General features: G+C 43.6%; 1 long non-coding RNA gene, 1 other non-coding gene and 1 pseudogene across 2 annotated transcripts; 2 read left to right on the top strand and 1 right to left on the bottom strand.

The window, feature by feature from the left end:
• The first annotated feature begins 10016 nt into the window (after positions 1 to 10016).
• LOC113901265 lies at positions 10017 to 101260 on the top strand. Its single transcript, XR_003513379.1, has 3 exons — positions 10017 to 10155; positions 11396 to 11601; positions 100042 to 101260. It is a non-coding gene; the product is annotated as an uncharacterized LOC113901265 (long non-coding RNA).
• LOC113901264 lies at positions 56730 to 58055 on the bottom strand (annotated as a pseudogene).
• A 7513-nt stretch (positions 101261 to 108773) lies between the features above and the next one.
• Positions 108774 to 108899, top strand: LOC113901978. The gene has a single exon (XR_003513634.1). It is a non-coding gene; the product is annotated as a U6atac minor spliceosomal RNA (small nuclear RNA).
• Positions 108900 to 122637: the final 13738 nt, after the last annotated feature.

Below are 122637 nucleotides of genomic sequence, written 5' to 3'. Positions count from 1 at the left end.
CTGGAGAGGACCGGAAACTGGGGCGGTCCTCCCGAGCCCAGGGTCACTGTCGAGGGGCGGGGACTGGGCGGTGTCGGAGGATCACTTTTCAGGGGGTTTGCTCCAGTAGCTTTCCACCTGCTATTTCAAGGGGACATTTTATGGATTAAAAGCAAGTTCTAAGGCTTCATTCTGTGTCTACGATGCTCTTTTACTCTCCTGCTTAAAGACCGCAGAGAATCAGAAGCATTCCGGTGGCTGCTGGTTTCCTTGGGAGTGAATGCTCCTTTCACCTTCTGAGACCTCCTGGGTGGCGCACAGCCGGGGGTTGGAGGTGACTTTAGATTCCTTAGGTCACTGGCATGGGGCTTCCCTGGTGGCTTAGTGGTAAAGAATCCACCTGCCAATGCAAGAGACACAGGAGACTGGGGCTCAATTCCTGAGTGGGCAAGATCCTCTGGAGAAGGAAATGGCAGCCCACTCCAATAGGCTTGCCTGGGAAATCCCATGGACAGAAGAGCTTGGCGATCTACAGTCTATAGGGTCGCAAAGAGTGGGTCACAATTGAGCGACTAAGGTTGTTGGTCCCCTGCATACAGGCCCTGGGGAGCCCTGAATCTGCTCTGCTCTTACCAGCAATGGGTCACTCGTTTTCCCTTCTTGAGACCGATTTCTCCTTATGAGTGAGGGGAGGGTGGTACTTTGAAGTCCGTTCAGTCCTGATCTCACTCTAAATTCCTTTTAGGAAACAATTTTTGATGCATTTGAGGGAAGGAGAGAGGATTTCTCGCAGACGTTCCTAGACTTCCTTATAAATTACCCACATCAGCCAGGCCCCTCACATCTCTTACTCTTCTTTAGCGAAAGAGCATCCTGGACCTGCTCTCCTAGTGCTCACGGTATTTTCTTAGCATATTAAGAGTGCTCTCCTCCTTCGCAGTTTGCCTTTATTCCCAGGGGTGAGTACTTGCCTGTTTTGCACACAAGCTTCCAGTTGGGCCACTATCTGGAGGCATCACTGGCTATGAGAAGCTGGCCCAGCGGGGAAACGGGGAAACGGAGCAGGCCCAGGAGGGCGGGGGTGATTACATTTCCTCACCCGCAAGCCCCACCCCCAGCAGTCCGACATCCCTGAGGAATGAGAGTTGGTAGATAGTCCCCCAGCTTCCTCACCCCTCCAGTGAATGAATCTGAGGGGAGGCATCCTTCTACACTTTAATTCAAGGTCATCGGCAGAAGCATTCCAGTTGTCCACAGCTGTAACCTGTTCATTCATGCATCTTCTCTTGTTGGATTCCTTCCTTCTTCTGGTTTACTGTCCCACCTCTCTTGGGATCACTTACCAAATAAACTCCTTGCTCCCAATCCCTTTATCAGGGCCACCTTTTGGGGGAATTCAGGTGAAAACATTGTAACTGCTTCTCTTAACAGCCAGTCATCTTAAATATTTATTTATTTGGGTGTGGCATGCAAGATTTTCAGTTGTGGCATTCAAACCCTTAGTTCCTTGACTAGTGCTGGAACCCAGGCCCCCTGTATTGGGAGCATGGAGTCTTAGCCACTGGATCACCCAGGGAAGTGCCATTCACAGCCAGTCATATTGACAGTGACACCCACTTTCAGCCTTCTTCCTCACTCACTCCTCCTGCACCACCCATTCACCCCTGCAAGCTGGCTTCTCTCTCTACTTCTCCACAGCCATGAATTTCATTAGGACTCTGCTGCTGCTGCTGCTGCTGCTAAGTCACTTCAGTTGTGTCTGACTCTGTGTGACCCCGTAGACGGCAGCCCACCAGGCTCCCCAGTCCCTGGGATTCTCCAGGCAAGAACACTGGAGTGGGTTGCCATTTCCTTCTGCAATGCATGAAAGTAAAAAGTGAAAGTGAAGTCGCTCAGTCGTATCCGACTCTTAGCGACCCCATGGACTGCAGCCTACCAGGCTCCTCCGTCCATGGGGTTTTCCAGGCAAGAGTACTGGAGTGGGGTGCCATTGCCTTCTCCGTCATTAGGACTCTAGCTGTCTAAATTCAGTCGTTTCTTTTCTCCCTTTTCTTACCTACATTTTGTAGTGAACATTATCTTGTTTGTTTTAGTTTTTGCATAGCATCCTTTATCTGTGATAATGGACTCATTTTTCTGCTTGGAACCCACTTTGTGTGATTCTGGTGGGTTCAACACTGTACATTATGGGCATTGGAAAGTGAATATCCAGGCTTGGTCCAACAGGACAGCTCCATCCCTTTTGCCATTGTGATTGGTAAAACATAAGAGAGTAATCCATATTTTCTACCTGAGCTATGGATAAAGAGAAAGACTCTCTGCCTCTCTTTTCCTACCTGGAGTTGCTTAGCTTGGAGATTGTGTGGGACACTATTTGGGGAAAACCCTGTCTGAGAGTTGTTTCCCATCTTCCTTTGCATTAGGCCTGGCCATATGGGTATAGGAATATGGACTTGCCATATTATGTAAATGAAGTGCTGTGCATTTCTTCCAAGTCTGGACCTTAGAATTTGGACATGCCTTCTCCTTCTTTTCCTGGAAGCAGGATGCACAGTCAATAACAGTAGTGGAATGCAAAGTTGTAGGAAATGTATCAAAACTCATTGAATGCTGGGTCATAAAGTAAGCCTCAACAAATTTCAAAGATTTGAATTGATTCTGAACAATTTCTGTGACTGTGGTGGAATCTAGCTGCTTGGAAATTAAGTAAAACCCTTAATTAAATAGCCCATGAGTCAATGTAGAAATCACAATAATATGCAAATATATTTTCTATCTGAGGGTAATAAAGATGTGGTATATCAAAACTGGTAGAACACAGCTAAAGATGTCCTTAAGTTTATAGTTTGTAGTTCATATGTTAGAAAAAGAAGGACTGAAAATCAACATTCTAAACTTTCACCTCATGAGATTAAAAAAGAATATCAAATCAAACCCAAAGTAAGTGAAAGGAAAGAAGGAATAAGGGAAGAGGCCAAGGAAATTGAAAAAAAAATGTACAATAAAAAAAGTAAGTACGCCAAAAGGAGGTTTAAAAAAAAAATTTAAGACAATTCACATTGTTACACATTCAAACCAAACAAACAAAAATGAAAGGAAACACAAAGAACCAGTATTAAAATAAAAAGGTAGACATCACTAGAAATCCTGAAGACATTAGAAAGAATAAGATACTAGAAATAATTTTTTGCCAATTAATTTGACAATTTGGATAAAAGTATATCTATTAGAAAGATTGATTCTAGAAAAGGGAAGAAGGGAGGGACATATGTATACATATGGCTAATTCATGTTGATGTATGGCAGAAACCAAGACAATACTGTAATTCATCCTCCAATGAATAAAAAGGGAGCTGTATGTCTAAATATTTTAAAGGTACAAACCAAGCCAATAAGTTGCTGAATAATGTGTCTATCCCTCTACCTTACAAATATACATTTATGAGAATGACCTGGAAGGTCAGGATTTTTAGAATTCTCTGACTCATAGGAGTTCCATGACAGACCTTGGTAATACCAGAAGAGATGGCCCTGGCCCCTGCCCACAGCCCACCTCCTTGACTCCATCCTGCACTGTGAATAGTCGTGCATCATTCATGGGGACACTGGTAGCCAAGGAATTTAAGCTCCACCCACTCACCGAACACCTCCCGCAACAGCTGGTCTTCTCCCACCCTGCAGGCCTAGAGGTGCCCACACCAGCCATGCCATTGACCCTTGGGAGCATGGACACAGGGAAGAAGCCTGTGAGTGCCCAGGCCATGAGCTGGGCTATTTGGACAGTGAATTCTGGTTCTCAGGTATTTAGACTAATCTAGAAAGTGGGAAGATTATAGTCTTGGGGTGGCCATATCCCCTTGACCTCACAAATATCTCACATAGAGAAGGACTTGGCTAGAATGGGAGCCTCTAAAGAAGGACCTTTTTTTTTTTAAAAAACTTTTTATTTTCTATTGGTGTATAGCCAATTAACAATGTTGTGAAAAATTTACATGCACAGCAGAGCAACTCAGTCATGTATATACAGATATCCATTCTCCCCCAAACTCCCCTCCCATCCAGGCCACCACGTAACATTGAACAGAGTTCTCTGGTATACAGTAGGATGGACATTTTTTACACGGCCTAAGGTCGATTCTCTGAAGATACAAGTTGCAAAATCCTCAACCACCCTTTCCCCTCCCTTTGCCCTTTGTGTCTCCTACTTGAACACCGAAGCAACTCAAAATTGTTTTACCTTCTACCATCTGTAACATCACCACAATCATTCCATGCTTCCGTACTGCATGTGCCTCCTGGCTGTTCTTCTTGTTTTAGCTCCTTTACCTTCCCTCTTCCCTGAACATCATTACTGGGTTAATCTTTCTAAAACACAGCATTCATCATGTCTATCCACCCATCAGAAACGGCAATGGTTCATTGAAGCCAGCATCCTCAGTTTCAAGTTCATAGCCTTTCATTAAGTCTTCCCATTGGAAATTCCCTACAGTGTCTCCCACACTCCTTCAGCCAGTTTCTAAAGTGCCCTGATCATCATCAAGGTCAAATGAAACTGTGTTTTAATGCTGAGTGTGTATTGAACCTGCCCAAATAGATGAACCAAATACCATATGAATTGTAAATCCTTATTAATCAAAATCTTTAATGAGCCAGCATTTTCTTTCTCATAATTATGCTAAGTAAAATAAGACTTACTATTTCTTTAGCTTGAGGTCTAAGTTTCTCCTAAGCATTTTGGAGATATCCTTCAATGGAGCTGTTGACCCCTTTCCTGAGGAAGAATGCCCACAATGTCCTTCTGCCCCTAGAGAACCTACATTGCTGTTCTCATGATGCTAAGCGCGTGATGTTACGTTCACTGGATCATAAGCTCAAGGACCATGTTGTTCAGCTTTACATTTTGGCATTTCTTGTCAGGCTTTTCCATGGCAGGTATTTAATACTTTCTGAAGGAAGAAAAAAAAATAGTCCTAACTGTTGTGAACACATGATGGGAGAGTTTTGTTTGTTTTTCCAATCAGGACATGAAGCTATAAAATGAAAAGCTTTCACATACAGGAAAAGTTTAATTGGAATCACTCCTTCTGCCTTTGACAGACTGATTTCAGCAAACTCTTCCTGGATATTATGCTGTATACAAAAGTCCATGAACCACACAGGTCTTTTTTTTAAAATAATTTTTTATTGGGAATTCCCGAGTGGTATGTGGGCAAGACTTCTGAAACAGGCGGTGTGGGTTTGATCCCTCATTAGGGAGTTAAGATCCCACATGCCTTGGGCAAAAAGAAAAGAAAAGAAAAGAAAAGAAAAGATACCTAGAAGCATAAAACAGAAGCAATATTGTAACATTCAATAAAAGAGTTAAAAAATTTATTTGGCTGCATCCCTTCTTAGTGTGACAAGTGGGATCTTGTGGTTTCAGCGTGTGAATGCTTAGTTGCAGCATGTGGGAACTCATTCCCTGACCCTACTCCGGCTCAGCCCACACCCCACACCAGCCAGGGCCCCCGCTGCACATCCTGGTGCTGTTCTTTTTAGGCAGTGAGGTAAGCTCTGACCAGATTACTCCTTTCCCATCAGATTCCTGCTGGACCTTGAGAGTGGGATGGGTTTGCAGCCCATGAACACAGACGAAGAGGAGACCTACCTCCACACAGTTCATGGGATCACAAACAACTGGACATGACTTAGCGACTGAACGACAACACATCCAACCATGGAAAAGAGCCATGGAAATAGGACCAATAGAGACCAGAATGTACCCACAATTATGACTTTGGAACAGAAGGACTGGAGGAAGCTTAGAAGTTTGTCAATGGTGGGTAATACCAGAATCGATGGGGTTTTTTTAGTTTGTTTTTGCTTTATTTTTATCTTTCAGCTATACTGCACAGCATGTGGGATCTTAGTCCCTGGCCAGGGATTGAACCCTAGTTCCCTACATTGGAAGTGTAGAGTCTTAACCACTGGACAGCCAGGGAAGTCCTGAGAATTGTTTTTTTTTTTGTACTACATTTTATGTCAAGAGGCATCTGTGGAGACATAGAGAACAGACTTGGGAACACAGTGCGGGAGGGAGAGGGTGGGACAAATTGACAGAGTAGCACTGAAACAAAATTGACAGAGTATTATTGAAACATATACATTACCGTATGTAAAACAGATGGCCAGTGGGAATTTGCTGTGTGACACAGGGAGCTCAAACCTGGTGCTCTGTGACAACCTAGAGGAGTGGGATGGGGAGGGAAGTAGGAGGGAGGTGCAATAGGGAGGGCACATATGTATACCTATGACTGATTCATATTGATGTACGGTAGAAACCAACACAATTGTAAAGCAATTATCTTAAAATTAAAAATAAATAAGTTTAAAAAAATGTTAATTTGCTAATTAATAGCTTCGACATTTTCGGAGCCACTCTGTCCGGAGAGTGTTGCACTCCTCTATCCTCATCCAGCCCATCCACGCAGCTAATGGACACCAAATTGACGCACTAGGTTGTAAAGTCCTTGGAGGATGGCACCTTGACCTTTTCATCTTTAGATCCATCCAAGCACCTCTCATACCACAACGAGAATATTTTCCACTTCAATTGAACTTCTTAATGCTGAGATTGCAATGACTGTGTTGGTATTTCTAGCAGCATGGGTGGTTGAAACAGAGGCTTTGGAACACAGGAAATGCCTTATTCTCAAGGAATGAACTGCTCATTCAATATTTAACAAATCCTTGTTCCAGACTTCGCTCCCCAAGGCACAGAGGACACAAGATGCTGCCTGCACAGAGCTTCTGTTCCTGGGGAAATCTGGATTTTCCTGGATGCTACTGAGAGGAATTTTAACTGGAGAAGCACTTATTTCCACTACTCCGCAGCTGCAGTTCTGGGTGGGGGTGACAGTCATGAGGGACAAGAATACCTTCAGGAAACCTCACACCTCACCATTTTTCCTCTGTCTTCGTATTCATTCAGGGATGAATGCAATGACTCCCATGCAGAGACACAGGAAAATAGAAAAATAACTCAGTGAGCTGCAGTCAGAGGACATTGTGAAATCTAGAGTTACAGGGTACCAGTGACTGAGGTGACACCCATGCCTGCTATTCAGTGGAGCCCACACCCACCTTCTGCCTGGATCATGTTGCTGCAATGTGATCCCTGCTCAGAGTTTACGCACAGGGTGACAGACCTGTGAATAACCAACTTAACTAGATATTGGTGGCATCTTTTCAAACTAAGACATCCAGGAAGTCACCATTTAGCATTAATTTAAAAATCACTTATTTACTTTTGGCTTCACTGGGTCTTCATTGCTGCTTGCGAGCTTTGTCTAGTTGTGGCTCTTGGACTTATTTGTCCCGTGGCACGTGGAACCTTAGTTCCCTGACAAGGACCATCCTTGAGAAGCACTGTTTGTTAATTCATTGTTATCTTAATTTCTTTCAAGTCTTTGCACATAGTTTTCTTTGAACATACTATATCTGCTTTGAAAACATTGATAAATATAACTTTTTTGTGAATAAACTTAACATTTTTAGTCACTTAGAGACAGTTTCTATTGACTGCCTTTTTTTCTTAAATACCGGTAACATTTTCCTTTTTCTTACATGTCTCATAATTTTTGTTAGAAATTGGTCATTTTAGTGACTCTGGATTTCTTTTTTCTCCTAAAGTTGTGACAAACCTAGACAGTGTATTAAAAAGCAGAGAGATCAGTTTGCCAACAGAGGTCTGTATAGTCAAAGCTAAGGTTTTTCCAGTAGTCATGAACGAATGTAAAAGTTGGACCATAAAGAAGGCTGAGCACAGAAGAACTGATGTTTTCAAACGGTGATGCTGGAGAAAACTCTTGAGAGCCCCTTGGACAACAAGGAAATCAAACTAGTCAATCCAAAAGGAAATCAATCCTGAATATTCATTGGAAGGACTGATGCTGAATCTCCAAAACTTTGGCCACCTGGTGGGAAGAGCTGACTCATTAGAAAAGTTGGGATGTTGGGAAAGATTGAGGGCAAGAGGAGAAGGGGGTGACAGAGGATAAGATGGTTAGATAGCATCACCAACTCAATGGACATGAGTTTGAGCAAACTCTGGGAGATAGTGAAGGAGATGGAAGCCTTGCATGCTGCAGTCTAAGGGGTTGCAAAGAGTCAAACATGACTGAGTGACTGAACAACAACATTTACTAGTCTGCTTGGACTATATCTGCGAAATCTGCCTATCTCTTCTGTGGTGTGTGACCACATACACATAGATGGCTTTACTCAAGAATATATTTTTGTTTTTATTTTTTAGCCTTGTTTTTTTATGGTTTCCCTGTGTCTGCACAGCTCAGTGATCAGCCAGTGATTGGACAGAGATTGTACTCAAACACCTCAAACCAGTTAGGCTTCATCTTATGCTGATGCATTTGTATGTAGACAGAAGAGCACATTCATGATGTAGGCTGTTCTCAGGTCTGTGCAAGTGGTTTCGTTTCTGATGGGTACTTTTGGGTTTTCTATGCTTATGTCCAAGACCTTAGCGACAGTCAGGAGTCCATAAATAGCTTGAGGATTCTTGATCTCTCTTACACATATGCAAAGTGTTAGCTGGGAATGTGCTTGCCCCAATCACAACCTCAACCTCTGGCCAGTAGAAACGAGTTCTTGACTCTCTTAGACTCTCCCGGCTCTGGGAAACAACTTTCACTGAGTGGGATCCTGACAAGGATCCTGAGTGTGGCCATTGTCTGCAGCTCCAAATTGAGTGAGTCCCCTTTAGTTGCAAAAGAAAAGTTGCTAGTTCTCATGGCTTTTCCCTCCCTGGTAGAACTCCATGTTGAAGGGAGAGATGGGATTAGACACAGACCAGAATGCCATTGATTTCCACCAAGTCCAGCATTTGTTCAAGTGTAAACTTCTCAGATTATTAAATGCCTCTGGCCAATTTCCAGAGTGCAGACATGATTGGGGGCAATTTTGTCCATCTTTATGGTTGTTTTTAGGGGAAAGCATTTGACAGTCTCCTCACTCAACCATATCCAGAAGTACTGCCTGAAATCAACTATCCTTCCCAAAGCTTTCATATTGAACTCTTTGAATCAAATTCTCTCTGTTTTAAGTATCTAAACTGATTTCTGTTTTCCTGATTAGACACAACTCAGACACCATGCAGTCTTTAGGAACTTATTGCAAATCGAGGAATGAGTGATAATTTGAATAGGAAATAATTCTCAAAGGTTTGGCACCATTCATGTCCCCCAGTCTTTTGTTTCCTCACTTGTAAAGAGAAATTCAAAGTGAAATTCATAACACTTATCTAATTAAATTGCTTTAGGAAATAAGGAAGATGATATATGGAAAACATCTGGGACTCAGTGTGTGTGTGTGTGTGTGTGTGTGTGTGTGTGTGTGTGAGTCACTCACACACACACACTGACCCCATAGACTGTAGCGTGCCAGGCTCCTCTGTCCGTGGAATTCTCCAGGCAAGAATACTGGAGTGGGCTGCCATTTCCTTCTCCTGGGGATCTTCCCAACCCAGGTATCAAACCCTGGTCTCCTGCATTGCAGTCAGATTCTTTACCATCTGAGGTACCAGGGACGCCCTTGGGACTCAATACACACATTAAATACATATTTAATTCTATTTCCTCTCCACTTTAAGACTCCATTTCTTTTATTGTTCCCCAGGAAACACCAGCCTGAATATTCACTCACAAACCAGATTCTTGCAAAAATCTACACACGAGGGAGCTGGAAAGGAGCCAGGTTAATTAAACTGCTTAGCGATCTTACTTGTAGAAGCCTAATTTCCTTTCAGTTGCCCTCAACAAAACTTTTCAAAGATACACAGTTGAGTCTTATTTTTATGACTGAATTGATTAAAACATTTAGATTCTTTCTCCGACTGTATCTGATTCCTGTTTCTGTAAATAAGCAGGACTTTCAATACTGCAGAGACAATAGACCTTCAATAGTTCTATGCATAAATTATGATGTTTGCTTGTCAGCAATACTGTCAGTGACGTCAGTGACAGAGTCAGCTAACAGTCGGGAGATACCACAGTCTCGAATTGCAGTGTGGATGTGAATCGATTCCTGTGGCTGGTTTTAAAAAACTGGATTTCTTACATATACAGTGAATCCAGTCTTCTGCTCTTTGGCTTAGAGTGTGGAAAGCATCTTCCCATCAAGGTAAGCAAAAATGTCCATGTTTTCCCCCTTGTTGGTTCTCTATGGGTGGCTACACTTTCATGATTGTCAGTTAAAGATGAATCAAATGGTTTTTATGACTCATGCTCTTGGTGTAAGATGGTGTTGGCTGATCTCTAAGCATACTCAGAAGCAGGAATAATCATATTCTCCTTCTCTTAGAAGGAGTAATTTTTTTTAATCTAGAATAAACTCTTCTTATCTGGAATAATTTATTTTATAATACATTTTTGGAGCATTAAAATGTTTTATGAACAGAGTTCATACTAAAAATATTGTATGGGTATCCAATTAAAAATGATCCATTAAAATAATAAAGTTTAAAAATACTAAATAAAAACAAATTTTATATTTTAATTTTTTAACCATTGAGACACAGAAGAAATAAGTTTAAAATATTTATTTATTTTCTTTTATTGCTTTAGAGGTGTCATTCTATCATCTTCTGGATTCTTTTCTTTCTATGGGGAAGTCACCTGTCAAATTTAATAGTATTCCTTTAGAGATAGCATAACTTTTTCTCTGGATGCTTATCATTTTTTTTCTCTTTATATTTAGTTTTCAGCAATTGGACTATGTAATGTTCCTACAGTTTGGGAGGGTGTTTTTATTATAAAAATTTTCTTTTTGTTTCCTCTAGCACTTCTTTTTTTTTTTTAACTTGGTCCTAATTCTTTTTTATTTATTTATTAACATTTTTGATTGCACTGGGTCTTCGTTGCTGTGTGTGGGCTTCCTCTAGTTGCAGCGAGCAGGGACTGCTCTTTGTTGCAGAGCACAGACTCTAGGGCTTGAAGGCTTCAGGAGTTGTGGCATGGGCATTGCTCCTCGGTGTGTGGCATCTTCCTGGACCAGGGATTGAACTCCTGTCCACTGCATTGGCAGGTGATTCCTATCCACTGTACCACTGGGGCAGCCCAGCACTGGACTTCTAAATGCAGGCCCTGTTCCTCAAACTGTGCCCAGAATTAACAAATTCCCCCAGGAGAACAATCATCTATACTAACTTGTCTCCAAAAGATTCTCCCATCTCTGGAATTTTAATGTCTTTTAATCCTTGCTGCCTCAGCTCTCTGATGTGCTTGAAATGTAATTTTTACAATTTCTTTGACTTCTGTCATAGCAGGGACTTGGACCTGTTGTAATCTATTACATCCTAACTAGATGGTTAAGTCCGAGCCTTCCTCTTTCCATCTCATTCGTGTCACGCTTCTGTCCACAGATGGAGTCTTTCCTCTTGAATGACATCGGCTCCATGACATGCAACAAAGCCATCGAGAGAATCATCTCAGCGATGACTGTTCAGCTTTGTCATCTGATCCTCTCAATGGAGAAAAAAGGCATGGAGAATGAAGTGTTTGCCTCTTTGGAGAAAACGGCAGAGGAGCTGGTTCAAGCTAGTGAAGGGTTTGTGCAAGTTGCCCAAAGGTAATAATTTCAAAGATCCCTTTATTTTGATCAGTTGGCTGAAGAGTATAAACACATTCTTATTATAGTTTCAGATACGTTGGGAAGAAGTCAGAGGTGACAAATAAATTGACAAAAACACAAAGCAAACTTACTTAATATGTTGTTATTTATTAGTTGGGATGTAATTTCAATAGGCAAACATTTCAGAATTAGCTGAGCTTTCCACTAAGAAGCCATCATATGTCCCATCAAACGGTTTCTAGAGTCATTCTTATTTCACAGATTATTATTATTTTTTTGCACTTCTTTTTCTAAAAATTAATTTATTTATTTTAATTGGAAGCTAATTAGTTTACAACATTGTGGTGGTTTCTGCCACACATCAACATGAATCAGCCATGGGTGTACACATGTCTCCCATTCCTTAACTCCCTCCCATCTCCCTCCCCATCCCATTCCTCTGGGTTGTCCCAGTGCACTGGCTTTGAGTGCCCTGTTTCATGCATCGAACTTGGCCTGGTCATCTATTTCACACATGGTAATATACATGCTTCAGTGCTATTCTCTCAAATCATCCCATCCTTGCCTTCTCCCACAGAGTCCAAAAGTCTGTTCTTTATATCTGTGTCTCTTTTGCTGTCTTGTATATAGTGTCGTCATTATCATCTTTCTAAATTCCATACACACATGTTAATATGCTGTATTAGTGTTTCTCTTTCTGACTTACTTCTTTCTGTATAATAGGTTCCAGTTTCATCCACCTCATGAGAACTGACTCAAATGCATTCTTTTTAATAGCTGAGTAATATTCCATTGTGTATATGTACCACAACTTTCTTATCCATTCATCTGCTGAATGGATGGACATTGAGGTACACGTGTCTCTTTCAATTCTGGTTTCCTGGTGTGTATGCCCAGCAGTGGGATTGCTTGGTCGTATGGCAGTTCTATTTCCAGTTTTTTAAGGAATCTCCATACCGTTCTCCACAGTGGTTGCACTAGTTTGCATTATTCCCACCAACAGTGTAAGAGGGTTCCCTTTTATCCATATCCTCTCCAGCATTTATTGTCTGCAGACATTTTGATAGCAGCCATTCTGACTGGCATGAGATTATACCTCACTGTGGTTTTGATTTGCATTTCTCTGATAATAAGTGCTGTTGAGCATCTTTTCATGTGTTTGTTAGCCATCTGTGTGTCTTCTTTGGAAAAATGTCTGTTTAGTTCTTTGGCCCATTTTTTGATTGGGTCGTTTATTTTTCTGGTATTGAGCTGCATGAGCTGCTTGTATTTTTAAGATTAATTCTTTGTCAGTTGCTTCATTTGTTATTATTTTCTCCCATTCTGAAGGCTATCTTTTCACACTGCTTATAGTTTCCTTCACTGTGCAAAAGCTTTTAAGTTTAATTAGGTCCCATTTGCTTATTTTTGCTTTTATTTCCATTACTCTGGGAGGTGGGTCATAGAGGATCTTGCTGTGATTTATGTCAGAGAGTGTTATGCCTGTTTTCCTCTAGGAGTTTTATAGTTTCTGGTCTTACATTTAGATCTTTAATCCATTTTGAGTTTATTTTTGTGTATGGTGTTAGAAAATGTTCTAGTTTCATTCTTTTACAGGTGGTTGACCGGTTTTCCCTGAACAACTTGTTGAAGAGGTTGTCTTTTCTCCACTGTATATTTTTGATTCCTTTGTCAAAGATAAGGTGTCCATAGCTGTGTGGATTCATCTCTGGGCTTTCTATTTTGTTCCATTGATCTATATTTCTGTCTTTGTGCCCGTACCATACTGTCTTGATGACTGTAGCTTTGTAGTACAGTCTGAAGTCAGGCAGGTTGATTTGTTCAGTTCCATTCTTCTTTCCCAAGATTACTTTGGCTATTTGAGGTTTTTTGTGTTTCCATACAAATTGTGAAATTATTTGTTCTAGTTCTATGAAAAATGCCATTGGTAGCTTGATAGGGATTGCATTGAATCTATAGATTGCTTTGGGTAGTGTACTCATTTTCACTATATTTATTCTTCTGATCCATGAACACGGTATATATCTCCATCTATTTGTGTCATCTTTGATTTCTTTCATCAGTGTTTTATAGTTTTCTATATATAGGTCTTTTGTTTCTTTAGGTAAATTTATTCCTAAGTATTTTATTCTTTTCATTGCAAAGGTAAATGGGATTGTTTCCTTAATTTCTCTTTCTGTTTTCTCATTGTTAAGTTCAGTTCAGTTCAGTCGCTCAGTCATGTCCGACTCTTTGTGACCCCATGAATCGCAGCACGCCAGGCCTCCCTGTACATCACCAACCCCCGCAGTTCACCCAAACTCACGTCCATCGAGTCGGTGATGCCATCCAGCCATTTCATCCTCTGTCGTCCCTTTCTCCTCCTGCCCCCAATCCCTCCCAACATCAGAGTCTTTTCCAATGAGTCAACTCTTTGCATGAGGTGGCCAAAGTATCGGAGTTTCAGCTTTAGCATCAGTCCTTCCAATGAACACCCAGGACTGATCTCCTTTAGGATGGACTGGCTGGATCTCCATGCAGTCCAAGGGACTTGCAAGAGTCTTCTCCAGCACCACACTTCAAAAGCATCAATCCTTTGGCACTCAGCTTTCTTCACAGTCCAACTCTCACATCCATACATGACCACAGGAAAAACCATAGCCTTGACTAGATGGACTTTTGTTGGCAAAGTAATGTCTCTGCTTTTGAATATGCTATCTAGGTTGGTCATAACTTTCCTTCCAAAGAGTAAGCGTCTTTTAATTTCATGGCTGCAGTCACCATCTGCAGTGATTTTGGAGCCCCCAAAAATCAAGTCTGACACTGTTTCCACTGTTTCCCCATCTATTTGCCATGAAGTGATGGGACCAGATGCCATGATCTTCATTTTCTGAATGTTGAGCTTTAAGCCAACTTTTTCACTCTCCTCTTTCACTTTCATCAAGAGGCTTTTGAGTTCCTCTTCACTTTCTGCCATAGGGTGGTGTCATCTGCATATCTGAGGTTATTGATATTTCTCCCGGCAATCTTGATTCCAGCCTGTGCTTCTTCCAGCCCAGCATTTCTCATGATGTACTCTGTATATAAGTTAAATAAGCAAGGTGACAATATACAGCCTTGATGTACTCCTTCTCCTATTTGGAACCAGTCTGTTGTTCCATGTCTAGTTCTAACTGTTTCTTCCTGACCTGAACCCTTAGCTCCTGCTGAATACAGGACTACAAACTCCAAGACATGTCTTTTTTAGTATTATCCCATATCGCTTTGCTCAGATGTGTCATCAGCAAAATCCAAAACACTGAGAAATGGACTTTGTCCCTTCAGATGATCCAACAAGTGATCTTTGAGCAAAAAGAGCAAATCTGACAGTAATAGATTGTGGAAAACTGCCAGCAGAGTCTTATCATGTATCCACAGCTCACCAAAAAGCAGTTAAGATGGAAAATACTTCTGTTTGTAGACAATGGTGTTGTAATCTCCATCTTGGGCTGACATGGATGTCCAGGGGGAGGGGCTGAGAGCTTAAACCCACGTGGTTTTGGTTTTCCCTGTGGTTAGAAACCATACATCCCCAAGATACATTCCTGTCACTACGTGAAGGCTGTGAAAAATGCAAGACAGGGTATGTCTGGCTCTGGGAAATACTTAGCCCTGAGTATCAACTGTAAATCAGCAAAAACACCTGAATTATCAAGACTGTTGAGCAAACTCGGCTCAGAACTTGGTCTCGTATGCACATGGGTATAAAGCTATTGAGTCTCACATGCTGCCAGGTCCCAGGGAGTTCCCAACCTCACGAGATTCATCTGAGAATCTGTCACCCAGCCAGACCCTGCAAACCCATCACTCCACTCTTCCTGTCTGGGCTGTTAAGATTCTGCCAGGGTGTTTTCCTTTCTTATTTCAGCAAATCCAGCAAAGTAAGCCTTGTCTACTCAGTGGGGTTTTTTGACAGTGTTTTGCTAAAGCCTAAAGTTGACAAAAGCTGTAAACACAAGACTCAAGAGTTTATCTGTAGGATAGCAAGGCATGCCTAGAAATAGAATTGGGAAACAATCTTTCCACAATACATAGAGCAATAATAAAATGCTTATAAACAATGACCACAAGAAAGGCACAGGAGCTGTGTAAATAAAGCAATAGAGTCATTCTGAAAGAAGTAATGGAAAATGCCAACAAAATGGAAAAGTGCGAGAAGAATAAAAGTATCAGTTTCTCCCAAATTATCATAGAATTCATACATTCTTGAAGGGCCACAACACTTTACAACATTTTACCACGTTAAACAATTAGCGTCATTCTCAAATTGGTAACTTTAGATGAAATATGAGTAGAGTGTTACATCTCTAATTTATTTTGGTGGATAAATGATATCAAAATAGATAACCATTAGTATTATCTTTATAAAGATAAATAATATTTAATTATATCTTCAGTTCAGTTCAGTCACTCAGTCATGTCCGACTCTTTGCGACCCCATGAATTGCAGCACGCCAGGCCTCTCTGTCCATCACCAACTCCCGGAGTTCACTCAGACTCATGTCAGTGATGCAATCCAGCCATCTCATCCTCTGTCGTCCCCTTCTCCTCCTGCCCCCAATCCCTCCCAACATCAGAGTCTTTTCCAAGGAGTCAGCTCTTCGCATGAGGTGGCCAAAGTATCGGAGTTTCAGCTTTAGCATCAGTCCTTCCAAAGAACACCCAGGACTGATCTCCTTTAGAATGGACTGGTTGGATCTCCTTGCAGTCCAAGGGACTTGCAAGAGTCTTCTCCAACACCACACTTCAAAAGCATCAATTCTTCGGCGCTTAGCCTTCTTCACAGTCCAACTCTCACATCCATACATGACCACAGGAAAAACCATAGCCTTGACTAGATGGACTTTTGTTGGCAAAGTAATGTCTCTGCTTTTGAATATGCTATCTAGGTTGGTCATAACTTTCCTTCCAAAGAGTAAGCGTCTTTTAATTTTATGGCTGCAATCATCATCTGCAGTGATTTTGGAGCCCCCAGAAATCAAGTCTGACACTGTTTCCACTGTTTCCCCATCTGTTTGCCATGAAGTGATGGGACCGGATGCCATGATCTTAGTTTTTTGAATGTTGAGCTTTAAGCCAACTTTTTCACTCTCCTCTTTCACTTTCATCAAGAGGCTTTTGAGTTCCTCTTCACTTTCTGCCATAAGGGTGGTGTCATCTGCATATCTGAGGTTATTGATATTTCTCCCGGCAATCTTGATTCCAGCTTGTGCTTCTTCTAGCGGCATTTAAATTAAACTTAATTTAAGTCATTCTGATTTTTTAATATTTTTCATTTTAATTTATCTTTTAATTTTAAAGATAATGTAGAAGTAGTATAATTTTCATTGAACAAATCAAGGTGATCTATTGAAGGGAAAGTAATGTTTAGATGAAAAAAATTGAGTCATATTTTGTAAACTTTTATTACCTTCATTTTAACAAAGTCACTGTTTTCAGTTATTTATATAAATATCCTTTCCCTTCAACAGAACACGAAGGCTATGCAGTGATAGTCAGCAGTCTTGTATATTTTGTCAAATTTCAGCCACATAACACTCATAATTTCACGTATTTTTAAGTCTTGTCTTGAAGATTCACATGTTATTTGATAGTTTATTGGCATTTTTGTCTTTAAAAATGTAACACATCATACACTCACCTCACTTGCACTTTTGCTCACGACTGTTAGTCTGCAGGAGGGTTCCTGAATTCATCTGAAAAGCTGGCAATGGGGTGAGGAAGCATGGGCATCCCGAGAAGCTGGAGTGGGGATGGGGCACAGCTCTAGGGGGGGATGGAGGAGCTCTAGGTACAGAGAAACTACGGAGGGACTTTGACTGCAGTTTCTTGACCACAGTACTTATTTATTTTTACTGTTGTATCTTTATGCTTTTATTTGTACATTTTACTACTGTAATACAGACAAAATGAAAGACCAGTATTGGACTGAAAAATTCAGCAATGTCATATCACTTAAGACCTATCTGGTCTTAGGTGAAGATTATTCTCAACGTCACACTCTATGAAGCTATAGCATCGATTATTGTAAAACCCGTTTTAGGTATGTATGGAAGTACAGTATCGTGGATCTGAAATGTTTCTGAAACAATCTCATAAGAAATAGAAATTTTTATTTATTTTTTAAGTATTTGTTTTTCTGCACCTGGTCTTGTTTGTGACATGTGGGATCTAGTTCCCTGACCAGGGATTGAACCTGCACCCCTTGCACTGGGAAAAGAAATATTTTTTCCCCTAATTTTTATTTGGTTGTTAGCTCTGAATATGGCAACTAAGGCTCTGTATAGGAACATACGGATATGATGAAGAATTTAAGAATAGAAGACTTAGAGAGGAGTTTTGTTGTGGTAAATAAAACAAAAGAGGGGAAAGGGCAAGTAACACTTTGCTTTAAATGTGAGGCAAGTGCAAGTTCAAAAACAAGAAATGTGATGGAAAAGGCCACTCCAGTATTTAATGAGGAAATATTGTGTGAGGGACCAGGCAGGTTCTGGGTCATTCTGTTCTGTGGGACACACCAAGCACAGGCAGTCAAGTAGAGCTTTACTGTTGTCCTTCAATCTGTCATTGTTTATGGGCTTCCCTGGTGGCTCAGATGGTAAAGAATCCACCTGCAATGCAGGAGACCTGAGTTTGATCCCTGGGTTAGGAAGATCCCCTGGAGGAGGGCATGGTAACCCACTCCAATATTCTTTCCTGGAGAATCCCCATGGACAGAGGAGCCTGGCAGGCTATAGTCATGGGATCACAGAGTCAGACACAACTGAGCAACTAAGCACAGCACAGCACATCACTGTTACATGCCGGTTACAGGCCTGCCCCGGTGGCTCAGTGGGTAAAAATCCGCCTGCAATGCAGGAGCCACAGGAGATACAGGTTTGATCCCTGCATCGGGAAGATCCCCTGGAGGAGGAAATGGCAACCCACTCCAGTGTTCTCGCTTGGAGAATTCCATGGATTGAGGAGCCTGGCAGGCTACAGCCCATGGGATCACAAAGAGTAGGACATGAGTGAAGCACACACCCACGCATATGACGATTACACTTCAGTGAAACAGTTTAAGAAACAGTAACTACCAGTAATCTAGATATTTCCATTGTACTTCTATAAAACTAACAGGAAATACTTTTTTTAAAAATTGGATCTTATATTCACTTTGTCGTGCAGTTGCTAAATTGTGGCCAACTCTTTGTGATCCCATGGACTGCTGTCTTTTCATACTGTTCATGGGGTTTTCCAGGCAAGAATATTGGAGTGGGTTGCCATTTTCTTCTCCAGTGGACCACATTTTGTTAGAACTCTTCACCTTGACCTGTCTGTCTTGGGTGGTCCTGCTTGGCATGGCTCAGAGCTTCATTGAGTTATGCAAACCCCTTTGCCAGGACAATGCTGTGATGTCTAAAATAAATAACTAATGAGAACCTACTATGCAGCACAGGAAACTCTCCTCAGTGCTCCACGGTGACTTAAATGGGAAAGAAATTTAAAAAAGAGGGGATATGTGTATACATGTGGCTGATTCACTTTGCTGTACAGCAGAAATTAACACAACAGTGTAAAGTAACTAACTATATGCCAATTAAAAAAAAGTAAAGAAAAATAATGAGACTGTTACATTTCTGTTTAAAGGCATTAGAATGAGCACAGCTCAGCTGGTGATACATAAATCTAAAGCCTTATGAAGTACTCGAGGCATAATTCATGAGATAAGAAAATGATGAATGAGAAGATGGATGTTAGCTGAGCCTATTGAGGTAATCATTTCACAGTACATAGCAATCAAAACTGTCATGCTGTATGTCTTAAACTTATACAGTGATGTATGTCAATTATTTCCTAATACAGCTTTTAAATTTTAAAATCATAAAACAAAAAAATAGGTCTTATTGGTGTCATTTAGATCAGCCCCATGAGAAGCCTTCTGTCCTCACGGGGTCTTCCTTCAAACACCAACCTCCCTTTCTGAAGTGTGAATGTTTCCTCAGTTCCTGTGTGCAAAATTCAAAGCCTCTGACATGGTACACAGAAGTGCTCCGAATCTGAACCTTGTAAATCGCCCTCACCTTCTCTTATATCCAAACACCTCTTCGTCTTAGATATGCAGAGTCATTTGTGATTATTTCTGTTCATCACCTCTGCACGCGTTGTCCTTCCTGACTACCTGGAAAACTCCCAATATCCTCTAAGAGATAACCTGAGTGTTAACTTCTCTAAATTGAATTCTATTCAGGGAGTGCACTTGAGCACCTCCCCTGAAAGACTTTCTTCTGGACCCTGAACCAGCTTTCCCTGCCCTGGAGCCTAACTCAGCCTGGCGACCCACTACGCTGAAGCCCCACAGTGAGCTGTATGTGCCCTGAATAATTTATATCATAATGTCGGACACCGCTGAGCGACTGAACAAGGACTCCCAAGCAAATCTTTTACGGTTGCTATTGCAGGGAATGGCCACAAGGAGGCGGGCTTTTCTCAAGCCCGATTGTGATTACCCGGGAAACGAGCTTTTGAGAGTTTTAATTCAAGGCTGTAATGTACCTGAACGAACACCCAAAAGCTTTTGTGTTTTTCCTGAGTATTCTTTTTTAAATTAACCTTTATTCCATATTATAGTAACGTTGATACCCAACATGTTGTCGGTGGCATGTGAACGGAATATATTTTCTATTTTGCTGTTATTTCTGCTTTCTCACCGTTGTACCCTGATTAAATTCTAGAGATGTAACTTCTGTTTCTTTTTAATTTACCATCTAAGCCACTGGGGAAACCCCTCATCTGCATTAGCAGAACAAAAATAATACCATCAAAGTTAAAAATCTGATTATGAAATAACTTGTTCCAAATTACTTGGAAGTAGTTAGGTCTTTCTTTTTGAAAGGAATGATTTTGAAATAACCCAGACTTTGGTCGATCTTGCATTTAATTTCTGTGTTAAAATAGCAGAGGTATTTGAAATATTCTTTCCATTTATTTTGAACCCTTCACTGAGAAACTAAACCACACAGCACCTTTGCCCATTAGGCTCAGGCAGTTTGATAAAAGCGAATGAAAAAAACAAGACAGTTCAGATGTCCTAAGACAGTTTGGTAAGTGATTTGTCTCTCAAGAAACTGCGAGGCTTGAGTTCACTGCTGCTGATGCATAATACACCTCAGAAGCATAGAAGGGTCACTGATGTACATACATGTCATTGAGCATTATCTTCTATCAACCAGAGACCAAGGGTTTCAGGAACTATGGCAGGAAGCTCTCACCTCCTGCTGACTCTGAATCTCTGTGACTTCCTGAGCTCTTTGAAAGTGAAAGTCACTCAGTCCTGTCTGACTCTTTGCAACCCCACTGACTATACAGTCCATGGAAGTCTCCAGGGCAGAATACTGGAGTATGCTGCAGAATACTGTTACCTTCTGCAGAGGATTTTCCAAACCCAGGGATCGAACCCAGGTCTCCTGCATTGTGGGCAGACTCTTTACCAGCTGAGCCACTAGGGAAGCCCAAGAATACTGGAGTGGGTAGCCTATCCCTTCTCCAAAGGATCTTCCTGACCTAGGAATCGAACTGGGGTCTCCTGCATTGCAGGCAGATTCTGAGCTCCTTATTTAATGAATTCTGTCCCCTTTCCCTTCCTCCCCGTTGACTGATGGTGACAACACTCCACAGAGCAGAAGGTCTGATCCAATAACCAACTATGGGCTCTTCTCTTCCTTTTCCAGTCCTGCCTTTTCACCTCTTTCTCTTTTCTCTGCTCATTGCTCACCTTTGCCATTATCAGTGGGAGGTGGTGGACAAGCATTATTCAAGTGAAAATGCATTGCTATCCCAGTAGGAACATTTTAATTCAGACATAAGAGCAACTCACAATGAATATAGACTTGTAGAGTTTTCCATAGATTTGTTGTTCAGTCGCTCAGTTGTGTCTGACTTTGGTTAAGGTGGATTCTTAACCACTGGACCACCAGGGACATCCCTGAAAATTTCACTTTTATAAACTGAGATAACCAGTTTGATTTGTGGCGTTACCTAAATGTACAGTTGAGTGCCAAGTCACACAGTTATTTCAAGTCTTAGACACACACAGCCACAGCACAAAGCATTTCTTCATACATCTGCAGAAAGCGTGCACTCTTACCAAAACTCTGGCTTACAAGTTTCAAAGTGATGACTGTAAAACCGCCATCAACGTCGTGAGAATCACTAACAGATTTCCAGCTACACTTTGACAACATCTTCGTTGTCGCCTTGGGGCTCTTGAGAACACTGGGCACAAATAAGATCCAGCCCTTCACCAGACAGTGTTTTTAATGTGCTGAGCTCTGCCTCCCCGGTGCTGGGCAGACAGCAGCAGGAGAGCTCATATTCTTCTTACTTTTCTGAAAGGCATTATTACAGCCTTTCTCTTACCTGAAGATGATGAACTTTTTTTCAAAAACATACATTACAAAACTGTATTTAGTCATCCTGTTTATGGATTAGTTGGAGAAAGTTCTTGTGAGATACATAAAACAGTAACTATGAGCTAAAACTGGTTTATTAATACTTCAAATTCAAAACTATGTACATTAGCTCTATTTCTGATTTGGATCAAATTAACTTGAAGAAATCAGATCATTCTTCATCAGATTGAAGAAATTAGTAGACCGAAAGAGAAAGGATGTTTTTACCTACTCTCTAAGACTCTGGCCTTTAGTTCTGATATTGTAAGGAAGTGCTTTCTGTATTAGCCAAAACAATTCTTCATATTCCAGACTTTAGCTTTTGAGGGCATAGGTATAACCCATTTAGGTGAGAAAGAAGCAACAGAAAATGGATGTTCAGGAAAATTTTAAACAGAATGAGTGACTTGCATTTTGCTCTGCCCCGTTTTCCATAATTGTTTTCTGGGCTGTTGATTTCCTATTGGGAAATGTGGGTTTTGAAAATAAGCAGACCTGCCTTTTCTAATTGATTAAATGGAGTGGGAAGGCAGAAAAAAGAACTGACTCTATTAAAACTGACTCTTTGAAGGTAGAAATCTGTGAAAACCCTTGGCAGCTCCCAAAGGTGTTGGTCTTTTTATTTGTTAATAATAACACTTGATCTATGCTTGTTAACATTGGAACAATTAGCTTTCTATTTTAATGGAGGTGCACAGTGCTCTTTGTACTTAATCCACACAGAACATATGAAAATGGCCTGTTCAGTGGTTCCAATGGAAAAATGCTGGCCAGAGGATGCTCGGTGAGGCATGATGGGGTGCGGGGGAGGGGGGAGCTGCCCACTTGGCCTTCGAGCTGAGGAGGGGCAGGGAGCTGGCTGTGGTTTCCATCTCAGCTTCCACAGAATAAACAGAGGCAGGCCAGCAACCTTGGCTCAAAGGAGTTGGGGGACTTCTCTGGTGGCTCAGTGGTAAAGAATCTGCCTGCCAATGTAGGAGAACTGAGTTCAATCCCGGGGTTGGGAAGATCCCCTGGAGAAGGAAATGGCACCCCACTCCAGTATTCTTGCCTGGAGAACCCCATGGACAGAGGACCTGGTGGGCTACAGTCCATGGGGTCGCAAACAGCTGGGCACGACTGAAGGACTGAACAATAGAGAGCTCTCAGCTCAGAGGCACTCACACTGTACCTGACAGCTGACATATGAATTCAATCAGCACTATGAACACTAGCTTATCATTTTTAAGTATTTCAAGTGTTCCCATAGTTAATTTATCAAAGACATTTCATTTTTAATTTAGTTTTTTGTTAAATTATAAAAGTTTACCTTTAAAAATTGAGACACAAATGTAACTTTTAGAAAACTTTCCATGAAAGATTATTTATTATAAAAAAAATTACACTTTCTTTGAGTCCCACCTTTTTTCAACCTTGTTCTGTGTAGCTGTCGGCAACTCTTGTCAGTAGTAAGATGGTTTAACTTACTTTTGAGCCCATCAGTGAATCAGAGTGAAAACAATTTTAAATTACCCTGAGAGAAAGAAAATCAAAGAGTACCGTTCATTCTCCTTTGAAGTCTGCTCTGCTATATATAAGACATTTGCATGTAGAACGCTCTGAGGTGACCCCCAAAGCAGAAACAACTCGTGACGTTAATGACCATGTGCTCACACAGCCAGATTATGGACTGTAGCCTCCAGCAGGCTCCTCTGTCCATGAGATTCTCCAGACAAGATTACTGAAGTGGGTTATCATGCCTTCCTCCAGGGGATCTCCCCAGCCCAGGGATTGAACCCCGGTCTCCTGCATTGCAGCAGATTCTTTTCCCTCTGAGCCACCAGGGAAGCCACAAGATTATCTCAGACTGTTGCCAGTTTGTAGAGGGTCCCCATCTGTGTCTCCTGAGAATTTATGATCATGGGGAAAGGCGCATGCGGCTCACGGCTTCTTGCTGCTCCCCCGTGGGTTTAAATCCTCTGTCCTGTGCTGGGTCCAGAGACTTGCGTTCATGATTTGTCTTCCATGCACGTCAGTTGTTATGAGAAACCAGTACAGATGTCCTTGTAGTGCAGAATCTGTCTTTACATTTCAACAATTAGGACTTTATTTTACCTCTGCTCTTTTATTATTCTCTTTGAGTATGCTCTTATTTCTCTGTATGACTGTAAAATTATAAAAAATGTAATTGCCACTAGTTAGTAAAAGGTACCTGGTGCGTTTTCAAAAACCTTCACATGCTACTAGTACACTTGTTAGAACTTTTTAAAATCATAAATGAAGTTTTTACTCATTAGCAGTGAAAATGACAGTGATAATAAGAGCTTAGAATTTAATTTTAAGCATACTACTTTTTAACATATATTGAAAATATGGAAATGGAGATGGAAATGAAATTTTTGTTTTATTTTAAGCATGTCATTACTCAGATTGCTTTCCTAGTACTCTTGTGACTCGTGAAGCACTTCTGTAATGAAGAATATCTGCCGTGAAATGGTCAAGTGTTCAGTACTTATGTTTCTGCTGCTGCTGCTGCTGCTGCGTCGCTTCAGTCATGTCCGACTCTGTGCGACCCCATAGACGGCAGCCCACCAGGCTCCCCCGTCCCTGGGATTCTCCAGGCAAGAACACTGGAGTGGGTTGCCATTTCCTTCTCCAATGCATGAAAGTGAAAAGTCAAAGTGAAGTCGTTCAGTCGTGTCGGACTCTTAGCGACCCCATGGACTGCAGCCTACCAGGCTCCTCCGTCCATGGGATTTTCCAGGCAAGAATACTGGAGTGGGGTGCCATTGCCATGTTTCTGCTAAAGACATAAGACTTTTTCAAAGGTCAGTCGTTTGAGGTTAGCATCTGAGGACCACCTGGATTTTATCCTTCTTTTGTATTTCTCTACAGTCATGTCACTGGACCAATGCAAGGACATCCCCTGATGCCCATTATCATCATCAATGCACTTTACATTTGTCTTCGCAATGAGTTGCTTAGCAACTGACCTGATGAAACCTATTGGATCTTCTCTCTGTCTTTTTGGAATATGTCAGGAACTAAATGGAGTAGGTTTGATTTTGCACAATATTTTAGCATTCTACCATCTCTGAAGGTTTATAAGCAGTTTTATTTATTTGTTTTTGAATAGGTCTTATTTTTGTTCTTTAAACCCAGACTTCCTTGAATGGGTTTTATTTTTGTTCTTCAGTCTTGTGACTTCCATTACTTGGAAGTCAATTATAACTTTTACTATATCTTCAAGTTATATTATTCCTAATATTTGAAGATTTGTTTTATATATTAGATCTTAGCTCAAACTTGATCAGTCTTTGTAATAAGTCAATTAAATTATGCTATGTCAAAATATAATGTTAGATTATTGGTAAATAGGCATGATTTCTACCTCTAGCAAAGGAGTTTAAAATTCATCTGGAGCCACACAGCTTTATTCTATACTTGATGTCTCAGTTGGTAAAGAATCTGCCAGCAGTGTGGGAGATCCAGGTTTGATCCCTGGGTTGGGAAGATCCCCTGAAGAAGGGAATGGCAACCCACTCCAGTATTCTTGCCTGGAGAATCCCATGGACAGAGGAGCCTGGTGGGCTACAGTCCATGGGGTTGCAAAAAGTTGGATACGACTGAGGAGCTAACACTTTAATTTTCTGACAAAGAAAAGCAGTGTTTGATAAGTGACCAACAAGTACAGTGAGTACAGGGATTCAGGAAGGAAGCAAAAATAATATCCTTGATGTTATTCAGGAAAGGATAACCATGATAGATTTCTTGGATACCATAGGGAGATAAGAGAATGCAGAACTTTCTAGATGGATGGAGAAAATACAACATTCCTGAATTCGTTTTAGGTGTACAGAAATGCATAAAAGTGGCAACATTTGTAAAGGCATTGACTTTTTTTCTTAAACCATTCTAATGCGATTAGTATATAATTTAAGGTAGAATACCTATCTTTCGCAAGTGTTACATCAATGAATAGTTTACCTCATTAAAAATCACACAGTAAAGATGTCTACAGCAAAAAGATTAATAATGTTATAGTTGGAGTTATAGATATTTTATACAAAAAAAAGAATGTGATATTCCAGTTCATATTTTGAGTTAAACCACTGCTTCATTCAGTTAACAAGTAGTAAGTATCTCAAAGAGTCAGACATGACTGAGCTCCCCTGCACACCTCATAAACAGAAATGGAGAAGCAATGTAATGCAACAATGTTTATGGCATATTTAATACTCCCAGGAGGTTATTCACATGATTCTATGTTTCACTTTTGCACCTGGAATACATTGGACATTGAATTTTTTTTTTTTATGCTGAGTTTCAAGGCATTTTGTTCCCCTCCAGTGAGCCAATCAACCCAGAACCATCACTAAAAAGTCACTCTTTCCATTACACTGTCCCTATTATCATAAATCTGGAGAAGGCGATGGCACCCCACTCCAGTACTCTTGCCTGGAAAATCCCATGGACAGAGGAGCCTGGTAGGCTGCAGTCCATGGGGTTGCGAAGAGTCGGACACGACTGAGCGACTTCACTTTGACTTTTCACTTTCATGCATTGGAGAAAGAAATGGCAACCCACTCCAGTGTTCTTGCCTGGAGAATCCCAGGGACGGGGGAGCCTGGTGGGCTGCCGTCTATGGGGTCGCACAGAGTCAGACATGACTGAAGTGACTTAGCAGCAGCAGTATCATAAATCAGATAATTCTCTGTGTGTGTGTGTGTATGTCCTTCTAAATTCTCAATTCTGTTCCCTTGGTTGGGTTTTCTCTCCATGGATCAATTTCCTATTGTGTTAATTACTTTATAATAAAAATTCTCCACAGATGATGATGTAAATTCTCCAGGTTTGTTCTTCTTGCTTGGACATGCTAAATCCTTTGACTTGCCATATGGTTTTACAGCCATCTTGATAATTTCCACAACAACTTCTACTGGGATTAAAAAATATATATATTGGAGAATTCTACTGGGATTTTAATTAATAAATCTATGGATCAATCTGGGGAGAACTGATAGCTTTACAATATTGAAATTTTTAATCCAAAAATCTGATATATCCTCTATTCAGGCCTTTAAGTGTTTCCCCTTTAATTTTCTTCAATAATATTTTGCAGTTTGCAGTCTAACTTGTACTAGATTTATTCCTAGGTATTTGGTCTTTTACATATTTTTGGTGAAAGTGAAATTCACTCAGTCGTGTCTGACTCTTTGCAACCCCCTGGACTATACAGTCCATGGAATTCTTCAGGCCAGAGTACTGGAGTGGGTAGCCTTTCCCTTCTCCAGGGGATCTTTCCAACACAGGAATTGAACCCAGGTCTCCCTCACTGCAGGTGGATTCTTTATCAGCTGATCCACAAGAGAAGCCCAAGAATACTGGAGTGGGGAGCCTATGCCTTCTCTGGTATTTGGTCTTTAAGGCATTTTGGTAAATCATATTTAAAATTCTTTTGTTTTCAATTTCCTTTTATTTTTATAAAGGAATGCAATGGATCACTGACGAATGAATCACTGGGCAGTGATCATCTTAAATTCAAATTTATTTTAAAAATTGTTTGGATTTTTGACACAATCACATGGTATACAGTAAATGATGGTTTTGTATTTCTTACTTTCCAATTCCCGTGCCTTTCATCTCTTCTTTGTAGTCTAACTGCACTGGTTCAAGTATAATTCTTAATAGAAATTACCGCGGTTTTCCCCTCTCATCTTTTATGTGATAAATCGCACTTGTTGCATTACTAAAGATAAGCCACTCTTACTTGCAGAAAGTGAAGAGGAACTAAAGAGCCTCTTGATGAAAGTGAAAGAGGAGAGTGAAAAATTTGGCTTAAAACTCAACATTCACAAAACCAAGATCATGGCATCTGGTTCCATGACTTGATGGCAAACAGATGGGGAAATAATGGAACAACAGTGACAGGCTTTATTTTCTTGGGCTCAAAAATCACTGCAGATGGTGACTGCAGTCATGAAATTAAAAGATGTTTGCTCCTTGGAAGAAAAGCTATGGCCAACCTAGTCAGCATATTAAAAAGCAGAGACGTTACTTTGACGATAAAGGCCCGTCTAGTCAAAGCCATGGTTTTTCCGGTAGTCATGTATGGATGTGAAATTTGGACCATAAAGAGAGCTGAGCGCCGAAGAATTGATGCTTTTGAAGTGTGGTGTTGGAGAAGACTCTTGAGAGTCCCTTGGACTGCAAGATGAAACCAGTTAATCCTAAAGGAAATCAGTCCTGAATATTCTTTGGAAGGACTGATGCTGAAGCTGAAGCTCCAATACTTTGGCCACCTGATTCGAAGAGCAGGTTCATTGGGAAAGACTCTGATGCTGAGAAAGATTGAAGGCAGGAGGAAAAAAGGCCAACAGAGGATGAGATGGTTGGATGGCATCACTGACTTAATGGACATGAGTTTGAGCAAGCTCTGGGAGATGGTGAAGGACAGAGAATCCTGGCGTGCTGCAGACCATGAGGTTGCAAGGAGTCAGACATGACTGAGTGACTGAACAACAAGGACCTTTGAAGTAGAAGTGCGGGTAAGCACACATGGTGTGACTGTCATTACAGGAAGTCTCCACAAGGCGGCAGCACTTTTGCCTGCCCGCCTCTAGTTCCTCAGACAACCAGAGCCTTAGGGAAAGTGTCTTCCTGGGCTGTGAATTGGAGTGGAACATGCCAGAACAAATGCCTGCAGGCTTGTGTCTCTCGGTTTCTTCCCCCTAAAGCTTCACATACCCGACCCCCAGGCTAATCCCAACAGAAACCACAGCACCCAACTGAGGGTACTTGGGTGCTAGGAGGCTGCACTCTAAGGACGGAGGCTTGAGTTGGGAACCCCAGCACCAGGCGATGCGCAGGCTAGGTCACTATTGCCTCCACAATCCTCCCGGCTTCGATCCCACTCAGGAATCTGGTCCCAGTCAAGACAAGCAGACATTTGTGATTTTAAAAGGGACTCAGAAATAATAATAATAATAACTAAAAAGGGGCTCAATGAACGGCACCCTGCCAGGCTGTCTGGACCCTACCCCAGTCCAGCCTTGGGACTCAAACCTACTCAGGCTCCTGGGATGCCATCGAAGCCCAGATGAGGGAGCTTGGAAGGAATAAAGTTGGCATTGGTTTTTCTCTCCTTTCCTTTGACTTCATCCCGATTGTATGTGGGAGTACAGTCAATCTGCCACCCTGTGCTTGTTGTCAGTATACAGTCATGTGATTCAGGTATGGTGTATCTATGGAGCATATTTAGCCTTTTTTGGGTTCTTTTGCCATAGAGCTTATCGCAGAAGGTCAAGCAACCTGCTGAGCATCTGGTCCTTGTGGGTCATCTTTCTCAATACAGTGTTCTGTGTATATGAGGAAGGAAGGAAGAAAATAGTCTATGTGGAATATCTCTTAGAGATGCACATTTCTGTGTATAGGTGAGAGAGAGAGAGATTTCTGTGTGCGTGTGGAAGGGAGAGAGGAAGGAAGGAAGCTGATAATCCTTGTGGATTATTATTACAGATACAGATTTCTGGGTCTATATTAGTCCCAACCTCCTAATTCATCCCAGGGCCTTCATTTTTTTTTTTAACTCTTGGTTTTAATTAGAATTCTCAGAGTTTGTCTTTGGGTTGTAAATTCTTTCTTTTGTTTCACTTTTTTAAAAAAAATTTTGCCTAGAAGGGACATCTTGTGTTACTGCCTTCCTTTGGCTGAGTTCTTTTAGGGTATGGTCCTTCTAGAGCTATCCCTGTGGTTACCAGTGGCATAATTTCCTTACTTTGGTTTTGGTTTTTATGGCTAATAGTCCATTGTGTATACATAGCATGTCTTGTTTAAGTTTAATGTGCTGGTACAGATTTTGCTGTCTCTCTGTGTCTGCTGTTGTGAGTCGTGCTGCAGGGCTAGGTCGGGTGCATGTGGATTTCTGAATGGCGGGTTTCTCGGGATCTAGGCCCAGACGTGGGAATGTCAGATCCTAGGCTTAGCCTCTCTGGATAGTGTATTTTCAGGCATTCAGAGACTGTCCTTTATACTGCATGTTGTCACTGTGCCTTCCCACCTATTGTATAGGGGTGTCCCCTTTCCTCAGGCTCTCCTGCCTTTAGTGTTTATGGCCTTCTGAGGATGCTCTGATGGGACTTGATTTCTTGTTTTCACTTTAATTGCCATTCCTGCATTAGGGATGCTGAGCATCTTGTCCTGTGTTGGACGTTTGGGTCTTTGTTTTTTTTCCATAAGCGGTGTGAGGAAGATTTACCTGTGACAGTTGGCTTCCTGAAAGCTGGTTGTATTTGGAATTTATTTCTGCAATTCCTGCCCCCAGGACAGCTGAGGACAGCTGTCATTAACAGATTCCAACGCTTGAGAAATAGAGGTGCCAGTAAGCTCCAGACATGCAGTTGTAGTTACAGAAAGTGTCCACAAGGTGTCAGCACGTCCCCCAGGCCATCTCTGGTTCCTTGGGCACCCAGAGCCTTAGGGCAACTTGGCTTCCTGGGCTGTGAATTGGAGTGGAACGTGCCTGAGCAATAACTTAAGGGGTTGTGTCTCACTTCCTCCTCCTAAAGCTTCACCCCTCCCCTCCAGACTCATTCCAGCCGAGGCCACAGCACCCTGCTGAGGGGCCTAGGAGGCTGCACTCTCAGGAAGGAAGCTTGAGTTGGGGACTCCAGCACCCGAGGTCCTGGGGACTAGGTGACATTTCCAAGGTCCTGGAAGACAGAGGGTTGGGTCCCCCATCCTTTGGGTGCACTAGAAACTCTGGTCTTAGTCAGGGAAACCAGACAAAAGAAGTTTAAGAAGGGTCTCAATTAAGGTCTTGTTTCTTGGCTGTCTCGACTCCACCCCAGTTCAGGGATGGGACTCCAGTCTGCTCAGGCTCCAGGGATGGAGCAGCAGTGCAAGTCAGGAAGGTTGGAGGGAATAAACAAGGCAATGCTTTTATTTTCTTTAATTTCATGCCTATGCTATGTTGAAGTATATAATTTTGCAGTTTTCTGTTTGCCGTCAGTGTACAGCTGCCTGATTCATTTATGACACATACATACAGCATATCTGTTCTATTTGTATGCTTTTGCCATAGAGGTTTTTGCAGAAGGTCAGCATAGTTCCCTGTGCTGATCATCAGGTCCTTGTGGAGTATCCAGTATAGACACAAATTTCTGTGTATGTGTTATTCCCAGTTCAGTTCAGTCACTCAGTCACGTCCGACTCTTTGCAACCCCATGAACCTCAGGACACCAGGCCTCCCTGTCCACCACCAACTCCTGGAGTCCACCCAAACCCATGTCCATTGAGTCGGTGATGCCATCCAACCATCGCATGCTCTGTCGTCCCCTTCTCCTCTTGCCCTCAATCTTTCCCAGCATCAGGGTCTTTTCCAATGAGTCAACTCTTCGCATGAGGTGGCAAAAGTATTGAAGTTTCAGCTTCAGCATCAGTCCTTCCAATGAATATTCAGGACTGATCTCCTTTAGAATGGACTGGTTGGATCTCCTTGCAGTCCAAGGGACCCTCAAGAGTCTTCTCCAACACCACAGTTCAAAAGCATCAATTCTTCGGCGCTCAGCTTTCTTTAATAGTCCAACTCTCACATCCATACATGACCACTGGAAAAACCATAGCCTTGACTAGATGGACCTTTGTTGGCAACGTAATGTCTCTGCTTTTGAATATGCTATCTAGGTTGGTCATAACTTTTCTTCCAAGGAATAAGTGTCTTTTAATTTCATGGCTGCAGTCACCATCTACAGTGATTTTGGAGCCCCCAAAAATCAAGTCTGACACTGTTTCCACCATTTCCCCATCTATTTGCCATGAAGTGATGAAACCAGATGCCATGATCTTAGTTTTCTGAATGTTGAGCTTTAAGCCAACTTTTTCACTCTCCTCTTTCACTTTCATTAAGAGGCTCTTCAGTTCTTCTTCACTTTTTGCCATAAGGGTGGTATTATCTGCACATCTCAGGTTATTGATATTTCTCCCGGCAATCTTGATTCCAGCTTGTGCTTCCTCCAGCCCAGCATTTCTCATGATGTACTCTGCATAGAAGTTAAATAAGCAGGGTGACAATATACAGCCTTGATGTACTGCTTTTCCTCAACCTCCTAATTAATTCCTTGGCCTTTCCTTTTTTATTTTTTAAAAATTCTTGTGTTTGAATTTTTAGCCAGTTTTTGTGTTGTAATTTAATTCCTTTGTATCTCTTTTTAAATTTTGCCTAGAAGGCACATCATATTTTTCTTAGTATGTGATCCTCCAGCGTCCATTTCTCTGGCTACAAGTGGAATACTTGCATAATTTCAGGGCCATTTTTCATTGCTGAAGACTAGTCCATTGCCTATAAGTACCAGGTCTTTTTAGAGCTTTAATCTAACGGTGGACATTTTGCTGGCTCTGTCTTAACGCTTGTAAGTAGTGCTCAAGTGAATGTTGGGGTGCATGTGACTTTTTGAATAATGGTTTTCTCAGGATATAGGCCCAGGTGTGGGAGTGTCAGATCCTAGGGTTAGCTCTCTTGAGAATTTTTTTTTCTGCCGTGCAGAAGCTGTCAGTTCTAGTGGCTATTGCTAGTGTTCCTTCCGTCGACCATGTGAGGGGTTTCCCATTCCTCTCTGCTCTCTCTCGCATATATGGTTTTAGACTTGTGAGAATGGCCATTCTGACTGGTGGGATTTGATTTCTTGTTGTCGTTTTGATTAGCATTCCTCCTGCAATAATTAGGGGTGCTGAGCATCTTGTTTTGTGGTGGTTAGGGTTTTTTTTCTTTCATTTATTTTATTTTTTATTTTAGGAATGTGTGGAAAGTTTACGTTTCAATTGGAATCTTGCACGTTGGGTGTGTTTACAATTTATTTCTCTAATATTTACCTCAGAACCTTGCTGGAGGCAAGCTGTCAATGACAGCACCCCTGCCCCCTTGTGAATTGGAGGTGCTGGTAACCGCCTTTGGTCAAGTTGTAGTTACAGAAAATGTCCACAAGTTGGCAGCACTTTTTTGATGCTCAGTTCAGTCAAGTCAGTTCAGTCGCTCGTTCGTGTCCAACTCTTTGAGACCCCATGAATTGCAGCACGCCAGGCCTCCCTGTCCACCACCAACTCCCGGAGTTTACTCAAACTCACGTCCATCGAGTTGGTGATGCCATCCAGCTGTCTCATCCTCTATCGTCCCCTTCTCCTCCTGCCCCCAATCCCTCCCAGCATCAGAGTCTTTTCCAATGAGTCAACTCTTCGCATGAGGTGGCCAAAGTACTGGAGTTTCAGTTTTAGCATCATTCCTTCCAAAGAACACCCAGGACTGATCTCCTTTAGAATGGACTGGTTGGATCTCCTTGCACTCCAAGGGACTCTCAAGAGTCTCCTCCAACACCACGCTTCAAAAGCATCAATTCTTTGGCGCTCAGCTTTCTTCACAGTCCAACTCTCACATCCATACATGACCACAGGAAAAACCATAGCTCACTCCGGGGCAAACAGAACCTTAGGGAAAGTTGGCTTCCAGGGTTGTGAAACAGAGCGGAATGTGCCTGAACGAAAATTTAAGGCCTTCTGTCTCTCTACTTTTTCACCATAAAGCATCACACACACACACACACTCACACAGCTTCCAAACTAATCCCAGTGGGAGCCACAGCACCTTGCTAACTGTGCTTCAGTGCCTAGGAGGAGGCTTGAGCTGGGAGCTCCAGCACCAGGAGACGTGGAGGTTAGGTGACTATTGCCCCAAGGTCTTCAAGGACTCGATCCCACTCGGGTCTCTGGTCCCAACCAGAGCACAGCAGACTCTATAGGCTTAAAAAGGGCTCAATGAACACCCTGCCAGGCTGTCACAAAAACACAGCAGTCTAGCCTGGAGACGCAAGCCTGCACAGGCTCCAGAATGGATCACACCCCAAGTCAAGGAGGTCAGAGGGAATAAAGCAGGCATTGTTTTTCTTTCTTTTTCTTTGACATTATGCTGATGCTATGTTGGAGGATAGTCGATTTGCAGTATTGTGCTTGTCCTCAGTGTATAGCCGCTGGATTCAGGTATAAGGTATCCATGGTGTATATCTATTGTGTTTTTGGACTTTGTTTGTTTGTTTGTTTTTGGACTTTTAACCGTAGAAGGTCGAAAAGAGTGCCAAGTATCAGGTCCTTGTGAATTCTGTATCTCAGATACACTTTTCTGTGTACATAAAGAAGGAAGTTAGGAGATAGTTTTTGTGGATTATCTCTTAGAGATACAGATTTCTGTCTTTAGAGATACAGATTGCTGTCTATATATGGAAGGAAAATAGAAAGGAAGGAAGGGGATAATCACTGTACATTATCTATTACAAGACAGATTTCTTGTGTACGTAGGCACGGACATCCTAATTCATTCCTGGGCCATCACTTACGTTTCTCTGGAACCCTTCGTTTGACTTTGAATTCTCAGTCTCGTTTTGGGTTGTAAGCTTGTCACTTTGTATGTCTACATTTATTTTGCCTGGAAGGCACCTCATATACTGGGTCTTCCTCTGCCTGACAGACTTCCCTTAGTATGATCCTTCAAGGACCATCCCTGTGGCTACTACTGTCATAATTACCTAATTTCAGTGATGGTTTTTATGAGTGAGAAATAGTCTACTGTATATATGTACCACACCTTGTTTCAGCTTTAATCCCTCGTTGGAGATTTGCTGGTAGTATGTCTTGGCTCTCGGAAGCCGTGCTGAAGCTTTGTTGGGGTGTCCGTGCCTTTTGATCAATGGCTTTCTCAGGATACAGACCAAGGTGTGGGAATGTCAGATCCTTGTTTTAATCTCTCTGACAGCATATTTTCAGGCATTCAGAAACTGTCCCAGAGACAGTTTAGGGGGATTCTTTCTCCTCCAGGCACTCTCCCGCATTTATCAGTTGTAGATTGGCGATGATGACCACTGTGACTGATGGGGTTTGATTCCCATTGTCGTTTTGAATGGCAGTCCTCCAGCAACTAGGGTTCCTTAGTATCTTGTCCTGTTGGGGAGGTTTGATTTTGTCAGGCTTTTTTTTTTCCCCCTAAAAGGTTGTCAGGAGAATTTGCCTTTGACAATTGGGTTACTGAAAGTCGTCTGTGGTTGGAATTTATTTCTCCATTACCTGCCCTATGACATTTCCCGAGGCAGGTAATGTTGATTTCTGTCATTAACAGAAATCCAGCCCTCCTGATGTGAGTTGCCAGTGAACACTGGAGAAAATGTTGTAGTTACAGAAAATGTCCACAAGGCGGCAGCATTATTCAGGCCTACATTTGATCCCTGGGGTAACCAAAACCTTAGGGAAAGTTTGCTTCTTGGGCAGTGAAATGTGCCTGAGCTAACCTGAAAGGGCTTGAGTCTCAGTAATCTTTCTCCCTAAAGCATCACACAAACAGCCTGTCCGGGCTAATCTTCCCAGGACCGCAGTACACTGCCGAGGTGCTTAGGTGCTAGTGCTAGGAGGCTGCACTCTCAGGAATGAGGCTTGAGCTGGGATCCCCAGCACCAGGAGAGGTCGAGGCTAGCTGAACCTTGCCTTCAAATCCCTTGAGGCCTTGATACCACACGGGACTCTGGTCCCAGCCAGAACATAGGAGACAGTAGACCTTTTAAAGGGTCAACCAAGGGCACCTTGCCAGGCTGTGTCAACCACCCCCTGTTCACCAGTGGGACAGAAGCCTGTCCAGGCTCCAGGGAACGTGATAGCATCCCACGTCAGGGAGGTCGGAGATAAGAGAGTGCGCACAGCTTTCCTCTCCTTTTTACCATCTTGTCGATGCTGCCGTGCAGTACACTCGATTTGCAATCTCCTGGTTTTTGCCCGCGTACAGCCTCCTGACTCAGGCATACGTATTTATGCGGTGGCATCTCTCTCTCTCTTTTTTTTTTTTGCCATATAAGGATGAGAAGAGTCCCGAACATCAGGTCCTTCTGAATTATCTATCTCAGTTATACTTTTCTGTGTATACATAGAAAAAACTTAGGAGATAATTATTGTGGATCATCTCTCAGAGTTACAGATTTCTGCATATCTGTGCAAGGAAGGTAGAGATCGAAGGAGAGAAAAGAATATACCTTGTGGATTTTCTATTAAAGATTCACATTTCTTGTCTATGAGGATAAGGACTTCCTAACTCATTCAAGGCCCTTCATCACACATTCTTTTTTTCCTGGAAGCCTTTGTTTGTCTTTGAATTCTCTGAGTCTCTTTGTGGATTGTAAATTTTTTGCCTTGTATGCCTATTTTTCTTCTGCTGGGAAGGTATATCCTATACCATAGTCTTCCTATGCCTGACTGACTTCCCTGTGCCTATGATCCTTCAGGGTCCATCTGTGGCTAACAGTGTCCTTATTCCTTAATGTAAGTGTTTTTAATGAGTGAGAAATAGTCTACTGTATATATGTACCACATCTTGTTCCAGCTTTAACCCCCTTGTTGGAGATTTTTCTGGTTGTGTGTCTTTGTTATTGGAAGTGTAACCCGGAAGGGTTAATTTTAAATGTACACTGGGTCTGCTTCTGTGACTTTAGCCCTTTTTGTGACAGTAAGCAAACAAAACGGCCTGCCACCTGAGCCGCCCACCTGTGAAGGACTGCAGGAAGTGAAACTAACACATTCCCCTGCCTGAGGCTTGCCATTCGAGGGGACATTTGCAAGGATTGAATAGTCTTTTTTCTTTATTATCTCACCTCCCTCCATAAAAGGACCTGGCAACCAGGCCCTGACAAGATGATTATTTTGGGGTGCTAGCCTGCTTTCTTCTCAGTCAGCTGGCTCCCCGATTAAAGTCTCTTCCTTGCCTCAACACCTCAGCTCTCAATGAATTCATTGGCCTGTTGTGCGGCAATCGGTAAAAATTCGGCTTAGCCTGCCAGAAGCCTTCCTACTCGTGGCTAGCTGGCCCCAATCAGGGAATATAAGGGCAAGACCCTAGAAGCTACTGGGACAATTTGTTGTCCGAGGTTCTTTCCTTCAGGATTCCCTGAAGCAGCGCCAGCTGCCCCCAGGGCTTGGCAGCTGAGACAAGGAACGGACAAACTTCTAGAGTCAAACTCGGTTTGTAAGAGAAGTCTATCCAGTTCTACAGCGTGTTCAGCCAGTTCGTTTGTTTTGTGTGTCCTTCTGTGTTAAGAGCCTATGGGCTTGATTCTGGAGGGTAAGTCACTCAGGTGTGCACACCAGGAACATTTTTCCCCCCTAAATCTGGGCTTTTCCTTTACAGGACAAGCCAATTTGGTTGGGGTACCCATTTGCAGAGGTGGGTTATTGTTGGACTCTATCCTGAAGTGGTTCATTGGGAATGAGTTCTCATGGAGCAAGCCCACCCTCAGTTCAGTCACTCAGTAATGTTGTACTCTTTGCGACCCCATGGACTGCAGCACACCAGGCTTCCCTGTCCCTCACCAACTCCCAGAGCTTGCTCAAATTCACATCCATCCAGTCAGTGATGACATATAACCATCTCATCCTCTGTCATCCCCTTCTCTTCCTGCCTTCAATCTTTCCCAGGATCAGGGTCTTTTTCCAATGAGTCCGTTCTTCACATTAGGTGGTCAAAGTACTGGAGCTTCAGCTTCAGCCAGTCCTTCCAATGAATATTCAGGACTGATTTCCTTTGGGATTGACTGGTTGGATCTCCTTGCAGTCCAAGGGACTCTCAAGAGTATTCTTCAACACCACAGTTCAAAAGCATCAATTCTTTGGCGCTCAGCTCTCTTTATCATCCAACTCTTACATCCATACATGACTACTGGAAAAACCATAGCTTTGACTAGACAGACCTTTGTTGGCAAAGTAATGTCTCTGCTTATTAATATGCTGTCTAGGTTGGTCATAACTTTTCTTCCAAGAAGCATCTTTTAATTTTATGGCTGCTGTCATCATCTGCAGTGATTTCAGAACCTAAGAAAATAAAGTCTCTCACTATTTCTATTATTTCTCCATCTATTTGCAATGAAGTAATGGGACCAGATGCCATGATCTTAGTTTTTTTAATGTTGAGTTTTAAGCCAGCTTTTTCACTCCTCTGTTTCACCTTTATCAAGAAGCTCTTTAGTTCCTCTTCATTTTCTGCCTCAAGGGTGGTGTCATCTGCATATCTGAGCTTACAGATATTTCTCCTGGCAATCTTGATTCCAGCTTGTGCTTCATCCAGCCCGGCATTTTGTATGATGTACTCTGTGTAGAAGTTAGATAATCAGGGTGACAATATATACAGCCTTGATGTACTCCTTTCCCAATTTGGAACCAGTCTGTTGTTCCATGTCCAGTTATAACTGTTGCTTCTTGACCTGCATACAGGTTTCTCAGGAGGCAGGTCAGGTGGCATTTCAGACTCTTGTTAACTATGAGGGCTACTCCATTTCTTCTAAGGATTCTTGCCCATAGTAGTAGATTTAATCATCTTCTGAATTAAATTCACCTATTCTGGCCCATTTTAGTTCACTGATTCCTAAAATGTCAATGTTCACTCTTGCCATTTCCTGTTTGACCACTTCCAGTTGCTGACTAAAAAAGATGTACAACTTGAGAATTGTGAGTTAAGTTTTATTTGGGGGTAAAATGAAGACTACAGCGCAGCAGGCAGCATCTCAGATAGCTCTGAGAGACTGCTCTAAAGTGGCAGTGGGGGAAGGTCAACATCCAAGGTTTTGGTGAAGGGGGAGTTCAATACCATGAAGTATTCATTTTCCAGAAGGTTTGTGTTAGTCATGAGGATCTGATGTCACCATGAAAGGATTTAGTGGTTCTCTAGATATGAGGAAATGCAAGGATGGAGACCATAAAATCTGCCCCTGAAACATCTAACTATCTAAAGACCTGTCCCACCAGATTCCCTGGAGCACAGAGTGCCTCCGTCCACCTGAACTTTCTCCAGGGCTGTTGAAGGTCAAATGCTATAGCAGCATGGTGTCTAATCTCCCTAGAGGCAGATGGCAAATGCCTTTGTTGTTCACTGGTTGGCAATGCTCTTGGTAAGTGCCAATTTGTAGTTGACACAGTTTACCTTGATTCATGGAACTTACATTCCAGGTTCCTATGCAATATTGTTCCTTACAGAACCATACTTTACTTCTACCACCAGACACAGGGAACATCACCAAATGGCCAATACCAAAATCAAACTGATTACATTCTTTATAGCTGGAGATGGAGAAGCTGTTCACAGTTGGGAAAAATAAGACCTGGAGCGGACTGTAACTCAGATCATCAGCTTCTCATACCAAAATTCAGGCTTGAACTAAAGAGAGTGGGGAAAACCACTAGACCAGCCAGGTATGACTGAAATCAAATCCCCTAGGACTATGTGGTAGAGGTTCAAGGGATTAGATCTAATTAACAGTGTGCCTGAAGAACTATGAATGGAGGTCCGTAATATTGTACCTCCAATATTATGGAGGCAGCAAACAAAACCATCCCAAAGAAAAAGAAAAGCAAGAAGGCAAAGTAGTTATTTGAGGAGGACTTACAAATAGCTAAAGACGGAAGAGAAGTGAAAAGCAAGGGAGAAGGGGAAAGGTGTATCCAACTAAACGCAGATTTCCAAAGATCAGCACGGAGAGGCAGGAAGGCCTTCTTCAATGAACAGCGTATAAAACTAGCAGAAAATAACAGAAGTGGAAAGACCAGAGATCTCTTCAGGAAAATTGGAGATATCAAGGGAACATTTTGCCCAAAGATGGGCACAATAAAGGACATAAATGGTGGAGACCTAGTAGACACAGAAGAATAAATGTGTCTTCTAATACACATTTAATAAAAGATAAAATATAATATAATATATATATTATGTATATAATATAATATATATAATATAAAATATAAAGATAATAAAATAATAAAAGATTATATACCAAGAATAAGTGAAAAGAATACACAGAAAAACTGTATAAAAAAGATCCAAATGAACCACATGATGTGCTAAGCCACACAGAGCCAGACATTCTGGAGAGTGAAGTCATGTGGGCCTTAGGAAGCACTGCTGCTAATAAAGCTAGTGGATGTGATGAAATTCCAGTAGAACTGTTCAAAGCCCTAAAGAATGATGCTATCAAGGTGTCGCATTCAATATGTCAGCAAATCTGGAAGACCCAGCAATGAACTAGAAAAGGTCAATCCTCAGCCCAGTTGCCAAGAAGGGTAGTACTAAAGAATGTGCTAACCATCTGACAATTGCACTCATCTCCCAAGCTAGTATCAGTTCAGTTCAGTTCAGTCGCTCAGTCATGTCCGACTCTTTGCAACCCCATGAATTGCAGCACGCCAGGCCTCCCTGTCCATCACCAACTCCCGGATCGAGTCAGTGATGCCATCCAGCCATCTCATCCTCTGTCGTCCCCTTTTCCTCCTGCCCCCAATCCCTCCCAGCATCAGAGTCTTTTCCAATGAGTCAGCTCTTCACATGAGGTGGCCAAAGTACTGGCGTTTGAGCTTTAGCGTCATTCCTTCCAAAGAAATCCCAGGGCTGATCTCTTCAGAATGGACTGGTTGGATCTCCTTGCAGTCCAAGGGACTCTCAAGAGTCTTCTCCAACACCACACTTCAAAAGCATCAATTCTTCGGTGCTCAGCCTTCTTCACAGTCCAACTCTCACATCCATACATGACCACAGGAAAAACCATAGCCTTGACTAGATGGACCTCTGTTGGCAAAGTAATGTCTCTGCTGTTGAATATGTTATCTAGGTTGGTAATAACTTTCCTTCCAAAGAGTAAGCATCTTTTAATTTCATGGCTGCAGTCACCATCTGCAGTGATTTTGGAGCCCAGAAAAATAAAGTCTGACACTGTTTCCACTGTTTCCCCATCTATTTGCCATGAAGTGGTGGGACCGGATGCTAGGATCTTCATTTTCTGAATGTTGAGCTTTAAGCCAACTTTTTTACTCTCCATTTTCACTTTCATCAAGAGGCTTTTTAGTTCCTTTTCACTTTCTGCCATAAAGGTGGTGTCATCTGCATATCTGAGGTGATTGATATTTCTCCCGGCAATCTTGATTCCAGCTTGTGTTTCTTCCAGTCCAGCGTTTCTCATGATGTACTCTGCATAGAAGTTAAATAAGCAGGGTGACAATATACAACCTTGACATACTCCTTTTCCTATTTGGAACCAGTCTGTTGTTACATGTCCAGTTCTAACTGTTGCTTCCTGACCTGCATACAAATTTCTCAAGAGGCAGGTCAGGTGGTCTAGTATTCCCATCTCTTTCAGAATTTTCCACAGGTTATTGTGATCCACACAGTCAAACGCTTTGGCATAGTCAATAAAGCAGAAATAGATGTTTTTCTGGAACTCTCTTGCTTTTTCCATGATCCAGCAGATGTTGGCAATTTGATCTCTGGTTTCTCTGCCTTTTCTGAAACCAGCTTGAACATCACGAAGTTCACGGTTCACATATTGCTGAAGCCTGGCTTGGAGAATTTTGAGCATTACTTTACTAGCATGTGAGATGAGTGAAATTGTGTGGTAGTTTGAGCATTCTTTGGCATTGCCTTTCTTTGGGATTGGAATGAAAACTGACCTTTTCCAGTCCTGTGGCCACTGCTGAGTTTTCCAAATTTGTTGGCATATTGAGTGCAGCACTTTCAAAGCATCATCTTTTAGGATTTGAAATAGCTCATGCTAGTATGGTCATGCTTAAAATCTTGCATGCTAGGCTTCAGCATTATGCAAACCAAGAACTTCCAGATGTCCAAGCTGGATTTAGAAAAGGGAGAGGGACCAGAGATCAAATTGCCAACATTCACTGGATTATAGAGAAAGCTAGGGAATTCCAGAAGAACATTTACCTCTGTTTCATTGACTACACCAAAGCCTTTGACTATGTGGACCATAATAGACTATGGAAAGCTCTTGAAGAGATGGGAGTACCAGACCATCTTAACGTCTCTTGAGAAACCTCTATGGGGGTCAAGAAGCCACAGTTAGAACCCTGTATGGAACAACTGATTAGTTCAGGATTGAGAAAGGAGTACAACAGGGCTGTCTGCTGTCACCCTGTTTGTTCAATCTATACACTGAGCACATCGTGAGAAATGCTGGGCTGGATGAGTTACAAGCTGGAATCAAGATAGGTGGGAGAAACTTCAACAGCTTCAGATATGTGGATGACACGACCCTAATGGTAGAAACTGAAGAGGAACTAAAGAGGCTCTTGATGAGCGTGAAGGAGGAGAGTGAAAGAGCCAGCCTAAAACTAATTATTAAAAAAACTAAGATCATGGTGAAAACAAGGCCCAGTTGTGAACGTGCCTGGTGGTGGAAGTAAAGTCCGATGCTGTAAAGAACAATATCACAAAGGAACCTGGAATGTTAGGTCCCTGAATCAAGGTAAATTGGGAGTGGTAAATAGGAGGTGGCAAGAGTGAACACTGACATTTTAGGAATCAGTGAACTAAAATGGACTGGAATGGGTGAAATTAATTCTGAAGACCATTACATCTACTACTGTGGGCAAGAATCCCTTAGAAGATATGGAGTAGCCCTCATAATCAACAAGAGTCAAAATGTGGTATATTGTACAATTTCAAAAATGACAGAATGATCTCTGTTTGTTTCCAAGGCAAACCATTCAATATCACAGTAATCCAAATCTATGCCCCAACCACTAATGCTGAAGAAGCTGAAGTTGAACAGTTCTATAATGACCTCTAAGACCTTCTAGAACTAATACCAAAAAATGATGCTCTTTTCATCATAGGGGACTAGAATGCAAAAGTAGGAAGTCAAGATACCTGGAGTAACAGGCAAATTTGGCCCTGGAGAGCAAAATGGAGCAGGGCAAAGGCTAACAGAATTTTGCCAAAATGCACTGGTTATAGAAAACACCACTTCCAACAACACAAGAGATAACTCTACATGTGGACATGACCAGATGTTAATACCAAAACCAGATTGATTATATTCTTTGCAACTGAAGATGGAGAAGCTCTATACAGTCAGCAAAAACAAGACCGGGAGCTGACTGTGGCTCAGATCTTGAATACCTTATTGCAAAATTCAGACTTAAATTGAAGAAAGTAGGGAAAACCACTAGACCATTCAGATATGACCAAAATCAAATACCTTATGTTTATACAGTGGAAGTGAGAAATAGATTCAAGGGATTAGATCTTATAGACAGAGTACCTGAAGAACTATGGATGGAGGTTTGTGACATTGTACAGGAAGCAGGGATCAAGACCATGCCCAAGAAAAAGAAATGCAAAAAGGCAAAATGGTTGTCTGAGGAGGCCTTACAAATACCTGAGGAAAAAAGAGAAGCTAAAGGCAAAGGAGAAAAGGAAAGATATAAACATCTGAATGCAGAGTTCCAAAGAATAGCAAGGAGAGATAAGAAAGCTTTCCTCAGTGATCAGTGCAAAGAAATAGAGGAAAACAGTAGAATGGGAAAGACTAGATATTTCTTAAGAAAATTAGAGATAGTAAGGGAACATTTCATGCAAAGATGGGCACAATAAAGGACAGAAATGGTATGTACCTAACAGAAACAGAAGATATTAAGAAGACGTGGCAAGAATACACAGAAGAACAAAAAGATCCTAATGACCAAAATAACAACAATGGTGTGATCGCTCACCTAGAGCCAGACATTCTGGAGTCTGAAGTCAAGTGGGCCTTAGGAAGCATCACTACGAACAAAGCTAGTAGAGGTAATGGAATTCCAGCTGAGCTATTTCAAGTCCTAAAGATGATGCTATTAAAATGCTGTACTCAATATGCCAGCAAATTTGGAAAACTCAGCAGTGGTTACAGGACTGGAAAAGGTCAGTTTTCATTCTAATCTCAAAGAAGGGCAATGCCAAAGAATATTAAAACTATCACACAATTGCACTTATCTCACATGCTTTCAAAGTATTGCTCAAAATTCTCCAAGCAATACTTCAACAGTGCATGAACTGAGAACTTCCAGATGTTCAAACTAGATTTAGAAAAGGCAGAGGACCAGAGATCAAATTGCCAACATCCGTTGGATCATCAAAAAAGCAAGAGAGTTCCAGAAAAACATTTACTACTTTATTGACTACTTTGACTGTGTGGATCACCACAAACTGTGGAAAATTCTGAAAGAGATGGGAACACCAGACCACCTTACCTGCCTCCAGAGAAATCTGTATGCAGATCAAGAAGTAACAGTTAGAACCAGACATGGAACAACAGACTGTTTCCAAATTGTCTGTATGTCCAGGCTGTATATTGTCACCCTGTTTATTTAACTTCTATGCAGAGTACATCATGCAAAATGTGGGCTGGATGAAGCACAAACTGGAATCAAGATTGCTGGGAGAATTATCAATAACCTCAGACATGCAGATGACACCACTCTTATGGCAGAAAGCAAAGAGAAACTGCAGAGCCTCTTAATGAAAATGAAAGAAGAGAGTGAAAAAGCTGGCTTAAAACTCAACTCACAAAACTAGATCATGGCATCTGGTCCCATCACTTCATGGCAAATAGATGGGGAAACAATGGAGATATATATATATATATGTATATATTCATCCCTAGGTCAGAGATGGGTTTCTTACAGACAGTGTATACAGAGATCTTTTTTTTCTTTTGTATCCATTCAGCCAATCTGTGTCACTTCTCGCCTGTTAATGATCTGTGGGATCAGGAGCTCTCTAGTGGTCTGAAGTCTTAGAGTTGAGCCTCCTCCCTCAGGGGTTCAGGCCTGACTTCTTACCATAGCATCAAGATTTCACAGGCCACACAGCACAGAAGACAAAATCCCTAGACTAATGGTGAAATCAATCTCTACAGCCAAGATCATCCCAAAAGATTCACACACTTGTACAGAGGAAGAAAGAGTGGAAAAGACGAAAAAGAAAAAAAGAGTCAAAAGAGAAGAGAGCAATCAAGCCAATGCTCAAACTCCTAATGAATATAGATACTAAAATTTTTAAATAGATTCTCAAAGACACAAAATCAAAAGATAAAACAAAAATCAAAAGCACAGAAAAAATTAAACCTCAAAAATACAAAGTAAAAAATCTAAAACAAAAAACAAAAACATGGAATTTACTTAAAAATAAGGTTTTTTAAAAGAGGAAAAATTGGGTTATAAAAAATAAAAATTAAAGAAGTAATAAAGAGCCACATTAGGGCAGTATGAGAAAAAAAAATATAAAGGGGGGAAGCAGGTAAATATGTAGAGAGTAGAAGCGAGAAGAATGTCCAAGTAAATTTCTCCATTTTCTGTTCCAGTTGACTTGCCTACTCAGAAAGTCTTCCAATATATCTGAGAAGGTCTCTAGACATATTGTGGGCAGTGTGGGCTCTGCTCAGACTCAGGTCTTTCTCCAGTTTGTATTTGCTCTCAAAATCTACAGTTGTCCCTAACATACAGTCTCAGGCTAAATCCTAGAATTTAATTTAAGTCACTGCAGCTGTAACTTTTAGGACAGTTTCCCCATCTTTCCTTTGCTCACACAGCCCCTGGTGTTCTGCTTTGGTTTGGGGCCGCCTTTGCTTTTAAGTCTCTCTCCCATGTCTGTTCACTGCCCAGACACGAGGGCGTGTAAGCAGCAGTTTATTCGGGTTTACTTGCTCAGCTGTGCTGAGGAAAGAGGTGTGTAGGGAGTGATCACTGCAGCTTGGCTGTGCAGGAGTCGCCCCAGCCTGAAGAAGGTCGTGTGCTTCCCCAGGGGAGTTGGTCCCAGGTTGTGGGACCCTTTGCAGAGCCAAGCCACTAAGGTTCTCAGGAAGCTGTGGGTGGTGACACTCACAGCTTGGCAGTAGTTGTGATCTCTGGGGCTGAGTTCATAGTGGTCTCCTGCCTTCCACCTCTGGCACCATGCCCGTCTCTTTGTCTCTGGGGCTGCAGACCAAAAGCAGCTCACCGTCTTTCAGCATCTGCTTGGGAGGGGTCCTTTGTTCTGTGAGTGTGCAGAATCAAAGTGTAGCGTTAGAGCCTTCTGGGAGGAATGATCCTTTGTTTCTCTGGCAGATTGAGAGTTTTCCTGGTTTGCCTCTGCTGTGCTGTGCCAGGCCCCTTAAAGTATCTTTGTGGCAGTCGGCACTGGCCCCCTCTCTAAGGTCTGATTCCTGAAGCCTGGGTTTTGGCAGCTAGCCTCTGCTCACTGTGGGCTGATGAGAGCACTTGAGCCACTCCTCAATTGGGAAGTGCTGTTTGGCTCAATCTCTGTGGTGAATTTTCTCCATTTTGCCTTTGGAGCACCTGTCTTGCTGCACTGCACTCCCCTCTGAGGTTCCAAAGCTCCCCCTGATCCCGCCTGTGAGGGGTTTCCTAGTGCGCAGAAACCTCCTCTCCTTCAGGACTCCCTTTCCCAGGGCACAGGTCCATATTCTGAAATCCTTTGTATCCCTTTTAGTCTCTATCTTTTGCCCTACTTCATTCCAATGAGATTGGTTTGCCTTTCTGGAAGTCTGGGGTCCTCTGCCAGTGTTCAGATGTTCTGTGGGAGTTGCTCTACATGCAGGTTATTTTTCGATATATTTGTGAGGGAGAAGATATTCTCCCCATCCTATTCTTCTGCAATCTTGAAGGTCCTCTTGATCATATGGTTTTTAACTTTCAATTAAAAATTTTTTTAATTAAATTATTTATTTATTAATTGAATAAAATTATTTCAATTTTATTGAAGAATAATTGCTTTACAGAATTTTGTTGTTTTCTGTCAAACCCCAACATGAATCAGCCATAGGTATACATACACCCCCTTCCTTTTGAACCTCCCTCCCATCTCCCTCCCCATCCCACCCCTCCAGGTTGATACAGAGCCCCTGTTTGAGTTTCCTGAGCCATACAGCAAATTCCCTAGGCTATCTATTTTACATACAGTAATGTAAGTTTCCATGTTACTCACAACATACATCTCACCCTCTCCTCCCCTCTCCCCATGTCCGTAAGTCCATTCTCTGTGTCTGTTTCTCCAATGCTGCCCTGTAAATAAATTCTTCAGTACCATTTTTCTAGATTCTGTATATATGTGTTAGAATATGATATTTGTCTTTCGCTTTCTGACTTACTTCACTCTGTATAATTCTAGGTTCTTGGTTCATCCACCTCATTAGAACTGACCCAAATGTGTTCCTTTTTATGACTGGTAATATTCCATTGTGTTATCTTTCAATTTTTTAATTTGGTCTATCATGTTGATTGATTTGCTTATATTGAAGAATCTTGGATCCCTGGGCTGAACCCCACTTGACCATGGTATATGATTCTTCTAATGTGTTGGTGGATTCTGTTCATTAGAATTTTGTTGAGGATTTTTGCACCCATATTCATCAGTGATATGGCCTATAGTTTTCTTTTTTTGGTGATATCTTTGTCTGGTTTTGGTATCAGGGTGATGATGGTGGCCTCGTAGAATAGGTTTGGGAGTTTTCCTTCCTCTGCAAATTTTTGAAACAATTTAAGCAGGATAGGCGTGAGCTCTTCTCTGGGTTTTGATAAAATTCGACTGTGAAGCCATCTGGCCCTGGGCTTTTTTTTGTTGGGAGATTTTGATCAGCTTCTATTTCAGTGCTTGTGATTGGTCTGTTCATATTTTCTATTTCTTCCTGGTTCAGTTTTGGAAGGTTGTGCTTTTCTAAGAATTTGTCTGTTTCTTCAAGGTTGTCCATTTTATTGGCATGTAGCTCATAGTACTCTCTTATGATCATTTGTATTTCTGCATTGTCTGTTGTAGTTTCTTTTTCATTTCTAATTTTATTGCTTTCAGTTTTCTCCCTTTTTCTTTTAATGAGTCTGGCTAATGGTTTGTCTATTTTATCTCCTCAAAGAACAAGCTTTGAGTTTCATTGATCTTTGCTATTTTTTCCTTCATCTCTTTTATATGTATTTCTGCTCTGATTGTTATGATTTCTTTCCTTCTACTAAATTCGGGTTTTTTATTCCTCTTTTTCTAGTTGCTTTCAGTGTCTAGTGAATTTTTACCATGCTTCTTCATGTGCTGCATGTTTCTTTGTCTTTTCATTTTGTTTAATTACTATGTTTGGAGTCTCCTTTCTGCAGACTGCAAGGTCCCAGTTCATCTTACGTGTGGAGTCTCCCCCCAGTGTGTGCAGCTGGACCAATGCTTTGTGAAAGTTTCTTCATGAGGGGACTGGTTCCTGTGTTCTGGTGGATGGAACTGGATCTTGTCTCTCTAAGGGGCAGTACCATGCCCAGTGGTGTGTTAAGGGGTGTCTGTGAGCTTGGTATGACTTTGGGCAGCCTGACTGTTAATGGGTAGGATTGTGTTCCTGTTTCTGCTAGTTGTTTGTTGTGTGATGTCCAGCATTGAAGCTTGTCGGCCTTTATATGCTGCCAGGTCTTAGTGTTAAGATGGAGGCCTTTGGGAGAGCTCTCACTGGTTAATATTCCTTTGGTTTAGGGGTTCACTGATGATCCAACATATTGGATTCAGGTCTCTCACTTTGGAGGTTCAGGCCCAACCCCTTGCTGAGCACCAAACCCCCACAAGTCACATGGTACAGAATTGTAAAAGAGAGAGAGAGAGAGAGAGAAAAATGAAAACCAACCTTGAAAAAAATTAACAGGCAGACAAACCCCCAAGTTAAACCATAAAACAATATTAATTAGACAGGAACACACAAAGAAACTCAAACTCACACTCAGAAAAGAAAGAAAGAAAGAAAGAATAAAGAGAAGAACCAAAAAAAGAAGAGAACAATCAAATCAATAAACAAATTCATAAATGAAAACAAGCACTAAAAACTTGAGTAGCAAAAATACAAAGCCAAAACATGGGAAAATACATTATAATGAAAATGTTTTGTAAAAATAGGAAGGAAATAAAATAAATGTATTTAAAAATAAAACATAAAAAGAAGAAAAGGCAAGCAAAAGATAAAAATTAAATGATTATTAAAAAGGAATAAAAATAGAACAAAACAAAAACAGAAAAAACTATATATAGATAAACAGACAGAGAGGTACTAAGAAGAATATTATCCTGTGACATTAGTTGTCCTTACCACACATTTTGCTCCAGTCAAAGCGCCTACTCAGAAAGTCCTCCAATATTTCTCAGAAGGTCTCTGGGCCTGCTCTGGGCACTGTGGAGTCAGCTCCTACTCAGATATGCCCTAACTGAAGCTTGTTCTTGCTTCCAAAGTCCACAATTGCCCCCAGGGTCCACAATCTCAAGCTAATTGTAAGGTTTAAATCCAAAGCACCTGCTTCTGCAGGAGTGAATTCTTTCGTTTCCTTTATTCACACGGCTCCCGTGTTCTTCTTTGGTACTGGTCCTGCCTCTGCTTGCAGGCTGCTCTCCAGCATCTGTTCTCTACCCAGAAAAGAGGGAGTGATCAGATCAGTCGCTCAGTCATGTCCAACTCTTTGTGACCCCATGAATCGCAGCACGCCAGGCCTCCCTGTCCATCACAAACTCCCGGAGTTCACTCAGACTCACGTCCATCGAGTCAGTAATGCCATCCAGCCATCTCATCCTCTGTCGTCCCCTTCTCCTCCTGCCCCCAATCCCTCCCAGCATCAGAGTCTTTTCCAATGAGTCAGCTCTTCGCATGAGGTGGCCAAAGTACTGGATTTTCAGCTTTAGTGTCATTCCTTCCAAAGAAATCCCAGGGCTGATCTCCTTCAGAATGGACTGGTTGGATCTCCTTGCAGTCCAAGGGACTCTCAAGAGTCTTCTCCAACACCACACTTCAAAAGCATCAATTCTTCGGTGCTCAGCCTTCTTCACAGTCCAACTCTCACATCCATACATAGCCACAGGAAAAACCATAGCCTTGACTAGATGAACCTTTGTTGGCAAAGTAATGTCTCTGCTGTTGAATATGTTATCTAGGTTGGTCATAACTTTCCTTCCAAGGACTAAGTGTCTTTTAATTTCATGGCTGCAGTCACCATCTGCAGTGATTTTGGAGCCCAAACAAATAAAGTCTGACACTGTTTCCACAGTTTCCCCATCTATTTGCCATGAAGTGATGGGACTGGATGCCATGATCTTCATTTTCTGAATGTTGAGCTTTAAGCCAACTTTTTCACTCTCCATTTTCACTTTCATCAAGAGGCTTTTGAGTTCCTCTTCACTTTCTGTCATAAGGGTGGTGTCATCTGCATATCTGAGGTGATTGATATTTCTCCCGGCAACCTTGATTCCAGCTTGTGTTTCTTCCAGTCCAGCGTTTCTCATGACGTACTCTGCATAGAAGTTAAATAAACAGGGTGACAATATACAGCCTTGGCGAACTCCTTTTCCTATTTGGAACCAGTCTGTTGTTCCATGTCCAGTTCTAACTGTTGCTTCCTGACCCGCATACAAATTTCTCAAGAGGCAGGTCAGGTGGTCTGGTATTCCCATCTCTTTCAGAATTTTCCACAGTTTATTGTGATCCACACAGTCAAACGCTTTGGCATAGTCAATAAAGCAGAAATAGATGTTTCTCTGGAACTCTCTTGCTTTTACCATGATCCAGCAGATGTTAGCAATTTGATCTCTGGTTCCTCTGCCTTTTCTAAAACCAGCCTGAATATCACGAAGTTCACGGTTCACGTATTGCTGAAGCCTGGCTTGGAGAATTTTGAGTATTACTTTACTAGCGTGTGAGATGAGTGCAGTTGTGCGGTAGTTTGAGCATTCTTTGGCATTGCCTTTCTTTGGGATTGGAATGAAAACTGACCGTTTCCAGTCCTGTGGCCACTGCTGAGTTTTCCAAATTTGCTGGCATATTGAGTGCAGCACTTTCACAGCATCATCTTTCAGGATTTGAAATAGCTCAACTGGAATTCCATCACCTCCACTAGCTTTGTTTGTAGTGATGCTTTCTAAGGCCCTCTTGACTTCACATTCCAGGATGTCTGGCTCTAGGTCAGTGATCACACCATCGTGATTATCTGGGTCGTGAAGATCTTTTTTGTATAGTTCTTCTGTGTATTCTTGCCACCTCTTCTTAATATCTTCTGCTTCTGTTAGGTCCATACCATTTCTGTCCTTTATTGAGCCCATCTTTGCATGAAATGTTCCTTTGGTATCTCTGATTTTCTTGAAGAGATCTCTAGTCTTTCCCATTCTGTTGTTTTCCTCTATTTCTTTGCATTGATCGCTAAAGAAGGTTTTCTTATCTCTTCTTGCTATTCTTTGGAACTCTGCATTCAGATATTTATATCTTTCCTTTTCTCCTTTGCTTTTCGCTTCTCTTCTTTTCACAGCTACTTGTAAGGCCTCCCCAGACAGCCATTTTGCTTTTTTGCATTTCTTTTCCATGGGGATGGTCTTGATCCCTGTCTCCTGTACAATGTCACAAACCTCATTCCATAGTTCATCAGGCGCTCTATCTATCAGATCTAGGCCCTTAAATCTATTTCTCACTTCCACTGTATAATCATAAGGGATTTGATTTAGGTCATACCTGAATGGTCTAGTGGTTTTCCCTACTTTCTTCAATTTAAGTCTGAATTTGGCAATAAGGAGTTCATGGTCTGAGCCACAGTCAGCTCCTGGTCTTGTTTTTGCTGTCTGTATAGAGCTTCTCCATCTTTGGCTGCAAAGAATATGATCAATCTGATTTCGGTGTTGACCATCTGGTGATGTCCATGTGTAGAGTCTTCTCTTGTGTTGTTGGAGAAGGGTGTTAGTTATGACCAGTGCATTTTCTTGGCAAAACTCTATTAGCCTTTGCCCTGCTTCATTCCGTATTCCAAGGCCAAATTTGCCTGTTACTCCAGGTGTTTCTTGACTTCCTACTTTTGCATTCCAGTCCCCTGTGATGAAAAGGACATCTTTTTTGGGTGTTAGCTCTAAAAGGTCTTATAGGTCTTCATAGAACCGTTCAACTTCAGCTTCTTCAGCATTACTGGTTGGGGCATAGACTTGGATTACTGTGATATTGAATGGTTTGCCTTGGAAACGAACAGAGATCATTCTGTCGTTTTTGAGATTGCATCCAAGTACTGCATTTCAGACTCTTTTGTTGACCATGATGGCCACTCCATTTCTTCTGAGGGATTCGTGCCCACAGTAGTAGATATAATGGTCATCTGAGTTAAATTCACCCATTCCAGTCCATTTCAGTTCGCTGATTCCTAGAATGTCAACATCCACTCTTGCCATCTCTTGTTTGACCGCTTCCAATTTGCCTTGATTCATGGACCTGACATTCCAGGTTCCTATGCAATATTGCTCTTTATAGCATCGGACCTTGCTTCTATCACCAGTCACACCCACAGCTGGGTATTCTTTTTGCTTTGGCTCCATCCCTTCATTCTTTCTGGAGTTATTTCTCCACTGATCTCCAGTAGCATATTGGGTACCTACTGACCTCGGGAGTTTCTCTTTCAGTATCCTATCATTTTGCCTTTTCATACTGTTCATGGGGTTCTCAAAGCAAGAATACTGAAGTGGTTTGCCATTCCCTTCTCCAGTGGACCACATTCTGTCAGATCTCTCCACCATGACCCGCCCGTCTTGGGTTGCCCCACGGGCATGGCTTAGTTTCATTGAGTTAGACAAGGCTGTGGTCCTAGTGTGATTAGATTGACTAGTTTTCTGTGAGTATGGTTTCAGTGTGTTTGCCCTCTGATCCCCTCTTGCAACACCTACCGTCTTACTTGGGTTTCTCTTACCTTGGGCGCCCAAGAGGGAGTGAAGGTCCTGGCTTATTAAGGCTTATCTGTTCGGTCAGACTCGGGAGAGGGAGGGGTATGGCAGCCACAATTGGAATGTGCAAGGAGTGCCTGGAGGAGTAGAGACCTGCCACATGTTGCTAAGGTCTGAGGCAGGTCATGAGCTCTCCCAGAGGAATTAGCCCTAGGTCACGATCCCTAGAAAGAGGCAAGCTGCATAGGCTCACAGGAAGTTGTGTTTAGTGATATGTACCTGCTCACAGGTTGGCAGTCACTGAAGCCACCGTCACACCCACCTCTGGGGTCACAGACCCCAGCCTTGTCTCATCCACACTTCTGGCACTCATGACAGCCTTGGCAATAGCAGGTCCACAGGTGTGCCAATCTCTGGGTTTGGAGACCACAGCCAGCTCATCCCACCTATGGCACTTGTGAAGGCAGGATCCTACAATCTGGGAATGCTTAGAGTTACAGGATCCAAGGAATTAGTCCCCATAACAATAATCTCTTGCCTCTCTGCAGGCCCAGAATTTTCCCTGGAACCGCTCGGCTTTGTCATATTAGTCCCTCAGAGTTTCTTCACAGCAGTCAACCTCAGGCTTCTCCCTGGGGTCCAACCCCCAAAGCCTGAGCCTCAGCACCCAGGGCCAGTTTTACAGCAATGGACTTACACACAGCTTCTTGGTTGTGAGTTGCTAGTCAGCACTGATCTGTCTGTCAAATTCTCTCCTCTTTGTCTTCCACACACTTGTAGCTGCACTTCCCCTCTGAAGTTCTGAAATTTCCCCTGGTCCTTGCCTGTGAGAAGGTTTCTAAGTGTGCAGAAACTTTTCCTCCTTCAGAACTCCCTCCCCAAGGTGAAGGATCCAAAGGACGCAACTTCAGCAAATGGAGTAAATTATTATAAGAGCCTTTTCTGTTGCCTCTTATTTACATTGTCTTGTACAAAAGCTTTATCAACTGTGTAGAAAAATTTGACAAAAGCAGATAAGAAAGAAGCTAAAGGGTAAACAAACACATTTAAAATTTTTATTTATTTTAAATTGAAGGATAATTGTCTTACAATATTGTGTTGATTTCTGCCATTCATCAACATTAATTAGCCATATGTATATATATGTCCCCTCCCTCTTGAAACTTCTTCCCATCTCCCACCCCATCCCAACTCTCTAGTTTGTCACAAAGCATGGTTTGAGTTTCCTGCATCATACAGCAAATTCCCACTGTCTGTTTTACATATGGTGATGTGCATGTTTCCACGTTACTCTCTCAAGTCACCCCACCCTCTCCTTCCCCCATCATGTCCACAAGTCTGTTTTCTGTGCCCGCATCTCCACTGCTGCCCTTTAAAAGGTTCATCAGTACCGTCTTTCTAGATTCCATATATGTGCATTAATATATTTGCTTTTCTTTTTCTGATTTACTTCATTCTGTATAATAGGCTCTAGGTTTAGCCACCTCATTAGAATTGACTCAAGTGTATTCCTTTTCATGGCTGAGAAATATTCCATGGTATATATATACCACAGCTTGGTTATGCATTCATCTGTCAAAGGACATCTGGGTTGCTTCTATGTCCTAGCTTTTGTTAACAGTGCTGCAATTAACATTGAAGTACATGTGTTTTTTTCAATCATGGTTTTCTCAGGGAATATGCCCACTAGTAGGACTGTTGGGTCATTTGGTCATTTTATTCCTAGGTTTTTAAAAGAATCTTCATACTGTCCTCTAATACTTTGACCACTTGATATAAAGAGCTGACTCACTGGAAAAGACCCTGATGCTGGGAAAGATTGAAGGCAAGATGAGAAGGGGATGTCAGAGAATGGGAAGGTTGGATGGTATCACTGACTCAATGGATATGACTTTGAGCAAACTCTGGGAAATAGTGAAGGACAGGGAAACCTGGCATGCTGAAGTCCTTGGGTTTGCAAAGAGTCAGACACAATTTAGTGACTGAACAACAAACAGTACTGTTCTCCATGGTGGCTGTATCTATTTACATTCCCACCAGCAGTGCAAGAGGGTTCCCTTTTCTCCCCACTGTCTCCAGCATTTATAGCTTTTAGATTTTTTGAGGATGGCCTTTCTGACCAGTGTGAGGTGATACATCATTGCAGTTTTGATTTGCATTTCTCTAATAATGAGCAATGTTGAGCATCTTTTCATGTATTTATTAACCATCTGTATGTCTTCCTTGGAGAAACGTCTGTTTAGGTCTTATGCTCACTTTTTGATTGGATTGTTTATTTTTCTGGTGTGGAGCTGCTTGTATATTTTGGAGATCAAGCCTTTGTCAGTTGTTTCAGTTGCTATTATTTCTCCCATTCTGATCTTGTCTTTTCACCTTGTTTATGTTTTCCTTTGCTGTGCAAAATCTTTACGTTTTATTAGATCCCGTGTATTTATTTTTGTTTTTATTGCCACTACTCTAGAAGATGGATCATTGAGTATCTCGTGATTTATGTCGTACAGTGTTCTGCCTATGTTTTCCTCTAAGAGTTTCATAGTTTCTGGTCTAACATTTAGGTCTTTAATCCATTTTGAGTTTATTTTCATGTATGGTGGTTTCATGTTTGGTTATCACGTTTGTTTTCATGTATGGTATTCTAATTTCATCCTTTTGCACATAGCTATCCAGTTTTCCCAGAACCATGTATTGAAGAGGTTGTCTTTTCCCCATGGTATATTCATGCCTTCTTTGTTGAAAGTAAAGTGTCTGGATATAATGCACGGGTTTATCTCTGGCATCTCTCTCTTGTTCCATTGATCTATATTTCTCTTTTGTGCCAGCACCATACTGTTTTGATGACTATAACTTTGTAATATAGTCTTGAGTCAAGAAGCTTGATTCCTCCTGCTCCATTCTTCTTTCTCATGATTGCTTTGGCTATTTGGGATCTTTTGTGTTTCCATATGAATTGTGAAAGTTTTTGTTCTAGTTCTGTGAAAAATGCAATTGGTAGTTTGATAGGGATTGCATTTAATCAGGAGAAGGCAATGGTAACCCACTCCAGTACTCTTGCCTGGAAAATCCCATGGACAGAGGAGCCTGGTAGGCTTTAGTCCATGGGGTTGCACAGAGTCAGACACGACTGAGTGACTTCACTTTCACTTTTCACTTTCATGCATTGGAGAAGGAAATGGCAACCCACTCCAGTGTTCTTGCCTGGGGAATCCCAGGGACGGGGGAGCCTCGTGGGCTGCTGTCTATGGGGTCTCACAGAGTCGGACACAACTGAAGCGACTTAGCAGCAGCAGCAGCAGCAGCATTTAATCTGTAGATTACTTTGTGGGGTATAGTCATTTTCACAATATTCATTCTTCCAGTCCTGAAACGTGGTATACTCTCCATCTTTTAATGTCATCTTTGATTTCTTAGACAAGAATATTTTGAAAACTTATACCAGAACATTCTCATGTGTCTCCTTGATTGACAGTTGCTTCAGTTTTCTAAAAAGCTTGCTAGGATTGCTCTAGGCAGATATAGTTCATAAGCTTAAAAACATTCTTAGGAGGAAAAATCTTCACTAGTGCAAGTTGCCAATTTAATATATTAGTTTGTTAACATCCCTTATTGAACTATGATAAATATATATCAATCTGCTTACATGTGTCATTTTTAAAAGATTTTCTTAAAATTTTCCTGTAAGTCTACAATGCATTTTGCAGTTTTGTGCATTAGCAACTTTAAGCATTAAGCTTAAAGCATTAAATCCTTTGGATTAAATTTTCTTAAATTAATCATAATATTTATTGAATCATTAAATGACAATCTCTAATGGCAAGTCTAATACTACTGTAATTTTTGAAATTAAAACATTTTTATTTTTAGAAACATTTTGGGTTTACAAAAACTGAGCAGAAAGTACAGAATAGATTTATTTTAAATTGATGCCAGAATTTTTTTACCTTCTAAATTCTACTTATGATCAGCTTCATTGTCATTATCATCATTCTAATCATCAGATTGTCTTCATTCCTTTTTTTTTTCTTTAAACTCTTTATGTTTGAGACAGAAGTGTTACAGGTACACATGGGAAAGCAATACATGATCACAGTTGAAAGTGAAGACAATCCAGTCAGAAAGTTTTTACACCTGTCAGCTAATGCTGAAGCTCTGATTATGATATGCTGCAGGGCTCAAAGAAATGGTAATTAGTATTCCTCTCCTTTCTCTCCCTTTCCTTCAACAGAATCCACACCAACCTCCTCATAATCCTTCTTAAGGGCAACCATGTCCTCACAGGTCTCAGAAAAATCTCCTTCCTCCATGCCCTCACCCACATACCAGTGAACAAGGGCATGCTTGGTATACATCAGGTCAACTTGTGGTCTAGGCAAACCCAGACCTTGGTGATGGCTGTGGTGTTGCTCAGCATGCACATAGTTCACTGGACTTTGGTCAAATCTCCAGCAGGTACCACAGTGGGAAGCTAGTAATTAATGCCAACCTTGAAGTGGGGCACCAGGCCACAAACTGGATGATGCACTTGGTCTTGATGGTGACAATGGTGGTACAACATCTTTGGGAACCACGTCACCATAGTACAACAGGCAGCAGGCCATGTATTTACCATCACGAGGGTCACATTTCTCCATCTGGTTGGATGGCTCAAAGCAAGCATTGGTGATCTCTGCTACAGAAAGCTGTTCATGGTAGGCTTTCTCTGCAGAGATGACAGGGGTGTATGTGGCCAGAGGGAAGTGAATGTGGGGATAGAGCACCAGGTTGGTCTGGAACTCTGTCAGATCCACAGTCAGGGCTCCATCAGACCTCAGGGAAGCAGTGATTGGGGACACTATCTGGCTAATAGGCAGTTAAGATTCATGTAGGTTGGGTGCTCAATATCAAGGTTTCTACAGCAGGTGTCATAGATGGCCTCATTGTCTATCATGAAGGCAAAATCAGATGCTCCAGGATGGTGTGGTGGTGAGGATGGTGTTGTAGGGCTAAACTACAGTTGTGGAAACCTGGAGGGCTGGGTAAATAAATAATTCCAGCTTGGACTTTTTGCTATAATCAACAGAGAGATGTTCCATCAGCAGGGAGGCAAACTCAGAACCAGTTCCCCCACCAAAGCTGTGAAAACCAAGAAGCCCTGGAGACCTGTGCACTGGTCAGCCAATTTCCAAATTCGGTCCAAGACAAGATCAATGATCTCCTTGCCAATGGTATAGTGACCTCAGGCACAGTTACTGGCAGCATCTTCTTTATCTGTGATAAGCTGCTCAGGGTGGAGGAGCTGGAAGTAGGTGCCAGTGCGAACCTCATCAATAACTGTGGGTTCCAGGTCTGCAGACACTGCCCTGGGCACACGCTTGCCAGCACCTGTCTCACTGAAAGAAGGTGTTGAAGGTGTCATCTTCTCCCCCAATAGTCTTGTCACTTGGCATCTGGCCATCAGGCTGGATGCTGTGTTCTAGGCAGTAGAGCTCCCAGCAGGCATTGCCTATCTGGACACCAGCCTGGCCAACGTGGAAGGAGATGCTCTAACATATGGTGGCTATAGGTCAGCAGGTGCAGGCAATACGAGTAGACACCAGGTCCCGGTTACCACCCCCGACAAGCTAAGAGTCAAGGTAAGTAATGCACCCTGTCTTCACTCTTTAGCTATGTATTCACTATTTAGCTAATTCTCCAGAAGTCTGATGGAAATTCTGAACTTGATTTTTTCCACCTTTTGATGTATAAAAGAATAGGCTAGTCAGGCACATTATCAGGACAAAATAAGAATCAAGACAATCTCTTTTATGAATGTTAATAAAGGTATACAGATGCTCAACTTTTGAAAAAATTCTTTTGTAAGTAAGTAAAAGCCAGAGGAATTGACAGGCTCCCAGATACCGCTTAAGATCCTTGTTTAGTCACAAAGTCACGTCTGATTCTTTTGCAGCCCCGTGGACTGCCAGGCTCTTTTGTCCATGGGACTGTCTAGGCCAGAATACTCAAGTGGATTGCCATTTCCTTCTCCAGAGGATCTTCCCAATCCAGGGATAGAACCCATGTCTCCTGCATTGCAGGCAGATTCTTTATCTGTGAGCCATCTGGGAAGGACAAGTTTATTGAAAGATGGATAGGAGTTTGTTTTGTGGAAAATATTAGAGTACATGCTGGAGAGGGTACAAAATAGGAAAAAAGGAGTAAAATGAAAAAGACCTCAAGAGAAATGACATTTTTTTGATAAAATAATAAAAGGGAAATAAATTCTAATATTACTACTAACTCAAGTACTTTTAAACTTTCAGAAACAAGGGAAGGCTGTTGTTTCTGGAATGGAGATCATTCTGGATTTGATAGACAATCTGAGACTCAGTAGTTCTAACATTAGAATGGAAAGTATACCTGTCACTGTGATCCTTCTGTTCTGCACACAAGAAAGCAGAAATGCTTAAAAAAAATACAGAAACATAACTCTGCTAACAGCATTGATATCTACAGAAGAACAAATCATTTGACGTTACTTTCTTTATTAACTTACTCACATTGGCCAGTACTCCATCCTCATATAGGCTCAGACTGGAAGATGGTGGGGATTCAGTCATTAAGAGTTCATCAAGTAACATGCAAACAACAGTCCTTTCTTCTGGTTTCTACCTGTAAAAGATGCCTGGTTGTCATAAAAATAATAATCAGCTTATGATTAAATGCATCCACATCTCTACATATATCCAAATAACAATTTTGCCTTTTCATACTGTTCATCGGGTTCCCAAGGCAAGAATATTGAAGTGGTGAATAGCTGGCTTAAAACTCAACATTCAAAAAACAAAGATCATGGCATTTGGTCCCATCACTTCATGGCAAATAGATGGGGAAACAATGGAAACAGTGACTTTATTTTTTGGGCTCCAAAATCACTGCAGGTGGTAACTGCAGCCATGAAATTAAAAGACACTTGCTCATTGGAAGAAAAGCTATGACCAACCTAGACAGCATATTAAAAAGCAGAGGCATTATTTGCTATCTGTCTATTCAAAGCTATGGTTTTCCCAGTAGTCATGTATGAAAGTGAGAATTGGACCATAAAGAAAGCTGAGCCCTGAAGAAGTGATGCTTTTGAAGTGTGGTGTTAGAGAAGACTTTTGAGAGTCCCTTGGACTGCAAGGAAATGAAACCAGTCCATCCTAAAGAAAATCAGTCCTGAATATTCATTGGAAGGACTGATACTGAAGCTGAAGCTCCAATACTTTGGCCACCTGATGCAAAGAACCGACTCATTGGAAAAGACACTGATCCAGGACAAGACTGAAGGCAGGAGAAGAAGGGGGTGACAGAGGGTGAGATGGTTGGATGGCATCACTGATTTGATGCACTTGAGGTTGAGCAAGCTCTGGGAGTTGGTGATGGACAGGGAAGCCTGGCATGCTGCAGTCCATAGGGCTGCAAAGAGTTGGACACGACTGAGTGAATGAACTGAACTGAAATAGCAATTTTAAATCTGGATAATTTAAAAGATTTTTTCAATTGACGAATTTCAACTGGAAATCCCATTTGAGAACTGATAATATTAATAAGCCATTGACAACTGATGTTAGTTAAACCCATATTGTTATTTCTTTGAACAAGGATTAAATCAGTAAGAACAAGGATGGAAAACAAGCAAGCAAATAAACACAAGGCATGTGTGCCTTTGTATTTATGAATGAGTGATCATTTACAGAAATCCCTGAACTAAGAACGTGAATCATAGTCTACCCTAAGCTGCCATAGGCCTCTAAGTTCTTATATTGACATTATCAACCCGTAAAACTCACAGTTTGTCCAGAAAAGGCTATTAATAGAAGTTTAACAAAAAAGACAAGTGTGCATATGAAAATATTGACTTTTTGAGAGGTCCTCCAGAAGTTATCTCAGAACTAAAGTCAAATTTGAGAACCCAGCACACAATTCTGTTGCTAAAATGCTTGTAAAGCTTTGATATACCTGGATTAATGTCTGCTTTCCTCCTATTCTTCTTTCAATTTCACTTGAGGTTTTTAAATTAATTTTTATTGGAGTATAGTTGATTTATAATGTTTTATTATCTGTTATACAGCAAAGTAAATCAGTTATACATGTTGCACTCATACAGACACTCAGTTGTGTCTGACTCTTTGTGACCCCATGGACCGCAGAACACCAGGCCTCCCTGTTCATCACCAACTCCAGGAGTTTACACAGACTCATGTCCATTGAGTCGGTGATGCCATCCAACCATCTTATCCTCTGTCGTCCCCTTCTCCTGCCTTCAATCTTTCCCAGGATCAGAGTCTTTTCAAATGAGTCAACTATTCGCATCAGGTGGCCAAAGTATTGGAGTTTCAGCTTCAACATCAGCCCTTCCAATGAACACTCAGGACTGATCGCCTTTAGGATATATACTACATCTTTTTTTATTCATCACTCCCTGATGGACATTTAGGTTGCTTCCATGTCTGGCTATTGTAAACAGTGCATATATCTTTTCAAATTTTGCTTTTTATCTGGTATATACCCAGGAATGGGATTGCTATATTATATGGTAGGTCTATTTTTAGTTTTTTAAGGAGCCTCCATACTGTTCTCTATAATGGCTCTACCAATTTACATTCCCACCAACAAAGTAGGAGGATTCCCTTTCCTCTATATCCTTTTAATATTTGTAAATTTTTTGATGATGGCCATTCTGACCCATGTGATATGACACCTCATTGTGGGTTTCATTAGTTTTAAATAAAACTAATTAGTGATGTCATACATGTCTTCATGTGTTCTTTGGCCATTTGTATGTCTTCTTTAGATAAATGTCTTTTCAGGCCATCTGCCCATTTTTGACTGAGTTGTTTGTGGTTTTAATATTCAGCTGAACACGCAGTAAAGCTGCTTTTGTGAGCTTGGGTATTGGGCCCTGGTGGCAAAAACATTATTTTCCCCTTGTGACAGCTAGAGAGTTGCAGCCTCAAACCTGCCTCTGATTCATTTATCTTTTCATTACAACAAAAAGTTTGGTCAAGCATTTGAGTTTTCTGAAAGAAACAGTCTGCTTGTCCCTACTTGTTGGGAAGTCAACTGACAGTACAGTTCCAGCTAATCAGGGAAACAACCGATATGGAGGTCAACACTCGCAGAACTCTTTCCCAAGACGTGTTTCCTCATGAACGGGCGCAGCGTGTTCTATGCGTGTCTTTTACACTGCTCAGAAACTGCAGGGCCAGATGGCAAAAGCGGTGTTTTCCCACCTTGAGGCTAGAAGGTTGCAGACTCAAATCTGTTTGAAAAATACTCTGGTTCTTTTATCTCTTGATGTCAGCAACAACTTTTGTCTGCACCTGAGTTTTCTGAATGAAACAGGCTGCTTGCCACTCCTTGCTGGGGTCTTCACATAGTAGAGTGTGGCCTAATCAGGGTAACAACAGGTGTGACAGTCAACACTCACAGAATACTCTCTCCATACACCTTTATTCATCAAAGTGTGTAGTGTGTCCTAGGTGTGTGATTTACACTGCTTGGAAACTGTGAGGTAAGTAAGGTAAGTTGTTTTTGAGAGCCTGGGTACGGGGCCCTGATGGTAAAAACAGTATTTTCTCCCTGTGAGAGCTAGAGAGTTGCAGTTTCAAACCTGCCAGAAAAGCAGTCTTGATCATTTATATCTTAATTACAGCAAAATCTTGGGTCAAGCATTTGAGTTTTATGAAAGTAACAAGCTGCTTGTCACTGCTTGCTGGGAAGACATAGATAGTACAGTTTTGCCTAATCAGGGTAACAATAGGTATGGCAGTCAACATTGAAAGAACACTCCCCCCAGATATCTTTACTCATAAAATGGTGCGGTGTGTCCTGGGTGTATCTTATACACTGCTCAGAAACTGCAGGGAAAGCTGTTTTTGTGAGCCTGGATCTTAGGGACTGATGGTAAATTCAGTATTTTCCACTTGTGAAAGCTAGATAGTTGCGGCCTCAAATCTGCCTTGGAAAAAACCTCTGGTTCCTTTATTTCTTCATTGCAGCGACAACTTTGGTCAGCATTTGAATTTTTTGAGTGAAACGGACTGCTTGCCATTCCTTGCTGTGAAGTCTTCACACAGTACAGTTGACTTAATCAGGTTAACAGAGGGTATGGCAATCAAAACTCACAGAACTCTTGGCTCAGACGCCTGTTCTCATGGAAGGGTGCAGTGTGTCCTCGTTGTGTCTTTTATGCTCCTCAGAAACTGCAGGGAAAGCTGCCTTTGTGAGCTTGGTTATGGGAGTCTGATGGCAAAAGCAGTATATTTCCCCTGTGAAAGTCTGAGAGTTCCAGCCTCAAACCCAGAAGAAAAGCACTCTGCTTCACTTATCCCTTTATTTCAACAAAAACTCTGGTCAGTCATTTGAGTTTTCTGAAAGAAACAGGCTGCTTGCCAGTAGTTGCTGGGAAGTCTTCAGAAAGTTCAATTTTGCATAATATGGTAATAAATTGTATGACAGTCAACACTTACAGAACATTCTTTCCAGACATCTTTACTCATGAAAGGGTGCAGTGTGTCCTCATTGTGTCTTTTACATTGCTCAGAAGCTGCGGGGAAAGCTGATTTTGTGAGCCTGGATAGTGGGACCTGACGGCAAAAGCAGTACTTTTCTCCTGTGAAAGCTAGAGTTGCAGCCTGAAACCTGACAGGAAAACACTCAAGATCATTTATCTCTTCTTTACAGCAAAAGCATTATTTTACCCCTGTGAGAGCTAGAGAGGGCAGGCCACAAGACCGCTAGAAATACACTCTGGATCATTTATCTCTTCATTGGAGCAAAAAATTTGGTCAAGCATCTGACTATTCTGAAAGAAACAGGCTACTTGCTACTATATGCTCGTAAGTCATCAGGCAACGCAGTTTCACCTAATCAGGGTAACAGCAGGTATGGAAGTCAACACACACAGAACACTCTCCTCAGACATCTTAACTCATGAAAGAGTGCAGTGGGCCCTAGCTGTGTCTTTTACACTGCTCGGAAACTGCGGGGAAAGCTGCTTTTGTTAGCCTGGATATTGGGGCCTGATGGCAAATGCAGTATTTTCCCCCTTTGAAAACAAGAGAGAGTTTCAGCCTCAAACCTGCCAGAACAACACTCTGGATCATTTCTCTTCATTATAGCAAAACCTTTGGTAAAGCTAATTCGTTTTATGAAAGAAACAAGCTTCTTGCCACTCCTTGCTGAGAAGTCGTCACACAGTACAGTTTGGCTTAATTAGGGTAATGACGTGTGTGGCATCAACATATACTTAACATTCTCCCCAGACATCTTTTCTCACGGGAGGGTGCGACATGTCCTAAGTGGGTTTTGTACACGGCTCAGAAACTTCAGGGGAAGATGCTTTTTTTGAGCCTGAATATTGGGGCCTGATGGCAAAAGCCGTACTTTACCCTATGAGAGCTAGAAAGGTCAGCCTCAAACCTGTCAGAAATACACTCTGGATCATTTATCTCTTCACTGAAGCAAAAAATTTAGTCAAGCATATGAGTATTCTGAAAGAAACAGGATGAGAGCCACTACTTGCTAGGACGTCATCAGACAGTATAATTTGCCTAATTAGGGTAATAACAGATATGACACTCCCCACTCACAGAAAACTCTACTCAGACATCTTTACTCATGAGAGGGGCAGTGTGTCTTGGTGTGTATTTTACACTGCTCAGGATCTGCAGGCAAAGTTGCATTGCTGAGCCTGTATATTTGGGCCAGATGACAAAAGCAGTGTTTTCCTCCCTGTGAAAACTAAAGCGTTCTAACCTCAAAACTGCCAGAAAAACACTCTGGATCATTTTCATTATAGCAAAAACTTTGGTTGAGCTTCTGAGTTTTTTGAAAGAAATGGGTTGCTTGCTACCCTTTGCTGAGAATTTATCAGACATCACAGTTTTTTGGCCTCATCAGGGTAACAACAGGTATGGCAGTCAACACTCAAAGAACACTCTCCTGAAACATCTCTTCTCATGGAAGCGTGCAGTGTGTCCTAAGCGTGTCTTTGACACTGCTTGGAAACTTCAGTAAAGCTGCTTTTGTGATCCTGGGTATTGTGCTTGATGGCAAAAGCAGTTTTTTTCTTCCCCTGGGAAAGCAAGAAATTTGCAACCTCAGACTCCCCAAAGAACACTCTGTTTCATTTATCTCTTCATTAAAGCTAAAAATTTGGTCAATTAAGTGAGTTTTCTGAAACAGGCTGCTTTCCACTATTTTCTGGGAAGTTATCAGATAGTACAGCTTTGCCTAATAAGGATAATAACAGATATGGCAGTCAACACTCACAAAACACTCTCCCTAGACATCTTCACTCATGAAAGGGTGCAGTTGGTCCTAGGTGTGTCTTTTCACACTGCTAAGAAACTGCAGAGAAAGTTGCTTTAGTGAGCCTAGATTGTGGGGTCAGATAGCAAAAGCAATATTTTACCTGTGGAAGCTGGATAGTTGAGGCCTACCTTGAAAAACAGTCTGGTTCTTTTATTTCTTCATTACAGCAACACAGAGAGTGAGAGACTTTTGACTGCTGTATTTTGTCCTAAAGAAGTAGCTGTTATGGGTATTGGCCCTTATGGTATGGTAAAAAAAAGCTTTATTTTGCACCTGTGGAAGCTGGAATATTGGAGCCTCAAACTTGCCTGAAAAACACACTGGTTAATTTTTCTCTTCATTGCAAGAACAGCTCTGGTCAAGTCTTAAGTTTTCTTAAAGCAACAAGCTCAACAATCTGCTTGGCATGTTTTACTGGGAAGTCATCTGACATACAGTTTCACATAATCAGAGAAACAACTGGTGTGGTAAACAGGATTCACAAAACACTCTCCCCTGACATCTATTTTCATGGAATGATTCAATGCATCATAGGAGTGTCTTTATACAGCTCTGAAACTGCAGAGAAATATGATTTTCTGAACCTGGGAATGGGACTAATGGCAAAATAAGTGTTTCACCCAGTGAAAGCCGCATCTGTAATTACAACAGTTTTCATGATTTTGAGTTTTCTAAAATAGAAAGGATGCTTCCAACTTCTTGCAGGGAAGTCATCAGACAAAACAGTTTCTTGTCATCAGAGTAACAACATGTATGGCAGTCAGCACTCACAGAACAGTCTCCAATGACATCTGTTCTCAGGGAATGGCAGAGTGTGTTCTAGGTGTGTCTTTAGACAACTCTGAAATAGCCAGGAAACTTGGTTTTTGAAGATGGGAATAGGCCCTTATGATAAAAGCTGTATTTTCCACCCAGGGAAGCTGGATAATTACAGCCTCAAATCTGCCAGAAAAGCACACTAGATCACTTTTCTCTTTATTACAACAGTTGTGGTCTAGTTTTTGGATTTTCTGAAAGAAACAGGCTGCTTGTCATATCTTGCTGAGAGTCATATGACATACCATTTCACCTAATCAGGGTAGCAACATGTATGGCAGTCAACATTCAAGAACACTCATCCCTACCCTCCTTTCTCATGGATTGGTATATTGTGTCCTAGGAGTGTCTTAAAAAAAACTAAGATCATGGCATCCTGTCCCATCACTTCATGGCAAATGGATAGGGAAACAGTGGCAGACTTTATTTTTGGGGGCTCAAAAATCATTGCAGATGGTGACTGCAGCCATGAAATTAAAAGACACCTACTCCTTGGAAGGAAAGTTATGACCAACCTAGACAGCGTATTAAAAAGCAGAGACATTACTTTACCAACAAAGGTCCGTCTTATCAAGGCTATGGTTTTTCCAGTAGTCATGTATGGATGTGAGAGTTGGACTGTGAAGAAAGCTGAGCACAGAAGAAATGATGCTTTTGAACTGTGGTGTTGGAGAAGACTCTTGAGAGTCTTTTGAACTGCAAGGAGACCCAACCAGTCCATCCTAAAGAAGATCGGTCCTGGGTGTTCATTGGAAGGACTGATGTTGAAACTGAAACTCCAATACTTTGGCCACCTGATACAAAGAGCTGACTCATTTGAAAAGACCCTGATGCTGGGAAAGATTGAAGGCAGGAGAAGGGGTCGACAGAGGATGAGATGATTGCATGACATCACCATGAGTTTGAGCATGCTCCAGGAGTTGGTGATGGACAGAGAAGCCTGATGTGCTACAGTCCATGGGGTCTCAAAGAGTCAGACATGACTGAGCAACTAAACTGAAAATTGGCTACTTGCCATTTCTGCTGGGAACTCATCTGACAAAACTGTTTCCACTAATCAGGGTAACAATAGGTATGGCAATGAAAACTCACAGAACACTCTCCCTGAACATCTTTTCTTGTGGATTGGTACACTGTGTCCTAGGTTTGTCTTTACAAAACTCTGAAACAGCCAGGAAACATACTTTTGTGAACCTGGGCATTGGGCCATTATGCTAAAAAATCTATATTTTCCACCTATGAAAGCTCGGTAATTGCAGCCTAAACACGCCAGAAAAACACACTGGTTCACTTTGCTTTTCATTACAACAACAGCTTTGGTCAGGATTTTGAGTTTTCTGAAAGAAACAAGCTGCTTGACACTTCTTCCTTGGAAGTCATGTGTGGTACATTTTCACCTCATCAGTGTAACAGCAGGTATGGCGGTCAGCACTCACAGAACACTCTCCCCTGACCTCTTTTCTGATGGAATGTCACACTGTGTCCTAGTGGTGTCTTCACACAGCTCTGAAGCTGCTGGGAAACATGTTTTTGTGAACTTGGGAATTGGGGCCTGATGGCAAAAGGAGTATTTTTCCCCTGTGAAACCTGTATAATCACAGCCACAAACCTGCCAGGAAAGCATACTCGTTCATGTTTCTCTTCATTGTAACAACAGATTTGGTCAAGTTTTTCATGTTTCTGTAAGCAACAGGCTGCTTGCCTCTTCTTGCTGGGAAGTCATTTGACAGTAGTTTCATCTAATCAGAGTAAAAGCCAGTATGGCAGCCAACACTCACAGAACACTGTACAATGACATCTTTTTTTCATGGAATGGTACAATGTGTCCTAGCAGTGTCTTTACATAACTCTGAAACAGCCAGGAAACATGTGTCTGTGAACCTGGGAACTGGGGCCTTGTTCAGTACAGTTCAGTTCACTTGTGTCTGAATCTTTGTGACCCCATGGACTACAGCATGCCAGGCTTCCCTTTTCATTGCCAGTTCCTGGAATTTACTCAAACTCATGTCCATTGAGTCGGTGATGCCATCCAACTATCTCATCCTCTGTCGTCCCCTTTTCCTCCTGTCTTCAATCTTTCCCAGCATCACGGTCTTTTCAAATGAGTCAGTTCTTCACATCAGGTGGCCAAAGTATTGGAGCTTCAGCATCAGTTCTTCCGATGAATATTCAGGACTGATTTCCTTTGGGATTGACTGATTTGAAATCTTTTCTCTCTGAGGGACTCTCAAGAGTTTTCTCCAACACCACAGTTCAAAAGCATCAACTCTTTGGCACTCAGCTTTCTTTATAGTCCAACTCTCACATCCGTACATGACTACTGGAAAAACCATAGCTTTGACTAGACAGAACTTTGTTGGCAAAATAATGTCCCTGCTTTTTAATATGCAGTCTAGGTTGGTAGCTTTTCTTCCAAGGAGCAAGTATCTTTTAATTTCATGGCTGCACTCACCATCTGCAGTGATTTTGCAGCCCGAAAAATAGTCTGTCACTGCTTCCATTGTTCCCCCATCTATTTGCCATGAAGTGATGGAACCGGATGCCATGATCTTAGTTTTCTGAATGTTGAGTTTTAAACCAGCTTTTTCACTCTCCTCTTTCACTTTCATCAAGAGGCTCTTTAGTTCTTCTTCACTTTCTGCCATAAGGGTGGTGTCATCTGCATATCTGAGGTTATTGATATTCCTCCTGGAAATCTTGATTCCAGCTTGTGCTTCATCTAGCCTGGCATTTCACGTGGTGTACTCTGCTAGATGTTAAATAAGCAGGGTGACAATATACAGCCTTGGCATACTCCTTTCCCAATTTGGAACCAGTCTGTTGTTCTATGCCTGGTTCTAACTGTTCCTTCTTGACCTGCATACAGATTTCTCAAGAGGCAGGTTAAGTGGTCTGTATTCCCATCTCTTGAAGAATTTTCCACAGTTTCTTGTGATCCACACAGTCAAAGGCTTTGGCATAGTCAATAATGCAGAAGTAGACGTTTTTCTGGAATTCTCTTGCTTTTTTGATGATCTAGCTGTTGATGGCAATTTGATCTCTGGTTCCTCTGCCTTTTCTAAATCCAGATTGAACATCTGGAAGTTCACAGTTCGTGTGCTGTTGAAGCCTTGCTTGGAGAATTTTGAGCACTACTTTGCTAGTGTGTGAGATGAGTACACTTGTGTGGTAGTTTGAACATTTTTTAGCATTGCCATTCTTTGGGACTAGAATGAAAACTGACATTTTTCAGTCCTGTGGCCACTGCTGAGTTTTCCAAATTTGCTGGCATTCTGAGTGTAGGACTTTCACAGCATTATCTTTTAGGATTTGAAATAGCTCAACTGGAATTCCATCACCTCCACTAGCTTTGTTCGTAGTGATGCTTCCTAAGGCCCATTTGACTTTGCATTCCAGGCTGTCATGCTCTAGGTGAGTGATCACACCATCATAGTTATCTGGGTCATGAAGATTTTTTTTTGTATAGTTCCTGGGTGTATTCTTGCCATCTCTTCTTAATATCTTCTGCTTTTGTTAGGTCCATACCATTTCTGTCCTTTATTGTGCCCATTTGTGCAAGAAATGTTCCCTTGGTATCTCTAATTTTCTTGAAGAGATTCCTAGTCTTTCTTATTCTATTGTATTCCTCTATTTCTTTGCATTGATCACTGAGGAAGGCTTTCTTATCTCTCCTTGCTGTTCTTTGGAACTCTACATTCAGATGTGTATATCTTTCCTTTTCTCCTTTGCCTTTAGTTTGTCTTTTCTCAGCCATTTGTAAGTCTTCTTCAGACATTTTGCCTTTTTGCATTTCTTTCTCTTGGGGATGGTCTTGATCCCCGCCTCCTGTACAATGTCACAAACCTCTGTCCATAGTTCTTCAAGCACTCTGTCTATCAGATCGAATGCCTTGAATCTATTGGTCATTTCTACTATATAATCGTAAGAGATTTGATTTAGGTCATAACTGAATGGTCTAGTGGTTTTCCCTACTTTCTTCAATTTAAGTCTGAATTTGGCAATAAGGAATTTATGATCTGAGCCATAGTCAGCTCCCAGTCTTTTTTTGCTGACTATACAGAACTTCTCCATTCGGTTGCAAAGAATATGATTAATTTGATTTCAGTGTTGACCATCCGGTGATGTCCATGTGTAGAGTCTTCTCTTGTGTTGTTGGAAGAGGGTGTTTGCTATGACCAGTGCATTCTCTTGGCAAAACTGTTACCCTTTGCCCTGCTTCATTTTGTACTCCAAGGTCAAATTTGCCTGTTACTCTAGGTATCTCTTGACTTACTTCTTTTGCATTCCAGTCCCCTAAGATGAAAAGGCCATCTTTTTTGGGTGTTAGTTCTGGAAGGTGTTGTAGGTCTTCATAGAACCACTCAACTTCAGCTTCTTTGGCTTTAGTGGTTGGGGCATAGACTTGGATTACTGTGATATTGAATGGTTTGCCTTGGAAAGGAACAGAGATCATTCTGTCGTTTCTGAGATTGTATCCAAATACTGCATTTTGGACTCTTTTGTTGACTATGATGGCTACTCCATTTCTTCTAAGGGATTCTTGCCCACCATAGTATATACAATGGTCTCCTGAGTTAATTTTGCCCATTCCAGTCCATTTTAGTTCACTGAATCCTAAAATGTCGATGCTCACTCTTACAATCTCCTGTTTGACCACTTCTAATTTACCTTGATTCATGGACCTAACACTCCAGGTTCCTATGCAATATTGCTCTTTACAGCATCGGACTTTATTTTCATCACTAGTCATATACACAACTGGGTGTTGTTTTCGCTTTGGCTCCATCTCATTCTTTCTGGAGTAATTTCTCCACTCTTCTCAGGTAGCATATTGGGCACCTACCAGCCTGGAGAGTTCATCTTTCAGTGTCCTATCTTTTTGCTTTTTCATACTGTTCATGGGGTTCTCAAAGCAAGAATACTGGAGTGGTTTGCCATTCCCTTCTCAAGGGGACCTCCTTTTGTCAGAACTCTCCACCATCTCACGTAGTTTGCTCAAACTAGCTAATCATCTCATCCTCTGCCACCCCTTCTCCTTTTGCCCTAGAATGCCAGTAATAGCTGCCAGTGGCAGAATCCTTATAATGTGTTGGCAATTTTTTTTTCATAAGATGTTGTGTTAAACCACAGGAGAACATTTTGACCAACCCAATATATGTCAAGCTTAGTTCTTAGTGTTGTATCTGTACTATTTATTTAACCCTCTGGGAAATTATATGGGGTAGGTTGTTATTATTATTAGCATTATTTTTTTTGGAAGGAAAACCAAAGCTCTGAGAAGTTAAGTAAGTGAAAGGAGCACAGATGTTATAACAACATCAAGCAATATTTTCACTGCTCTCAACATTTTTCCAGGTCATTTCATACTGGACTCCAGTCTGCCTACTTGAAAAGACTCATGCTAATTTTCTGTTGGTCCCTACTTACTTTATTTATATTTTAAAAACAATCTATGCAGAGATTTTCTTGTGCTGTCAGATTGGTTCCGTTAATAATTCCATCTTTCTCTTAATTGACCTTCCTGTGATAATTTTCGGTGTAGTTTTGGTGTGTCTGTGGAGCTGTATCTATTTCGAGTATGGAATCTCAGGGCATATTTATCAATCACATGTGTATGCACATGCAAAGCTCTAAGAATTACATCCACTTCTTGCCCCAGTGTATGCTCCTTAGGGAGGTCTACCCCTTCTTGTGATGTGGGATCTGTCACAGCCTCTATTCTCCAGAAAGCAACACGTTAAGATTTCCTTTAGGCATGTTCTTCTTCCTGCTCAGATTCTGATTTGGATTTTATGTGACAAGTTGGTGAGGCTCCTGACAAAGCATTTGTGCTTAAAGGTGGAGAGCAAAAAAGCACAACCACTTGGATTCTTTGTAAGGAAAATGCACTAACAAAATTCTAAATAATTGTCCTTGTCTGAGTGTTGGATAAAAGCACCATGTAAGAGCATTGAAACTAAACCAATTAGCACTTTCAGATGATGACAACCTGACATGCATTCTAACAAAATGGAACAGTCTGAACCAGTCTTTTGCTGGTACACTGAGGTCAGATTCCCCACTTCTGTGAGAGCCTCTTTTCTTGATGAGTCTGTTTCTCCATTAACCTTTAATGAGTCTCCTTGAAATAATTGTGATACAGGTGTTTAGAAAAACAAACAACAGCAACAAAAACTTTATTTCTTATTGGGCTCCCCTGGTAGCTCAGCTGGTAAAGAATCTGCGTGCAATCTGCTTCAACTCCTAGGTTGGGAAGATCCCCTGGAAAAGGGAATGGCTATCCACTCCAGTAGAATTGCCTGGAGAATTCCACTGGACTGTATAGTCCATTGGGTCACAAAAAGCCAGAGACAACTGAATGACTTTCACTTTATTGTGTAAAAGCAGTAGAATGTTTATAATATTTTTGTTTTTCATAAGGTTGAGAAAAGAAAGACCATATCCATAGAGAAAGGAAGGCTTTGTTTCTTTTACAAGTTGTATATGACTGTTCCTGTAATAGAAGAAACACAAGCTGGAATCAAGATTGCTGGGAGAAATATCAATAACCTCAGATATGCAGATGACACCACCCTTATGGCAGAAAGTGAAGAGGAACTAAAAAGCCTCTTGATGAAAGTGAAAGTGGAGAGTGAAAAAGTTGGCTTAAAGCTCAACATTCAGAAAATGAAGATCATGGCATCTGGTCCCATCACTTCATGGTAAATAGATGGGGAAACAGTGGAAACGGTGTCAGACTTTATTTTTCTGGGCTCCAAAATCACTGCAGATGGTGACTGCAGCCATGAAATTAAAAGACGCTTACTCCTTGGAAGGAAAGTTATGACCAACCTAGACGGTGTATTAAAAAGCAGAGACATTACTTTGCCAACAGAGGTCCATCTAGTCAAGGCTATGGTTTTTCCTGTGGTCATGTATGGATGTGAGAGTTGGACTGTGAAGAAGGCTGAGCACAGAAGAGTTGATGCTTTTGAACTGTGGTGTTGGAGAAGACTCTTGCAAGTCCCTTGGACTGCAAGGAGATCCAACCAGTCCATTCTGAAGGAGATCAGCCCTGGGATTTCTTTGGAAGGAATGATGCTAAAGCTGAAACTCCAGTAACTTTGGCCACCTCATGGGAAGAGTTGACTCATTGGAAAAGACTCTGATGCTGGGAGGGATTGGGGGCAGGAGGAGAAGGGGATGACAGAGGATGAGATGGCTGGATGGCATCACTGACTCGATGGACATGAGTCTCAGTGAACTCCGGGAGTTGGTGATGGACAGGGAGGCCTGGCATGCTGCGATTCATGGGGTCACAAAGAGTTGGACACGACTGAGCGACTGATCTGATCTGATCTGATCTGATAATAGTCCCAGTACTTATGTTAGCATCTAGAATCATGATGCTAATTCAGTGATGACTCTAGTTAGTGGAGTTACATACCTCACATGCTGAGAAGGAGAGCATCATGACAAAACAATGATAAGGAAGAGAGGAGAGAAATGAGAGGAAGAAGCAAGAGGTCATGGAGATCCACCTTTCTCCAGGATCTCACCTGTCAAGCCAAAGGACCCCTCCTCTACTCTCCTCCAGTTGCAGGCCTCCAAGATTATCTACTGTTTTGTGCATCTTTAAATGCTTGCTTCCTGACACACATACATCTTTATCTTCATCCTGTGGTACATGGGACCCTGGTCATGGAACACTTTCCAGGAGATATACTTTCTTTGTTTTAATCTATTTAAAAAATTTTTATTTATTTATTTTTGGCTGTGCTGGGTCTTTGCTGCTGTGCAGGCTTTCTCTAGCTGTGGCAAGCAAAGGCTACTCTCTAGTTGTGGTGCTCCGGCTTCTCATTGCCGTGGCTTTTCCTGTTGTGGCACATGGGCATGGGAGTGTGGGCTTCAGTAGCTGTAGCAGGTGGGTTCAGTAGTCACAGCACATGGACTTAGTTGCTCTGCATACCACATGTGAAATCTTCCCAGACCAGGGATTGAACTCTTGTCTCCTGCATTGGGAGGCAGAGTCTTATCCACTGCGCCACCAGGGGAGTCCTGAGGCATACTTTCTGGGATTCAAATACATACACTGTGCCTTGTCTCAAGAGATTTTTGCTGTTGGGCAAACAAGGCTGTGGTTTCCTTGACATATTTCAGCAATTCAGTGACATGATCGCCGCACAGGTGGTCCCATTCGGTCATCGTCTGTTGAACTGCTGTGATACATGAGTAAGACATGTGAAATTTGACCTAAACACTAGAGCACATGGGTCTGGAAGGAAGGATGGTGCCTGAACTAAATGAAAACCTCTGCAACTTTCCCCTCATTTCCTTACCACATCTCACATTATCTAATGTGAATCTTTAAGGTACTTCTTATGTCAAGTAGTCTCTGTGAGGAACAGTCAGATAAAGATAAACATCTCTTCCTTTGGACCTTTTGCAAAGCAGACCCAATTGGAATGGTCTTTTGTAGAGTCCAAACTCTAAATATCAAGGACTTCAATGCTCAGCTCACTTTCCACTGTGCTGAGATGTAGGGAAAGTTGGCAGCGGGGTTTCTTTTTTGCTTATTTATATTTAATTGAAGGATAATTGCTTTATAGAATTTCATTGCTTTCTGTCAGACTTATGAATGTCAACATGAACCACCCATAGGTGTACATATGTCCCCTCCCTCTCAAATCTTCTTCCCATCTCCCTCCCGATTCCATCCCTCCAGGTTGATACTGAGCTCCTGTTTCAGTTCCCTGAGACATACAGCAAATTCCCACTGGCTATCTATTTTACTTATGGTAATGTAAGTTTTCATGTTACTTTCTCCATACATTTAACCCTCTCCTCCCCTCTCCCCATCTCCATAAGTCTGTTCTCCATGTCTGTTTCTCCATTGGTGGCTGGTTGGTGTTGGTTTAGTCACTAAGCCATGTCCGACTCTTGTGACCCCATGGACTGTAGCCTGCCAGGCTCCTCTGTCCATGGGATTCTCCAGGCAAGAATACTGGAGTGGGTTGCCATTTCCTTCTCCAGAGGATCTTCTCGCCCCAGGGATCAAACCCAGGTCTCTTGCATTGCAGGCAGATTATTTACCAACTTAGCTACATTCAGTTCAGTTCAGTCACTCAGTCGTGTCCGACTCTTTGCGATCCCATGAACCACAGCACGCCAGGCCTCCCTGTCCATCACCAACTCCCGGAGTTCACCCAAACTCATGTCCATTGAGTCAGTGATGCCATCCAGCCATCTCATCCTCTGTCGTCCCTTCTCTTCCTGCCCCCAATCCCTCCCAGCATCAGAGTCTTTTCCAATGAGTCAACTGTTCATATGAGGTGGCCAAAGTATTGGAGTTTCAGCTTTAGCATCAGTCTAAAAATTACATTTAAAGTAATTTTGACATATATGTTCCTGTTGCTATTTTCTTAATTGTTTGGGATTTGTTTTTGTAGAACTTTAACTTCTCTTGTACTTCCTGACTATATACATCCCTTTAACTGTTGTTATAAAGCTTGTTTGCTTGTACTGAATTCTCTTAACTGCTTGTTATAAAGCTTTTGATTTCTCCATCAATTTTGAATGAGAGCCTTCCTGGGTAGTAATCTTGGTTGTAGATTTTTGCCTTTCAGTACTTTAAATATATCCTGCCATTCCCTTCTGGCCTGCAGAGTTTCTGCTGAAAGATCAGCTGTTAAGGATTTCCCTTGGATGTTACATGTTGCTTTTCCTTTGCTCCTTTTAATATTCTTTCTTTGTGTTTAATCTTTGTTAGTTTGATTAGTATGTGTCTTGGTGTGTTTCTCCTTGGGTTTATCCTGTACGGGACTCTTGGTGCCTCTTGGACTTGACTGACTATTTCCTCTCCCATGTTGGGGAAATCTTCAATTATAATCTCCTCAAAAATTTTCTCTTAACCTTTCTTTTTCTCTTCTTCTTCTGGGAACCTTATAATTCAAATGTTGGTGTGTTTAATATTGTCCCAGAGAGCTCTGAGACTATCCTCAGTTCTTTTCATTCTTTTTACTTTATTCTGCTTTTCAGCAGTTATTCCCACCATTTTATTTTCCAGCTCACTGATCCATTCTTCTGCTTCAGATATTCTGCTATTGATTTCTTCTAGAGTATTTTTAATTTCAGTAATTGTGTTGTCTTTGTATTCTTTAATTTTTCTAGGTCTTTGTTAATTGATTCTTGCATTTTCTGCATTTTATTTTCAAGGTTTTGGATCACTTTACTATCATTATTCTGAATTCTTTTTCAGGTAGTTTTCCTATTTCCTCTTCATTTATTTGGACTTGTGTGTTTCTAGTTTTTTCCTTCATTTGTGCTGTATTTCTCTGTCTTTTCGTTATCTTTTAAAAAACTTATTGTGTTTGAGGTCTCCTTTTTCCAGGCTTCAAGGTTTAATTCTTTCTTTCTTTTGGTTTCTGCCCTCATAAGTTTGGTCCAGTGGTTTGTGTAAGCTTCATATAGGCTGTAACTTGTGCTTGGGTTCTGGTGGTAGGAGGTGAGTTTTTCTTTTCCTCTGATGGGCAGGACTGAGTGAAATGGTAATCCTGTCTACTGATGATTTGGTTTGTATTTTTGTCTGGTTTGTTGTTTGGATGAGGCGTCCTGCACAGGGTGCTACTGGTAGTTGGGTGATGCTGGATCTTGTAGACAAGTGGTTGCCTTTATGGGAGTTCTCACTATTTGATACTCCCTAGGGTTAGGAGTTTTCTGGTAGTCTAGGGTCTTGGAGACAGTGCTCCCATTCCAAAGGTTCAGGGCTTGATCTCTGACCAGGAACAGAGATTCCACAGGTGGTTTGTTATGGCATTAAATGGGATTAAGACAAATACCCAAAAATGAGAAACCAAAGCTGACCCCACACAAATGGCAATTACAAAATCAGGTAAATAATAATTAAAATAATGGAATATACATGCATATGTATAGCCATAAGCAAAATCAAAACAGTCCAATGACAATAAAGTACAGTAGATTGACCCAGTGAACAAAGGAAGCCAAAAATGATATTCACCAATTAAGAATAAAACTAACTAAAGCACAAACTGGAAAGCAAAACTAAACAAAGGTATCAACTGGGGAATAAAGCAATGAAAACAAAACTAACAAATATGGTGAGAAAAAGAAAGAAAGACTAGAAATGCAAAGTTAAATAAAGGTAGATAAGAAGATTTATATATATTAAAGATTAACTGCCAGGGGAAAATAATATTAAAAGCAAACAAAGGAGTAAATGTAGAAAAATAATGTTTAAATAATTTAAAAATTAAAATTAAAAAAGAAAAAGAAAACTCTATAGAACTGCACAAAGCTAACAGAGAGGCAGAAGTTTATAACAGAAATAAAAAGTCTGACTGAAAAAAAAATCTCAAAAGCTTAAATAGATTTCATAGTGCTAATAAAATTGGCAACTACACAGGTGGTCGGGAGGCGGCGAAGAAAAAGAAAAAAAAATCCCAAAGAAACTACAGAACAAGTCAAAATATAAGAATAATGAATGTTTTTCTTGAGTCTCTGCTGTCAGCATCCTTTCCTTTGCTGGGAGTCACAGTCCACCTCACCTGCCTAGAATGCCCTCCAACACTGCTGGTCCTACTCCTTGTGCAGCTGGTGGGAAGGTTTTGGGTCCTCTTCCTCAGCTACACTGCCCCTGAGTTTCAGTTGTGATTTTATCTCCGCCTCTGCATGTGGGTCATCCACTGGGATTTGCTCCTGAGGCTGGCCCTAGAGACTTGGGTCTGCCCCAGTGAGTGCCAGGTGTGGAGGTGGTGTGGCTTCTTGGGTCACAGGGCCCCTGGCAGTACCAGGTATTCAGTGGAGCTGGCACCTAGGGCAGCAGGAAATAAAATATAGTGCTCTAGAAGGGTATGGCAACCCACTCCAGTATTCTTGCCTGGAAAAGCCCCCCCTTACAGAGAAACCTGGCAGGCCACAGTCCACGGGGTCACAAAGAGTTGGAAACAATTGAAGTGACCCCGCGTGCATAGATGCAAGACTTTCTTTTGCCTGTGGCATCTCCGCTTCAGTGAGCATTGAGAGTGAAGCCCCTTGGGTCTTGGGGACCCTGGCGGTGCCAAGTGTACAGGGACATCCACTGCCTCAGCTGCAGGAGTTATGGCTCTATCAGTCTGTTTTCAAGCCTCTAGCAGCTGGCGATCATAAGGCCTCTTTGGCTAGTCTTTCTCCATTAGCTCCACTCGTTCAGGCACTTAGAGGGCTCCCTTCCCTGGGGTTCTCCTCTGTTGTTTGGTGCCTCTGGCGTTTGAAGCATCACCCTGGGTGGGGTCCTACTCTGTTGTTCTGGGCGTCAGGTGCTTGATGAGCCAGCGTTTTGATTGTTCAGCTGCTGATGTGGGGAGAGAGAGAGCCTACGGTGATGGCTCCACCCTTACGCATGAGTTAGCAGTATTGCCTTTCTTCCATGGCTGCCTGGCTTTCTTCCACTGGCATTTCCCACCACAATCTCCTCCCTCATGGCCCCTCAGTCCATCTCTTCACAGTCAACAGTGGGATTGCTCCACAATCCTTACACTCCACCCCTCAGATGCTGCACCTTCTTGGGGACCTGCATTCCTGTCTGGCATATGAAAGCTGTGGCAAGGATTGTCTGATTCTCATTCCATTTAGGCTGCCACAGAACAACTGCTTCACTCTCAGGCTCAAATGTTTCTCCTCTGACTCAGACAATTGCCCCGATGCGGGGATTGGACCCCTGCTTCAGTTCCCCCACCTGCCGAGGGCAGGTCCAGTCCTACTAACACTCCCATTTTTCCCCCTAGTTCCTTTGCCCTATCCAATTTTGCATGGTTCTACATATTCTTTTCCTGTGGTCAGGTACTCCTGCCCGGTCTCAGTTGGTGATCTGCAAGCACTTCTGTGTCTGAAGGTGTGTTCCTGATGTATCTGTGGAGAGAGATGTACTCTATGTCCACCATCTTGGCTTCCCTCTTCAGTGGGGCTTCTTTAGAGTACATTTGCCCAGCTAATGAGCCCCATGAAGCCATCACACTATAAAAGCTGAAGCCCATTTTTCCACTTACATTCAGATAATCCCAGCCACTCACATCATACAAGAATGTGGCAGGACTCCTTCAGCGCTGCCCCCAGGAGATGACAGCCTGACAGCCCATAGGTGCGATGTGGAATTCAGCCCTCCTCCTGCCACCCCTGTAGGTGGGGCCGGCCTTGTGCTGGGGCCTGGACCCTGCTGTGAAATCTCACTGACTTTCCTGGGTTTCCCTTACCAAGCTGGCTTCCAGCCTGCATCTGGCCTCAGGATGCAGCTGCTTTGGGTCTTCCTCACACCAGTAAACCCAGGGTCAAGTCTTTTCCAGCTGCCCCTGTCATGTCTGCTCCTGAGGGACTGGCCCTTGTCAGGTGTGACATATACAAACACATTCGGCTGCAGTGGATTTGGTTTCCAGGGGTTATTTTTAGTTGAAATTAGCACCTCCCCCAATTTCCCATGTTTCTGTGTGCTGTGCTCGGTCACTCAGGCATGTCAGACTCTTTTGTGACCCCATGGACTGTAGCCTGCCAGGCTCCTCTGTCCATGGGAATCTCCCAGCAAGAATTCCTTCCTGCAGTGGATCTTCCTAAACCAGGGAAAGTGGGTTCTTAACCACTAGTGCCACCTGGGAAGCCCAAATCTTTGCTCTTCTATTTTTTTTTTTTACTTTTTGGTTGCATCATGTGGCACGTAGGATCTTAGTTTCTTAACTAGCGATCGAACCCACACTCCCAGCATTGAGTGCATGGAGTTTAAACCACTGGACCACCAGGAAACTCCCAATAAGGTTGAAAGTGAAAGTGAAAGTCGCTCAGTTGGGTCTGACTCTTTGCAATCACATGGACTATACAGTTCATGGAATTCTCCAGGCCAGAATACTGGAATGGGTAGACTTCCCCTCCTCCAGGGGATCTTCCCAACCCAGGAACCGAGCCCAGGTCTCCCGCATGGCAGGCAGATTCTTTACCGGCTGAGCCACAAGGGAAGCCCAAAGCTCAATAAGGTTGGCTCTTATTAATATTACACTCTCTGAAGAGAAATCCAATTTAACCTTTGCCTTTCATAGACTCTTGGTTTCCTTTCTTCATAACTATTAAAAACAAAACAAAACCCTGGTCCAGTGTGGATGTTCAAAGTGTATTAACTGCAAAGAATTGGTTAGTTAAAATGTCACGGGAAAAATGAACATATTCCACCCCACCATGTTACCTCCTGGAAGATGTCCAGCTCTAAGTATCCATCACCACTGTTCTTTATCTTGTCTTTAAATAAAAATCTTTTCTTGACTGACTGTAAAGAACTTGGGGTTAGAAAAATTAGCAAGTTTAATGTTCGTGCAGAGTCAGAGGCAGTTGTCCCACAGGTATATTTTGGGCTTGTTTTAGCCAAGTCAGCTCCAGTGTTTGATGAGATCAAATTTTCAGCTGTTCTTCCGTAACACAGAGACACAGCACTATAGTGTTCATTTCATAGAAAATAAACCTGAAGTCTCAGGGTTCCCAAGGGCTCTCATCATAGACCGAAGAAAAGAAGAGACCAGAAAGGCATTATTTTTATAACATTCTTAGTTCTGATCTTGGGCTAAGCACAGAGATCTGGGTTTAAATGACTTCATCCAGGATGTGGGATAAAGAGGAATGGAACTGTGGAATATTTGGGATGAAATGTAAGCATTTGGGGAATGTATGTCAGTAGACGTGGCCTCCGTCCTCTCACTGCCTGTCTGGGCGTCCATCCACACCGCAGCACCGTTGAGCATGTATGAGGGAATACGGCCCAGCATTCCAGGGAAACCAAGACGGCAAATTAACCTCCATGCTCCTAGCATAGAGCAGTGCTAAGACGATACATACACAAACAATATAAATGCCAACAGTCGAGACATGAATGAAGACATTTCATAGTCTCAAACTTTGGTTATAATCACACTGTTGGAGCCCAGGGCTAAATTCTGAAATGTGTATGGTAGCACAGTCTGTATGGATACTTGTGTCTGCTAAGTAGTCATTTGTTGCTGGAACCAGAGAGAAGCTCTATTTTATGATCTCAGGCATGTTGAATGTTTATTCTACTAGGAGTTAAAAAAGAATTTCTTTCTTCGTAGTTTAGTTTTTACTCTGAGTTTAATAGGGAAAAAATAAAATGAAGAGGATAAATAGCATGCAAAAGAAGGAACAATAGTGCAGATTATTAATAGTTCCTTATAAATGTTAAGAGTATCAGACATATATTTTCAAAAATGCATTTGAGGGGGAATTCCCTGGTGGTCCAGTGGTTAGGACTCAGTGCTTTCACGGCCAAGGCCCTGGGTTCAATCCTTGGTTTAGGAACTAAGAACCCATGAGCCATGTGGCGCAGCTGATAAATGCATTTGGGAAGCTGAATAGTCGAGGTTCTATAAACTATCGGAATGATCAGCTAACAGGTTGCATGTTGTTCAGTCGCTAAGTCGTGTTGGACTCTGCAACCCCATGAACTGCAGCACATCAGGTTCCTCTGTCTTCCACCATCTCCCAAAGTTTGCTCAAGTTCATGTCCATTGAGCCGATGATGCCATCAAACTATCTCATCCTCTGCCACCCTCTTCTCCTTTTGCCTTCATTTTTTCCCAGCATCAGAGTCACTTCCACTGAGTCGGCTCTTCGCATCAGGTGGCCAAAATATTGGACTTTCAGCTTCAGCATCAGTCCTTCCAGTGAATATTTAGGGTTGATTTCCTTTACAACTGACTGGTTTAATCTCCTTGCTGTCCAGGGGACTCTCAAGAGTCTTCTCCAGCGCCACAATCTGAAAGCATCAATTCTTTAGCACTCAGCCTTCTTTATGGTTGTATAATTGTATACAAAAAATTTAAAAAAACCACATGAAAAATTGTGTCAGTCGATAAGTCAAACACTTAATCCTTTGACAAAATAGGTATGAACTAGCCCAAATCACACCCTTCAGATGGCCGGAAATTCTACTTCTGCAAGAAAAGGCTCAGAGTAAAGGAATTGTAGCGTTTGATGTCCTTGCATGAAAAGGTGTAAGTCAAGTCGTATCCACCTGAAAGGGGCCAACTCTTTATTTTGGAATGGTTTTTAAAAGCCAAAGGAAAATCAACTCTGCCATCTGGTGTATAAACAGGTTATTGCAGCTTTTTTCTTAAAAAAAAAATAAATAAATAACAGCTAACTCAGGTCTCCCTTTACAAAGAATTTTCATGACACCATGATATTCCAGCTGAGTGGTTTTCCCTGGGTAACTGAAGCCTGTTATAGATTTTTAAAAACTTGTTTATGGGAGTATTTCTAAGACAAGAACTCACTTACTGCCCATGGTGAACCCAAAGGCCCCTTTCTTCCGAGACTCAGATGCTCATATGAACATCAGTTACTGCACGGTCCCTCTAGCTCAGGGTTTCCCATGTGGCTCAGTGGTAAAGAATCTGCCTGCCAATGCAGGAGACGTGGGTTTGATTCCTGGGTCAGGAAGATCCTCTGGAGGAGGAAATGGCAACTCACTCCATTATCTTGCCTGGAAAATCCCATGGACAGAGGAGTCTGGCAGACCACATTTCATGAGGCCGCCAAAGCATTGGATATGACTTAGCGACTAAACAATAATGACAACCCCAGACTTAGTGAGAGTCGGCCCTGCCCTCAGGGAAACCCTGGCCTACACTTTTCTGGAGGGCAGCACAGTTGGGAGCTGGCCAGGCTGCTGGGGCTGGGAAACCAGAAACCTGAAGCCATGAGGCAGGGATGGGTCTGGTAGGAAACAGGTGACCTCCAGATGGCGAGGCAAACCTGAAAGATGGGATGGAAGGTCAGCAGGTCAGCTCAACAGGGGACGTTTGGGACAGGAGAAAATGAGGCCCCAAAAGGATGGTGATGGAGGGAAGGGATGAAGGGAGACAGAAGAGCTCTTAGTGGGATTGTTGAGTCATATGGTAATTTTATTCATAGTTTTTTTTAAGGAACCTCCGTACTGTTCTCCATAGACGCTGTATCAATTTGCATTCCCACTAACAGTGCAAGGGGGTTCCCTTTACTCCATACCCTCTCCAGCATTTATTGTTTATAGATTTTTTGATGATGGCCGTTCTGACACATGTGAGTTGATACCTCATTGTAGTTTTGATTTGCATTTCTCTAATAATGAGTGATGTTGAGCATCTTTTCATGTGTTTATAGTCATGAGGGAGGGACATACATATACCTATGACTGATTCATGTTGATATATGGGAGAAATAAACACAATATTGTATAGCAATTATCCTCCAAATAAAAATAAGCAGTTTAATAAAGAAGAGCTCTTAGATGGAGTCCTGTAGCCCTGCCCAGCCCTGGCCCCCACTCTCCTCCACTGAGATCACCCCAAGCCCCACACCAGCTTCATCCTCATTGCTGCCCACGAGGGAGTAGCCTGAGGAGGGCAAGAGGTTGGGTTCAACTGAGTCCCTCCAAATTCACAGCTTAAAGACCTAACCACCAGTTCCCAGAATGTGACTCTGGGTGGCTGCAGATAGAATCAGTTAAGATGAAGTCATATTGGAGGAAGGTGGGCGCTTAATTCAATATGACTGGTTTCCTTATAAAAAATAGAACTTTGGACATAAACAAGAACACAAGGAGAAGACCAAGTAAGCATGAAGGCAGAGATTAGGCGGAACACATTACAAGGCAAGGGCTTCCCTGGTGGTCCAGATGGTAAAGAACCCACCTGCAATGCGGGAGACCTGGGTTTGATCCCTGAGTTGGGAAGATCCCCTGGAGGCGGGCATGACAACTTCACTATAGTATTCTTGCCTGGAGAATTCCCATGGACAGAGGAGCCTGGTGGGCTTCAGTCTACGGGGTCGCAAAGAGTTGCACACGACTGAGCAACTACGCACATATTACAAGTCAAGTCACTAGGAGACACTAGTGGGGGCGGAAGGGCTGGGACAGAGACTCAGTAAGGAGGGACCATGTCTGTGACCCCATGACCTCTGACACCTGGCCTCCAGAACCAGGGACAATACACTTATGCTGCTTGTCATCTGGTGGATGGGCTTTGTCACATCAGCCTTAGGAACCTGATACAGCTGGGGAGGGGGTGGTGATGACAAGGTGAATGGTTGGTTCTTCTTGCCTTCTCTTCTCACACAACACTGGCAGCTGGCATTTCAGACGCGAGCCGTGTCAGGGCAGGTAGGGGCAATGAGGACAGTGTTTGGACCACGAGCAGCTACGTGGACAGCAGCTGGCCTCAGGCTTCCTCCCTGATTCTCTATCCACATGTTGGTCTCTGGGAGATGTTCTCCAGGCCTCTAGAAACGGGCTGACTGGCATCTGCCATAAATTAAGAGGCTTAGGTTTGCCAAATGCAAACTCAGGTTAAAGAGAAAGGCCTGGCTTAGGGCAGCTGGTGAGAACTAGGCCTCTGAGGGCTTCACTCCCATCCTGCCCTGCAGCCTCCAGACATCCCACATGCTGGCCATCCTGATGTACCTCTCAGATCGCAGCTCCCATTAGCTTCTGCACAGCTGGGGCTGAACTCCAGAGCATGTCCTCACATGCCCCCCTGGAGGGGGCCAGTCTCAGGTGCAGGACATGAGGAAGGGGCCTTCCAGTCACCTCCCTGCAACCCCTCCACACAAGCCCCAAGTCTCCCAACTGCGGGGCCGTCCTACCTGCAGTTCTGCACACCTGAACCCTGGTGGAGGCTTACCTGTGCCCCAGGGATTCCTGCTCGCCCAGGGCCTGCAGACCAGTTCCTACCCCACCATTCCTGCCAGCAGCTCCAACATCCAGGGGCTGCAGCTGCACTTCCCCGGGAGGTCTGCACCGGCCTTGGGGCGGCCCTTTCCAAGTCTGTCCCTCCTTGGACATTGTCCCTCCACCCTGGGAGCCACGGAGAAATCTCTTTACATCTTACATTTACTTTTTAAACTCACAGCATCATAATTCTTTCAACTAAACCTCCTTTATTTAGACCACTGTGAGGTCCTGTCACCCCTTTCTCTACCTCTGTGGTCAGCATGGAAAGGAGGGCCACACTGAGTAAGGAGGATCTTGAGTAAGGTCCAGGCAACACAGAGGACCACGTGGAGCATGGCTGGGCACAGGGCAGATACTCGGTAACTTCCTGCTCATCGTCTCAGCTAATGATATTGATAGATCTGGGCAAATTACAATTAAGATGTAATTAGATGACAAGATGAAGAATCCAAACAGCCAACTGGAAACTATAAAAAGCAATCAGATGATGATTCATATTGTTGTATGGTGGAAGCCAATACAACATTGTAAAAATTAAACAAAGAATATGAAAAAAGAACATAGCTGAGTCACTGCTGTACACCAGAAACTCACATATCATTGCAAATCAGTTATTGAGCCTGTGCTGTGTCTGGGCCTTTGAAGGTCTGGAGCTGAGTTAAAGCTTGCGGTGAGTACACAGCTGGCTGGGCATCATGGGAGTTTCCAAAGCCCCAACTTGGCCATCATACTCGTCCTTGTCCCTGGGGAATTGAGAACCGACGAATCAAAGCTCTTTTCCAGAAATGTGCTACAGAAGGACAGCATCGCCCCTGACAAGTCTTTCACATCAAAGTGGCTCCACATGCAGGCTGCAGCTCTGGGGGAGGACTGGAGTGTCACATCAAGAATGTCTTCTGCAAAGAGGAGTATGGAGATGAAATGAAGCCAACTGTGAGAAAATGGCCCAGCAGGAAAGACTAGGATGGGACTCTGACCCCGGGTGTGCCATAGCACGTGACTCCTGGGTGTGCCATAGCAACAGAAGTGCGAGGGCTTATTTGATTCTAGACAAGTCAGCAGGGTGGGGCTGTTTCCTGGGGCCATTTGCTCAGCAATGTGGAGTTAAGAGAAAGCACAGAGATCCAGGGAAATCTGGGCTCCTCTGCTCAGCAGCTCAGAGACTTCAGGCTCAGTAATGACTTATCTGGATATTGAGGGGCTCACTGATCAAGTGAAGAGAATTCTCACCTCTGTCAAGATTGTCTCCTTCTTTGGGATAATGACTTGGGTCTCTAGTATGCCACCTGGAACCCTGTGACTGCCCAGGCCTTGTGGCTCTGTGCTGGGTCCCCTGCTCAGTCCACCCAGCCCAGTCTGATGTGTGATCCTATTCCCTCATCAGTGTTGTTGTTCAGTCGCTCAGTGAGTCCGACTCTTTGTGACCCCATAGACTGCAGCATGCCAGGCTTCCCTGTCCTTCACTATCCCCTGGAGTTTGCTCAAACTCATGTCCGTTGAGTCAATGATGCCACTCAACCATCTCATCCTCTATCGCCCCTTTCTCCTCCTGCCCTCAATCTTTTCCAGCATCAGGATCTTTGCCCCATCGGTTGTGTCCACTCTTTATTCTGGCTGCCTGACAGTCAACACCCCCTCTGGTGACAGACACAGCAGCTGAGGCTGCTCTGGGTGGTATCAGTGGAACTGGAATTCAGTCAAGCAATTTCTTCACACCTGATGCAGAGAGCCAACTCATTGAAAAAGACTGTAATGCTGGGAAAGATTGAGGGCAGGAGGAAAAGGGGATGACAGAGGGTGAGACGGTTGCGTGGCATCACAGACTCAATGGACATAAGTTTGAGCAAATTCTAGGAGATGGTGCAGTCTGTCGTACAGCAGTCCATGGGCTCACAAAGAGTCAGACATGACTGAGCAACTGAACAAACAACATAGCTGATTTACAGTGTTATGTGACTTTTTGCTGTACAGCAAAGTGAATCAGTTATACATTCATCCACTCTTTCCAGATTCTTTTCCAACATAGGCCATCACAGAGCATTGAGTTGATTTCCCTATACAACACAGTAGGTTCTTATTAGGTGTTGGGGGCACACGTGTCCTGTTTACTATAGTGTCCCTGGTACCTGGCCCAGGTTAGGCAATCAATAAACATTTATGAAATGAATTAACAAATTTATGGACATGGAGTGGTGAGGAGGAAGAGGGTGGGATGTATGGAGAGAGTAGCATGGAAACATATTCACTACCATATATAAATAGATAGCCAGTGGGAATTTGCTGTATGACTCATGGGAACTCAAACTGGGGCTCTGTAACCACCTAGAGGGGTGAGAAGGAGTGGTAGGTCAGGGGGAGGTTCCAGAGGGAGGGGACATAGGGGTACCTATGGCTGATTCATGTTGATGTATGGCAAAAACCAACGCAATATTGTAAAGCAATTATCCTTCGATTAAAAATAAATTAAAAAAAATAAATGAATGCATGAAGAACTACAAACCAAGCCAAGAAGGGCAGTGAAGATACATAGGCAGGATTAATTTAAACATTCAACACGGTATTCGTACAAACTTTGGATTTTTACTGCTACTGATGCTGCTAAGTCACTTCAGTTGTGTATGACTCTGTGCCACCCCATAGACGGCAGCCCACCATGCTCCGCCGTCCCTGGGATTCTCCAGGCAAGAATACTGGAGTGGGTTGCCATTTCCTTCTCTAATGCATGAAAGTGAAAAGTGAAAGTGAAGTTGCTTAGTCGTGTCCGACTCCTAGCGACCCCATGGAGTCCTACCAGGCTCCTCCGTCCATGGGATTTTCTAGGTAAGAGTACTGGAGTGGGGTGCCATTGCCTTCTCTGTGGATTTTTACTGGAAACATTTAAATAATCAGATACAAGTCGGCCTCGCTTGTGTGTCTTTCCCGTCTCCCCTGGTGTCTGTTGTTTTTCTGCATGAAGTGGGAACGGAGAGTTCAACGTCAACAAGAACCTGCCCATCCTGGCCCCAGGGACTTCAGCAACAATATCTTGGAGTCGGGGGTGGGGTGGCCCTGGAATATTTTAAAACCCAGCATCCCCTCCCAGGGAGCGTGGAATGTGATTACAGCCTGGCCTTGGGTACAGGAGAGTGTGGCTTTGTGTTTTTTGGATGAGCAGTGCTCATGAATATTAATTCTCCAGCCTTCGAATAAATGACACCCCAGTGGGCCATGTCCCCAAACCACAGAGACGGGAGTACTTACGCAGGGCCTGTGGATGTGGAAAAGTCAGACAGCGCAGAGCGGGGAATCAAAAACCAGGGTCTGAGGGTGTTTCTGCAATTTGGAGATGAGCGAAGTGTCCAGGGAATCTTGGAGATGAGCAAAGTGTCCAGGGACTCAACAGAGCTAAAAACAAAGGCGGAACAACCCTTCTAAAGGGAGCCCTGAGCCCTGAGCACCTCATGCCACCCCTGACTCCTGGAATTGACTCCCACCCCCTGGAGACACTGTTTGCTGTGACTGACCTACTTTTCCACTGGAAAGATGCGCTTGCTGAAGTGTCCTCCCCCTTCGGTTATTTTAAAGCCTTCTTTTTCTAGCTCCAGCACAGCAGTGCTGGGGAATGGCAGTGCTGGGGAATGGCGCACGTTAGCCGAAGACAGTGAGCCATGCCACGGCTGGGCTGCAGAAACTTCTGGGATGATGGGATGAGTGCACTGGTCAATCCAGGACCATGGCTGCAAGCCCACCAGCCTGCTGGATGCCTGGGCATGTGGCTGCTCGTGTGACTGAGGAACTGAATTTTTAAAATTCAATTTAATTAATTTAACTTTAGCTACTGCAGCTATTCCAGCTATGGTTAAATTAAATAAAATTTAAAATTTCAGTTCCTCAGTCACACATAGCTGGGGCTTCCCTGGTGGCTCAGATAGTAAAGAATCTGCCTACAATGTGGGAGACCTGGGTTCAACTCTAGGGTTGGGAAGATCCCCTGGAGGAGGGAATGGCTATCCACTCCAGTATTGTTGCCGGGAGAATTCCATGGACAGAGGAGCTTGGCAGGCTATAGTCCATGGGATCACCAAGAGTCAGACATGACTGAGAGACTAACACACGTCACCAGTGGCGACAGTACCCACTACATCAAAAGAGCCCTGTCAGCACCTTGACTCAACTTCCAGCCTCCAGACTGTGAGATTATACGTTTATGTTCTTTGCAGTCACCAATTTTTGGGTCCTTTGTTACAGCAAAAGAACATACCCTGTGAAGACTAGGGACAAGCCATGTGACCCAGGCCTGGCCAGCAGAGCCCTCAGCCATCCTTTGCCCACCATGATCACAGGCCAGGAAGGGGTAAGGAACACATGCCAGGCTGATGAGGGGCACCAGTGCTAAGTGCTACATCACTTCAGTTATGTCTGACTCTTTTTGTGACACCGTGAACTGTAGCCCGCAAGGCTCCTCTGTCCCTGGAATTCTCCAGGCAAGAATACTGGAGAGGGTTGCCATGCCCTCCTCCAGGGGATCTTCCCAACCCAGGAACTGAACCCACGTCTCTTGTGTCTCCTGCATTGGCAGGTGGGTTCTTTACCATCTGAGCCACCAGGGAAGCCCTAGCGCTTCAGGCAGGGGTGTGTGCTAGTAACTTCAAGAATATCACAGCTATTCACAGGTGGACAGGGCCAAGTCATCTCCCTGAGAGCTAAACAAAGGCACCAGTGTTTGCCAAAACTACAGAGAAAGAGAAGTGTTGTTTTCTGACAGGTTCCTCAGGTGCCAGTGTTGGCTTGGAGCATCTGTTGATTGCCTGGATCCAGCCATGCCTACAGCCATCCCCCTTTTAGACACACAAGCTCCAAATTCCTCTTTTATTTTTCTTGGGTCATGCTTCCCTCACTTGTGACCAGAGAGTGATTGTGTCAGATGGACATTGTCACTGCAGTTCTGTGCTGCACTTCACTTGTGACCAGAGAGGGATTGTGTCAGACAGACCCCATCATCACTGCGGCTCTGCGCTGGGAGCCTGATGGGCCAGCTACCTTCCTCAGTCCCACCTTCGGCACCTGGGAAGCTGATGCTGTGGAGTAGTCAACTAAGAAACTGTTTAGTGACACTGCCAAATCATAGCCTCTTAGAACAGCTCGTGTCTTTTTCTTTATGTGCTTTCCAAGCGGGATGTGAGGTTAGCATGTCTGTGCTGGTGACTTACTCAGCAGGACCAGGGAAGGAGGAGGAAGGGGGAGGGAGATTCAGTTCAGTTCAGTTGCTCAGTCGTGTCTGACTCTTTGCGACCCCATGAATCGCAGCACACCAGGCCTCCCTGTCCATCGCCATCTCCCGGAGTTCACTCAGACTCACGTCCATTGAGTCGGTGATGCCATCCAGCCATCTCATCCTCTGTCGTCCCTCTTTCCTCCTGCCCCCAATCCCTCCCAGCATCAGAGTCTTTTCCAATGAGTCAACTCTTCTCATGAGGTGGCCAAAGTACTGGAGTTTCAGCTTTAGCATCATTCCTTCCAAAGAACACCCAGGGCTGATCTCCTTCAGTGTGGAATAGTTGGATCTCCTTGCAGTCCAAGGGACTCTCAAGAGTCTTCTCCAACACCACAGTTCAAAAGCATCAATTCTTCTGTGCTCAGCTTTCTTCATAGTCCAACTCTCACATCAATACATGACCACTGGAAAAACCATAGCCTTGACTAGATGGACCTTTGTTGACAAAGTAATGTCTCTGCTTTTGAATATGCTATCTAGGTTGGTCATGACTTTCCTTCCAAGGAGTAAGTGTCTTTTAATTTCATGGCTGCAAACACCATCTGCAGTGATTTTGGAGCCCCAAAAAATAAAGTCTGACACTGTTTCCACTGTTTCTCCATCTATTTCCCATGAAGTGATGGGACCAGGTGCCATGATCTTAGTTTTCTGAATGTTGAGCTTTAAGCCAACTTTTTCACTCTTGTCTTTCACTTTCATCAAGAGGCTTTTTAGTTCCTCTTCACTTTCTGTCATAAGGGTGGTGTCATCTGCATATCTGAGGTGATTGATATTTCTCCCACAATCTTGATTCCAGCTTGTGCTTCTTCCAGCCCAGCGTTTCTCATGATGTACTCTGCATAGAAGTTAAATAAGCAGGGTGACAATATACAGCCTTGACGTACTCCTTTTCCTATTTGGAACCAGTCTGTTTGGAACAGTTCTAACTGTTGCTTCCTGACCTGCATACAGATTTCTCAGGAGGCAGGTCAGGTCGTCTGGTATTCCCATCTCTTTCAGAATTTCCCACAGTTTATTGTGATCCACACAGTCAAACGCTTTGGCATAGTCAATAAAGCAGAAATAGATGTTTTTCTGGAACTCTCTTGCTTTTTTGACGATCCAAAGGATGTTGGCAGTTTGATCTCTGGTTCCTCTGTCTTTTCTAAAACTAGCTTGAACATCTGGAAGCTCATGGTTCGTGTATTGCTGAAGCCTGGCTTGGAGAATTTTGAGTATTACTTTACTAGCGTGTGAGATGAGTGCAGTTGTGTGGTAGTTTGAGCATTCTTTGGCATTGCCTTTCTTTGGGATTAGAATGAAAACTGACCGTTTCCAGTCCTGTGGCCACTGCTGAGTTTTCCAAATTTGCTGGCATATTGAGTGCAGCACTTTCACAGCATCATCTTTCAGGATTTGAAATAGCTTAACTGGAATTCCATCACCTCCACTAGCTTTGTTCGTAGTGATGCTTTCTAAGGCCCTCTTGACTTCACATTCCAGGATGTCTGGCTCTAGGTCAGTGATCACACCATCGTGATTATCTGGGTTGTGAAGATCTTTTTTGTACAGTTCTTCTGTGTATTCTTGCCACCTCTTCTTAATATCTTCTGCCTCTGTTAGGTCCATACCATTTCTGTCCTTTATCGAGCCCATCTTTGCATGAAATGTTCCCTTGGTATCTCTAATTTTCTTGAAGAGATCTCTAGTCTTTCCCATTCTGTTCTTTTCCTCTATTTCTTTGCATTGATCACTGAGGAAGGCTTTCTTATCTCTCCTTGCTATTCTTTGGAACTCTGCATTCAGATGTTTATATCTTTCCTTTTCTCCTTTGCTTTTCACTTCTCTTCTTTTCACAGCTATTTGTAAGGCCTCCCCAGACAGCCATTTTGCTTTTTTGCATTTCTTTTCCATGGGGATGGTCTTGATCCCTGTCTCCTGTACAAGGTCACGAACCTCAGTCCATGGTTCATCAGGCACTCTATGTATCAGATCTAGGCCCTTAAATCTATTTCTCTTTCACAGAGGGAGATTAGGGCCCTGCAAAGCCTCTTCCTCCCCTGCCAGATCTCAACCTGCCTCCAACCTCTCACACTATTTCCCTGGGCTAGGACTTTGCTGCTTTGAGTGAAACTCCAAGGTGAAGCCACAGAAGCCCAGGTTGCAAATTAGTCTGGAAAGACCTTGCTCATGGAGGAGGGGGAGTGGTTGGAATGAAACCTGCTGAAAGAAGGAAGCACATGACCTTAACAGATGTGCAACCCTTGATCCTGCTGGAAAAAATTAGATCATTGAGAAACTATGCATTTTACATCAAAAATTGGTACTTTTATAAAGTGAGTATAATTTTAGTATTTTTATTCTGTGCCCTCAGTGCAATTTAAATATGACACACTGATCAGGCACTCAATTTTGTCCTTAAGAGAAACAGCCAAACTTGTGACTGTCTAGAATTCAGCATTTCCTTGAACAACCCATGTTAATTGGCAGAATTTTTGAAGTATATATACATATATATAAACTTGCAAAAGTGAGAAGCTGATTTAACTTGAACAGATTAGCAGTGGGTATCTTCTAATACAGGGAACAGAAAACCAAACCATTTTTGGCCTTCGACCTTGAAAGCTGTTAGACAAAGCATGATTAAAAACTTGAATTTGGGAAAACTATATGGAATGCTTTTAGTGGCAAAACATAACCTAAACAATATAGGAAATGTAAAAACTCACAAGAATTTCTTAAAGTCTGAAGGAATGTTGCCTTCATGTAAGGCTTGATCCAGGGCCTCCAATGCTCTGATCAGAGTAAGTTTCTGTCTTTCCTCTGTCTCATCATACCCTCCCTTTTCTTGGCAGTGTCCTCTCCACTCACCCAACCCAGTCTGTTCTCTCAATCCCTCCACTATCCTGCAGCCAGTGGATCAGGAAGAGGTGCTCAGAGAAGCTTTGAATCTGGAAGGCAGAGTATGTATTGGATTGACAATAGAGAGAGCACACTGCAGCAGAAAGTATCCTCCCCAAAGGCATGGAAGCTTGAGGAGCTTTGAGTGGCTCCTAGTTGCTGGAGAAGTGAGTTTTGGGAAGACAGTGAGTTTTGGGGTGGGTAGGGTCTCTGCCCCAAGCTGAGCTGAGGAGGAAGCACTGTATCCTGAAGGTGATGGAGAACACGCCACATTGGGTATACAATGATAAAATCTGTGCTTTAGAAGGAAAACTAAAGAGACTGGTTCAGACTGGTCTGAACAATAAGGAAGTTTATCATCACACACGAGGCAAGTTCAGATGGAGGGCAGGTCCAGGCTTGGCAAGACCCGCAGCTCAAAGATGCCCCCACAGACCTGACTTCTTCCTACTTCTCTGCTCTGCCAGCCTTGGTGTGCACTTCAACCAAAGTCTGGCTCTCCTCATGGTCACAAGAGGGCTGCATGGGACAGGCAAGGTTTATGCCATTCCCTACACACCCAGTAGTAGGTGTCAGGAGGCTGTGAGAGGGAGAACGGCATCAGGAGGGGAAGAGAAGGGGTAATAAAAGGAAGAGAGGGGGCAGCCAGAGAGATAAAGAGAAGCCAAAGTGGGAGAGAGAGAAAAATTCTCTTCCAGGAGCAAACTCGAACTTTTTCTCAAGGAGCCTCAGGTGGGAGACCAACAGTGGCCATACAGCGGGCCCTTGCCTCAGCTAACGCCAGGGGGCTATTGTACTTGGGAACTGGCAATGTTTTGATTTCAGAAAGGAAACAGAAAGCCTGTGAGTCATAACACAGTCCATCCCCAGGGGCTCTGGGCTGATGTCACACTCAGCCATGGGAGGCCCGGGCGGGGCAGTGGCTGTGGGGCTGGACAGCTGGGTGGACACAAGGGATTTGGGAAAATAATGAGGCAGACGTGGAGCCAGAGCACCTGGAGAGACAGCAAGCCCGCTCTCCTGCCACTAGAGGTCATGAAGAACTGAGACCAAGTCCGTTCGTAACTGTAACTATTGAGGTATCCGCGATTCATTCCTGTGAGATGCTCCCTAGCACAAGGAGCTGCGGCTTCTATTTGCTTTAACATTTTGTTTCATATGCAGAAGCACGAGCTCCCCAGGCCTCCCTGACCTATGGAAGCGCGTGTTCCCCTGTGTGCATTCACCTGTGCATCTCCTCCGTTCACGTGTCTGAGGACAGGCGAGAGAACACACCTGGGGCTCCAGGCTCAGGCCCCCTTCAGGCCTGCATCCCACACCTGGGGGTCTGCCTCTTGCACTTCTTGCCAGGTGGGGAGGCCGCCTGGGGTCGCAGAGCACATGGAGCAGAACTTGCCCATGATCGGTTCCCTGGCTGGAAGGACAGACCAGGAGCCGAAGCTACTTGTGTTTCCTCCACGGCCAGCAGCCCTGACCCCTCTGGGCCTCTGGTGCTCCCGTCAGATTTTAAACTCCTTTTCCCAGGGTTTTAACGGTTGCTGACTTACACGCTTCTTTTTGTGGACTTGGCCTCTTTCTCTCTGACTGGCTGGTTTGCAGCCTTGCCTTGCAACAGATACTGCTTCCCAACTACAGGCACAGGTAAGATCCACCACCCTCCTCCAAGGCTGTAACTGCCTGGTCTTTCCTGGTTCGAACTTCCTGTGCCTCCTGCCAGCAGCCCCCACCAACCACATCTCTGGATCTATTGTGTGATGCTGACAGATGGAAGCCACACTGCTATCTGGGCCAAGTCCCCACTCTGAGATGACTGGTGCGTTTCGTCACACATGTAACCCTGTATGGTGACTGTGTTGTTGTTGTTCAGTTGCTAAGTCACATCCGACCCTTTGCGACCCCATGCACTGCAGCGTGCCAGGTTTCCCTGTCCTTCGCTGTGTCTTGGAGTTTGCTCAAACTCATGTCCAAAGAGTGGGTGATGAGATCCAAAATCTCATCCTCTGCCACCCCCTTCTTCTCCAGGCCTTGATCTTTCCCAGCATCAGGGTCTTTCCCAATGAGTCAGCCCTTCATATCAAAATATTGCAGCTTCATTATCAGAGAAATGCAAATCAAAACCACCATGAGGTACCATTTCATGCCAGTCAGAATGGCTGCTATCCAAAAGTCTACAAGCAATAAACGCTGGAGAGGGTGTGGAGAAAAGGGAACCCTCTTACACTGTTGGTGGGAATGCAAACTAGTACAGCCACTATGGAGAACAGTGTGGAGATGCCTTAAAAAACTGGAAATAGAACTGCTTTATGACCCAGCAATCCCACTGCTGGGCATACACACTGAGGAAACCAGAATTGAAAGAGACACGTGTACCCCATTGTTCATCGCAGCACTGTTTATAATATCCAGGACATGGAAGCAACCTAGATGTCCGTCAGCAGACGAATGGATAAGAAAGCTGTGGTACATATACACAATGGAGTATTACTCAGCCATTAAAAAGAATACATTTGAATCAGTTCTAATGAGGTGGATGAAACTGGAGCCTATTATACAGAGTGAAGTAAGCCAGAAAGAAAAACACCAATACAGTATACTAAGGCAATGGCACCCCACTCCAGTACTCTTGCCTGGAAAATACCATGGACCGAGGAGCCTGGTGGGCTGCAGTCCATGGGATCGCTAGAGTCAGACACAACTGAGCGACTTTCCTTTCACTTTTCACTTTCATGCATTGGAGAAGGAAATGGCAACCCACTCCAGTTTTCTTGCCTGGAGAATCCCAGGGACAGGGGAGCCTGGTGGGCTGCCGTCTATGGGGTCGCACAGAGTCGGACACAACTGAAGCGACTTAGCAGCAGCAGCAGCAGCAGCAACGCATATATATGAAATTTAGAAAGATGGTAACAATAACCCTGTATACGAGACAGCAAAAGAGACACTGATGTATAGAACAGTCTTTTGGACTCTATGGGAGAGGGAAAGGGTGGGATGATTTGGGAGAATGGCATTGAAACATGTATATCATATATGAAACGAGTCGCCAGTCCAGGTTTGATGCACGATACTGGATGCTTGGGGCTGGTGCACTGGGACGACCCAGAGGGATGGTATGGGGAGGGAGGAGGGAGGAGGGTCCAGGATGGGGAACACGTGTATACCTGTGGCAGATTCATGTTGATATATGGCAAAACCAATACAATATTGTATAGTTAAAAAATAAAATTAAATTAAAAAAAAATTGGAGCTTCAGCTTCAGCATCAGTCCTTACAATGAATATTCAGGGTTGATTTCCTTTAGGATTGACTGGTTTGATCCCCTTGCTGTCCAAGAGATGGTGACTACATGAAGCCAAAGATGCGGGTTCCTTTAAGGTTGCAGTTAATCCATTCACCTGGATGGGCTCAGGTTGTTCCTTTCCAAGTAGGAATAATCTCAGCCCAGAAAGATAGACAGTTTTAAGGATGAATGTGTGGGTAGGGGGTGCCTCAAATATAGACAAGAGAACTCACCTGGAAGAAGACTTGTTCACAGTAAGCAGCATCACTATGTCCATCGGCGGTTCACTAACAAAATGTCCCATTAATCCTCCATTAGTAGGGCCCATTGGGCATCTTTAGTGGTCTGTGGTTGCTCATAGGAAGCCAAGGTGCTAATGGATTGAAAACAGGATCTCACAATCCCAGCACGCAACTACTGAAGTCTGTGTACCCCAGAGTCCGCGCTCTGCAACAAGAGGAGCCACTGCAATGAGAAGCCCAAGCACCACAAGAGTATTCCCCATTCACCACAACTAGAGAAAAGCCCGTGCAGCAACAAAGACCCAGCACAGCCAAAAAGAAAATAAATAATAATAATAATAATAAATTTTAACCCAAAGAAAACAGAACATAGTAATAAAGAGAAAATAAAATAAAAATAAAAACAGAAGCAATATTGTAAGAAATTCAACAAAGACTCAAAAAAAATGGTCCACACACAAAATAATCTTAAAATAAAATATCCCATGACTGCATGTATATGATTGTTTTTGAATCCCAGAAAGATAGCCTTCTGCTCAGAGAACTGACTTTTCTTTGCAGCCTTCTTTCTGCTGTGTTTAGACTTTGGCATTTCACAGCACCTCTTCTAGGGGACAGGGACTGATTTCACAATGTCATTTGTATTAGGCGTCGCTTTGTTATTCAGTTGAAGTCTTCTGTAGGTGGAAGACAGGAGTGAGCTCTGGCTTGTTTACTGTCTGTTTATCTGGCCTGATGACGCCATGTTTATATAACAGGAGCTCAGGAGATGAATCAGTATTTCTCATGAAGCAACATGCTGCTCCTCTGTGTACAGAATAACTAGGAAAATTTGGGGTGATTGTAAATGACAGCTGCTCTGGCCCCTTATTTTCTATATTGGAAGGGTTCTGGCTTTTATTCACTCTGAATTCTCTAAAATGTCAAGTCTTACCCCTGTTGAACCCTAGCTTGTGCTCAGACTCTCAGTCATGTCTGACTCTTTGCAGCCCCCCTGAACTGTAGCCCACCAGGCTCCTCTGTCCATGGGATTGCCCAGGCAAGAATACTGGAGTGGATTGCCATTTCCTTCTCCAGGTAAACTCTTGCTAAATAATGTTGAATTATCAACATGGGAATGGGTGCTTTCCTGAGATTTTTTTTTTCATACTCCAGCAGCTTTAATTTCCTGCATCTCTTTCTTGTTTTCTACTCTCCTGGCAGCCCTCCAGTCTTCACCTCATCGTTCTGTAACTAAGCTTCCAGAAACAGAATGGTCCTCCAGGTGTGGTCTCCTCTAGTCTCTGAGCAGTGAGGTCACTCTTCTCTTCATAATGGTACCTTGTTCTTACCTGGCACACACACTCCTTCCAAAAGCCAAGCCAAAGTAAGTTACCAGCTCCTTCAGCAAACAGAGACCTGCCAGCCAAGTGCCCCTGGCCCCAGCCCCATATTTTTAGAAACTTACTTAACAGGCATGGTGTGTTTCTAACAGAAACCAATAATAATGACCTTGGAGGTTCAGGGTTCCTTTACTCTTGGATCTCAAAGTACAGGGGAAACTTGAATTTATAACATCCCTGGGGAATAGCTCCCCTGCTGTTTGGTTTAAGTGGAAGGTGGGAGGCTTTGGGGAAAAGTACCAACCCCCCACGAAGGCCTGGAGAGCTGCAGTCCATGAGGTCACCAAGAGTCGGACGTGACTGGGCAACTGAATGACTGAACAACAACACCCACCACCCCCCAGAGAGTGGGGCTTTTGAAACTGGATCCTGGGTGACATCAGGGAAAACGTGCTTGGTAATGGGGCCTCTGGAGTGTCATTTTTACTAAAAGATTTACTTAATTACTGTCCAATTACCAGGTGACTCTAATGGTAAAAAAATCCCGCCTGTCAATGCAGGAGACATGAGACACAGGTTCAATCCCTGGGTTGGGAAGATTCCCAGGAGAGGGAAATGGCAACCCACTACAGTATTCCTGGCTGGGAAATCCCATGGACAGAGGAGCCTGGTGGGCTACAGTCCATGGGGTCACAAAGAGTTGGATACGACTGAAGGACTTAACAACAACAACCAGCAAATCACAGGAATGAAAACAGGATACAGTGAGAAGGAAATTATTTAAGAAATAACAAAGAAGAGTTTCCTAGAACTTGAGAGGAGGCTTTCCTAGAAGGATAATATTTTCTAGATTAAAAGGGTCCACCTTGGACCCTGCCTGAAGTCTGAAAATGAGCCAGTCCAAGGACATCACTGCAGAATTTTAGGACCCCATGAAGGAGGAGACCCCAAACACTTCCAGGGGTGAACCAGCCATTCACAGGTCAAGACTTCAGGACAGAATGGCACTAATTGCCCATCCTTGTACCAGGCCTGGAAGGCGGGAGACAATGAAGCAGAGCTTTCAAAATTCCAAGGAGAAATGATTCTGATCCTCAAATTCTGTCTCCAGCCAGAAAATCAACCAAGTGTCTGGATGGAATACAGACTTGCTAGGATGTGTGAGATTCGCGGAAATTTGTTAGGAAGCCGCTTCAGGGTATAGCCTCTAAAACGGGGGAGGGAACCATAGAAGAAGAATTGGGATTCAGAAAACAAGGGCAGGACAGGGCATTTCCTCGGGAAGAGTGGACAGACACCCTGACATGTTTGGCTATAGAAACAGGAGATTTACACTAATAAATTTCAGAGTTTGAAAGTATGGTAGTAATAAATAGTTAAATGTACACACACACACAACCCTGGTACAACGGTAAGCTGCAAAGAAAATGTTGTGTAAGAAACAAAAAAAACAAATAGCTTGCACTGTGACTCAGCTGTGAACAGCATTTACGAGCATCGTTCTGTAAACACTGAACTGCTGTAACCAAATTATGTGGAAACTTTATTGATGCTGAGAGGATGGGAAGCCAGGAAACATGTATGAGTGAGGCAGGGGCACAGCAAGTGAGGGGGAGCGCTGTTTGAGGACAGACTTGGCATCTCAGGCAGGGGAGCCCCAAGGCAACGCCTAAATGGGAGACTCTGGGAAGAGGAGCAGAAGCGTGTTTTCTGGAGACAGAAAAGGAAAAAACCAGGGATATGCTCAACTGGTGCAGGTGGGCTGCCTCCCAAGAGCAGAGTGTGCTCAGAGGCTCCGTCGCTCTTCATAAAAGTTTGTAGAACCCCCGCAGGACTTTAAAATTGCACATAGGTAATTTGTGCTGGAGAAGACTCTTGAGAGTCCCTTAGACTACGAGGAGATGAAACTAGTCAATCCTAAAGGAAATCAAGCCTGAATATCTATTGGAAGGACTGATACTGAAGCTGAAGCTCCAATACTTTGGCTACCTGATGTGAAAAGCCAACTCATTGGAAAAGACTCTGATGTTGGGAAAGATTGAGGGCAAGAGAAGAGGATGACAGAGGGAGGATGAGATGGTTGGATGGCATCACCAACTCTATGGACATGAGTTTGAGCAAACTCTGGGCGATGGTGAAGAACAGGGAAGCCTGGCATGCTGCAGTCCATGGGGGTTGCAGAGCTGGGCACGACTCAGTGACTGAATAAAAAGGTACATTATTGGGATGGAAAAGCCCCAGATAGCTAAGTTAGGAATGATAGGGACATTGCTCTCCAAGGGCACTCAGGGGCCAGGGTGAGGACTCAGATGGGGCAGGTGAGTCAGGTGTGGGCATCCTGACTTCAGGCTTGGGTGGAGTGAACCTTCAAGGGCTCCTCCCTCCTTCCAGGGACCTACAGACCTCACTCTGAGGAACTTAACGTTCCGTTGGGAAACCACTGCTCTCCAGTCACAGGACTGGTCTATTGCTGCAAAAAAAAAAAAAAAGAACAGAAAAAAAGGTAAGAGTGTGTTTCGAGGGTAGGACATATGGATCATAATTAGAATTAATGAATAAAAATTCCAGTGTTAGTCTGGGCAGCATGAGGATTCATTACAGATTTGATGAAAGAGATTTGAGTTCATTAAAAGTTAAATGTTCTCATTCCTCAGGACGTGTGCTCTCAGTTGGTGAGATGAAGGTCTCCATTCTCCAGCACGTCCTGCCCAGGATCCCTGGGCTGAAGCTAAAGCAGGTTAAGTACTGTCTCATCTCCCAGTGCCCCAGCCGTCCTAGAAGCCGTGCTCAATTTCTACGATGAAACCTCTTTAATCCTCTCTGTTTCCCCTTAGCCTGGCTGCAGGCTCTCAACCCTGTGAATTTTTAATTAAGCTTGAGCTGGTGATGCACATGCAGTTCTGTAGTCCCTGAGACCCAAGTGGTTTTTCTGCACCTCTTTCAATGGCCTTTTCCAGCAAGGCCTGGGGTATAGTTCTCCAAGAGATGAATGAAGAAGGCTCAGGGTGGAGGAAGAGAGAGAGGTGGTTATCATGGTCAAAGGCCCTGGGACAAAGCCAATTCTCTTCTCTGCTGGTTATTTGCAGGTGCCCCACCACATGGTCCCATTTTCTGCCTCCACTGTGCTTTGAATCCCAGGATCTAAGCTTTCTAGGCTCCTTTGCTTGTCCCCTGGCTTCTTGACCTCTGGTTAGCTCTGGGGTCAGCAAGGGAGGATGGTGGGCAGTAGCCAAGGGTCTCTGGCTTCCAGCTCTCTTGGGGCCTCACTCCACACTCCCTCTGCTGACCCATCAGCTCCCCAGATGCCAGTCACCACAGGAAACCCCTCCACACCCCCTGAATAGCTATTTAATTAAACTCACTTCACTTAGACTTTATGATTGGGCCATCTGTTTCCTGCCAAGACCCGAGCTGATAAGAGTCTGGTTTTAGCGGTGTCATCTATTTGTCTCTGGGTCTCCCCACCAACTTATGAGTCCCCAAGGGCAATGGCTCTGACCTATTCATCCATGTGTCCCAGGATCTAGAACATGGCTGGCATCCACAGGCATTCACGGTATATGTGACAAATGAAACACGCAGCTGCTAGGGAGTGTCTGCATGTGGTGCTGAATTTCAGAGAAACACTGAAGCTATTCAACATATGCAGACTAGGAAACAAGAGCAGAGACTATGACTGAGAAAGAAATATTTACCACTGTGCTATTTCACAGTCACTAATGTTTTTTTAAGATTTATTTTTCTTTTGAACTTTTTATTTTGTATTGGGGGGTATAGCTGATTGGGTTTCCCTGTTGGGTAAAGAATCCCAGATGGTAAAGAATTTGCCTGCAATGTGGGAGACCTGGGTACGATCCCTGGGTTGGGAAGATCCCCTGGAGGAGAGCATGGCAACCCACTCCAGTATTTTTGCCTGGAGAATCCTCATGGGCAAAGGAGCCTGTCAGGCTACATTCCATGGGGTCGTAAAGAGTCAGACACAACTGAGTGACTAGGAACATAGCCGATTAACAATGTTATGATAGCTCAGGTGAACAGCAAAGGTACTCAGCGATACATATACATGTGTCCATTCTCCCCCAACCCCCTCCCATCTATGCTGCCACGTAACATTGAGCAGAGTTCCCTGTGCTGTACAGTAGGTTCTTGTTGGTTATCCATTTTAAATATAGTATCGTGCACATGACCATCCCAAACTCAACATCCCTTGTATGTGGAACCTAAAAAGAAATGATACAAATGAACTTACAAAACAGAAAGAGACTCAGAAAAGAAACTTATGGTTGCCAGGGGTAGGGGTGGGGAGGAAAGGAATAGTTAAGATTTTTTTTTTGATCTGGATCATTTTTAAAATGTTTATTGAATTTGTTACAATATTTTTTATGTTTTGGCCGAGAGGCATGTTGGATCCTAGCTCCCTGATCAGGGATGGAACCTGAACCCTGTGCACTGGAAGGTGAAATCTTAACCACTGGACTGCCAGGGAAGTCCTGTCACTAACTGCTTAGGCCAAGCCCTTTTCCACTCCAGACATGAACATGAAGATTATCTACAACCTACTAGCCTCTACAACCAACTTCACAGACTCTCACCTGAAGATGCTGGATAAACGTGTGAAACAGAAGCCAAGGCATACAGAACCTAGGGTGGGTTTGGACAACAAGCCCACCATTCTGGATGCTTTCAGCCATTAATAAGATATTCCATTTCTAGGGGCTTACAATAAAGTTCATTATTTATTGTTGTTGTTCAGTCACTAAGTGGTGTCAACTCTTTGTGACCCCATGGACTGCAGCATACCAGGCTTTCCTGTCCATTACCAACTCCTGGAGCTTGCTCAAACTCATGTCCATTGAGTTGGTGATGCCATCTAACCATCTCATCTTCTGTCACCCGCTTCTCCTCTTGCCCTCAATCTTTCTCAGCATCAGGGTCTTTTCCACTGAGTTGGCTGTTTGCATCAGGTGGCCAAAGGACTGGCACATCAGTTTCAGCACCAGTTCTTCCAATGAATATTCAGGACTGATTTCTTTTAGGGCTGACTTGTTTGATCTCCTTGCTCTCCATTATTATCTCACACAAAATTCTGGAGGCTCAGGGTCTTCTCTGATGCCTCATAAGGTTGACTTTTATCCTTGCTGCCCGCCCATAAAACCCCCACATTCAGAGCCCACCACACGACAGCCACTGGCCCAGGGGCCACCTTCACACCAAAGACAGGGAAGAAGGTTCTTCCCCTGCCTGGTTTTCTCAGCAAGGCCTCAGTACACGTACCTTCTTGTCCATTGGCCTCAATTGGCTCTCAGGCCCATGACCTGGCCACAGAGAGGGTGGGGAACGAATGCCTGCTGTTTTCAGGCTCCATGATGAGAAGTGATCACCACCAGCAAGAAGAAGGGGCTGAGGAGGGACTATTGAATAAACAACCAAGAGTGTTGGGAACACAGACCCAAAATTCAGTAGAGCACAGGTGCCGGATTCTCTGAGGGGTGTACACACACTTCATTGAGAAAGTTATCTCATAGACATACTCACATCCATTCTTCACGTGGGTTGATTTATTTGAGCAGAGTAACTCCGGGCGCAGAAGCCACGCCGACTTCAGCCTGCCCCTCCGGGAGATGCTCTGCTGATGGCCGTGTCACAGAGAAGGACAGGTGACAAGCGAATGTTTCGAGGGGCTTTAGGAGGATACACACAGATGAAAGCTGTCACGGGTCCTAAACATACACACACACCTCTGTATCCAACGCGATTCTCACACTATTCCCAGCTGTATTTTCATGGTTTATTATATTTACGTGCATTTTATGGTAAAGGCATCTGACACACCAGAAAAGTCAATATTTGTCAGTAATTCTGCTGTAGGTCTCCTTTTGCCAAAGTGCTGTTTAAGCAAAAAAAGACATCTCTGGGTTAAAGCTTAGGGTGAATATATCATGAAAGTCTGTGCTGTGTGCTCAGTTGCGTCTGACTCTTTGTGACCCCGTGGACTGTAGGCAGCCAGGCTCCTCTGTGCACGGGATTTCTCAGGCAGGAATATTGGAGTGGGCTGCTATTTCCTTCTCCGGGGGATCCTCCCGACCCAGGGATTGAATCCGTGTCTCCTGCATTGGCAGGTGGATTCTTCTAGTGCCACCTGGGAAATTCAGTCATGAAAAGTGAGGTGCTAATATTCTCTTTTGATTAATGAAAAGATGTAAGCTTAAAAAAAAGTTGTTTGAAAGAGGAGAGATCAAATGTTTATCAAGTTCCAAATGTGAGTCAGTTGTGGTGAGGTGCATGAACCTAGAGCCTGTCACACAGAGTGAAGTAAGTCAGAAAGAGAAAAACAAATATTGTATATTAATGTGTATATGTGAAATCTAGTAAAATGGTACTGAGGAATTTATTTGCAGGGAAGGAGTAGAGACACAGAAGCAGAGAACAGACTTGTGGACACAGTGACGGAAGGAGAGGATGTAAGATGAGAACGTAAGATATTATATACGACCACGTGTAAAACAGACAGCTAGTGGGAAGCTGCTGTATAGAACAAGGAGCTCAGCTCGTGCTCTGCAATGACCTAGAGGGGTGATATAGGGATGGGTGGAATGGAGGCTCAAGAGGGAGGGTATATACGTACTCATAGAGCTAATACATGCAGCAGAAATGAACACAACATTATAAAGCAATTATCCTCCAATTAAAAAGTAAAAAGAATAAAAGAACATTTATCAGGTTCCTTCTGCAGGCTACATATTCTGCATATAATCTCATGGCCCCATGCGTGGGGTGCGTACTGTGTGTATGTGTGTGATGTGTGTATCTGGTGTGTGTGTGAAGGCATGTATGTGATGTGTGTGTGTGTGTGTGTGTGTGTGTGATATGTATCTATGGGGATGTATGTGTGTGGTGTGTGTGTTTGGTGTGTGTATGTGTGTGTATCTGTGTGAGGTGTGTGTGGTATGTATGGGCGTGTTGTGTGCATGTGTGTATGTCTGTGGTTTGTGTATAAGTGTGTGGTGTGTGTGCATGGTGTGTGTATTGTGTGGTGTGTGTGTATGTGTGTGGTGTGTATGTATGGTGTATGTATATTGTGTGTATGTGTGTAGTGTGTGTGTATGTGTGTGGCGTGTATGTATGTATGATATGTGGCATATGTGAGTGGTGTGTGGTGTGTATGTGTATGGTGTCTGTATGTGTGTGGTGTGTGTGTATGATGTGTGTGGGGGATATGTACATGAGGGGGTGTATGTGTGTGATGTGTAGTGAGGGGATTGTAAGCTGCTTTTTACAGTGAGGGAGCTGACTCCAGGACAAATCCCACAGCTCATTGGTGGCCGTGTCCAAATTCACAACCAGGTTGGGGCACGATTTTTGTCCACCCCTCCCCAGACAGAGTGACTGTGCTACAAACATGTAACCTCACCGGAGCCCTCACATCCGTGAGCCAAAACTTCCCTCTTCCTGAGGGTGGAAACCCATTCCCTGAGCAATAGAGGGTCCCTGTGACTCAGATGGTAAAGAATCTGCCTGCAGTGTAGGAGACCCCAGTTTGATTCCTGGGTCATGAAGATCCCCTGGAGAAAGAAATGGCAACCCACTCCAGTATTCTGGCCTGAAGAATCCCATGGACAGAGGAGCCTGGTGGGCTACAGTCCACGGAGTTGCCAAGAGTCGGACACAACTGAGTGACTAATGCTTTCATTTTCCTTGAGCAATGAGCAGCTCTGGCAGGAATGACCACTTTCATGAAATTCTGTTGTTAAGTGCATGGCCTGTGGCACTGCAGTGTCCTCAGGCCTGGCCTGTGTTGAGGAAGTCACCAGCCGGTTTGCTGACCCTGCATTTCCAGTGGTAGCTGCTGGGGAGGAGGGGAGGCTGTCTTGGTGTGGGAGGTGCTCATGTCTAATTATCACTCACAGATACTCCTCCAAACTATCCCTTTACTGATTAAAATTCTACAGTTGACTTCCTTACATTCTTACTTAATTTTTTCTTAAAGGAGGATAAGAGAATGCAACCTGTCAGTACCTCAGCCTACAAGTGAGAGGACAGGTTCTTCTGCCCCAGACCCTTAAGTCTGGCTTCTCAGTCAGAGCCCAGCTCCAGTCCTGGGTCACTAGCCAGGCTGGGCCTGTCTGGGCTGTGTGGCCTCTTCCCGGCTGTCAAGTCTCTCTAGGTATCAGTTTCCTCTTTTATAGGAAGAAAGGGCTCACTCAGATGCTCTCAAAACTTGTCTCATGCTTTGAAATGTTTGATTCTAAGATTTGGGGGAAACAATAGCGTTTTCAGATCAGGGATCACTTCCAGATCACAGCACAATCTATCCCCACATGAACCTAAAGGAACCTCTGGGACAAGATAGTTCCTTCAGCTCCAAGCATGCCATCTCTAAGGTCGCATCTGAGATCTCTCCTTTCATGGGAGACCATTTATCTAGTCCTTATGTGTCCTTGATTCAGTCTGGTATGAAATCTAAGAACACAGTAGTTATCAAGCCATGCCCAGGGACAGACCCAGCTGTAATCCCTCCCTAAGAACAAATGAAGAGAACAAAATTAAGCAAGGAGATTTGTTAACTCTCTACAAGGTTGTTTGCAAAAGAAAAAAAAATACATGCGAGAATTTTCCTCTAACTTACCTCTAAAATAGATCTGAATCAGTGGTTTCTTCCCACAAAGGCAGAGCTGTAAAACGTTTCCCTACATCTCCTGTGCCTCTGTCCTGAGAACAGAGAGGTTGGCAGGTAGTGTGATCATAACCAGCAGACAGGATACCAAGAATATCTTAGGAACCCATTTCTACCATTCCCAGCCTTCCAGGGTGTACTTACAATACACGGCACTTGTCATTGCTGTAGTTCAGTCACTCAGTCATGTCCGACTCTTTGTGACCCCATTGACTGCAGCACACCAGGCTTCCCTGTTCCTCACTATCTCCCTGAGCTTGCTCAGACTCATGTCCATTGAGTCGGTGATGCCATCCAACCATGTCATCCTCTGCTGCTCTCTTCTCCTCCAGCCATCATTCTTTCCCAGCATCAGAGTCTTTTCCAGTGAGTCGGCTATTGCCATCAGGTGGCCAAAGTATAGGAGTTTCAGCTTCAGCAACAGTCCTTACCAACTGATTATAATGCCTGGGTTGGATGTGATAAACCTCTTAACACAATAGTTTTTAAAAAGTCTGTGCTCAACAACATGAATTGTGGGGTGTCACCTAATGTGCCTAGCAAATATTCCTGCCCAGAATGATTGTTCGAAGCCTTGATAACCAAAACTGAGCCTTAATGACTCTTCCCTCCAGGCAGAAATGACTGAGTCAAAGAGGAAAATAAAAACTGAGCATACTTATTCCTCTTCACAACTTTACAGTGTTAACCATTTGCCCCAAGGATGAATCTCAAATAATTACACTGTTAACCACTTGCCCCCAGGATGAATCTCAAATAATTCCATGTGTAACTGTGACTGTTTAATAATTGGTTCTCTGTTTCTCACCATTGCCATGGAGATGGACATCTTGGGCCACAGTGCCAGAGGCATCTCCTGTCTAAATGCATTCTGATCATCAGTGCAATTCTTGATGAGCCAGAGGCAAGCGCGGCTCGAACAGTGTGGTTGATGAGCCAAAGACTAGTGGTGTGTGTGCCATCCGATTCCTTCAGTGACATTGTCAATGCCAAGGCGGCAACTTGAAGGAGTTTTCAGTCAGCGTAATGCTCCTTCAAACACAATCTGACTCAGAGAGCTTGTCCATCAAATAGAAAAGTGGAGAAGCTCAGGGTGAAGGTTGAAGCTCTGGGGAGAATGGCCAGGTTGGTGGGGGGTGGGGGTTGTTCCCTGGTTCCCTCGGGCACTTCTGCAGGGCCCAGGATGCTGAGATCAGAGGAGGTGAGCACATTCTGCCTGCGGTGCTCTGGGAGGGGCAACAGAGAAAGCAACCAGCCCTGATTCACTTCTTAGCTAGAAAGGTTAGAACTAACCAGTCTATTTTTTTGTTGTTCATTTTAAAATTCATTTATTTTAAATTGAAGGATATCACTTTACAATATTGTATTGGTTTCTGCCATACATCAGCATGAATCAGCCATAGTTATACACATATCCCGTTCTTGCTGAACCGCCCTCCCACCTCTCACCCCATCCCATCCCTCCATGTTGTCACAGAGTGCCAAATCAGTCTATTTTTTAATTTAATAAGTCCACTAGAATATATACACACAGAAACAAAAGCAACATTTTAAAGACTGAATCACAAAGGGACTTCATTTAGAGACACCCAAGAGCTCAAGTTTGAAGTACAACGTGGAGGAAGGGTGGGGACAGAATGTCAGGACAGAAAGGTGTTAAATCTGGTTTATGCCAGCTAACGAAAGCTGCTCAGCCTCCAGGAATTTTCCAGGACAACTGTTCAACATTGACTTTATTAAAAATTAAACTATGTATCCAGGAATCGCACCCCTTGGTATCTCTCCAAATGAGTTGAAAACCCTCACACAGATGTTTATAGCAGCTTTCGTTATAATCACCAAAACTTGGAAGCCACCAAGATGTCTTTTGGTAGGTGGTGAATAAATAAACTGTGGTGCATCCAGACAATGGAGTATGATTCAGAATGAGAAAGAAAAAAGAGTATCAAGCCATGAAAAGACCTGGAGGAAACCTAAATGCATGTTACTAAATGAAAGAAGCCAATATGAACAGTATACATACTGTGGGATTTCAACTCTATGAGGTTCTGGAAAAGGCAAAACAATGGAGACAATAAGAAGGTCAGCAGTCGCCAGGGGTTAGGGTAAACAGGCCAAGCAGAGGATTTTTAGGGCAGTGAGATTGCTCTGAATGATACTATAGAGGTGGGTACGTGTCATTATACATATGTTCAAACCTATATAGCCTTGTGGACTACAGTACATAGGATCACAAAGAGGTAGCAGAGCACGTAGATTACAGAGGGCTTCCCAGGTGGCTCAGAAGTAAAGAATCTGCCTGCAACTCGCAAGACAAGGATTTGATCCCTGGGTTGGGAAGATCCCCTGGAGGAGGGCATGGCAACCCACTCCAGTGTTCTTGCCTGGAGAATTCCATGGACTGAGGAGCCTGCAGGCTACAGCCCATAGGATCACAAAGAGCTGGACATGACTCAGTGACTGAGCACAGCACAGAGATTATCCAACACCAAGAGTGAACACACATGTAGCAGTGGACTCTGGGTGATGGTGTGTCCATGTGTGCCCATCAGTTTCAACGAAGGCACCATCCAGGGTAGGGTGCTGGTAACAGGGGAGCATATGAGTAGGGTGGAGGCAGAGGACTATGGGAAAATCTCAGTGCCTTCCTCTCAGTTTTACTCTGAATCTAAACGGCTCTAAAGAAGAAAGTTTATTAAAAGCGAAACTGTAGTGTTGTATGAAAGAAGAGAAGGTTAACACTCTCCTTGACAAGGAAGGAAGAGGCCCTGGGGCCTAACAACTCGCATACAGTTAAGGCATTGCCACCTACTTCGTGGCATCTAACTACTGTTTTTTTCTTCGGCAGTTTTGAATGATCTGTGGCTACATGCAGCAATATATTTAAATCTGATCACAATGCGATTAATCATGTATTACTATTTGGTAATTAAAAGATAGTATTAAAATTTAAAGAATTAAACTGTAAATTTTAATTAATAAAATACATTAAATTAGAGGTAATAAACACTCAAAAGTCACCACTTCCTCCTTGTTTACCACATTTTACTTTTATCTATGTTCTCAAGTTTACTCACTTGTATCATATCTGTAGAGTAGAATTATTATGTATTGCTTGCTACTGGACTGCTCTTTCCAGCTCTGTGATAAGCAGCCTCAATTGGGTAGTTTGAAATTACATCGGCTGTCGTGGGAATACTTACACAATAGAAATCACTATGTACAGGATTTTTCCCCAGGAGGGTTGGTTATTAAACACCACACCACCGATAACATGTACAGTATGAGCTCAGATATTGGGATAAGTAACACATGTACATCTGAGGATGCTCATCAAAGGACAGCTTTTGGGAAAAGATTATGGAAACACAGATCTTCATATATGATTAAACCAAGTAATTCACTCTGAATGCATCCAAAGACCTCTTTAAAATGGTTCAAAGGATTCTCTCTCCTGAAAGCCAGGAACCCTCACCAATTTGAAGAATTAAATCACTCAAATTTGAAGAAGAAACAGCTGCCTCAAGAGCAGCCCTCTTGCCATCAGAATTACTCAGATCTTGTTCTGAGAGACAGAAGTTAATTGCCAAACTGTTTACTGTAATTAAGTCTATCAGCATGGTTTTCTCCTGATGAAAATAAAGATCGGTATATTGCATCTTCTGCGAAAGGAGTCTTTTATCTCCCCTAAATTAGAAATCTATGATTCTATGCAAGTTCTCTTCAAGACATGGCTTCCCCCACCTCAAAAATATGAAGGACTTAAAAAGATTCATATTTGCCACAATAGAGAAGCTGGTTGCAGGTACCATTAATTCACTGCAAGTACTATTGTATCCTGATACATCTCATCGAGGTTATTTAAGTGTGTCTGAAGAATGTGTCTTTCACAAGCCTTTGCTTCCAGTGATAAACTATGAAATATTGAAATAGAGTTATTACATACCCCCTATTATCTATCTAAATGTATCTATCTATGTATCTACCATTTATCTGTCATCTATCATCTGTCTACATATCTATCAATAGGAGAAAGCAATGGCAACCCACTCCAGTACTCTTGCCTGGAAAATCCCATGGATAGAGAAGCCTGATAGGCTGCAGTCCATGGGGTCAATAGGAGTCAGACATGACTGAGCGGCTTCATTTTCACTTTTCAGTTTCATGCGTGAGAAGGCAATGGCAACCCACTCCAGTGTTCTTGCTTGGAGAACCCCAGGGACGGGGGAGCCTGGTGGGCTGCCATCTATGGGGTCACACAGAGTCAGACACGACTGAAGCGAATTAGCAGCAGCAGCATTATCTATCTAAATGTATCTATCTATGTATCTACCATTTATCTGTCATCTATCATCTGTCTACATATCTATCAATAATCTATTACCTATCTACTTATTTATCATATCTATCATCTATCCATCATACCTATCATCTATCTATCTATCTTAGTGTCACACTACAGTAGCAATAAAAAATAATTCTTTGAGGAGTGATAGGAGTAGAAATAGCTATATTTCAATGATAATGAAGACCACAGATTTGGAGTATATATTTCCAGATATCTCACTATGTTTTATCTGTATCAAAAATTGTTCTCTATATGGTACTTTAAAACCTGCCTTTCTTCTGAATAATTTATTCCAGATATCTTTTTCAGGTCAATTGACCTTGGTTGCCACATTGGGAGCGGGAGAGGCAGGAATAGCCCCAAACTGGCCCCTGGTGGCATACCTCATCACCTGTGGGCTTCATGGGAGTCCTCCCACGGTACTTCTGCCTGGCTCCGGCAGCAGCAGCTCCACGTGGTGTGGCCAGGGGGTGGGGTGGGTTATGTGTGGGTACAGCCTCGGGGTAGGTTGGATTCTGTGTGTGTGTGTGTGGACACACGGCTCTGGGGCTGTGGAGGCGGGGCTGGCAGTGGAGAGACGGGAGCAGCTGCACAGGCTGCCCCCATCTTTGGGTGCTGGCACAACGGCTGAGGAAGCTGAGCCCTTAGGTTGGAAGGTGGCCTCCCAGTTTGACAGAAAGAGAGAGAAGGCTAGAACCTGTGAACTGCTGGCCTGGTTTAGAAATTAAATATTTAGACATGTTCTGGGTGAGTTTCCACCCCTCCTCCCCTGGACTGGAAAATACTACGGGGAGACCTGAAGCCTTGTCTGTCTTATTTTTGTGCAACTTGTCCTCTGGCAGCATTTGCAAACCAACTGGGAAATCATGTGTTTCTAGTGCCGCTTTCAGACATGCAAGTTCACGTACAACCCTGGATTTCAAATACCTTGAATCACACTTGCCAGACTATGAAGAGCTTTCAAACACAGTTGACCTTTGAATAACAGGCGTTTCAACTGTGTGGTCCATTTACACTTGGATTTTTTTCAGTAAATCTGTCCTACAGTCTATATGCTCCCCCAGCAGGTGTATGCTAGAATACGGACCCTTGGATAAGGAGGGTCCACTGTAAAGCTATCCTTGTATTTTTCACTGCATAGGGGTTGGCAACCCTGACCCTTAGTTGTTCAAGGGTCAGCTGTGTGCCGTGACTTTACTCAGGGCTCTCTTGCTTTGAAAGGACAGTTGCTTTCTGTCTCTTTACACAGAGAGTGGTGTCCAGATTCAACAAGGCTGCAGGAGCCACGTCTTACTCACCTGCTCTCCAGTTTCTTTCTTAATGTCCCCACCCTGCTCTACTTTATGTATTTTGACTTTGGTTCAGTTCTGTCCTTATTATAGCCTTTCTGGGGCTCTTATGATCACAGGTTCTCCTCTGGGTTGGTGTGGTGGGAATGGCTGGAAGCTGTTCTAATCTGGAAGCTGTTACTTCTAACCTCCATGCTGTTACTTTGCCTCATTGTCACTGGCAGTCCTGTGACTCATGCAAATCGCTTTACTTCTGAGTGCCAGTCTCTTCCTCTCAGGAGCCAGGTGACCTATGCCCTCCCAGATCCACCCAAGGGGAGGTGCTTTCTCAGAAGAACCTCTCAGAAGGTGTAAGAAGCAGATAGATGTAGGGCACAGGAAACTCCACTCCATGCTCTGTGGTGACCTAAATGGGAAGGAAATCCAAAAAGGGGATATTTGTAAACGTATAGCTGACTCACTTTGCTGTACAGCAGAAACTAACACAACATTGTACAACACACCTAAACTCTAATTTTAAAAGATGTACCACGAGAAAAAAAATGAAAAATAATAAAGAAGAATTTTTCTTGAAACTGATGGCAGAAGGGGATGCTTAAAACAGCATGAATTTTCTGGATCCCAATGATAATATCAGACTTCCCAGGTGGCTCAGTGGTAAACAATCTGCCTGCCAATGCAGGAGATGCAGGTCCAATCCCTGGGTCACGAAAATCCTCTGGAGAAGGGAATGGCAACCTGCTCCAGTATTCTTGCCTGGGAAATCCCAGGGACAGAAGAGCCTGGTGGGCTACCACCCATGGGGTCACAAAGCATCGGACATGACTGAGTCACTGAGCATGCACACAACAACAATATTGAAATATTAACAAACAAATCTTGTTGACATTGAGTCCCTCGAGTCCTTCACTTTGTCCCAGGTTACAGATAGCAGTGTCACGGCAAGATCTGGTCCAGGCGGCTGGGACCTGGGGAGTTTATCTTCAATCCCACCACCTTCTCCCCCAACCTAGGCTTCTTTCCTTCTTGACACCCAGACCTTCCTTCCTGGGTTCCCCAAGGGCTGGCTTTCTGTCTTCATCTTTCTACCAAGTGGACAGATCCCACATCTCTGTGTGGCTACGGCTGCCATAAGGACAGCCCAACTAACTCAACTAAGGGAGGAAGAGTGGCCGGGGGTTTATGTGTAGCCCTGTTCTCTCCTCAAGGTGTTGACTGACCACCGGCAGAGTGGACCCCAGAGGGCACCGTCTTCCTGAGTCACTCTCTGGTGACCATCCTTTCTCATGGATACTGCAAACATCTGAGCATAATTCTCCTAGCTTAGGGATGTGTTGTTTTTACAGCAGTTGGAAGCAGGCTTGGTACCCTTAAGGGCCCTCCTCACCCACAGCAGTGGCGTCTGTCTTTATTTAGAAAGGACATGTAACTGCCTCTCCCAGCCCCACATCCGGATGCTCGAAGATGTCTGGGATGAACGGGCCAGGGGGTGACTCGAACATTATGGTTTTCTCGAGATGTCCTGGAGCCCCCCGAGGAAGGGCGGCTGAGCAGTTCTGTGTCCTGGGTGCAGTCTCCCCAGGCGCCCCGCTGCCCCAGGATAGGGCCAGGCTGCTCCCATGTCACCACCAATTCCCCTGCCCCCCATCCCCACAGCCAGCTCTCAGCAACCAACAACTTCCCCAAGGGTCTGAGGCTGTGGAGCCCGAGGAGGGCTGGAGAGGATGTGGGAGGCAGGCAAGGGCTGAGTTTGGGAGGGGCCTGGCCTGGGAAGCAGCCAGCTTCCTATGTGAGTGGATGCTCTTTGGCTGACTGGCCACTTGACCTTGGCCTGAGCCCCTGGGAAAGCGCACCCTCCATGCTCTCGATTTATTTCTGGCTTCATGCACGCTTCCTATTTATGTTAACGTTCCGACAGAAGAAGGCTTTCTGGAGAATTCTAAACCCTCTGCGTGACCCACCCCTGCTCCTGTGGGCCTGTCACTCTGCCTGCCTCTCACCCCGTCTCAAGATCTTTCCATTTGGGCTTTTAAATTCTAAATGGGCTGAGATATCTGATGCACAAAACCTTCTGGGATGTGATTCTGGAACATTCAGTCACACCTTTTTTGAACACTGTGAACTGGGAGCGTGTGTGCTCAGTCATCATGTCTGACTCTTTGCGACCCCATGGACTGTAGTCCACCAGGCTCCTCTATCCATGGAATTCTCCAGGCAAGAATACTGGAGTGGATTGCCATGCCCTCCTCTCGGGGATCTTTCTGACCCAGGGATTGAACCTGTGTCTCTTACGTCTCCTGCATTGCCAAGTGGATTTTTTACCTCTAGCGCCACCTGGAAGCAGAGTGGAGCTAAACCCACTCATGTGATGAGTTTGCATGCAACCAGGAAAACAGTAGATGTGCCGGGGGAGCTTTGTGACTTCCCAGAACACAGTGAGTCTGAAACCAGGGTCTCCTGAGCAGGCACTGGTTTACTGTGGCCAGGTTTTTTTTTCTGTAACTCGTAGAACAGAGCGGGGGAGGCAGGGGAGCCAGGGGAAGGGTGTCAGCGTGAAGGACAGTGTCACATGAGACAAAATGACAAAAAGAAACCAAATTCGTATGGGATGATAAGGGCTTCAGTCTAAAAGTCAATGACCTTGGTATGACCTCTCCTCTGGCCCTGTGAGCAGTGGGGCCCCTGGAGCACCAGGAATGTGTGGCACAGAGACACAGGGACCCAGAGGTGACCTCAGGACAACATCCTCTGATGTGAAGGCCCAGAGACCAGAGGTTCCCATGCTTCATCTTTGAGGAGCAGCTGAGGGTCAGGAGCAGGGACTTGGGAAGCAAGTGGGGTCTTTGAGACCCTCTGAAGCCATCCTGATAGATGCTCCAGCCTGGTCACTGTCCTATGAGATGGGGATCCACAGGCAGAGCCTCTGTTGAGTGGGCAGGCATGCCTCCTGTTTGTGACCTCACTAGACAGATGGTTGTGGACCATGGCATTTTCCCAGCAAAGAAGGTTTTGCTGACTTCCTCTGTTCCCAGGCTTTGTAGGGAGTGCTGGGCACAGAGTGGGGTCATCAACCAGGATTCAGCTGCTCCTTCTGTCCATTGGGCAGGTGCTGCCCATGCTTCAGGAAAGGGCTCCAGGTGAAGAGGAACCTGCCCACGTGTTAAATCAGAGACACAAACTACCCAAGGAAAGAGTCAGTGAACACAGGATGCCCGCGTGCCGTGGGTCCCATGTTTGTGCTCCTTTCCTCCCCAGCCTGTGAGTTCTCTTCCCTCGTCCATGCTTGCAGGGCACGTGGAAGGCAGAGCCTCAGGGATCAACCCTAGGAGATCCAGAAAAGCACTGTGTCTCCATCAACCTATCAGACTTTGCTTGTCCCATCTCTCAAGGTCTCCAAGAAGAGGGTCAGAGAAATACGGGGCACTGAGGTAAAGGGTGATAATATAAAGATGAGAATATGTGCCTTCAGAGATGGCACCCAGGGATGCAACCTCACACAGGACAGCCTGGTTACCAGTTGATGAAAGCCACAGAGAAACACAGAGAAGACAATGTGTCAAAAAATTAAAGGAAACGCATGGAACTGTAGCCAAGTGCATGATGCATTAGAGACAGAATGAAAACTATTGCACAGGTTGAAACTTTGTGAATGATCCAAGATTTAAAACAACTTGAAATGTTTTCAAAGTATTCCTTTATTGCTTGGAAATAGTTAGAGCTTTAAAAATATTTCCAAACCCTACCAATGAAGGACATACCTGGATTCTTAACCAGGTGATGTTTTTGAAATGCAGATTGTGAAAGTAGCTCTTTTAAAAGAAAATAGAATGCCTTTCATGTTTGACTTCTAAAACTTGTATATGTTTTAGCAATAATGTAAGACTGCATGGCTTGAAATGTGCAGAGATTCAAGAGTTTTAAATAAATGTATGCTTTTGGGGAAACGATATTTTGGTGGTTTATCTTTGATCTTCTGCTTGTCAGGCCTTCACATCTCAATGAACCTGTGGCAGAGGTTCCTGCCTTGGCCACTCACTGACCCACAAACACTGGAGAAGAAGCTATTTAAAAAGCCTTGACCCCTCCCTTAAATACATGGTGGAATTTGGACAGGTAATTTTAGATTTTTAAGCCCCAGAGCCGAGGTCCCTTGGGAACACAATTCTGAAGCAAGCTTTGTCCAACTGGTCTCGGAATATGATGCCTTGTTTCCTTGTCTTTATGGATTTGCATCCCATATTGGAGTATAGTTGATTTACAACTATATTGTGTTAGTTTCAGGGGCACAGCAAAGTGGGAAGTTTGAGGGCAAGAGGACAATGGGGCAGCAGAGGGTGAGATGATTGGATGACATCACTGACTCAATGGACATGAGTTTGAGCAAACTCCAGGAGCTAGTGAAGGACAGGGAAGCCTAGCATGCTGTAGTTCATGTGCTACATGTGCAGAGTCAGATACAACCGAGTGACTGAACAACAATAGCAAAGTATATCAGTTATACACACACATATACCCTCTCTTTTTTAGATTCTTTTCCCATATAGCCTATTACAGAGTATTGAGTAGAGTTCCCTGTGCTGTACAGTAAGTCCTTATTAGTTATATATTTATAACAGTGTGTATATGTCAAACCCAATCTCCCAGTTTATCCGGTAACCATGTTTGTTTTTTATATCTGCATCTCTTTCTATTTTGTAGGTAAGTTCATTTGTACCTTTCTTTTAGATTCCACATATCAGTGATATCCTATGATATTTGTCTTTCTTTGTCTGAATTACTTCACTCAGTATGACAATCTCTAATTTTGGTTTTCTGAGCAGCAACCACACAGTTCTTTGTTATGTAGGCCATCCTTTGGATAAAGTTATTTTTAAAGTATCACAGTCTCTTAATTCTGGAACCCCAGGTGGATCACCTATGGGAGACGACAGGGATGAGCTTACAGAGATGGAGGTGCCTTGGGTAAGCCTCCCCACGTTCCCCCATGGGTGGAGGTGGACATGGGGCCCCCCTTCCCCTGGTGGCTTCATCTTCTTCCCACCAATTGCTCAGCTTCCACAGAGCTTTAGCCAATAACTCCTGAGGACTCAAGATCCTGCCTGGTTAGAAACAAATCCAGGTGCTAACCTGCAGACATAAGTCATATAATCCAAACACTGAGATGTCACAAATCATAGTTTACATTTTCCCATATTATTTGCAAATATATAGCCTGGACATAACTGTCCCAACGGTGAGCAAGGCCATCCCAGAGCAAGAATTCTAGGTCGACTTTTAGGCCATGGCAGCCTTGTGTTAGGACATGGGCAGAAAGTCTGGCTATACTTTCTGTTAAGAGAGTCTATATTTTGTTGTCTTTGCTCTGGGGTCTGACACCACCGCCCGCAATGCTAGTGTTTATTGACTGTTTACACTGCTGAGCTGGTGGCTCCTGGCTTCTCAGCGACACTTCTTACATCACTGCCAGTGTTAACCATCCTGGCATGTTGCAGGTGAGAAAAATACAGACTCTTAAAAGCCCCTTGAAAGCCCCTATTCCAGGCTTGAGAAGCCACTGTTCTCTCTGATATCTTCTGTCGTTAATTCCACAGGTATTTTCCAAGGGCATCCTGCTCACCTGCAGTGGCACATTCTGTCCAGGGGCAGCGCACCCATAGGGTCCCACCAGAGACCCAACCTGACACTGCAAGCAGTGTGGAAAGGTCACGTGTGGGGGCGGGAAGAGCAGATGAGTGTTGCACTGGGCCCTCTGTCCCCTACTTTGATGACTCCCCTTCACCCACGAACTGAACCCACATCCTTATCTCAACTCCTGGTCTTTTTGAGCTATCAGTGGGGACTTCCCTGGCAGTCCAGTGGTTAAGATTCTGTGCTTCCAGTGCAGGGCTGTGGGTTCCATCCTTCATCAGAGAGCTAAGCTCCCACATGCTTCATGGCCAATAAACCAAAACACAAAATAAAACATAAAATAGAATTTGTATTATAACAAATTCAATAAAGATTTTAAAAATGGTCCACATCAAAAAAATTAAAAAAGCATCAGGGTAACCACGCAGGAGACATAGGTTTGATCCCTGGCTGGCAAAGATCCCCTGGAGAAGGAAATGGCAACCTACTTCAGTATTCTTGCCTGAAGAATCCCATGGACATACGAGCCTGGCGGGCTACAGTCCATGGGTCAAAAAGAATTGGACATGCCTGACCAAGTAAACAATAGCAACAGAAGGGAAAGAGTGCTGAGGTCAGTTGTAACATCTGGAAGAGACATTTCACAACCCAGGGAATGCACTTGAGGCTCCTTGGATGGGATCTTTACCGGCCAATATGTTATCTTCAGATGGGGACGGCTGGACCATAGATGCCAGGAAGGGCGGGCAGACAGCCTGTGTTTGGACCAGGTCTCCAATCTGTGTCAGTTCATCTACTCAGTAAACCCCAAAGCCCATGTGGGGTGTCTTATGGGAGCCCCATATCTGCTAAACAGTCATCAAGAAGGAGCCCCTGGCATGGGACCAGCCCAGGTCCTGCCCTGGAAAAGAGACTTGGGCTGGGGGCTAAAGCTGGGGGTGGGGGCGGTGGGAGGGACAAAAGGATCCAGAAGGAACCTCAGAGCTGGCTGAGGGTCAGATGCCTTCTGACAGCTGCTCCTACCTCTGGCCCAGCCTTTCCCTCGAATAATGTCTCAACAAGGCCGTGTGTTGTCCCCATCTCCTCCCTATTAAATGTTTGTGCATGGGAGAACAAACAAGTACAACAACAAAGTTATGCCCGCATATGACCAGCACTAAGGTCAAGAAGGGGCAGCTTCCTGGGGGAGCCCGGGCAGAGGGGACAATGACGCCACCACTGGCAGTGTCGTTTTAAGAGTTTGGTGGTGCACACACAGGGTCCCTATATTACCCTCTGTGTATTTTTAAAATAATTTTACTTATTTATTTACTTTTGAGTGTGCTGGACTTCTTAGTTGCTGCTCAGTTTGTTGGTTTTTCTCTAGTTGCTGTGAGCGCAGGTTACTCTTCATTGCAGTGCTCAGGCTTCTCATTGTGATTTCTTGTTGCAGAGCACAGGCTCTAGGCATTCGGGCTTCAGTAGTTGTGAGACAGCAGTCAGTAGTTGTGATTCCCAGGTTCTAGAACACAGGCTCAGTAGTTGTGGTACACGGGCTTAGTTGCTCTGAGGCGTGTGGAACCTTCACAGACTACAGACTGAACCCATGTCTCCTGCATTGGCAGGCAGATTCTTTACCACTGAGTCACCAGGGAAGCCCAGGATTGTGTTTTAAATGTCCACAATCAGTGTATTATTAAGAAGATATCCCTTTGGCTTCTTGACCCCCTAGACTTCGGTTCTGCACCCTACCGAGCAGCCTCGGCACCTGCTGGGTGTGCCTTGCAATTTATCCTTATGCTGTGTCTACCTGGGATCTACAACATACTCTTTCAGAAAATGAAGAAAAGAGCAGCTCATGTGTCTTTCACTCTTACAGCCTGGCCCTTCCACAGTTTACAGTAACAAAACCACACCAGCACTTTTAAGAAAACTGCTGAGGATCAGGCTTCCCACCATCCAGGCTGGAAATTGCCTTGTGTGCGTCTGGGCTTGTTAGCTGTCTGGTGCAGGGAGCAGTCCTTTCATTTTGTGATCAGCGTCTGGATCATTTTCGTCTCCATACTACACCCATGGAACAGCCCAGCACCCACCCGGCATCTTCTCTAGTCACAGAGAAACACTCCTGGCAGGTCAGCCTCACTGCTTCATCTTCTGTAGTGTCTGGCTTTGATTTCCCAGAGATACATCAGGCTCCTAGCTTCTGGGGAATCAGCTGACAATAGTGTAAATCTTTGGGACCTCCCCGCTTTAACTGCTCCAAGCCCTGTAGATACCAATGTACCATTTGGACTGTGTTTTCTTTAAGGCTTGTCTGAGCTCAGGCTAATGTAACAAAATACTGCAGACCAGGTGGCTTTAAGCTACAGACAGTGATTTCTCACTGAGTCCCAGATCAAGGCACTGATGGGTTTTTTTTCTGGTGAGCACTGTATTTCTGGTTTGCACAGGACTGTCGGCTGTGTCCTCACATGGCAGAGAGAGATACCAAGCTCTCTGATGTCTCTTCTTATTGGGTGCTAATCCTGTCATGGGGGCCCCACCTCACAACCTTATCCAACCCCAGTTACCTCCCAAAGACTCCATCTCCAAATATCACCCCAGTGGGAATTAGGGTTGTAATGCGTGAATTTTGGGAAGACATGATTCAACCCAGAGCAATGTTCAGACCACCTTGGAGCTTCACAGTTTCCATGTCTTGGCGTTTAGCTCAGCCAGTCCCAGCATCCATGTGGAGATGGCTTCTTTTGCCTCTGGGAGGAGGGAACCAGGCCTTTCTATGCCTGGGGCTGTGAGTACAAGGAGATTACCATGTGAAACCAGGCCCAGAATCCACACTGGCCTTCCCTCCTGCTCCCTAGTAGCCCCACTGTGTGTGCGCCCCATGCTAGGACATGGTCACAGTGGTCCTCCCAGGCCCCTCTGCCCCCAGAGCCAAGAAGTAGCAAGTGTGACGGAGGCTCCCAGATCCGCCAGGGCTGCTGATGGCTCCCTGGGACTCACCCTGGGCCGTGGCCCTGCACCTTCTCAGAAGGAGTCCACACCTGATGTGGTCAGTGTGGGGTGTTGGGTGGCTCGACCCCCGCTTCAGTCTAGAACATCTCCAAAGGGCCTCCCTGCCCTGGAGCTCCCTGGGGTTGGCTGAGGCATGCGCCCTGTCCCTCTTCTGTCCTGTCCCCTCTATGCCCTGTTTTCTGGCCAACCACACAAAACCCACTGGAACTAAGTTTGAAGCTGGAAAGAACTATGTGGGCTGAGATGGCAGGTTGAACCCACATGTTTTATCTCCTCTCTGTGCCCCCTTCTCCTGTCCTCAATCTTTCCCAGCATCAGGGTCTTTTCCAATGAGTCAGCTCTTCACATTAGGTGGCCAAAGGATTTACGTTAAACCATCTGCATGTATTTCAGTTAAGCAACAATGAAACAGCAAGATGGAGGTTTTAAAGAAAATCCCTTTTCACTTCTCCCTACTCCCCCTGTGGTTAGAGGAAACCTCAAGCAGGTGATACAGAAGCAGGAGCCACATTATCAGCACAGCAGAACTCTTTCTCATGGCTCACTAGACCCTTCAGACCGTTCTGTGGGACCCCAGGACTCCAAGGACCGGAGTTTGGGAACCACAGCATAAACTAAGGGCTAGAGACTTCATCTTCTTTAGGCAGTGTGTTTCCTTTCTGGGGAGTGTGGTTTTCGGTTTTTACCCCACCAGTCCTGGGCATGTATGCATGCCTGCTAAGTCACTTCAGTTGTGTCTGACTACAGACTATGGACTGTAGCCTGCCAATCTCCTCTGTCCACGGAATTCTCCAGGCAAGAATACTGGAGTGAGTTGCCATTTCCTCCTCCAGGGCATCTTCCCAACCCAGGGATCGAACCCATGTCTCGAGTAGCTCCTGCGTTGCAGGCAGATTCTTTACCATTGAGCCACTGCCGGTCCTGTGCATGAGTCTAATCCCAGCAGCCATCCAATCATGGCATCATTTGAAACCAGAGATATGAGGGACTTGAATTAAAAAGAAGAACATATCCTACAATAGTTCATGGATGGAGACCCTTGAGATGCTCCTGGGGTTTGTGAAGTTCGTGAGCGTCCTTCAAAACCAGCGAAATGCAAAAGCCTGGCTGCACTCCAGAAGGACACCACTGGTGGGATTTTCCATCCCAAACACCTGGAGCTCCGTGGGGAGCTTCCATGGGGAGGGATCTGGTGAGAAAATATCACCTCGCAGAATGAAGGCATTTTAAAGAGGTTCAAATGGCGATAAGGACGTGGAAGAGATTTGGGTGGGCCAATTTACCAATGATCTGGAACAATCAGGAAAATTGGTGGCTGAGAGCAGCATGTCTGTCAGTCATTCCACAGCAGGTGTGGGGGAGGCAGGCGCAGTCCCTCCTGAGTGTCCCAAGCAGTGATGGGCAGAGAGGACGTCTAGGGAGACAGAGAGAGGGAAGACGCACGTGATGTTCAGTGAGCAGCATCTCAGATCTGTGTAACACAGGGCTTTTCACAGCATGTTCTGTGGAAACCATAAAGATTTGATGAAGCAAGAGACTGATGACCTTGTATGGGACAGCTGGCATCGTCAACCAGGGTCTGAATACAGTGACAGCGCAGCTTCTGTCGATGCTGTGCTGCCCTGTCTCCCAGTCCCCACATGGAGCAGTGTGTAGCATGGGTTTCACTTGGGTCCCTGACTCCAGGAAGATGGGCCTGGCAGGTGGTCTCCTGATCTCCGAGGGGGAAGGGGAAGCAAACTCCCAGGCCTGGGGTCTTCACTAGTGAGTGACTGCAGCAGACACAGAGCCGAGGTCCCTCCTCCAGCTGTGTGGGAGCCTATGTGCTGTAACAGCCTTTCAGGTGATTCTGATGCTCAAGTTGGAGAGTCCACACCCTCTCTGACTTCCTCCCAGAACAACTAACTCAAGTTCACAGGGACCATGAGGGAGGTGTGGCAGGGGACAAGGTTCAAGGTGATGCTAGCTTAAAATTGTGGTGTTGGAGAAGACTCTTGAGAATACCTTGGACTGCAAGGAGATCAAACCAGTCAATCCTTAAGGAAATCAACCCTGAATATTCACTGGAAGGACTGATGCTGAAGCTGAAGCTCTAATACTTGGCCATCTGATGCGAATAACTGACTCATTGGAAAAGACCCTGATGCTGGGAAAGATAGAAGGCAGGAGGAGAAGGGGACAACAGAGGATGAGACGGTTGGATAGCATCAGTGACTCAATGTACATGAGTTTGAGCAACCTCTAGTGATGATGAAGGACAGGAAGCCTGGTGCGCTGCAATCCATGGGGTCACAAAGAGTCAGATACAGCTTAGTGA

This window comes from Bos indicus x Bos taurus, chromosome 11 (assembly GCF_003369695.1).
Source record: "Bos indicus x Bos taurus breed Angus x Brahman F1 hybrid chromosome 11, Bos_hybrid_MaternalHap_v2.0, whole genome shotgun sequence".
NCBI classification, from domain to species: Eukaryota; Metazoa; Chordata; class Mammalia; order Artiodactyla; family Bovidae; genus Bos; species Bos indicus x Bos taurus.
Note: the sequence above shows the minus strand (reverse complement) of the source record. Positions and strands in the feature narration are given on the sequence as shown.